The sequence below is a fragment of the Cebidichthys violaceus genome, unplaced genomic scaffold (genome assembly GCF_023349555.1).
Source record: "Cebidichthys violaceus isolate CVI_PGR_0920_01 unplaced genomic scaffold, fCebVio1.0.p SCAF_5, whole genome shotgun sequence".
In the NCBI taxonomy this organism is placed as follows: domain Eukaryota; kingdom Metazoa; phylum Chordata; class Actinopteri; order Perciformes; family Stichaeidae; genus Cebidichthys; species Cebidichthys violaceus.
In genome coordinates this window covers 1,038,706-1,167,782 of record NW_027176705.1, presented here as the reverse complement: position 1 = coordinate 1,167,782, position 129,077 = coordinate 1,038,706, and the positions used below count along the sequence as shown (strand labels likewise).

The 129,077-nt window shown below is 42.2% G+C and overlaps 5 protein-coding genes across 8 annotated transcripts; 1 reads left to right on the top strand and 4 right to left on the bottom strand.

The window, feature by feature from the left end:
* Positions 1–34,541: 34,541 nt before the first annotated feature.
* On the top strand, positions 34,542–42,930 carry brd7 (bromodomain containing 7). Of its 2 annotated transcripts, none has more exons than XM_068730174.1 (17): positions 34,542–34,651; positions 35,050–35,243; positions 35,346–35,430; positions 35,518–35,575; positions 35,739–35,883; positions 36,046–36,156; positions 36,550–36,719; positions 37,598–37,712; positions 37,967–38,042; positions 38,353–38,460; positions 38,561–38,696; positions 39,018–39,129; positions 39,252–39,296; positions 40,073–40,160; positions 41,162–41,305; positions 41,964–42,104; positions 42,759–42,930. In XM_068730174.1, the coding sequence occupies exons 1-17, from the start codon at positions 34,603–34,605 to the stop codon at positions 42,845–42,847; spliced, it is 1,866 nt and encodes a 621-aa protein (XP_068586275.1). In that variant the 5' UTR covers positions 34,542–34,602; the 3' UTR covers positions 42,848–42,930. The 2 variants fall into 2 exon arrangements, with proteins under 2 accessions (XP_068586275.1, XP_068586276.1); XM_068730175.1 differs by having other exon boundaries at positions 42,754–42,930.
* Positions 42,931–42,962: 32 nt separating this feature from the next.
* Positions 42,963–93,598, bottom strand: adcy7 (adenylate cyclase 7). 3 transcript variants are annotated; one of them, XM_068730171.1, is made up of 27 exons: positions 93,510–93,598; positions 70,611–71,340; positions 64,386–64,583; positions 64,022–64,186; positions 63,486–63,635; positions 59,898–60,058; positions 57,418–57,529; positions 57,021–57,148; positions 56,356–56,514; positions 55,862–55,994; positions 55,027–55,215; positions 54,751–54,794; positions 53,249–53,308; positions 52,197–52,274; positions 51,134–51,203; positions 50,908–51,005; positions 50,652–50,736; positions 48,851–48,988; positions 48,591–48,698; positions 48,074–48,270; positions 47,797–47,908; positions 47,311–47,469; positions 46,847–46,993; positions 46,452–46,559; positions 46,180–46,294; positions 45,205–45,329; positions 42,963–44,225 (listed from the first exon to the last, which is right to left on the bottom strand). In XM_068730171.1, exons 2-27 carry the CDS (start codon positions 70,773–70,775, stop codon positions 44,079–44,081), a joined length of 3,351 nt encoding a protein of 1,116 aa, XP_068586272.1. In that variant the 5' UTR covers positions 70,776–71,340; positions 93,510–93,598; the 3' UTR covers positions 42,963–44,078. The 3 variants fall into 3 exon arrangements, with proteins under 3 accessions (XP_068586272.1, XP_068586273.1, XP_068586274.1); XM_068730172.1 differs by having other exon boundaries at positions 47,797–47,905; XM_068730173.1 differs by lacking the exon at positions 53,249–53,308.
* A 182-nt stretch (positions 93,599–93,780) lies between these two features.
* tent4b (terminal nucleotidyltransferase 4B) lies at positions 93,781–112,863 on the bottom strand. Its single transcript, XM_068730511.1, has 12 exons — positions 111,955–112,863; positions 102,780–102,903; positions 101,172–101,218; positions 99,316–99,436; positions 98,534–98,641; positions 97,929–98,057; positions 97,553–97,766; positions 97,323–97,449; positions 96,984–97,087; positions 96,588–96,784; positions 96,277–96,423; positions 93,781–96,178 (listed from the first exon to the last, which is right to left on the bottom strand). Exons 1-12 carry the CDS (start codon positions 112,515–112,517, stop codon positions 96,020–96,022), a joined length of 2,040 nt encoding a protein of 679 aa, XP_068586612.1. The 5' UTR covers positions 112,518–112,863; the 3' UTR covers positions 93,781–96,019.
* Positions 112,864–113,500: 637 nt separating this feature from the next.
* On the bottom strand, positions 113,501–123,800 carry heatr3 (HEAT repeat containing 3). The gene is made up of 15 exons (XM_068731062.1): positions 123,501–123,800; positions 123,093–123,265; positions 121,640–121,727; positions 121,170–121,270; positions 120,833–120,942; positions 119,922–120,062; positions 119,453–119,745; positions 118,001–118,091; positions 117,621–117,775; positions 117,241–117,323; positions 116,572–116,708; positions 116,242–116,330; positions 115,468–115,611; positions 115,221–115,397; positions 113,501–114,918 (listed from the first exon to the last, which is right to left on the bottom strand). The coding sequence occupies exons 1-15, from the start codon at positions 123,639–123,641 to the stop codon at positions 114,805–114,807; spliced, it is 2,037 nt and encodes a 678-aa protein (XP_068587163.1). The 5' UTR covers positions 123,642–123,800; the 3' UTR covers positions 113,501–114,804.
* Positions 123,801–123,951: 151 nt separating this feature from the next.
* On the bottom strand, positions 123,952–126,953 carry cnep1r1 (CTD nuclear envelope phosphatase 1 regulatory subunit 1). The gene is made up of 6 exons (XM_068730585.1): positions 126,758–126,953; positions 126,226–126,297; positions 126,019–126,092; positions 124,657–124,766; positions 124,375–124,429; positions 123,952–124,276 (listed from the first exon to the last, which is right to left on the bottom strand). The coding sequence occupies exons 1-6, from the start codon at positions 126,780–126,782 to the stop codon at positions 124,235–124,237; spliced, it is 378 nt and encodes a 125-aa protein (XP_068586686.1). The 5' UTR covers positions 126,783–126,953; the 3' UTR covers positions 123,952–124,234.
* Positions 126,954–129,077: the final 2,124 nt, after the last annotated feature.

The window sequence follows — 129,077 nt, the reverse complement described above, 5'->3', positions numbered from 1 at the left end:
CTTTTAAAGTTAGATTTAGAGTCATGCTGCCAGTTCACTGGGGCAAGCACAGCAGCTATGTTGAGCTAACTGCTAGTGTTAGCATGCTAACATTTGCTAATTAGCATTAAACAAAAAGTACAGCTGAGGCTTATGATGTCATTAGATTTGCATGTGTTTGGTCTTTTTTTTAGCTTCTTTTAAAACTTTACAGCTGCAAAAAGCAAACAAAATTGTAGTGATCGCTTGAAAAATAACCTTTTTTTAATTCATATTTTCTCCACTTTCAATTAAAGGAAGCAATATGTGACATTAAGAGCATTCATGTATCAGCAAATCATTATTTAGAGGCAATCAAAATGCTCCCTATCTCTTATTATGTAAGTGTGTGCCTGTATTAGATTCTCATCACAAAAAAAACTGCACATGCAATTTGTATTGCTTTTTGTTTTGTAACACTCATTTCTTTGACTCCTTTCTTTATATATACTTTTTAATAAATGGTAAATGACAGACAGGAAATCTTTTTTTGACCTGCTTGGTGGTGCTATTTGAAAAGTCAGCGAATCACGGAAGGTTTTACAATTGATCCGGTGGAAGGCATGCGATGTGAGCATTTCCTGACAATCCATTTCACATTTCACTCAAAACCACAAATGTCAACTTTATAGTGGTGCTGAAGGAAAAGTAATTAAGGATTATCCTCTCGGCACCATGAATGTTTGTATATCACGTCTTGGCTATTTATTCAATAGTTTAAATACTTCAGTCCGGACAAAGTGGTGAACCGACCGACCAAACAACCATCCATAAAGACACACAGTTAGAATGGCTAAAGAGAAATAAAACAAAGGATAAATACATAAATTGCAACGTGTTTGTCAGTATCTCTTGCAAATGAAAGCAGACTGTGTGTGCTCGGCAGTAATTCCTCTCTGAAGTGTGCAATAAAACACTTCCCACTTAAAAGTTTAGACCGTCACATACTTGAAGTGATATTGAGCACATTCATTTTCCTAAAGACCAAAATAAACATTGGATTCTCTGCTGTATTTCATATGAAAAGTAAAGCAAAGGAGGCAGACATTTCTCCAAACACTACAAAGGTAAACACATTTTCACGTTGCTACACGCAGAGTCCAACCAAACCAAATTACCAAATTAACACAGAGTCAGTGGAACGTCGGTGAGGAAGAAATAAAAGCTTTGCACCGCTTTGATCTGACGTCTTTGAGAGGAATCTTCTTGGCAAAATGTTAATCTACCCTCTACATTGCAGATTACTCCCCCCCCCCCCCCCCCCCCCTTCAAAATGTGACTGTTCTCAGATGGTCAAGGTAATTTTGACCCACTTAGGCTGCTTTGATCCAAAACCCCGTTTAACAGATCCTCCATACAAGAGTTCAAACTGATTTTGTCATTGGCGACCACAGCCCTCCGCTAAGATCCAGAGTCGAAGCTAAAGCTCTTCCAAGCTGCCAGAGTTGCTGACAGCCAGCGGAGTTGAAAGCACTTTCTAATGCTGACGATCAGTGCGAGTGACTTGCTGCTAATGGGTTGCGCGCCCACTTTTTTGAGAGCCGGTTTGAGGGTGGGGGGGGGGGGGGGGGGGGGGGTTCTGTCTCATACTTTGGGACAGGTCTTTATTGCCTTTGAAGAAAATGATGAAGTTTTTAAATGATCTTGTTTGCTCTTGTATTGATCTGGCTTTTGTTGGTTGAGGCTTTATATGTGCCTCCTCGTGACGTCTCTCTCCCTGTGATTCTGGCTGCTCGGTTCTGAGGCGGTGGATCGGCTTGGATTCGCGACGGTACCCAACAGTACAGCTGCGTGGGGACAACAGCAGAGCACTGTCACAGCAGCGTCACAAAGGACCAGCGATGCGATTAAAGACCCATATCGAGACAGAAACACAACAGAGTGTTGGGAGCGGTGTTCACGGACTCTTCAGAAGTGATCTCAAGGCCTCTTCACTTGGAGACCTGTTCCCCGTCAGCACTACCCTCCTCTCAAACCTCCTTTCGGGAATGTGTGAGTTTACTTTACTGAGAAACCAGAAAAGCAAAAGCTTTACACTTCAGCTTCACACTTATATGCTGTATTTTGTCATCCTTCATTGTTGATGGACCGGTCACTTTTTCCCACTTAGCTGACGTCACTGAAGTACCAGTTTGAGCTTAAGGAGCCATTATACTTGCTGTGGAAACAAGGCAGTAAAGTGCCGCTTTGGCATCAGGCTCAGCAGTATGATGGGAGTATAGTCAAATTCTTCACACACCAGCCAAACGGTCTAAAATATGTAGATTACAATGATTCGGCATCATTTGCTCTCAGTATGAATCCCCATGCAAACATGTCAAGTCTTCAAAATGTTTTGGAGGCTTGGCTTGCTGGGCTTGTTTCAAGATATCAATACTTCACAATCAAAGTGTCAGTTTGGCAGCAGGCAACACAACAAGCAACAAGGGCAACACGCCGCGGGTAGAGTTGAAAGGCAGTTTACTTTGTCAGGATCAGGCTTATGATGGTCAGTAACAGGCAGGCAGGGAGGATCGGGGAAAACAACTGAGAAAATCAGCAGGTACACATTTCCAACATGTAGTCAGAACAGGCAGGGTTTCCACACAGGCTGAGTCCACCTCCACGGCAGCAAGCAACAATTTAGAGACAGCAGTCACGGGCTCACTTAGAATAAAGAAACTCATTTTCGAAAATTCTGGATCTAATTGTACAGCTGGCAAAATCATGTCACACTTTCAAATGACTTTCCTCAATGATTTGTGAAACAGGGACTTAATAATATAGTAGCAGAACACAAAGAGGGAAACAGGCCGGTAAGCTAACCGACAGCTTTAATGTAAGGCAACATAGACACTCTAACCACACACACATGGACCCTCTATGGCCCTCGATGAAGGACAAAGGACTATATTGAGATTTTAAAAGTAGGCCGGCATTTATTTGGCATTAAATTTATGACTCAACTGGTCCCCACTAATTACATGGAAACATCTTTGCAACAGTACAGTAGCTTATTGTTCAGTTTTATCTCTACCACAATATGCGTTTTGGGTGTAAAATTATTATATTTCAAAAGAGACAGAGATAAAAACAGGCTAAAACCATTCAAAAATAAGCTATTTCAGCTACACTTTTGAAGAGTAAAATGTCTTTCCCCGGTCTATAAATACACTCCAGTGAAGAGTGAGATGTTTGCTGGGGAAGGGAGAAACTGAGCAGGATGTGCAGCCCATAATCTACTGTAAGTAGTTAATCTAAAAAGGTTTATGATTGCATGCAGTGCTTTATAATAATGCTTTAAATTACAGGCAGCTAATTGTGCAGTAATGACTAAGTATAAAAATTGTTGTAGCCTTAGAGGACCTGGAAACTACTTGGTTGCATTAAGATGAAAATACACTCTTCTACCCGTAAGTGGAACTATCACGCAATTTTAAAAACTTGAGAACTTTACACACAATTACTGTTGCAACATTTACAACATTTGTTTTCAATTCATGTTTTCATCTGTTTATAATCTAGACAACATAAAATACTGGTGATATTATGAAGTGCAAGTGTAACTCATATCATTAAGAGAGAGAATGGTATATATCACAAACAAATTATAGAGCATGTCAGGTGTACGGTACCGACAGTTATAAAGTACTGACCATGTATGGTTTCCCCATACTAATAGTGTTATCTCTATTATCCCTTGTTTACTGCTGCTGATTCTTCTGCTTTATATCTTGTATATTTCATATTACATATAACTGGGTGGCTCTATGACTCATGAAAGTCCCAGTGAAATGGAAGTTAGAGCGTCTTTAGCTTCTGTATGGTGACGTATTACCCAGCGAAAGAGAATATTTGAGCTGTGTACATTTACAATAGGAATTTTATTGGAATCCTTTTCAATTGATTGGACTGTGGGCTAAAAGCGGGCTGATAACGTAGCATGATACAGAGCAGCTGAGGACTGTGGCTCCACACACACACCTCCCTTGTTGCTAAAAGGTGCAGATTAATTGATGGATGGGTGTCGTGATATCATTGGTTGAAATGAGTTGGTACTGGCTTAGGTAAGCACACTGAATATTTCGTTTTACAGGAAGAAAATATGATTGGATTTTGATATAAAACTACAAAGAAATTGAGTATCTAGACAGAAAAATCACAAGAAGGCCTTCAAAGGCTTCATGCTGAAACGGTTCAGAGTTTGTTTGTTGTTTATTAACTCTCAAATGACTATGCCATTACAATAAAGACATTTCAATTGTTTAAATGAGAGTGCCTTGGTGTTGTGGAGTGAAAAAAGTTGTGAATGTACATAGCACTTTCTGCTAACAAGCCCTCAATGCAATGCATCACATTTAATAGACGCAAAATATGCAGTCATGCAAGACTACACTTGATTCATAAGTGTCTAAAATCCCATTTTACTGCACTGCAGCGTCTCTAATGAGTAAACGAGGGAGTGATTCCAGGCACAGCTATAAATTTGTACGTTAACCTGCCTTTACAAGTGAAACAAACTCACAGTAAAGTCGGGGAGGATTCAATCGAGTTTTCTGAGAAGAGATCTAATCAGCCCATAAAAGTAAAAACACATGGACAATAGCTCTGTAGGGGCTTGAAGAACAAATGTCTGCACATTAAGTCCAATGCTAACTTTCAGTCAAACAGCAGAAACACAGGTAAGTGGAAGGAAGGGTATATTTTCCCTCTGTTTCCCAAAATGGGAAACACCCCATGAGTGCACCAGGCTTTGTCTCTTGTTCCTAATCACAGTTACTGAAGAAAACAACAACCATAGCAATTATTCATACACATAGTTAAAGTTTACCCCCCCCCCCCCCACATTAGCATTAGCAACCTCATACTCTGTATGTGAGTTAAACTCAGTAACACGATCAAAATGCACACATTATGTGTTGCACATTTGCTGGCCACATGTCGCTCCGTGCCGGGCCGGGCCACTGAGGGAACAGTTTAGCTAGTTGCTTAACAGTATACCAATTAACAATCTAAAAGTAAAAATATTGCTATACCACAACACTCAAAATCCAGCCAGCACGTTAACAAAACACAAACAAAACAACTTAGCAAACACATTCAATTTCAAGAGCATAAATACTTATTTTGTAACTAACGAGGCATCGTGGCCGGCAGCTCTCCCTTCAGGCCTCTCCAGGCATGACTAATCACTCACAAGCGTCATCTCTCAAAAAACAGGTATAATAGATTAACCTCTAGCAGGTACGTAACCTTATACTTTTTCAAAGTTTTAATTTGATCTAATTTGATTTAAGTTAATCTATTTAATTTTGTATTTATGCTTTATTAATAAATGAGATCCCCTATCACCGATTTTATTTCAATATATTTAATTTCATCAATGTTCAGCTTCCTGATAAAATCAATCCATGATGTAATTGATAACATGATGATGAATGCATTCTAGGTGCGTCAGTTTGAAGGCTCTGGTTGTGTGCATGTTGCCTCATAATTAGAAAACTAAATTGGAATAGTTCACTATTATTATTACTATTATTATAATTAAGATATAAATAGTATTTTTATTTCTTATTTTACTGTTGGCCATTTGTGCTTTGTATAAATATATATATATATATATATATATTTATATATAAACGTATATATACGTAAATGTATATATATATATATATATATACATTTACGTATGCACTTACAGTCCTGTATATTATTTACTTTATTTGCTGTTTTTTCTGTACATCACGAGATAAACAAAAAACTGAATTCCTGCACTCTTGGCAAATGAGTCTACTTTTGATAACCCCTTTTCTTGTCATATGTTAAATGAACCATAAGATAAACAAGCATTACATTATTTACATGTATTTATATGAGCATTTATTAGTTATTTATATGCCAGCATTATTGTTTTTGTCTTCAAGTTCCTCATCACCACCACAGCCTCTCTCGTCCACTTTACAGTCTACTCTCTTACTTTGTGAAATCGACTAAACAACCAATTTCACTTCAAAGGATTTGGTTAATGAAGCTGTTTACCTTAATTTAAATAATCTGCACAAAGTAACAGAAGCAATACTGCAGATTTATTTGGTCCCAGCTTTGACAAACAAGAACCCAATACAACAACAGCTTGAGTTTTCCCACAACGCTTCCCTGAGTGGGACCTGCACTTTTTCCTTGGGAGTGGAATGTGTCCCACATCTCCATGTGGAGAAAGAACAAGGCTTTTAACTTCCACTCAAAAATGCAAGAAATCTGCTAAGACTTTACATTTCTCCCCTGGGTCACATTTGCACATTTGTGGCAAATGAAAAACCATTTGCTGTGTGTTTCACTGTGCTCTGGAGTGAAGCCCTAATGGTAATTAATTGATTCCTAGCACTCTGTGGCAATTACTACAGTTCTTGGGAGATATGAAAGAGACTGCCAACATGTTCTGCATTAACAGCATAACCTTCATTTGGACATAAAGCAGTATGTGTGATGTTGTACCACAGGGACTGCGAATTTAAGGGGGAAAAAATGTGTTGAGTTGTTATTAAGGGCATTTTGGCCTTCATAATTCCATCTGCTAATATCAAGACAAAAGAAACAAAAAACAGGGTCCTTTTTTTACTGAGGTTGCTCAATGTTGAAACTCCAAAGACAGACAATTGGAGTGTAAAGAAGTGTCCGTGTAACATCACTTTTTTATTCAAAAAGGAAGAAAAAAAAAACTTTAAAAGCGGTTTTATGCTAATGTCAAGCTTAATTGGCATTAGGAAAAATTGCTCTGGCATACGGAGGGGCTCCAAGATTAGCCAGAAGAGAAAGAGCAAGATAAAGCCTTCAAAAGGCCTATTTCAGAGGAATTATAGCGTCCTTTGAACATCATCCAAGTTTTAAATACATTAAAAGCCTGTTGGCATACATGTAAATTAAGCGGTACCAAAGCGTTCCAAAGAATTCATGGTGAATCAGACCAAGGGTGTGAGGATAAAATGCAGGGAAAACGTGTCCCAGAGGGAGACGGGGAGGAATCCTGCCATCTCCCACAAGCCTCTCTGCTCGCCCTTTCTTCTCCATGTCCATTCTGCTGCAGGCCAAGTGGCTTAACTTAGATGAAAAGAACAACAGCTAGGAGCTCCCTTGGCAGCAGAGCCCTTGCGCTGTCCAAAGTGCCAGTGATGGAGCATTGTGCATAGCACATACAAAAGCCTGTTTAGCAGCACTAAGCAGAGCACCAGGGATTCCTCTTATTCCTCTGGCCGGCTGGCCAAACACTGACACAGCTGGGTCAGGGTAGGCTTGGGTGCAGGAATGTCTATTCTTCACTGTCCTGAACATCATGTATGGTGAACAGATAGAAAAGTGAGTCCTGTGTGCTCCCTCGCGAGATTCCTTACCATCATGTGCGCAGATGCACCGCATATACCCCCTTGTATCCACCATGTTCCAGCAAGTACGGAGGATTCCGAGTGCCAGTGACATATGGAGCATTTCATGCCGAACCTCAAGGTAACAATAAACGTGCAAAGTAAACGTATGACAGCATGAGAGCACATCAGCTGTAACAGGTCATGAGGAAATTGTGATCATACCAAAATGGTTACAGAGTCTGCCTTATTGGATAACACGGTGGGTGCTGGAAAATTGAGACGATAGCTATACTAAACAGTTTAATGTCCTTTTCACATCACAGACCTTATAACTCTGCAAGGTCCTTGTGTTTGTCCCAAGGGCCAAAATAAGACAAAAGAGGACCAGGTGTGTGCTGTTAGGGCCCCCATATTTTGGCACAGCCTGTATTAGGACATCAGGATGTTTTGTCGCAGTCTTTATACGGTCTTATAATGATCATATAATGCCTTAGTTGACTCATAAAAATATAAGAAAACTTGGATGGACCTTTTTGTTTATATTACATAATTTATATGAACAGATTAGATAACCGGAAAACAGCTCAAATATCAAATTTGAATTTATAGGAAAACACAGCAATGGGAAAGTTCCATTTGGCTGTTTTCCATCCTGCTCCTCATGAATTAAGTGCTTCATAGGATACTGTTGTTATACAAGTTTTTAAGTAAATACAGAAACAGTTCCTAAATATCCTAAAAACATTCAAATTCCTGTCCTCATTGGAAGATTAAACTCTTCTACAGCATTTCTCGATAATGGTGTTCCCCAAGGCTCAATCCTGGTTCCTCTATGGTTATTTCTATCTGTGTAAATGATACAAATTGGACACTCAATAATATTCTCTCTCGATTGTTTGTTGTAGAAATCGCACCTGGTTGTTTCTGACTATTAACACTGATTCTATATGATTTATACACAATAACAGTCCTTGTTAATGTCTCCAGATGTGCTTACGGGTCATTATGTTTAGTTGTTGTTGTTGGTATGGTTAATAAACAAGTAGCCTCTAACAGAGAGGTCATCTCAATCCCACAGTCATGCTATTTTCAGCAAGACAGCAGCAAATGAGCAAGTAGGTGTGAGTAAAGAAGGAAAACATTCTCTAAGTGATGTAATGGTTCTATGGATTGCAGTGAATTTGAAAGTACAGTGATTTGTATATGCATTCATAGTGTATGTTACAATTCAACCAAATAAATGGATTTATTCAACAATGTATATGAGGATGTTTGCCATAAGCCTTTTTCATCCCACAATAAATGAGACTATATTGCAGTATAAGAAGTCTGGTTTAAATTTGCATCATAATTGAGCTTATTGAAAGGGAATCAGCCCCAGCTTGAACAGTATAATATAGAGTTGTGACATTAGAAATATATTACTGAGAATGCTTCATGACAATGTTTTGTGTCCATAAACTGTATAACTCAAAATGTATTGGCTAATACGGTAAGAGTAACAGGATTAAGAAGTTAAATGTATTCCCAGAATGTATTCACCCTTGGTACCATAACCAAAGATCAAACAAAAACATGCAACAAATCGGATCTGGAGATCTGATCTTCAACCAAAAAGTGAAGTTGAATTCTGTTTTTCTTAGACATGTTATCTTTTACTGAATAGATCAATGACAGAGAGACTGAATGTCTATACTTCAGTTCCAACCATACTTGATCAACATGGTCAAGTCATCACGTCGCCAGGAGGATTTACATCTTAAGACAAACAGTGACATGAAAGCTCTGAGACCTCAAGAGGCTGAAGCACTTCATTTAAAGTTAAGAAGATTTAGATCAAAAGGTTAGAGAATGAAAAAAAAATACACTCAAAGGACGACCCTCTGGAGAAAAAAGAATCGTGGCCTTCACAGTGCTAAGCTGTACAAGTTCACAGCCATGGCAGGACACAGTCTGTTCCTTCACAGCCTCAGAGAGATGAAAGGGAAGATTGTCCGCTCGCTTTGATTCAGACTTGGCCAAACGAAGTCTAAAGAATGCCTGGCAAAGTTTGTTTTCAGAAACCTCAAAGTTCTTCAGTACACCCCCCCAACCACCACCACCCTCACCCATCCTCACTCCTATTCAAAGCAAGCGAGGGAGAATTTGTACAGTGTTAATTGTTAATCACTTTGGCTTGCTGTGATGCTTAGCTGTGTGCTGGGATTGCATTGTGCTTCTGAGCTCTTTAAGGCCTCAGACCTCGCTGTGTTAAAACACACGGTCAGCAGAGAGATCCTTCATGTGATTTGTTCAGAGGGAAAATATAGGATGCATTGGGACCTATGTGTTAGAGAGCCCCTTCCACATTGGAAAGGTGTTGGGTGTGTGATGCTTAACCTTTGAATTGTGCAGTTAACATGCATTCTGTATATTGATATCTTATCTAAGCTAATCACCTCCTGGCTAAAATTCTATATTAGAGCCGTTGTTATGTAACTCTTGACAAAAAAAAAGCGAATACACCTATTTCAGGCTCATGGAGAGCTTTTAAAAAATGTTAACTATTCCTTTAACAAGAAATCAGCCAAACACGTTGAGAGGTCATCTAATACAGCAAAAATAAGTACAGGTCAATCAGCAGTAGCTTTCCTTGATCTAGTAGATCCCATATTTGTTGACAAGTTAACCACTCCTGCCTTCCTAATTTTCATATTAACATCAAATCTTAATTTTCATATCAATGCCCCTACAATGCCGGTAGAAATAAACAGACCAGTATCAATAAATGCAAAGGTCAATGAATTGAGATAAATATCCAGGTACTGATTGCAGGGACCAGGTGCGAATGGGAAGTTTAGGACCTCCAATATACATTGCAATTCAGAGGTGTATTGTGATGTTAAGTGGAAGATCAGTCATAGTACTACAACAATACTAGATGCACATGTCCACTCTGGAGAGGAATTCTGAGAAGCCAACATGTGTTTGACTGAACACATGTTGTGGAAAGTTTGGGTTCAGTCTGGTTTGATGATGGCTCTGGAGAGAATCACACATTTTTGAAATTCCAAAAGCTTTAGATCAGCCTGACAAGAGTAACTGTTTGAAATAAATCTCTCAAATAACTTTCCATGAGAAAGCCGAAAACCAAAAGGATTTGATTTCGAGTTCTCCCTCTGATGTGCAGCTCAAAGTGACTCAATGTGAAAGACTTTCTGAATTAACTTCAGAGAAATCTCCAAGTAAACAATAACAGGGAACAATATTTAATCACATGCATTTGCTTGTATTCATGCCTGCACATCAGAGAAGCTGCTCCCTCTGTAGTGGTGGATGATGCGAACTTCAAATGCAGATCACTTTAATTGACACAGTGCTTCATCTTCAAACTACTGTTGACAATCCGCAATTCATGAGCACAATAATTACATAAATAACACATATGAAAGGCCCATGTGAGCCCGCAGAGGGTCTGAAGCAGCATTATCAGAGCGTACACAGCTCGCTGTGATCAGAGTCTCTCCCGACTCGGACCGTTTGATGGAGATGCAACGGTGAGATTACAGTACAATGGTTTTATGCTGCCTGGTGCTCTCAAATGCACATTTCTATAAATATATATATTCACAGCACTAATTAACTGGGCAACAACTTTCGCCATGTCAGCTTTTTAGCCGGCTGTCACTCCCAAGGGACATCAGCATCACCATCAAGCCACTGAGAGAGCCACAGTGGGGCCTCTTTGGTGCTCTGTTCCCAGACGTTGGTTTTTTTTCTTCTGCAAAATAAAACAGAATCTACAAAATATGAGATGAACCAGAGAGCTGAAACTATGAGAAGCAGCAGATTGTTCTGCCACTGGCGTGTGTGCACACGTATTGCCTCGTTTTTTTCTGCCAAAAAAGGATGTGTTGAAAACGTGGGAGTATTTTTGAAAAGGCACATACAGTATGCGTTGGGTGTGTCCTGTGGTATTTATATTAGCAGAAAACACCCCTCCACTCCAACTTTGGACCAAACCCTGGCAAACTTGTGCAAGCAGATCAACATGCTGTCTGGACGGTGATGCTTTAGATTACCGGCCAACTAATACAACTTTACTCCCTAAATTCCCTGAAATATGGGTTCACAACCAATGAGCTCTGTCTTACTGACATGTTTGAGTTGCTAAGCAGTAAACTAAAGTATGGATTCATGCTCAGACGAGTGGGCAGCGGAGGCTGAAGGAGACATGGGACTTGACTAATGGCACGTGAAGGCAACATAGGGAGTCATTTTTGCGGAGAAATAGAACAGAATAGACAAGCCTCACTGGTCAATATCATCTGTCAAAGTAGTGCAGTAGAGATAAGAATGATATTTAAACTCTCAATGCCTCTTTTTGTTGTGTTTGTGAGAATAGGTCTGGATTATTTTCAATTAGGTTAATCAGCTGTGGACACCAGTATGATTTAAATGTTTTGGAGTGATGATTGTTTGCATCCTGCCGCACTGCTGCCATACTGACACTTTATGGAATCTTTTTCGTGCACATGCACTCTTGTAAAACCCTGTTAAAAGTTAAGCACATACATGGCTAAGGATAAATCAGAGTTAAATGGGTTTCTCTTACCAGGTGTGACTTTTACATTCTCCAAAAAGCCCCATGGAACACTGTGTATGTCAATGCGGAGAGAGAAACCTCCTCAACAACACCCACCAACCCTGCTCCATCGTCAAACATGCTGCAGTAGACAGCCTCTTGTCTTTGTTTTGACAGGACAAGTCTGTTCAGGACGACTGCCCAGCAGGTCCAGTGTTTGACAGAGATCTTGACTCTTCTCCTCCTGCCCTGCCTTCCTGTTCTGCTCTGCTGATTCTGCTCTTTATTCTTGTATGTTACAGTAAAAAAATTTGTAAATTGTTATTGTAAGGAGCAGAAAAGCGTGGGATTCACAAAGCGTTAAACACAGAAGGACATAGAAAAATAAGAATAAAGTACTCAAAGTCAATACAAAATGCATCAGATTCTGCTTGCATGTGCTTCGTCTTCACTCATTTCCTCACAGTGCTTTGTTTTAGAAACAGGCTCTGGTTTAACATAGCCCAGTGGGGCATTTTTTTAACTGGACTGCAAAGGGTTATAATTAATAAAGTACTGAAAATGTATCTTTTAAGGTCGATATTAATTCATTCAATCTGGGATTTGCCTGATACCAGTCAGGCTCTAGACATCCCTCACACACATTTAAACTATTACAATACTGTCATGTTTGGGGTCATATTTGAATTCCTGAATTTTCTGCATTGCGTGCTGGGAAAGGCTCTCCCGATGAGCGCCAGAAACATATTGGTGAAAGTTTCTATTGTTCTATAATGAACCAGCAATTTAATAAAGGTCTTTTCATCTTTCTCTGACCTGCCTTGGTTTAAGTCTGTTGGAGTACTACGAATGTTGAATCTTTCATCTCCTCACTCAGCAGCACCTTCTTCACTGCTTTGATTACCCACCACTGCTCTCCACATACTGTATATTCTTAAAGGTACTTAAAGCTTATCTCCCTTTCAGCACCCACTTCATTAGTTTTGACTCATTAGAATATAAATAAAGACAACAGATAACATTGTTGTCATAAGATTACTGGCCAGAACTGTCAATTGTATTTGACTTTGCAGGAATCCTACAGGAGGCTCTGTGCTTGCAGCATAAATGGAGCCTAATCTCTCTACTGGCAATGGCAGATGCTGGAAGAAGTTAAAGGCTGCTGGGAAAATGACTGCTGACATGTTTATCTTCGTTGGTTGAGCAGTATTGAAAACATATCCATGTGGAGTAGCATCACTGGGGGGGAAAGAAGCAACAACTCTCTGACAGGAAGCAACAGGGTTGATGGGAAATGAGGTGTCGTTTTGAGAAACACAAGCACAAATACCATCAAATACCATCACAAGTATGATTACTGTATTGTTTAACCAATTCATGATATAACGGTTGATTTAGTATCTATATATCTTCCATCATGCGTATGAGTAACGCTGTAATTTAAATGTTTGACAATAAAATGTCATTGGGTCCTCTGATGAGATATTAAACACAATGGGATTTAGTATCCGCAGTGATTTGTACACGTCAAAACATTTAATGATTTAAACATCCCCATGAGTGTCTTCTTCTTTTGATGCCCAGCTTAAACCAGGACAAGCAACCTAAAAATATGTTGCTGTGGAATTAATTTCCATCTGACAAAGGTTTCATAGCAATCACAAAGACGCCTTGACTAAGACACATTTCACAAACAGACTTATATAAGAAAGTCCATGTTGGATATTGTATAATGAATCAAACGTCTACCCGCTTGTCCCAGTGGGAAGCGTCCGTGGCTTTTCATTCCTGGTACACAAGAACGTGCTCTGACTGCTCCAATATTAAACACATCTGTGGAGCAAAGTGCTGCCAAGGCCGAACACGGTGAAGAAGAGTAATTATTACTTTGCATTCATATCATTGTTTGAAGCCAGCAAACGGGGGAATACGAAGCTTCAGAAAGAAAGAAAACAGATTTAAGCTCTTTTGATTAAAAAAACAAATTAATGATTGAACTGTGTTTATTTTTAATCCAAACACAATTTGTCTCCCTGTCTATAGTTGCTGGCACAGCTCCCTCTTTGGCAAAGGGTTGACATCGTAATGACTGTGTGTTCTGCAGCCGTACAGGTCGCTGACAGTTTTGCAAATGTTCTTCCTCTGTAGAGCTGCTTTGGTATTCCCAACAAAAGCCGCATCGCAGCCTGTGGCTGTATACGCAGTCCCAGCAAGTGCTATACAACATGTTTAGCAATGGACACAATTAATGGGCTTGCCCCTTTTGCATGGGTAAAGTGATTTAAGCCATGGCAGGTGCCTCAGAGCGCAAAGAGTCGCTGCACAAAGAGCGCTGCTGTCCGGGCTTTGTAGACAGGATATCCACAGATGTGGAGCCAGACCAGATGGCATGTACATCTGAGACAGAGGGAGACGCTGGAGACAGAGGGATAAAGACACACAGAGTTGGAAGGGGACAAGGACAAGGGCCAGACACAGGCCTGCATTAAGCTATGCGAGCGTGGCCATGTGCGCCTGACATTTAGCCGGCCCCCAAACTCTCCATTGACTCGCTCTGCGTAGCTCAAAACATGCCTGCAGGCCACAGAGGACAATGGCTGCCTTCTCCTTTAACCAGCATCAAAAGGGGGAGATGAAAACGGCCACGCGATAAAGCGCCCGTCAGAAGTGTAAAAACGCAAATGATATATATGAATATAGCTCTGTGGTGAAGACCAGCCCTTTAAAAGAAATTGGCCTTGTTCAGCCTCGCCCACCCCCACCACTTGTTATCTAGAATATAATTTGTCTGGAGAGAATGCGAGATATGTGAAGAGAAGTAATGCATGAAATCAGAAAAAAAAGATTCCTCTCTCTGTTCCGTTTGTGTCTTTTTACATCTGAGTCCGTGTGGTTGCATAACAATGGGACAAAGAGAATATGAGATGAAAGTATTAGAGCGATTCAAATAACTTTGTCTGCTTGTGAAACAAAGAGACAGAGATGCAGAGAGAGAGAGAGAGAGAGAGAGAGAGAGAGAGAGAGAGAGAGAGAGAGAGAGAGAGAGAGAGAGAGAGAGAGGGAGAGCGACGGGAATGAGTGTCACCCAATTAAAAGGTTCAGCGCAGCCTGTGGGAGAGCAAGAGAGAAACTATTACCCGGCTGCAGTTACAAAGCCACGCTTATAAGGCTCTAATCTTTCAAAGTGATTAAATGCCCTGCTATGCCCTGCAAAGGCTAATAGTGTCAGCTATTATGTGTGTGTTTTAAAAGGTCAAATAGCAGAATTACAAATTAGATTTCACCTCAATGACGGGTCATACTTATTCAACTTTTGAGGTTTGGTAGTTTTTATTCTTTCATGACACATCATTAACGTTAATCCTAAAGAAAATTTGGCAACACTTGTGGTTGACAGGTGGTCAAACCAACTGTACCCACCAACTTTGTATCATAAGGATCAGTACTGAAACGCTTTTCACATTTTGACGAAAACAAAGAGGCACATTTTACACACCTAAACTACACACATATGGTGTCTAATGCTAATCTAGTTCTAGTCTTAATATTAGCATGAAATAGATTAAAATGAATAGATACACATTTCAATAACACACATATATTTTTGCCAAGAGTTAGGTGAGAAGATGGATACCTCTCTCAAATCCATGTAATCACATGGAGATTAAGCTGACAGCTGATTGGCTCGGGTTAGCGGCATTCATACTTGTTTTATTCTGCATAACTCAATATTTGCACACGTGTGGCTATAATTTGGTTTGTGTTCAGTCCAGCGGCCTTAATACTCTCATGAACAGGCAGGGGGATGTTGACTGAGGACAGACAGGTGACCACAGCTGGCTTTATAAGATCTAGAGGATGCGATTACAAGCAACACTAGCAGCCGGTGAGCTGCACAGGACTTTAGCTCCACTCTCATATATACATAAACCCTGCAAGTCAGTCAAAGTGACAGTGTTGGCTAAATAAAGAAACGACAAGGATGATACCACAAAGACAGCAGACAGCTCAGATAGACATCTGGGAGGCTGAGAGAAAAACAAGGCCAGGCGCCCACACTGTGTTTAAGCACGCTGTTAACGTGACTGACCATCTCTCTCTTGACTTTAAACAGAATTCTATTGAAAGTAAGATCCATTAAATATGGAATTTCAGTCCAATTTGTCTTCAAAAGGGGTAAAAGAGCTCATTATGTGGGCTCTACTCTTTCTTGACTATTAGAAAGAGACGTTAGTCATGCCTGCTTATCTCACAACCTTATGAGCACAGGATTAAAAGATCAAAGGCTGACTTAGGTTTAATATTATAGAAAATGTAAGCTCCTTTTTTCAGATGCGCTTTGGACTGGGCCTTTTTATCCACTTTCAATGCTCCGATCAAAATGTTGAAAATATTCATATTCATTTCTTTCGCTGTCCAATGCGAAATTTATGTCCACACCTCTCATATCCAGGGTGAGGGGGGATGTAAGCGGGTACTGATCTATTTCAAAGTGGACCCTTTAAGACCTTCAAGTCAATTCCCCGTTGATTACACGGGCTTCAGGACTGACAGAAATAAACACTGAGCTGAGTTTCAAGAGAACTTTGAAGTGCATTAAGCTGAGAGCAGAGACGCACTGTGTGCCAGGGTGGACAGCTACTTCTGACTTAATGAAAATATTCTGTAACCACTCAATTATACCCTTGAAGGTTTAGGGGTTGGAGAGTGATGCAAACACAATGGCTCACAAAGGCCAATGTTGGGAACTTTCTGTTCCCAGTAGCTGTGGACCAGTCTAACGAGGATGTGCGTTTCTGGCACAAACTTCAGAGAGCGAAACCAGCTTTGCTGTCTGATCGCCTCATGCTCATTATTCCCCGAGGAGAATGTACTCCACAATAAAAGAGGACACTGACTTGTAGCAGACAGTGCACTGCAAGAAGTCGTTTGTGGTTATCCAGCCTTAAAATGACAATATTCTTAAAACAAGTGAAAGATCTAACAATTTCATTTGTTTCCCCATCCAGCTTAATCTGTTGTTTAGTGTGACTCTATGTGACTATCTCCCCCTTAGCTTTAAACAGAGCATAAAAGAACGAGCACTATTACTTAACTAGCATAAGATCATGACACTTAATACAAGAAACTGAGCGTCAATAATTTGCAATCATCTTACTCCTGTGTCACAAAGAATATCAGGTTTTCCGTGACATTTTTTCAGTCTCTGTCTCTGAGGCCAACTCCGCTGGACGACACAGACAGACTGGAAGCAGTCCTGCCCCAGAGACTAAATCTTAATTAATTTATAGTCTTGGACTTCAAGCAGCATTTTTTTTAAAGTTTACATGCCAGCATCCACATGGTCCTTTTGATGTTTCTTTAGTGACTGCACCTATCACCCTGTGTGACTCCCTCGTCGACGCTGTGGAGTCCTTCCTCTTCCTGAGCTCCAGCATAACCCAGGACCTCAAGTGGGGGCTTAGCGTCAGCTCCACCACAAAAGAAGGCTCAGCAGAGGATGTATTTCCTGAGGCAGCTGAAGAAGTTCAACCTGCCAAAGACAATGATGGTTCACTTCTACACCGCCTTCATCGAGTCCATCCTCTGCGCCTCCATCACGGTCTGGTACGCTGCAGCCACAGCCAAGGACAAGGGCAGCGTATCATTCGCTCTGCAGAGAGGGTGATCGGCTGCAATCTGCCATCCCTCCTTCCAGGACCCTGAGGCGGGCAAGAAAGATTGTAGCCGACCCCCCCTCACCCTGGACACAAACGCTTCGAGTCCCTTCCCTCAGGCAGGAGGCTGCGGTCCATCAGGACCAAGACCTCACGTCACAAATACAGTTTCTTCATCTGCTGTTGAGCTCATCAATAAAGCCTGGTCCCCGACTGACTCAAACACTTACATCCCCAGGACAATTTCTTAGTTACACACCCTTGCACATCTTTTCACTATTAATATACACATGCCACTTTAATAATATACTTGTCTTAACGTACTCTTGTTTGTTTGTTAACCATATTTTATGGTAAATGTTCACATTTCCCATTTTTAAATGATGTGTTATACTATTGTACTGTGTTTACTGTTACGCACCAATCACCAAGCCAATTTCCTTGTATGTGTTACGTACTTGGCAATAAACAGTGTCTGATTCTGATTTGGTCTTGTTGGTGGGAGCAACTGTTTTCTGTCAGAAGAGCAGACAGTAGAACAGCAGTGTAAACAACTCAGCACCATGTTGTTTACTTGTACTCACAACAATTAATAGAATGATGTGGTATTTCACTCAAACTACACTGTAAGAGGTTTGGCAACTTCTCAAACCAATGTAAGTGCAAGTAGTAAAAGTTAAATACAACAATGTGTTATTGTGAATTCTCTCCGGTCCTACCAAGTACTTTATGTGTGTGTGAAAATATGAAGTTTTGAAGACTGCAGGTGCTGTAATAAGTTTATTTCCAATCATGTTCACACTTTTATGCTACAAAACAGTTCCTTATAAAAGTGTCTTTTTGTTACAAACTTCCCATTTATTTGGAACAACATGAAATTGAGCTTTAGCTGAGCTTGTTTCACACGGCAGTGAAACAACTACAAAGGAAGTGCTGATCTTGATTTGTTGTGATGGAGATGGTAATAATTTCCATTTTCAACTACTTTTGTTGACTTGCCCTTAAGCAATATACCAAATATAAAATACAGCCCCTGAACTTACTTTAACACTATAGATCATCAGTTTATGATGTTCAGTGGAAACCAAAAGCAGTTTTTGGACTTCTATCATCTTCTCTTAGCGTTTCTCTACATTTTCCAACAACTGGTCCAAGATACACTCGGCAGTCCGCTAACTTGTTGCTCCCGCTAACAATATTAGCTGCTCTGTTTCAACAATGTTGGGATGAAAAAACATGCGTTCAGGCAGAATTCAACCCTGTGGGCAGATGCACTTAAACCAAGTGAAGAAGAAGAGCTATGAGTACGGACAACTCAGCTAGCTGCTGGGCTGAATCATGCAGTGTAAAATGCCTTAGGGCCTATGTCCACATAGCGTCTTTTTCTGAGCGCCAGTTTGTTTTTTTTTTAAATTGTTCCCGATGAGGAGAAAGCGCATGAAGTTGAACATTTTTTAACTTTTCAGATAAGAGCTGGTGATGTCACTGTAGAAAATGGAAAAGACGCTTGTTATATAAAGCTCAGGATAGACAGACATGTATGTCAGAAAGACTGATTAGATAAAGCTGATTCTGAGACACTATCATATCAAAATCTGACATAAAGTGTTGATGATTGAGGCTAGATAACTGAAGGGTTATGTGCCATTTAGCCCTATTTTAGCTGCACTGAAAATACCTCAACTTAAAAGCCAACAGCAGGTCCGTGCTGTCACAACCAACTCGTAGCTCCTGGCCTTTCGGTCACGGTGATGTGAGAGAGCAGCATTCTCTCTTCCTCTTTGGTCTTAGATAGATACACTTGGATCCATTAAGAGAGGATGGAGGCCAAAACAAGTTTGCAATTATCTTCAGTCCCTCCAGTGCCTCACATCTGGTCTCCCCTGGGAGAGCAGACATACCAACAAAAGCCTGCAGACCAGAAGTGTGCAGAAAAGAAACAGGGGTCGTTGAGTTTTTATCGTTCCAAACATTCATTTACCCTCATCCATATACATTTATCAGTGCTCATTCTTGTCGAGTGTTTCATAAAAAAAAAAAAAAAAAAAAAAACGTCCATCCAGTCCCGGCAGAGGTTGTCTCATCTTGATCCTAAACCGAAAGTAGCTGGACAGGAGGCGGTACATGCAGTTCTGGTGGCAGCAGGTTCAGTGAGGCTGTCTGTCTGCTATAGGAGGCCTGTTCCGCAGGTTGTGGTGTGAGTGAGCAGAGGAAGAGCAGAGAGACAGGCCTGGCTGGAGATCATTAGAGCTTGTTAGTGTCCCCGCTGCCTGGGGCCTGGCGAGGGGCCTCCGTTTGGGGAACCTCTCCTCTGATCCTACTGAGAGTCAAGCAGCATGTAAAGGGGACCGGGGGCATGAACAGGGGAGGGTTGGTGATGGGGGTCTTTGCCACTTACAGTACAACATACCCCAGAGACATCCCAGCAGATCTGCAGGTCTGACTTTCATCTGCCTCGTTCCCAAGGCCATTAGGCAGTTTAGCTGGGAAACGGCTGCTAAAATATACATCTGTCTTAGTGTCAGCACATACCAGCTCTCCTCTGTCTGCGCGCTGCCGCTAGTCGATTCAATATTTAAATCATCAGTCTCCACGAGCGTTTGATGTCAGCTCTTAAGGAGCTCTGTCTCTAACACTGACAGGCCGGTGGACGGAGCGGCTGTTTACTGTCAGGGGTGGAAAATGCTGCCTTCCGTTGTTTCGTCGCATGTCGATAAGATCCAACGAGACTACTTTGTTTAAATAACTGCGTAAAGGGCTCCAAGCAATGCGCGCTTCAGCAAGTCTATTTCATTCTTTCAGCAATCCTGATGACACTTTTGCCAATACTGGATTTCTGTCTGAATCAAAGAGCTGGTGTCGCATATATCAGTTGATGCAAATCAGTGGGAACCTCGCCGATTATATCACAGTGCAAATATTCTGTTTATTCGAGGCGAGAGGTCTGGTGGCAGGGAATATTTCAACTTTGCACAGTGACATTTAGATTAATGTAACTACATGCACAATGTGGTGCAGGTAACTATAGGAATCATTAAATAGGCCTGGGAGGTAACGTCTGGTGTTATCTCAATTCAGTCAAACACTTGGCAGGTGCAGAGCTTCTACTGAAGAATAAAGTTCAATTTATGCAAAATTACCATTTATTGCAATGTGTTATTTTGCAAGAACAAAGTGGAACATCATATTCATCCTTTAATCTGACTTGAATGCAATGTGTCGAGCTATTCTTCCTCTCATGTTATGCGTCACCTTCCATCATGTCACTGTCATGCGAGTGGAGGATTCATTAAGCTTGAGGCTACACGTGCGTGCGTGTGTTCACATTTGGGTGTGCGTGCAAATATATGCTCCTTTGTTGAGATTCCACTTGGAGTGGCCTCCAATCCCCTAAACTCTGACATTCAACATGCAACCCCCCCCCCCACTGATCTGCTGTCTTACACCATAAGACCTTTGACCCATGGCAACGTGAACCTTTACAATCTGCCATTTTCCACTGAAGCTGTCAGCAGGGGATCATATCTACACCTCATTTCTTCATGAGCTCCCTGCAGCTCGTATAGACATAATGACATCTTTAGATCAGCAAGCAGGAAATGTTTGCAGGCCTGCATCATTGCACAAACTGTTAATAAACAGCACCATATGCCATTTGATGTCCACTTTTATCCAAACAGCTGCCTATTAACATATCACATATCATGTGGTGATCATTTTTAATCTTAACAGCTGTATAGCAGCATGAGCACATACATTTTTGATATAAGTGGCCCCAGTTGTTGCTAACCCCTGCAGTGTTAGTACTGCAGCACAGGATCTTTCGGAATGAAACCTTTTTCGCTAAGTTTTCAAGGGTGGGGTTGCATTGACATTGAGACATGTAACAAAGAAATAAGATTAACAAGACTGTAATTGAAGCAAGGAGTTCTTCATCTTTAAAACTGCTCTAATCAATATTTTTAGCCTAAGTCCTCTAGTGCTGGTGTGGCCAAACTACAACTAAGGGAGTGGACGGGAGAACATTGTTGAAACGTCAGGGACAGAATTTTTATGTCTGCTCCTGAACTAAAATTAATCCAATTTTAAAGGAAAATTGAGTTGCGAGTTCACCGAATACGTGATTAATCATGCCAATAATTTGCAATTTCCCTTTGACCCCTATCAAGAATCCCCCCCCCTCAACCAAACGCGTTCTCCTCGCCTGCATCTGAATGCTGCACACGTTGCCTTCTTTTCAGGACGCAAAAAGAGATGGGAATTTGGGGGCGGGAGTGCCCCCCCCCCCCCTCCTCTCAGCAGGATCTCTCTCTCTCTCTCTCTGTGGACCTCCCCTGGGCAAAAGGGAAGATTAAAACAAACAGGACTTTAATCAGTGGGCCCCGCTTCTCTCAGCTCAGCTGCCGACAGAAGGAGCCCTCTCCAGGAAGGCTGCCTCAAATCAAAGCTTCCTGCTCGCCACTTGCTGCTTCGCCGATCCGTATCACAACAACAAAACCAGCAGAAACAATTATTTATTCCTTTTGATGTGGGTTTTGAAGTTACCCCACCTCTTCCACTATGCCCCCCCCCCACATCCTCCTTCCTCCACCCCTCCTCTTCCTCGCCCAGCCCCTCCAGCTTTCTGTATCTTTTACTCCCAAGGAAACAAGGTCATGCCAGCTCCTCCGTAAAGCAGGCTGCTTTGAAGGAGCAGCAGTTCCAGAATCAGCGGCTCTCCCATATTTTACACCAACCAAAGCAGGTTTCGTTGTTTGAGACAAAGCTGACGGGTTGTTTCATTCGGCGTGCTGCCACCCCGCTGGGTTCGTCAGGTTGTAAATGTCACTTTCACAGTGTAATGTGCTACACATTACTGAAAATTTCATTGAACTAGTTTCGTGGCATAATGTGATTATTTACAGTTTCTTTATTTCCCTTAAAACAAAATCTAGAGGGCATAAAAGGAAATTGTGGATTACTCTGGGATTTGTTACTGAAAATTGCAATGTTCAAATATTATTTTACATTTTTTGGTAATTTTATTGGTCATTTGAAATATGTAAACTGCTTATAACCATAAAGAAATTAGTCCCTTCCCCTTTTGAGTGTGCAAGCTTTCAATGCATGTGTGTGTTATTTGACGGGGTGAGTGCAACAAGGTGCTGAGACTGTAACAGATCGGAACAGTGCTGCTCCCACACCAGTTTACCTCCTGTCAGATTCAAAGTGTACCAGTTTAAAACAATCCCTCAATAGGAGTGAAATGTCCGAGGAACTGCTTTTCAACTCAATGCACCACAACATCTGCTAAAGCTGTTGGATAAGTATGCAGCCTCATCAAAAGGCTTGGCAGAGCAAGAGCTCCTCAAACGTGCTACATGGTAATCATGTTTTTATTATTTGTGAAAGTTGTGATCCTCTAAATGGATTTAATGGGGGGGTCATATAACCCCACTTTAAACGTCTGCCAAGATGATTTTTACAGGTCACATATTATAATATTATATGCTCTGTTTTTTTTTGCTCAGTATTGTCATTTTGGATGCATGACCCTGTGGAACATGTTTCCATGGTTGGGTGGTTCTGTCTCACACTTTTTTACCACCTTTTAGTTGAGAGATTCCTCTAAATCTCTAAGATCTCCAGTGACTGAATCACACCAAACAATCATGTCTGATTTTAACCCATAAATCCCAACTTCATTGCATTTTTTCTGTTGTATTTTTTTTCTTCAAAACATCAACAAGTCTTTAGATTACTCTTTAAATCACTGGTGACTATCTAAAACCCAACGGGAATGTTTCAAGTACTGTCCAAAACGGTCAAAAAGAAAATGAAAATACTGCCAAAAACTGCAGAACCTCATGTTCTCTTCAACAAAACTCATCAATAAAGTACTGTGGATCATTAACATCTTATATATATAATATCAATAACTTATAATATTCAAATAATGAGGTTTTACTTTCATGGAAATCTTTTTCTTTTCTTTTTAAAAAACAAACAAACTCAGAAACAATTAGTGTTCAACGTTGACTGAATAATGTGCAGTGTGTGAGCACAGAAGCCACCAGTTTGCAGTCAGTCCAGTGATGACAAGGAGCAGAACAGCTTGTGGCTTTTTAGACTCCCTCTGGGGCAATTAGCCACACGGAGGGTGGACGGGCTCCTGTTTCTTACTTATATTAATTATCACTGAGTTAACAGAAGTGCAGGGGTTACACTTACAGCATGACTATTTGGACAACACTTATTTCATGTAAACTAACTCACCAGATTGTGTAAAAAAAAATGAAACAGGTGCAAATATTGAACTTCTTGTTTTGGTTTAGTCACTAAATAATGCATGCGGGGTCAAACCCACAGAAGAAGAATAATCATGCACAAACGCAAACAATATTGTCATGATAATAATTTATGAATAAAAAGTGGAGTAGGCCGCAAGTTGAAAAATAGTGCGATACAGTACGATTTTGACATGCTGAAAAATGTTTGTTTTGTTATGTTTCAATTATAGAACCTCATCTTTATAGTGACAGTAACACTGAACCCACAAAATAGTTAACATGCTCACTGTTGAGGTTTGCCATGCAAATAAGGGCTCTGAACGGTGATACTGAGCTTGTTAAGCATTTCATTTGCCGTTTTACAAGTCTCTGTATTTTGCCTTTTTGTCTGGCTTTTTTTCTTTTTAATTGTCCTTTAATTAAACTCCATCTAATTACACAACTCTTGAACGACTTTTGTATCCCCCAGAAGGGCGTGAGGAGGAGAGGAATCTGGCGGAGCTAAAAGTGAAACAGCAGCTGACACCCAGACATTTTATGTTGCCCCAACTCCAAACCAGAGCTTTATGGACACATCCCTCATCTGCAGAGTGTTTACCACGAGGCCCAGCGGTGCTTTAAACTGAATGCTAACAACAACAACATGCTCACAATGACACTGCCAACACGTTACTGATGAGCAGGTATAATGTTTACCATGCTCACCATCCTAATTTAGTGTGATAGTATGCTAACGTTTGCTTATTGGCACTAAATACAAATTACAGATGATGGGTAAACATTTCATTCTGAAGCATTTCGAGTGAGATTTAGTTATCCATTTTTCTGATGTTTTGTTGGCCTTTCTTAAAGGTGCTGAATTTGAAGATGTGTGGAGGTATTAGAGGTGTGACACTTCACTAGTCTCACGATTAAATTACAATTTGAATGCACAACAATTATCGATGCATCTCAATGTATCACGTCATGAATTTTATATATTACTACTCATGGCTACTTTTTCAATAATCAAATACAAGCAGTCAGATACATTTGACCTTCCTTTTTATTTAAAACGTGCTTTCAAAAATCTGATCACAACAGAATACAATATAAAAGCTCCATCTTTGACATAAACATTACAAAACAAAAAAACCTTCTGCTGTGTCTTCACAAGCTCTAAGGCACTGAATGCCAACTTTATGGTATTTTACATTGCATGATTTAGCTGCTAACAGCTAGCAGACTTACTCTTAGCTCTTCTACTTCACTTGGTTAAAGTCACTGCATCTCCTGAAAGGGGTTAACAACACCACGTTTGAATTTCAGCCTCACACTGTTGACAACACAGCGGCTAAGGTTGGTAGGGAGAGCAACAAGCTAGTGGACTGCTGAGTGGCGTCTATCTGCTCTGTGCACGCAGTGTGGGTAAGCTCCGCTCTCTGTGAAACACGGTCAGAGGAGAGAAACAAGCGTGGCAGACAGCAGCGATGCAAAGTCGTTCATGTCCGCATACTGATGTCATTTAGAATCGAGAAATTTCTCTAATATCTTTGGCCTCTACATGACTCTAAACATGGCGGCGGCTGATGGTGCTAACAGCGCAAGCAAGGGCAACAGTGCTGACAGAGCTTACAGTGTTTACCTGAGGGGGAACCCGTCGGTCAGGTTGGATTTATCAGCTGTAACCACCGTATGATGGCGGCGCAGAGCCGGCCCGGTTATGTAAACGAAGCACAGAGAAGATCGGATTGCAACAGACACAAAGGAATATTGACTTCATTCTCACAGAAAAAGTTGTTTGCTGCTGTTAATGCCCTGAATATTGTATCGAGAACCTTTATATGAAATTAAAAATCAGCAATTCCTACAGTGGCTATGAACATAAAAATAACTTTCTCCAAAATAGATGCACACAAAAAATGACATTTCCTGCCACTCAAATATAAGAAGCAGCGGCATCTGAAGCATTTCACTTTAAGAGGATTCCGCACTGGCAGGCAAGGTTAATCCATGTCAGAGTCAGAATGCCATTAATTGCAAAAGATATGTCACCAAGAAAGAAAAAATCCTGTATGGGTGCAGAGACAGGCTGACAAATACAAAGTCGGTGGATGTCCACATGCGCGAACAGGATTTTTATAATACTAGAACTGTATTGATAACAGCACTTTAAGTCAAAATTCATACAATACTCGTACAATCATGAAGGTATTTGAGTGATTGGAGTGAAATTGGGTTGCTAAGTTTTAGGCACTGCATTTCCGTGATGTAGCTGAGACTAGGTTTGTTGCTCTTTTCTTTGCTACACACCTCTGTGATATGGTTTTACACACTAAAAAGGATGTATAACATAGTGTTGTGTGTATTCCTTGAACATAAGAGCCATTACCAGCTTTGACAGGCCTACACAGTCCAGTGGCTTGTCAGAAACGACAGGCAAATGTGTTGAAATGGAGAGTGGCCTGGTTACCCTGAGAGCAGCTAACAAATCCCCCGGCTCTGGATCTGAGCCAGGGTGTGTAGACCATGACTGATCCATCCTCGCTCCACTGAACCCATCCATAGCGTGTGCTGCTCCTAGTAAACTTGTGAAGGCACCCAGGGACCTGCTAGCTGTCCAGATTCCCCAACACACCGTGTCAGGGTGGTGGAGGAAACTGATGCTGTAACCCTAAAAAGTTAGGGTTTTTTTCCACAGAGAGGATAATAATTGTTTGACTTTTTCTAATAAAACTACTATGTTTTGAGCTAAATGCTCCGTATAGTTGGGGGTTGTACAGCTTGACGTCACCCCATCATTTCCTGGAACGTAAAAGGACATATTGTGCTTTTGATATTGGTGCAGTCAGGCATCAGTGCTACCAAGAAGGAGACGTGAACCTGCAGTGCACTGAGATGTCAACAAAAAGCAAGAATTGATTAGTCCAAATGAAGGGATGAGGCTCCTTCCTGGGCCATAGATGAATGCGGCAAAGTGTGACAAAGAACCAAGTTCCTCTGATTAATGCTGTGGCTGTCAGCGAGCGCCAGGCCTGACTGGCACATCAAAGACACCAAAAGACACAAGGAACGGTTGGCATTTCCAACAAAAAGCGCAATCTTCATCTTCCTCCATCATCACTAACTTTACCCCATACTCAGCGCTGACCATTTAGTCTGAATTGAGTCACACTCAATGGGGGAGGAGAGCTTTGAAAATAACTCTTTATCAGTGTGTTGCTGTTTTTCAGGGAACACAAAAGGACTGACGAGACCATTTATCTGTAGATTCTTTAAAAGAAAAAGAAAGGCAAAGAAAAAAAGGCGAGCCTACCTGATGTTTTCTCTCTCGCTCTCTTTTTTTTTCATGAGGCGCTGTCTGTGCCTGCAATCCCTTTATCTGCCTTTCATTAGCGCCTCGCTCGCCCTCTTCCGAGGGCGGGTGTCTGGGAGACAGTCACTTTCTCCCAGCCTGTGATGTTTCTGCAGATTACAGAGGGCCTTTGAAGCCGCTGCACTCCTCATTGCCAGGGCCTCAGACGGGCCCATGCCATCTGTCACATTGACGGCAAAGTAGTGGAATGGGGCTGAGACACCCTCTGTTGATCCACGCTTTTGTCTTTTATGTGTCACATTTGGATGTCGCGTGAAAGCCACTCCTTTGTAATCTGCTGCTGGGGCCCGCCTGAAAGACCGGCCTCCGCAGCACACACACACACACACACACACACACACACACACACACACACACACACACACACACACACACACAGACAGGAGCGAATAATGGTCCTCCGTAATTACTCTTACCTGTGGGCATCAGTCTCCAAATGAGACAATTATCGTCATCACCTCACAGTCATCTCTGGTTTCCTCCCACTTTCCCAAGGCCCTGGAAATCACTGTCATGTGGGCCTTTCATGCCTAACCAGTGGGAAGGATTTGATTGTTCGTGAGCTTAGGAGACTACGTTTGTCTGTTGCAGGCTGAAAAAGACTGCATAACAGCCAGCCACCAGCAGCTCAAGGTTTACTTTACAAGAAAGTTTTCACAGAGAAATATAAACTGGATTCTCTTCCAACTGTTGATACATTCTCTAAAACATTGCTACGGGTGTCGCGGTCTGATTTGGAAGGCATTTATTTTCCTATTCACTAAGCACTACCCTTCTTTCTTACTGTTGCCTGTATTAGCACAACACTATGCAGTTCATAATGACAACGACGACATACACCACTCAAAGGACTGGTCCTTGATGTCAGGCAGCTAATGTTCGGCTCAATGAGTTGGTTGAAATTGCTGTCTCCAGCTGACTGATCTATTCTAATCAAGTGTTGCAACTGTCACAGATTTGCATTGCTGCCAGTATGAATTTGAAATATGAAATGTGAAATATTTGCAGTGTAAAGGCTTTTTGGCTGCTTAGCTTACTTTATTGGACAAGTAAGACAGAAGTTAGATTTGAGCTTTATTGCTCAAGTTTTTAAAAAAAGGAGGGGTCCCTGATAAACCTCTGAAGGAGCACGAGATTACAGGCAGCGCATCTCCACCTCAAACGGTGCCTCTCCCTGTGTTGTGATGATAAACTCTCATTGAGTTTGCAAAGACCATTTCCCTGAGTGGCTGCCTTTCAGTTTATATGAACTTTTCAAACGGCTGAGGATCTGATGGAGGATCGTCACCAAGCTCGCAGGCTTTTAACACGTCTCCCGTGTGTATTTCACCCACCACAGGACCACTGTCTTCTGAGGCTCAGATCGACATTAATCAGCGGTCCCCCCCCCCCCCCCCCCCCCCCGCTGCTTATCCTGTCACACATGCTCGCGCTCACACAAACACACGCTTGCAAATGTATGATGCATGTGAGCATTTTGATGTGTGTGCTCCATGAAAATACACACAGGCAACTCCTAACAAGCATCCTCTGTAGAGTCACATCAGACCAGCGTCCTTTATAAAAATCCTCCATTATAATGGAGTTTTCCAAAACAGAATAATACAATAAGTACCTTAAAGCAGAGGGTGACGTTAAACTACAAAAACATTAAGCCAGCCCAATGAAATATACATTAAAGTAATTGGATCAGAGAAGACAGTGGCTCTGCTCAAAATCGCATTCTAACATACTATTAATACTGTATGAGTAGTATGACGTAACATTGAGTATGTAGTGCATTCCAACTATATAGTATGTAGACTTTGTGTCTGCTCCTAAAAGGCATTGGGTCTCTGCAGACAATTCAATGGCGGACTACCAGACGGTTCTGGCATCAGCCAGCAACAGTACAAATGTGAAAAACACTGGAGCGCACATACGTATATAATATATATACTGTAGAAAAAATATGTAACACCAAAACATCTAATAGCTTCAATTGGCCTTAAAATAATACTGGAACGTACCATGGCAAAAACCTAAAAAAATCAGGAATAGTAATGGAATAATAAATGAAAGAACATGGAAATCTAAAATCCTTTTTTATTAATTAAAAATGTACAAAAGTGTTAATTTAAAAATGTACAATTTAGGCAGTAATCTAATGTCCTCAATACTTGAGTTGTGATTTCTTTGATAGTTAACTTTATAATTGCAACCAGACTTCCCATCAATCAGCATTTAACAAAGCTACTATTGTAAAACAGCGCATCAGTAACAGTGCAGGCGGTGGAGAAGCTGCTGAACCTCACAGTAACTGTAGAGAGCGCTGTGTTGTGTCAAAGTGGTGTTTGTGAAGAGAATGTCAGTCTCTAAATATTGAGACCTGCAGTGTATTTTCTTCACCGCTGCAAAGTTAGAACTGTGGGATCCCAGTCCTGTCCTCTAGCAGAGCATCCACACAACTCATGAGCTCACTGCGCTCATTAAAACTATTTATTTTACAGTAACGGTACCGATAAAAACGGATATCGTACCATTTTTAACCACAGGGAATTGCGACACCTTTCTATTATCGTGTGTACATTGAACCGGTAATGTTGTGATCGATACAGTCATGTGACGCAGACAAGATGCATTGCTTAAGAATACTTAAGGTAATGCTGGTAATGGCATACTTTATTATATCTTTACTATTTGATAACTTATTTAGCATTACTTGTTTTGTTGTTGCACTCTCCTCTTTGCTGCTGCAATTTCCCCAATGTGGGACTAATAAAGGGTTATCTTATCATATTTCATAACACTACTTTAGGAATCATGGAAGCCAGATGGCGGCTGGCGGCACCTCGCTTTTGCATTCTGCGCGACACATTACTGCAACTTCATAATCATGTCGGAGAACTACGCTGGCCTTCAGGTAGAAACACGAAAGGCTCTTGCTGGAGCTAAGGCTTGGTTTGTCCATTCTGGGCTTCTGTAGAAACAAGGTGGCGGCAAACACGGCAGACTCTGTATAGATATAAACGGCTCATTCTAAGTTAATGAAAACACAAAGATTCTAAATGGCAGGTGGTTATACACTAATGAAAACATGGTTATGATTATTATATTCCATTTTTATAAACATGTGCACAGAATGCTACACACTACCCCTTTAAGACATGCAAGGATTGGGTTTTTGCAGCACGAGAACGGCCCAGACCTTCATCCTCAGACCTGGGTGGGATATCAGAGGACCACAGAACTGGAACATCACGGAGACAGTGGCGAGCAGTAAGAATTGATAACCAAAGCCACGCACAAAATAAAAAGCAAAGTGTTTGGTTGCAGATAAAAATAGAGTCACCATACACATAATGCTTTGACGGGGATGAGTGACTGATGCTCAAAGATGTTGCCATGACAGACTGGCAGGCGGGAGAAAAACACTGAGGCAGAATGATTGGCTTCTCCTCTTTGATGTTTCTGTCTGACTTACTTGTGATGGCTGGTTACATCTTCAAAACCGTTCAGCGTTGACAGTTGTAATGACCCCAAACATTTCATCTGTCATATCTGAACAGCGCTCTGACAACTTCTAGTGAAAAGAATATAGTTCTATGACCAAACTTCATGCCATATTCTTATATCTTTCCATAAGGAGAGAAGTTATTCATTTGCATTTGTCACAGGCTTTAAGTTTGATGTAATTACCCAAAGTGACTTACACTGATAGAAATCTGAGTTTTCAAACAGTGAAGGAATCTGTGCAAATGTCAAAGCGACAAAACCAAGACAACCGATGTTACAAATATTCATGTGGAAGCAGAAGATATTTTTGTGTTCATGAAGTGAGTGCAAAGTTTATCCGTAATAAACTTTATCAAGAGCAAGAAAAGGAAGATGAGACAGTAGACAGTCACTGACATGTAAAAGTGATGCAAGTCAACCTGGTGTGAAGTCAGAAATACGGTTATTTTAGGGCGACTCCAACTCAGTTGTTGCAGCACTTTAAATAACATACAATGACCGCAGTGCGCTGGCTCAGCACATTTTTATTTCCAATTCCGGTTCAGTCGAACCACGTGCAAGACAGATAACCCGTTCAAAGCCCGCCTTTGCATGCCTGTTTGTATTTTCTTTGTCGTTTCTATGTGAAGAGACCAGACATCCCAGTTATGCCAGTCCACAGAGCGGGAAGCGGTTTCACGTGGTTCTGCTGGGATGCCGCTTTCATGTGGAAACAGTCTCTGGGTCCCTTTAGCCTGTGTGTTGTGACACAGGATAATGAAATTCACAACATCTGCCATTTGTTAGCCCTGTTTGGTGTAACCGATCTCCTTTTTAATCCGTGGACTTCCAATGCGTGTGCAGCTCTGCAGCTCCGCAGTGAAGCAGATGGATCCCACGGCCTCTCTGGGGCCGCAGCGGGCCGGACCGAAGCTCGCATACAGGCTGACCTTCCTCTCCTCAGGCCCCAGACTGAGTTACACCAGGTCACCAGTTACACCCTCACTAGACAAGGTTTGCTAAATGCTTACGATGTGAGTGGAAAGGTAGACCTGACCTAGTGGGATTTGCTCCTCTATGGAGACTAGGGCCACTCAATTTATTAAAGCCACTCTGTGTAGGATTTAAATGTTTTACTTTGGCACCATCAGGTGGTAACATCAAACACAACTACACCCACTCCGGGGAAAATATTTGTTCTACAAAAAACAAAAACATATACCATTTAAATGATTTGCAAGACGCTATATTCACAGAAAGGATTTCTAAGTGCAATTTTAAAGCTGCGATAATCAATACTTAATGGGTCAAATTGATGTGTGTTGGGAAAGGAGTCGCTCATAGTGATGATAAACCATCAAAGGATTCCTTGATGAAACATTTTTTAGTCGACTAAAACTTACAATACAAGTTTGTACACTAATTGATTAGTTGATTTAATCGATATATCTGTGAAACTGAAACTGAGTTCCTCCACAAATAACCACACAAAAGCAGCACTCTAGATCTTGTGTTTACCAGACTACTACCGATTAGTCAGCTGATTGATTAAGGGTGGGCGGCCCTAAAACCCATAGAGGATTATCACCCAACTCTTTGGCAGCTAAAGAGATCACAGCCTAGTTCCCTCAGGAGTCGGTTGAGACCAAAAGAGGAGCAAAAAAAGAGAGTGAATACTGACCATAATTCGTCAGGTGGACGGAAACACGTCTCCAACGTTGCTCCATATTTGCTGGATGTGAATACATAATACATCAGTCAATAAGTTATTCTGAAGATCCACAAAAAGACGTTTTCCTTGTGTGTTGTATTTAGTTCCCTAAAGATGTGTACAAAGACTAAAGAAGAAGAAAAAAACACTTGTACCGCTCTTTCCTTCATTGGGTTGCAGACAGGGCAACTGTCTGGGCACTATTTCTCTGACCCTTGATTCAACACATAGAAATGTATTGGCTTTGTAATTGAAGCTTTCTCCATAAGAGTCTCAACTAGCAGTCGTATAGCGGTAAGTGAACGGTGTACGGGGCTGGTGTTCCTTGACACGGATCAGGAGGTAATTGGTTGGGGATAGATTTGCTTGGATAGGAGACTCAAACATCATCAGAGTGTCAGAATCGCCTCTTCATCTGAAGGCAGGAATGGCCGAAAAAAGGTGGATCCAGTCAATCTTCATTCCTTTCGAACCTTCTGCCCCCGTCCTGTACCCTCTTCATAAAACCTGGAATGTGCTTCAAAGAATGCAACACTATCTTTCCGCCATGAATAAAACATCTGTCATTCATCAGCCAGTACAATATGTGCCGATTTAACAGAGCATAACAGCTCTGCAAGGCAGGGACGCTCCAGACTGTACAGTGTCCCATAGAGCCCAACCATAACCAAGTGTCATTTGTCTCCTTTAGGAGCTTAGTCTGGTTTATTTAAACAAGATTCATCCCCATATTTAATTCAAGTCCAACTGAAATTAAATAGCTTTTTTTGGTCTGCTACAGCTACAAATCGGCTCTGTAAAGCACTTGTCCTGAGTTCTCCTTTGACACCAAAAGGGAAACATGTTATACTTTTTGCTTTCATGACGGCGCTCCTAGTTTTGTATTAGATGGACACCTATGCTGTAACAGCAGCACTCTGGCAGCCTGCCACTTACTACCAACAAACACAAACACACCCTTGTTTCATTGAAACACAAACACACCCCTCCAGCCAGCGGAGACACAGAGTATTTCTCAAGAGCTTCTTTCCTTTCTATTAATAAAGACAAACCTAACAACTATTGCAGTGCACGTGCAAAACATGCCTGTTAGGAACGGGTCGAATGCGTGGCCTTTGCTATTGCTGCTTGCAGCTTTCCCGAGAATCGCTGATACAAATAACTTCACACTCAACACAACGCTATCTTGGGTTCTCACCAATACATCTGCCACGAAATAGTTGCGTCACATAAGCAGTCACGGCCACTCACGGTCAGAAACACCAGCGAAATACAGTCTGGTTTACGGGAATAAACACACACTGCCAAACAGCTATAGATTGATTTCACTGTTTAGATGTGAAAATTAGTGAATTATGTTATTATTCTCAGCCATCGTACCCCGAAATAACTAACAAAAGGCCCCCATGAGTTAGTATGGCAAAAATGTACACAATTTGAGTTGCATTGGTCAAGTGGTGCTGCTCCTGAGGGTGGTCCGCTCGTACTCGTTGACTCCAGGAAAGTGAAGAACAGTTCTGTTCACCCATCACGAGGAGTACATCCAGCCTGTCACAAAATGTCTGCATTACAAACAGGACAATGAGTTTGAAAGACAAGGGCCTTTACTAAGCAGGTCTGATGAAATATGATATTGGATTGCTTCTGCTTTACATATAAGCATCTCAAAGGTATCAAAGTGCAATACAGAACTTAACAGCTTGCCCTTTTAAGTGAGTGTGCTTGTGTGTGGATGCAGGTGATGTCTGTCTCATACATTTAGAGATATTCTGTATTTACTTGAGTGTGAAGTGCAGAATTAACAACACATCTGACCCAGTGGAGCTGATAGGAGCTCCTCGTCTTAGAGCTGAATGTGGCTCTCTGATGCTCCTTGTACTTGCAGAGAGGATGTCTTTAGAATTATTATAATTCAGTGTCAGACCCTCTCAATAAATGGTGCATAATGCAGACTGACAGTTCAAATCTGGAATCGCACGGGTACAAGTGATTCAAGTTTAGCAGGGCTTAGTCCAGGTTTAATACTAAGCTTACTTCGCCCCCTACCGACGATAAAGGGTGGTGAAATCACCGTGCGTTACCACCGCCGCACCGGCAGGTGGCGCTGGAGGCCTGCGTCGATCTGCGCAGTTCCCCCCTCTGTGCTACGGTGCTTCCGCAAAACCACAGAGATCTGAGAGAGCGATCAGCCGGTGCCAGATCAAAATACAAACAATGGGCAAGAAGCACAAAAAGCACAAGTCCGAAAAACACGGATATGAAGGTATGTCATTTGCACATAGTTCGAGCACTTATCCACTTCAACGATTTGCTGATTTGTTTTTAAATACACTGCTGGAAGCCCCAGCGGCGCTATTGTTAGCACGGCTATAAGCTAGCTGATCAGCTAGGCTAACGTTAGCTACAGGGCTAATATACCCGTTTTACTTACCTTATTTCTCTGCCAATACGCCACAATTCGGTATGTATACAAGACAGGCAATGCACATTTACAATACAGTGTTAGCAGGAGTTGCAACTTCACTACAACGCCTTTGCTAGGTGAGCTAGCTGTTAGCTGACTATTGTTTCTAGCATCTCTCAGCTGTCACGGCTCCCTCAGCTATCAACAGTTGCCTATGGTTTGCTCGATAATGCTGTTTGTTGGCTTCATGTCCGCAGAGTACGGAGAGAGACCGCTGAAGCTGGTGTTGAAGGTGTCTGGAAACGAAGTGACAACGGGAAGCTCGAGTCTGGATACTTTTTATGACGAGCAGCCGACGGACCACGACAAACCCAAAGAGAAGAAGAAGAAAAAGAAGAAGGATAAAGAGAGGAGTTTAGGGTCTCCAGAGGACGACAGAGGAAAGAAAAAGGTAACGTGACTAAAGAACATACCCACTTTCCTCTTTAAGGGAGAACTTAGTTTACACGAATCGTCCTCGTGTTACATTCCTTGTTTGTTTCTGTAATGCCAGATAACAAAGAAGAAGAAAGGACAGGAAGCGGAAGATGATGAACGGAGCAGAACTCCGATACGTTCAGAGCTGGATAAACTGGAAGGTAGTCTCTAATGTCTCATATTCCGCAGTTTATGCACCCACCTAATTATGCAAAACCTTCCTTGATGCTTTATTATTTTTCTCGTAGAAAAGGAACAAACTCCTCTGCAGGAAGCTTTGAACCAGCTCATCAGGCAGCTCCAAAGGTGCAGCATTGGTCATTTATTGATATGAGATAATTGTGTATCTGCTTGTTTATTTATGAGCTCTTGCACATTCAGCAGCAAGTCTCCTCAGTGCGTGTGATTACAGTAAAGTTAGTGTATGCTTGGTAAATATACACTGTACATGTGTGTGTGTTCTCTACAGGAAAGATCCCAGGGCATTCTTCTCATTCCCGGTGACAGACCTCATTGCACCTGGCTACTCTATGATCATCAGACGGCCTATGGACTTCAGTACAATGAAGGACAAAGTAAAGAAGGATCACTATCAGTCGTTGGATGAACTCAAGGTATGCATCTGATTTACACACAGGAGTGTTGTTGCTTGCTAAGTAGACACCCACAGCAAGATAAACATTCCATATCAACTTTATAGCAGGATATTACACTCTTCAATGCATTTTGATTCACAAGAGCCGTTTTTTTTGACATGTGTTTGTGTGTTGATGCAGGGGGATCTCAGGGTTATGTGTGAAAACGCCATGATTTACAACAAACCGGAGACAATTTACCATAAAGCAGCGAGAAAACTGTTACACTCTGGACTAAAGATCTTGAACCAGGTATGAAACTGAGGATTCAGAAAAATAAATCTCTTTAAGGGATCATACCAACTGCTAACGATTGTCCTGTTGTTCAGTTTATTGTGTTAAGAACATTCACTACTTTTTTAAAACCCAGATGGTATTTACTGCTCCACATGTGTAAATATTTCCATTTTATACACAAGAAGCTTTCTTTACTAGTTGCAGCAGTTTTGTTTTTTGACTTTAACTTCCTACGGAGCACTGGAACAAAGTGACTGACTTTGCTATAAAGCAACAGATGGGGGCAGCAGAATGCCTCTAATTGTAGCAGCAGCAGCAGTACCAGTATCAACAGGTTTATCCAGCAATTTCTTTTCTCTGCTCCTTCCTGATCCTAAGTGAGAAAAATACCAACTTTGAATCCAATAGGAAAGACTGGAGAGCCTGAAGCAGAGCATAGACTTCATGTCTGGCCTCGACCCTTCTGCCAAACTGCCGGGAAAGACTGAGGAGCAAGGGGGCGCCAGCCTGGACCAGAACAGAGAAGGACCCTCGACCACAGGCGCCAGCGAGAGATCCCTGACACCCAGCACACCCAGGTCCTTTAACCGGCTGACTTTAAGTTCATGTTTTTTTTAAAGTCACAGTCATATGTCACTTCAGCTTAGCTGATCCTAAGCTAGGAGTGCCCAGAAGAAGGAAGTGAAATGATAACCATGACTATTGGTTCACTGCTTGAATCCCTTGAAGCTCAATATTTTACACTCTTCTAAGAGTGTCTCTCGTGGCCAAAGATCCAACTACAATTCCCAGCTTGCCTTGCAAAAATCTGATTTTTAAAACTGAAATAAGTGCTGAACATAAGGTACAATAGGATTATCCTTTATTAGTCCCACAGCGGGGAGATTTGTAGTATTACAGCAGCAAAGTGGACAGTGCAACAACAAGATACATTAGTAAACATGTCAACACAGGTAAGGTTGAGGTAACTGATCAACCAGGACTAAAAATGACGCCGATGGAACCAGTTTTCCACACGCTGTTGGTTTGTGTGAGCTTATTTTCCTGTGACACTGAATCAGTTTTCCACTGCTGGAGGCTGAGAATGTGAAGAATGCCTCGCAGCGTGCTGGGTCTTGTTCTCATTCAAGGCCAAACACCATTTAAATCGGTGTTGTTGCCCGGTGTTGTAACAGAACCTTTTGAATTTAAGTCATGTGACGGTGACGACTCACTCAAGAGGAACAGCCAAAATATCTTGATGGCGTTTATTGACGTCAACAGAGCGCTTCCAGTCAGATAATCTGAGGACTGATAGCAGGATGTAGGCGTTTAATGAACTGACGTGAACAGGTTTTCTCCTTGCAGTATTTTGCTGCAGTGTGCATGTTTTTTTTTTTATTCTTGCCACAGTAAAAAGCCTTTTCATTCAGGACCAACGTGTCTCATCTGTCTCGTCTTTGTGTTTCATTTGCAGACAGGAAAAGGACTCCAAGGACGAGGCGGCAAAAGTAGAGAAAGAGCTTCAGGAAATCCGCAAGGTCATCGAGGAATCTGGAGGAAAGCTGTCCAACAGAGTGCTGCAGTGTGATGTGAGGAAGCAGGGTTAAACTCTGGATTTATTACCTCTCCAATTCACATAACCACCATTAAAGATTATCATAAATCCTGCTCTTTCAAAATAACGTAATGAAAAGAAAAGTAGGTAATATTAAAGTCCTCTGTTAAGACCCATACTTTTTTATTAGCTCAATATAGAATTTTTTTTTTTGTAATGTTCTTGGTCGATCAGTGACGGTAAATGGTGTTTGCTGCCATTGAACGCTTTCATTTATTTGTTGTGTAGTTGGAGTTTGCGAGGCGAAAGTCTGACGGCTCCACCACTATGGCAATCCTCAACTCAGCAGATCCATCAGCAGGAGGTAGGTCCACCTTGAATCACAATAGAGCTCAAACAAATTCCTAATAAAATGTTTTTTTTCATGCAAAAATGTCCAAAGGTTCAGTGGACACACTTCTATTGAAAGCTGTGTATCTTTGGATTTTTAAAGTGCTGCTTGGACAAAAAAAAAAAAAAAGCAATTTGTAGACGTCACCTTGGACTCAATTTTCAGACGATTAGTTGAAAAAGAAAATTTGCTAAATTTACAGATGGGTCCTAAATAAATGAAGAAACTGAGGTAAAGAGACGACTCGTGACGGTTGGTAAAATGTCGGCGTTTCCTGTTGCAGATGCTGGTTACTGTCCTGTGAAACTGGGCATGATGTCCAACCGGCTGCAGAGCGGCGTGAACAGCCTGCAGGGCTTCAGGGAGGATAAGAGGAACAGGATCACTCCAGGTAATGTGTGGCTCCGGCGTAATCTTTCTGCACATCGCTAATATCACCTAGAATCAGGCCGAGAAGATAATGAGCCGTCTGTGTGCAACCCTTTCCCTAGTGTCCTACGTCAACTACGGGCCGTTCACCTCCTACGCACCCACCTACGACTCCAGCTTCGCCAACATCGGCAAGGAGGATTCTGACCTCGTCTTCTCTCTCTACGGAGAGGAGTCGGAGCCTCTGGGCTCAGACAGGTATGCTCAGCACGACCACGGACGCACTCCAGCTCTGTGGCATTCACACAGAGCGTCACTTGAGGCATTCCATGCTGATTGCTTTCCAGATGTTTCTCTTTTTCACTCTGGAGGGAGAACTTCAGCTCTAACGCTTTGGTTTCATCTTCCTTCTACGGTGTATTCGACGGTCTCTTGTCTTTCGGTGTGTGCAGGAGGAGTGTCAGCGGTGTCAATATCGACATCTCATTGTTCTTTGTCAAGAAAGTGATTCAGATTTGTAACCCTGCTTCTGCTTCAAAAACAACAGCTGTAAATGTTTTTCTCTGTGTGTTTTGGCAGCTTGACAAAGTTCCTCGCCAAATCAGACGAGTATGTGTACAAACTGGCGGACAATGTTCTGGACGCAATGACGAACGGAGAACATTCAAAAACCCTGAAGGAATCCGTGCCGGTAAGCACCTATTGTGACCGCTTCAACTGATCCACGTTGACGTTCTTTATAAACAGCACAGGATAGAAATCTAAGAGTATCCATTGGCTGAATGAGTTGTCTGTTTTTCGCCTGTCCGGCAGGTGGAAGAGGAAACAAACGCACAAAAGGACGCGGAGGACATGGAGGTGAGAGTTGACACCCAGATAGAAAAACCTTTCCTGAGTGATAAGCAGTCAGTAAATGGAAATAAACATAATGTTCATAATGATAAACATCAGCGTGTGCTATGTAACGCAAAACCGAAGCCGTCCGCCCTCACCAGTGTTGGATGCTGTGTTTGGAAAAGGAGCTCCCGCTGCGGGGTCGTTCTGCGTACCGCACGTGTTCTCGCATTACGCCTCATGCGTGGGTACTTCATTTCATTTTGTCGTTTAAAGATGGCCTCTGCAGACTGTTGCTACGTCAACCAGCTGTGTCAACATAGCGGGGGCCAGCCATTTAGCTGCGATCCATCCACGCATGGAAAGAACATTTCCCCTTCCAAACACAGCGGTGCTACTCGCGCAGGGCCCGCTGTCAAAGAATTTTGGAGAGGCCCGTGTTTTCTTACAGTGCCCGCTGGCTGCGCGGCTGAATCGCTCCTCAGAGCAGCGGAGGAAACCAAAAGCACGGGCCCCTCCGTCAGGCACACAGCAACCCTCTGTCCTGGCTGTTTGCTGTTCTTGGCCGCTCTCCAGCTCGCTCTCATCCCCCTTTCCCCGGGTTCTTGCAGCTTTTCATTTGGTTTGATTTTAGTGGAGCGAAGAAGCAGCATGACTAAAGAGGCTTCAAAAGGTCTGGATGTTCCCTTGAAGCGTCAGCTGTCTAGTGTGGAATTCATTTTTCTAACCTGACTAAACATGTCGTGTCCCCCCCCCCCCTCCCCCCTCCCCCTCCCCTCCCTGTCTCTCGTCTCTCGTAGGTAGTTAAACCCGAAGCATCCAACTGCAACAGGCTGGACTTCCTGCGCTGTGCTGCAGGCCTGCAGATGGCTGAGGAGCTCTCTGGGGGTAAAACTTCTGTCCGACTTAGTCTGCAGCTAACACTCACTTTCATTATAGTTCAGTCTTTTCTTTTAATGTCAGCGTATTGAAAGTCTTTCTCCAGCGTCAGAATATTAGTTTGAAAAAAAAAAAAAAAGAAGTATGATGGAGGACAAGGTGAAAACATCAAATTCATAGTTCAAAACCCAAAAATATTCACTTTACAATATGAAATAGGAAGAATCTGTATATCCTCACATTTGAGAAGCTGCAATTAGAGATTGTTTGTCATTTTTGCTTGATTAGTGACCTATATGATGAGTCTTTTTTCTAAATTGTTCATTGGTTTTCTGTTGATCTATTATATAAATATGCATTTGTCTCAGCTCTATTTACAATGCATATCACATTGTGATTTTGCTTAAATAGGAGTATAAACCTGCCACAGACGTGATATTACATATGCACACAACAAATGGCTCGTAGCTTTTTGAGTTCAGAATCAGACAGAAAACCAAAGAAGCCATTTCTTTTTTTGTCATTTTGATAATGAACTGAAATAACTCCCCGCTCTCATGGAGGATCACAGATGTGATGTGTGCCCAACCCAGAGATCAGGATACAGATTTCTGAACCTGGGCAGCCCTGACTGCTTTGTGTGTGGTTCAAAGGAATATGTGAACAAAGAGATTCATAATCACACTGTAAATGCTTTAGCCATTAAGGTCATAAAATAAAAAAAACAGCCTTCATCTGAAGCAGTTTGATGAGCCATTCAGCATTGCATTATGTATCCTCTCAGATCTTTGTAACGGCCCATCAAAGTTTATCCTCTCTCAGCACTGCACACGTTAATGTAGAACACAGAGGGCCGTACCGGGACTGAGAGAGAATGGATGTATTGTGTTCAATACGTGCAGCCAAGGACCTGAGGAGCTACCGCAAGGTAACCGGAGGAACCCAGAGGGAGTACTAACAGTATGTGTGTTGCCTCCCCCCCCCCCCAATATTTCACCGGTCTGTCACAGAGGCCCTGCACTTCCAGCAGAAATTGGACGAGACTACAAAGCTCCTGCGTGACTTGCAGGAAGCACAGAAGGAGCGTCTGAGCACCAAGCAGCCACCGAACATGATTTGCTTGATGGCACCAACTGCCAAGGAGCTGGAGCTGGGTAAGAGCCTTTGTTTCCTCCACTCAAACCATCGCCGCCATCGGTAGACCAACAATCCATTTAACCTCTTAACCAGCCACCACTGAGGCGGTTTGTCCATTAGCTTCAGACAACGATACGATTCAAATCACCAACAATGACCTCATTCCCAGGGTTGTATTCGTCAAAGAGGCACAAATTGTTTTCTTAATTTTGGTGTTGGTGTGCGCTAAAGATTTGTCACTGTTCCTCAAAATATAATAGCAATGTATACTTTTTTTCTTTTGCTTGAATTAAATAAAGAGATATAACTTTAGCTCTAGAGGCGCTGGTAGAGAGATCTTGTTAGCTTTGGACAGAGTCAGGCTAACCTTCCCCCTGGTTTTTAGTTATTATGCTAAGCTATGCTAACCGGCTGCTGGTGGTAAGATTCATATTTACCGTACAGACATAAAGAATGGTATCAATCTTTCTCATAATACTCTCAGCAAAAAAGCATAACAAACATAACACAGAACTTCCTGTGCAAAATGTTGTGGCTAAAGGTCGGCTGGATGGCAAAAATCTGTGAAATCAAGACTTAAACCGACTGACTCCTATTGGCCCCAAATATCTCGTCTTCCAATGCAAATAAACTCGCATGTCATTTGTTTCCTTCTGACTCTTCCTTTGTCTGCAGCTGAGAAGGTGACCGGGAACTTAGCCGAGTTGACTGGTCAAGTGGCCCCATGTGACGTCAGCAGTGTCTATGGCATCAGGAAGGCCATGGGCATCGCTGCTCCTCCAGAACCACCCGGGCCCTTCATTGACCTCACTACAGGTAAACACCGTACTGGACGTACGTGGAGTATAAACCACCAGTCTGTGTGTTCAATAACATCAGTGGTGGAATGGAACTAAGTACAATTTGTTATTGTACTGTACAAATTTGATGTACTGCAGTTATGTGACATACATGCTTTTTGCAGGAGTTTTGCATACAACAAAATAAGATTTTCTTAAAAATGAAACCACCAAATACTATTTCTAAGTCCATTTCCTGTTCAATCTATCTTAGTGGACGTGACGACGTAACTTCTCACTAATACGATTTATACAAATCAATCAATCAATCGACTAATGTAGAAAATAATCAGCAGATGAATCCATAATGCAAATACTCACGAATTGCAGCCCTTTATACGAAAGTTTAAAAGTAGCTTCACCTCAACCAGCTACATGAATGCACAAGTAATAATGATCTAATGATACAATATGTAATAATGGTCACAGGGGGCCATACTTATACTTGCACATGTTCACGTAACATTTTCAATGACTTTTACTTATAACAGTATTTTCTACAGTGTGACTTTAGTACTTTTACTTCAATAAAAGATCTGACTACTTCCTCTGACTAACATTTATATGTCGGCTATATGGAAGTAAAGTCTGAACTTACCATCTAATGAACTTTTCAATGTTTTCAGTTCAGGAGGCGGCGGAACCAATGGAGTCCTTGTCCGGTGGTCCAGTTCCAGCCATCACTGTATGATGAAATTCCAAACCACCTTCACTGTTTGATAAGTTAAGTTTTGTATGAAAGGTGCTTCTTGTGTGACATTTGTATGCATTTCAGTCATTAAACCTCGTTTTTTATATATAAACCTCGACTCTTGTGAATTATTGTATGACAAACTGCAGACATAGGAAAACATTTATTACATTCTGTAGCTGTACAAAATTCAATGTCACATTTGTTCACATAAAGGCCAATACATTATTATTATTATAATTATCTAACCACAATTACAGACAAAGTGATGGTCTCAAAAGATAAGGCCACAAGACGAATCAAGTTTCAGAGACACACAGCGCTGACATCTGTTCATCTGAGCTGGAGCAGGAATCCATTCACAGCAGGCAGATTGTTGGATCACGCAGACTTAAGGACACCAAGGAGAGCGTCGCAGGCTTCCCTCATTGCAGCATTAATGCAGACAAGCAGAATATACACGACGTACATACAGCACATGGATTTGTGCATTACCTTTTGAAATGCAGCAACTATCTTGTAATATATGTAAAATGAACCAGTTTGTTACTAACCACACGGCCAGAACCTAAAAGATCAAATGTGTAGATACAGTAACTAGGATTTGCAGCTTGGCCAGAGAGTGAAACTTAGTACTTCTATTGATGTAAAATATTTCCCAAAGAAAGAAGCAAGAAAAGAGTTTTTCTATGTATTTATCTTCTGCACAGCCTGTTTCTGTTATTGAAACGGCTCCGTCTATCCGCCTCACATATGTCATGCTCATTACACAGTAACAGAGCAGAGTGACCATCCGGTCTCGCAAACTGGAAAACCAGATGGGTTTCAAATTATGATCCAAACAGAATCCATTGTTTTGTTTTTAAAGGACCAGAGAGGTCTTCAAAAAAAAAAAAAAATACACAACTGTATTTGGCATTAGTACAATACACTTTTTTTTCTTTTTTCTATCGCAAACAACATCTAAGTTAAAGACAAAAAGTACAAAAAGTGACTGATCACTAGACGTATAGGTATGTAGAAAAACTACTGATCATCTCTCCACCATGACTGCCACATCCTGAGCCGTTCAACAGGTCCGGAGTAGAAAGTGTTGATTGAGTGTCACATCCAACAAACACAGCAAAGTCCTCAGTATTTTCATTCATTAACATCACAGGAAACAGCTGTATCACAGTCTGTTCTGTCTCAACACTCGTGGAGTCTATAAACTCTTGGCTTGAGTCTGTCTCCAGTTGAGGCGGCTGTGGCGGCCTGGCCTCAGCTCAGACCCATACCTTGCTGCTTGCTCATGTCGGTGCACAAAAAGAAGGTTTTCAGCTCCCCTTTGCCCTTGACGTTGATGAGACCCCGACACTCGCACGAGTAGCCCAGCTTATGCAGCACATCGGACGTTTCCACTGTCACCTGGAAGTAGACGAAGAAATCACAACTGCAGCTTTGAAAACTAACCAAAGTCATTTTTGAACGGCAGGTTTATTACATTTATTGTGTCTCAATCACATCTGGAGACACAAAATGAAATCACACAGTCCCAAAATCCACAGAGGGAACTTGCTTGCAGCAAACTAACACCTGACTTCTCTTACTGACAACATGTATTAATTTACGGCTGCATTATATTGTAGCTACGGTTGGGATCCTGAAGAAGGTCTCTCACACACCTCTGTCCCAGTGAGGAGCAAAACTTTCATGCTTAGTGACGCACACATGACAGCATCCACTACTCAGCCTAACGTTTGATAGCAGAATGATTCAGTTTCTGTTGGCATCGGAGGGCAGTTAGAGCAAATGCTCCACCAGTCGGTGTTTGCTTTCGGCAGCTTGGATTCTGCAGGGTCTCCGTCGGTCACACACTCCCCGCGGCAGCTGCAGCCTCCAGTGACCACTCTCCGGCTGAATATACGATAAACACTGTAAAATGTACAATGTAAAAAATCCTCTTCCTTTACATCCTCTGCACTTGTATTTTGGGAGGCCGTTTTTTCGCTGTTGGAAACGTGACACAAGCGACGAGAACACGGACGTTTTAGTGCGGCATTGTACCCCAAAGCTACCAAACTGATTAGTTCTTCCTAACTCACGACGATGTCAATGTCTCTGGAACATCGACAAGAACATCAAACAATATCCCTAACCATATCCCTAATTCAGGTAGAATGTTTTTTGTATTGAATTTTCCTAATAAAAATTCATCTCATGAGATGTTCAATCGACCAGAGTCTGAAATTGAATCTTTCTGAATCCAGAAAGAGTTTCTTGTGTTCAGATCTGCAATGCAAAGCTACGGAGCACTATGTGAGAACTGACGCGTGAACATGTCACCTTCCAGAACACCAGATATGAAATATCGCTGTTTGCCTCTGTTGGACTGTGCTGAATGTACCTGGATCTTTCCCAGCTCCCCGGTGCTCTCCATTCTGCTGGCCACGTTCACCGTGTTGCCCCAGATGTCATACTGAGGTTTCCTCGCCCCGATCACTCCGGCTATCACTGGGCCATGATTAATGCCTGTGAAAAAAACGGGTTTAAGTCTGACACGTTGAATAATGTTATTGTGCAGAATTTACAGAGAAAATAAGATTCACGAGGAAAAACATGTGTCATCCATCTACAGATCTCAGGCTGCACACTGGCTAGTTAGGAGAGTTGAGAGAGGAGGAAAGCATCAATATTTGTATTAATTAATACACAAAACATATCTGTGCCTGATATGCGGTATTACTTAAAAAAATTATTTCAGAAATCTAATTGAGTGGAAAACACTGTTATAGTTTGCAGCATAGAAATTACAAAAGTATGATATCACCGGTCAGAGAAGAAGTCTGTGCCAAACACTTTTTAATAAACAAAAGTGGATTTTGTTTCAAAGTCACACGGTGTTTAGACTCTGCCGCTGATAAGAAGGTTGTTACACATTTCAGTGTTTATGCCTTATGAATGTTTTTATCTCCCAAGAAATGTAAATGTTTGAAATTAAACTTGTATCCTGTCTGCTGAGAATCAACTGTCTGGGAATAACTGTGTCAGGACTGCAGACACAGACAGAGGTTTAAGTTTCTCACACACTCAACTGGGTTCTGTCTCCATTTAACGGCTTCACTTTATATATTATTTGATGTACTTAACTTAAACATAGTTATTTATGAGTGGAAAATAAGCTCCTAAATCCTCAACATTACAAAGCAGATGCTACATATTTCTGTCAAAGGTTAGAGAGGTTTAACTTCACAACCTAATAGATGCCAATCATGCACATTGTAACCAAGGTAACCTGTTGGGTTGTCAGCCCTAACAGAGCTGGGTACAATGCAGTGCAGTATTCAGTCAATGAAAGGTTTGTGCTGAAGCCGACACTCACCCACACGAAGCCTGAAGCTATTGAAGGAATGTCTGTTGATGCCGTCCAACTTCCCAATCAGAGCGATGGCAAACTCCACCACGATCCCTATCTGGGCCTGCTGCCTCTCTCTGTCCTGAAAGAACATATTTACCAACCTCAATATGACTGCTTCAAGCTTTATGTTTTTTTAATATGAGAGGTCGGTGACTTGTTGAGAAACGGTCAACAAGTCCGATCTGACCAGGGTCTGACCCGGGTCTGACCCTGGTCTGAGGCAGTAGCTACTCCACCTGATTGTTCTCCTGACCGGGCGTCCCGCTAAGCCCTGCAGCAGCCATGTAAGTGCTGCCAATTGTCTTGATCTTCTCCACACCGCTGAACTTTGGTTTGGACAGCAGCTGTTGGGTTAGAGAAAAGCAAAAAAGATTGACTTCCTCATCCCTCCGTTCATCATTTACAGTATGTATTCCTGTCGGCATTTACACTGGAGGGACTTAGCTCATATTCCTAAGAGTGTTGATAATAATACTGTTCTGTTTTAAGCCCAGCTGTCCGCATGGTTAACAGTGGAAGTGCATAAACAGAGCTACCGATAACAAATTGGGGCTTTAAAGACGTCGTGTGATGTCATGTATTGCAAACAAGCACGTGGTAATGAATTGATGGATGAGGATGTTTTTCTGACCTCGTCAAAGTCAGCAATGATCTCGTTCAGGAGCCTCAGGCATTCCAGACCCTCCTTGTTGATGTCACACTCCGTGTAAAATTCTTTGAAATCCGGCACTGAGGCGAACATCACACAGACACAGTCGTAGGACTTGTAGTAGAGGTCCTGTTGGGGGGGGGGGACACACACACACACAAAAATACAAAAAGCACAGTTTATAGTTTTACCCAGGAGGAGACTGGGAATGTTAGGCTTTAATGAAAGCTTTTAGACAGACCTCCCTTAACTTCTACTAGTTCTGTTGATAATATAGGAACAACTCACAGTTTTGGGCTAAATTATTAGGATGATAGTGTTCAAAGAAACTGTTAATTAATGTTAAACTTATTAAAAATACATTCTTTCAAACTCACAGAAAATGTCTGTCTGGAGTTCCTTTTAATATTAAATGAAATGTGGTTTACTGGTCCCCCCCCCCTAACCTCGTTCTTCTTATTCTCCCCGACAAACAGCGCTGCTACGTGGGCCGGCAGCACGTTCTCCAGCAGCAGGCGGTTCAGGTTCTCCCTGGTCTCGATCTCGTCCTGCTCTGTGCGGTTCTTATACTTTAGCAGGAAGTCCTGGCGGAAGCAGGACTCGTTCTAGCCGACACAAACACGGCGAGTGAAAAAGAAGGAAAACCATAACAATCATTCATTGGAGTTTTTCCTGCATTTCTTGCAGCCTCTTGATTTATTTATTTCCAGAAAGTTTATTACTTGATTACACAATTGGTAGTTGTTGATAGTTGATTTATAAAAGATATAGATAAATTCATGACCAGCCATTAAAAATATTTTACTTCAATTATTTGAATGTGAATATGTACAAACTACATTTGCACATTTACATTTTGAATCTCTTAATATGTATTCAGTTTGTCAGTGAGGAATACAAATTGAGGACAGAGAGGTGGGGGTTGACTTTACCTGTTGTGAGATGATGAGCATGGTGACCAGGAACAGGGTGATGTAAATGCAGCTCATCACCTGGGGGTGTTTCACTAGCCCTAAAAATTTCAGGATGGCGTGATCATCTCTGCTGTGGAACAAACAAGAACACTCATGGCTTGACATTGTTTCCATTTGCACATTTCATACATGATTATTCTGTGTGATCGTGATGCATCTTTATGGAACTATGACTTTGATTGCCAGCACTGATGGTACTGTGATGACGTTATGATTAACTGCTCTTAACTCTCACCTGCTGCAGTTCCAGCTTTCGAGCTGCTGAGCGAAGAGAAAGTTTCCGTAGGCCACGAAGAGTTCCCTCTTGGTGCTGAGGATGATGATGTAGTATGCAGTGGAGGCCAGGGTGAGGAAGAGCACTTTGAGCTCAAAGCTCACCCGGAGGAAGACTCCACATGCGATGAGCGATAGGATACAGCAGTACACGGAGTACTGAGGGAGAGAAAGCCAAGGGATGGAATTATATCACAGCCAAATAACAGTAGCAGTAAACCTGATAACAATGTATTCTAATGACATCTATTTTGCATTTGTAAGCTGTGTACAAACAATTAATGAAATGATTTATAACACACTATCATGTGATTGTAAGCATAGACATTTTTATCAATGTATTTGTCAATAACTATAACTCTTCTCTGGTACTCAATTGAACAAATGCCAAATACTATTTAATCCAGTCTGACATGACAAAAAAGGTATTAAAAATTGCAATTGCATTATTGCCTATTGTTAACAAATCCATTACTCACAGGCAGGTAGAAGAAAATGTCCTCTAATCCCTGGTCAAGGGAATCATTTGTGTGACGCAGGTAATCAATATCAGTGGGACATTGTGGCACATGTGTCTGGTCGAAGCACTGCAGAGAGATACAAAAAAAAGAGAAGATCTGACTGACAAGCGACTACTGGACGGCCCGCTTTGAAGTTTGGCATGGATGCTCTGAAGTGTGGCGCAGCTAGAAATAGCAGCGTCTGTAATGACCCACTCAACATGTGAGCGTAGTCTTACCAGGTTGAACACTGCCAAGATAATGATGACCGTAGTAGTGACGGTGGCCAGAGGGAGGCGCACACACGGCCGCTTTACCACCGCCTCGGACACAGCTGGCAGCCACTGGCACCTCGACAGCTTCTCTGGAAACAGGCGCTGCAGAGGAGAAAGAGAAGTGAGGAGATAAGACGGAGGTCAAGATGGAATCAAACAGGCATGGGGAGCATGTCATGCATCTCCAGACATCATGTGTGCATGAGTCACTGCTGGCTATTTCCAGTGAAGGAATCTGTCTGAGAGGAGAGAAAACACTCCGGCTTGTGAAGGACTGATTGTCAGGTGTCATCGGCCAGGTCAGAAGGTTAGCTATAGAAAGCTACAGTGAATGCACGGGATAGCTTCCATGACATCTTTCCATTCTCTCACCAACTAATTCTGGCTCGGTGACATGTACACCCATCCTTTTCACCCTTGCCTTCAATAACAAAACATTTGCCTATTGTAGTATGTTTGTTTTCCCCCTCTGAACCTCTTCTAGTTGGCTGCAAGTGATTTTGGATATCTTGATCACTTTTCTGTTCTTCTCTCACAACAGAAACACAAACTGGAAGTACGCCTTTGTGGTTGTATGTTTCCGCCAACCAGCCAGGTAGCAGTTTACATCCATGTCTGTCCAAAATGTCATCACTTCCTCATTTTATTGTGTTAGATGTTCGTGTGAAATTGTCATAATTTGCATATGAATTCTTTAGTTATGGCCCAAAACGGGTTTTTGTGTCTTTGACCTTTGACCACCATCATCTAAATCAGTTCAACCTCGGGTTCAAGTGGATGTTTGTGGATGTAATGAAATTCCCTCCAGGCATTCCTGAGATATCACTTTCATGAGAATGGGACGGACGTGAGGTCACAGTGATCTTGACCTTTGACCTCCATATTCAAATCAGTTCATCCTAAAATATTGGGTTCATGAGAATGGGTCGCACGGACAACCTAAAAAACACAATGCCTTTGGCCATGGCTGTTTGCAATGAATCATTTAAAATCATTAAAGATGACAAAAATATGGCCAAATACAACATTTGAATATTTCAGTGTTTCTCTTTCAACATGGAGGTCCGCTACTTCAAATTAAAAAGAGACGGTTGTACAAATCACACACCGCCTGACCCAGAATGGATGTATTTTGGGATTTAAAGTTCATTCCTTGATCTTGGAAACAGCAGTCCAAACAACAATGTTATTACGAGCACACGGTCAGTAGCTGTTTTTGGAGTTTGCCATCCCATCACAAAATTGTCTTTCTATTTTGTTTTTAATTTTCTTTTAAAATCCCCTTTGTACGTTGCTTGTTGGATAATACAGCCCAAATAATTGGGCAGGAAGCAGATGGTGAGTAAAAGTACATCCTTCCTGAGGGCTTGACACTTTTGTATTCATCTTGAGTGGCATTCACACAACACAAATGTAATAATCGCTAGAGAATTTCACGTTCAATTTTCCCTTCCAAGCACTCGGAAATCAAATTCTTGAAATACCAAATTAGAGCAAAACACTTGTGAGTCATACGCGTGTAATGTGGGTCAGGGCCTGCATTATACAATTTTGGGACTTAAACAAATACTTTTTTACACTGATGCTTGACCTGCGTCCAATGAGGGTTAAGAGCTTGCTATAAAAGAGTGATGACAGGTTAGCTGTGAGGCCCCCCCCCTTCCACAAACCGAAATGCTAACTGGGACAAACAGAGCAGAAACTTGAACTTCAATCACCTGAATATCTAAATGTTAAATGTCAACGCAAGACTTAACACACTGACCTGGAAGTGACCTGCGAAACAGATGGCCAGGGTCAGCAGCAGCACACAGACCAACACTCCAAACGACATCCCCAGCATCTGTCGACTGAGGGAGACGAAAACCAGTGTGGAAAAAAAAATAAAAAATCGATCTCCCGCTGCTCCTTTTCCCCTAGTAGTACAATCATCATCTACATCTCCTCTGTCACACTGCAGTATAACATCCTACTTGGATTTTTGATTAGAACGTAACAGAGGAAAATCTGCTCATACTCACTCCTTTGTGACAAACATCTGAACCGAAAAGATGCAGAGGAAGATGAAGGTGGCACAGCCAACATAGTGTTTGAACATGGGCAGGTCCAGGGCTCGGTACTCAGAGGAGGAAAAACAGAAGACACCTAAACCTCTTGTTCAGCAGCAGAATGCTTGAATGGAAATGATGAAAATGTGGAATCGTGAATGCTTTTGAGGATCTATTTGCAGATTTGTGTTAAACTAACCTGTTTTTCCAGATCCTTCTTTGGAAACCACAGAGCTAAACTGCCGCTCTCTTCAGACTTAGACCACTGCCTGAGAGAGAGGAAGGAGGAAAGAGAGCTTTAGGTGGGGGTGTATGGGCATAATAAATGGTGAAATTATGAAAGTATTATCTTGACGGCAATATTTGTAATCATAATGTTTACAAAAGTATTTGCAAAGATATGTTACTACAAATTACAAAGTATTTAGGCATAGCGCTGCTCTGAGCTAAATGCTCATAATGACAATGCTAACATAATGATGTTAAGCAGGCGAAATGTTTACCATGCTCTCCATCTTACTTTAGTGTGTCATCACACCAACATTTCATAATTAACACTTAACAGAAAATACAGCTAAGACTGATGGGAATGTCATTAGTTTAGCAGGTATGTGGACATAAACCAAAATACTGGACAATTTTTTAATTTTGACCTGGATCACAAAGTTATTACAATTCATCCTGAGTGGGGCATGAACATTTGTACCAAATTTAATAACAGTCCATCTAATAGCTCTCGAGACATTTCTCTCAAAAAACTAAATGTCAACCTCAAGCGCTGGAGGAAAAGTCATGGAATCACCGACATCTGTAGGATTCATCATCTGGGATCTATAAATGTGCTAAATTTCCTGTTAATCTATTTCATAGTGGTTGAAATATTTCAGTCTACACCAAAACGGTGGGAAAAAAACGACAAACCAACACTGCCATCCCTTGAGCCACGAAGTTTCACTTTACAGCATTCGCTTAAACTTGAGAGCTTCGAGCCACATTTTCTCGGCTAGAGAAATTGGCATGCCTAAATATCATTATTAATGTCCGGTGATTTCCATTCGATCAAAAACCTGCTTTTTCATCAAAGTGCAACCTGCTGGAACATTTCAACCCGAAGATAAGACTGTAGCAGAGCTTTTCCTCTGCTGTGTGATTCAGTGCCTATTTAAACTTGTCATATATTTCAAGCAATTTGGGTTACATTATTATATCAAATGTACTACATACATAAAATGTGATTTGATGCGTTGTAAAAATAGGCTTACTTGCTGCTGAGCTCATCTATGGTGGTAGTCATCTCGTTGTGCAGCTCTTCATCAAACTTACTCTTCTGGGATTTGTTCCTGCACCGGAAATGGCAGAGACAATTAGGAAGAGGCAGACGGACAGACACTGAAACACGCACGCCGACTGGAACAGATGCTGGGAAACCAGATCAGGTCATGCAGGTTACTCAGGTCCAGTTTAGCTCTGCTTGGAGGCAATGACGCGGTTAATGCCATTCTGAGCATTAGTGAGAAAAGAGAAATATGGGTTGTGCCTGTGAAAGAGTTATGTAGAGGGAGTGTGCCGGATGCAGAATGCTGTGTGTTAGACAATCTCTGTGGGATTCAGCTGGAGTGTGTCTGCCGTGCTTCTGCTTGGAAACCCCTGAATCCATCAGGAAGGAAACACTCACACAGATACACACAAGCCCCCAGCCAGTGATCAGTGTTAATAGGAGCATGTCAGTCCACTAACAGAGGTTACAGGGTTTCTCGTGGCTTATTGAGATCAAATGTTGCCCCGACGTAGCAGAGAGAAAAGAACAGCATGGCACCACTCCTCAAGTTAGTGTTAGGACACCAAGGCTCTCCACCAAGGCAGTAGTTCTCACGCTGCAGGACAGGACACACACATACTTATTGGGATGTGGGGCTCAACGAATGATTTAAAAAGGTTGGTGCAAATTATTTTTGTTATTTTGGAATTTGTGGTGTTATTTATGTATTAATTGTTGTAATAATTATTCTTATTATTTTTGCCTCTACTCCACTTCCCCCCAAAAAATTAAACAATTAAACAATATTTTAATTTATTTTGAGAAACTGCATGAAGCATACTGATTGCTGGGTACTAATTTGTAATTTAAAACAATGGTAGAAACTTATATTTATTTACAGTATGTGAAAGCACACTGTCTAATATTTACATTTTAAAGAAGTGGCTCTGAGCGTGCATCCATGTGTTGTTGTTTTTGAGGGTCACAAGCCAAAAGGTTGAGAACTACTGCACTGAGGGAACGAGGACCTTGCAGGCCACGAAGGGCCCCACTCACTTATAGCTGCTGAACGGAGGGGTAGGCAAGGAGAACGGTTCTTCTAGAGACTCATCAAAGCTGTCAGGGTCCAACAGTAAAACACAAACACATATTCATCACAACAAAGAAGTGGGGAGCCCTAAAAAAAAAAAAAAAAAACACACAGGGCCACTGATCAAATAAATCATAAAATCTATCCATAACTACTAGATATCCGCTCACACCTGTTACTTTTAACCTCAGAAAATATTTCATGTCATCAAGCTTGAGGGGGTGCACCTCATCTCACTTCAGTTCACTAGCGGCCGCCTGTGCTACTGGAGAGTGAATACATGAATGAAATCAACACATTTCCGGAATCTCCGTTCTCACAGGGTGGAATGCTTCTGCTTTCAGGCACTCATCTTCTCTAATCACATTACTCCAGCCCACACTGTTTGTGTAGGTGAGTCCTGCCAAATAATCAGTAGCTACACTTTAAAATATTTTTCCAAATGCTTACTGCCTGTGCCAGACGGGCAAAGAGATTCAACCATTGTGAGCTACAACCATAATCATTTTGTCTATGCATTATTCGAAGCTAATGGGAAGGGCTCGTTAAAGAGCTCAGCACTCCCACCGCTCTGCAGGAATCACTGCCAAAGTTATAGGGAAATGTTTTATTTGCAGTATAAAACTAACTCCTCTAGCACTCTTTGGGAACATATTGTGAAATGATGTTTGATTTTAAGAGTAATTTCACTCCCACTGGGATGTTCATGAATTTGAACTACTTAATAATGGATCAATGATTATTCATAGTCTGTCTGAGGGGGAAGGCAGCACACCTCATATCTCATAAATACAAAAACACAAAACATCCTGCCTGCTCACTGTACATCCCTTTAGATTAGACAATCAACTGGATCTGAAACGCTTACATTGTGGATCACACATTACATTACGTTACATTACGGTTATTTAGCAGACGCTTTTATCCAAAGCGACTTACAATTCAGTATCTATCTGCCGTAGACGCAGCTACGGGAGCAATTTTGAGGTTAAGTGTCTTGCTCAAGGACACACTGACATGAGACTAGCGGAGCAGGAGCCGGGGATCGAACCGCTGAACCCTCTGATTGAAAGGCGGCCCTGCTCTCCACTTAGCCACGGTCACCCCCATCAGGGGCGAAAGGAAAAAACTCACACATCACAACAATTTGTCTAACATGACTGTTTCCTCTGATTACCACCACAACAACACCATTATGCTGACCAGCTCGTGACATCAAACCATCAACATCTCTAATCTGTCATGAAATAAGCACTTCTGTATTACATGATATTGTTAATGAAATCATATGATGGAGCGATGACCAGTTCAGATTCCATGAACAGATGGGAAAGTCCTGGCAGGGAAAGTTGATGGGAAACACTTGCAGCTATTGAGCAACAGTGTTGTTACACGAGCCGACTTCCATTGTTAATGTGTGCGCGCACACAGTTTAATATATGCAGTTAAAAATAATAATAATAGTCACCTCTCAGTGATCTTGGAGCTGGGAGCTGGTCGTAGAGGGATGTCCTGGAAAAGACAGGGACAACATTCACTCAATAGGAACGCAGGATAATGTGAGTGTTGAAGACCAACCTCACTGAAACAATTTTTGATAAATACTTGTATTCATATATTTTTTTTCAAGTTCCTCATACTGGCCTAAAGCCTTTAACATCCTACAGCAAATAATGAACACAGCAAGACGATGCATAGGGTAAGTTGTCGCCTTAAAAACAACCAACAACAACCAGCTGCTTACCTTGCAGCGGGACTTGCCGTTGACAATAGCGTCTGGGGTGAAGCCCTCCCGACTCTGAAGGTGGGCAAAAGGTTTGACGGCCCCCCAAGATTCCAGGTAACGGGTCATACGCACGGACGCCCTCATCTTCAGACCATCGTTCACCCGAGGTTTAGGCGCGCTTCGGCTGTTGGATGATGGATCCTTAGACTTGATACACAAACACACGTCGTTTAGCTGAGGCAAGGAAATCAGGGTAAGTACGTTCCTAAATCATGAAAGTCATTAGGGAGCACTCTGGGATAGCACTACGGCTGTGCAGTCTTCTCGATGTGTTCATAGAAGGTTTTAAACTGGATCTGAATCAAGTTTTGGCAGAATTTCATCCAGTTCTGCAGGATTGCTTGGAGCTGATATATGGGTCACCTAAATTCGGTTGGAAGTGCACAATGCATGGAAGGGTTTTACGTCCTAGATCTGGTGAAGAGTGGGGAGAATTGTAGGCAGAGCAATGAAGAAAATGTTTTGCGCAAAAAAGATCAAAATAGCAATAAAACTAATGTTGTGCAGATAAAACTGTACTACTGTCCAGAACCCAACAATTCAGAAATCCAGGAAAAAAGACATTTGCTTGTATGTCTTATGGTTCATCTCGAGATAAACCGATAGCGACCAGTATGGTGGGGAAAACAAATTCAAAATGTACAAAACTATGATTGTTGTAAAATTATATGAGAGCAAACATATCAACCATGATTCATAGCACTTGGAATACAACATTACATGTTGACATGTAGGGTGCAACATCATGCACCCTACAATAATCAAGGAAGACAAAGACGAATAGAGAACCTACCCGAGGATCAATGACCAGGTAGGTTCGGCCGTTGAGCTCTTTTAGGTAGGGGTCCCTGAGGTGGCCATTGCCGTCTTCCACTTCATAAGCCTTGTTTAGGTGCTTCAGAGTCGCCTCTGTGATGTGAACACGTCTGACCGACGAACGAGCAGGAGAAAGATTGTAATACTTTGCATGGCATATTTCACACTTATTTCCAGTCGACGGCGCTTATTTACTGCAATGACACTATTGTGATTGCTCTCTTTAATGCATTTTATATGTATAAAAAACGTTGTGTCTGTTTCATTAATCATTTTCAAATGGAACATTTACAATATCTTGTTATGAAAAAAACAAACAATTATTGATTATATAAGGTTACACTAAAGCAAGTAACATGTACATTATTATCATGGTTTTATGCAATTAATCTTATCAGAGTTGCATTGTGTATCACCCCCCATGTGTATAAACAGTTATGAAACTCATGATGTAAAATGAATACAGCCTACCCTGGAAGGCCTCCTGACTCCATGTGATTGGCCAGCGTGACATCATGCGACCACACGTCAAACTGCCACTTGCGAAGGCCAATGACACCGCAGAGCACGTTGCCCGAGTGCACGCCCACTCTCATGTTGATATCCACTCCTGTGGCCTCCCGTACCTGCCTGGATGGTGTTTCATAGCAATACAAATGCTCAATTGTTGTTTCTGTATGCAGAACACAAGTGTCCTTCAAGGAAATCACAATAAAAATCTCCAGCCCTTTCCATGTATGTCTATGTGAAGCTATATTGTATGTCTCTGTGTGTCAATAGTCCTGTTGTCAACACCGGATTTAAAAACATCTTTCAACATTCACTCAAACTTTCCCTCTGAGGTAATACGCTCTTTATATGGCATGTCACTGTCAACTTGTGCAATTCTAGGCATTGCTGTACAAAAAGAAGATTGTGTTTCTCTAAACTCGAGACATAATCACTGAGAATGCCTCACCTTACAGTCCATTACATGTACACCACAATATTTTGTTCCACAAATAGCTTTTTAAGACACTTTATTAACATAATTTGTCTAAAAACTAAGTGTTTTTATCACATCTCTTTTAAGAGTGAAATCGAGAGACACAATATGTTTCCATCAGGGTTGAGGGTGATGGTTGGCACAAACTCACTTGATGGCTTCACACATGTCCAGGCCCATCTTGACGCAGTTCTTAGCATGTTTCGGCAGAGAGACAGGCAGCCCTGACACACAATAGTAGCAATCTCCAAGGATCTTGATTCTCATGCATTCGTTTTCCTATAAGGGATGACAATGAGAAGAAGAGAAACAGGGTTATTTGCCTGGTAAATATTCTAAAAAGCACATGGGAGTCAATCAATAAAACCACAGTTTTGTACTACTGACGTTTAAGTGGCTTGAGCCACTCTTCCCGTCAGAAACATCACTACTCTAATCTTTACATTATTACTGCTGCAATCTCTTTAAGAGGTAAACGGTCAACTGCAAGTTTAGCTAAGAGGTCAGCGTCATTCTGAATAAGGACATGAAGATAAATGATGACTCACCTTGGCAATTTGGTCAAACTTTCCAAACAACTCATTGAGCATAATAACAAGCTCTTTGGGAGAGCAGTCACTGGCCAACCGGGTGAATCCCACAATGTCAGCATATAGAATACTGAAAGAAGGAAATAATACAATGAGAGTTGAACAAACAAAACACACTCGCATAGAAAGAGAGATGTCTGCTCATTGCTGCAAAAAAAAGATGGTTAGCATTGACGATATAAAGACTACGTCTTTTACTAAGCAAACAATTCTTACGTTTCCGCACACTAAAATTAAAAACTACTTTAAAGACTTCCTACAGTTATAGAATCTAGAAAAAACAACGATGCCAACAGCATCCTTCAAAGTCCACATCCATGAAGTTGAGACCTGCAGACTCCCCAAAAAGAGACCTGCCAGCAACCAGTGTGCGTTACATTGTTGTTCAACACAATGGATAACTGGTGAACACTATTCATGTAACTTCTGTCTATCTGTAATGCTGTGAAATCTACATGTCCAGGCTGCTAACAAAAAAACTAATATGAGGAGACCAGCCTTTGTTTTTCAATCTGACACCACCTGATGCACTGTTAGCAGTCAACCAGTCTGGAATGCATTGAACCATTCGCGTCCTCCAAATCTGGGCCGGATCGTCTCTGCACAGCGTTGTTGGCCCATTATGACCCATTTTGGCTCCTGAGTTGAGACGTAGGATTTCATCAGGCAAAAAAAAAAAAAAGCCTCTGACCACCCTCCCATTAACCTCTAGTAGACCCGATCAGTGACTCATTAAAAAGCCTGTCTGGTTCAATGCGGAATCATAGCTCGGTCATCATTACAAGCTGCCTATCAGAGGACCACAGAGGGGCGCCGTTATCTCATCTGACCTCTGAAAGACCCCCGACACCACCAGCTGGAAGTTCGGCAAAAGCAAAAGAAGTTCTAACAATTGCAACGTAAGCCTCAGTGAAGGCCATGATCATCTCAGGACATGTCGGCAAGTGTGAGGAACGCTGTGCACTTAAATTAAAGCATGATGAGCAATGACTTTGGGATGAGGTTCACATCATTTCGAACTATGTACATGAATATTAGAGAAAAACCAAACCACCACAAATAGCCATTGATCTGTGTGTGTGATCCAATTACCCACAGAGCACTACATGTAGGCTGTTCGTTTTACTTGTGATGACCACGTCCAGCCGGGGCTGATTACCGGCACCGGCTGGTTAAAACTGGGCAGCCCTCTCTCTCCCCCCTTTCCTCCTGTTTCACTGCCTGACCGAAAACAGCCAGGTGCTTCATGAGACAAGACAATACGGCTACAGACTGGTCTGACTGGGGTAATTATAGGGATAGGTCAGGGTTGCCATCATTCAACACCTTCTCACTATATGAACATAGTAGCAATCATGCCTGCTGTCTTCACAACGACCTCTTGATTGTCAGAGACCAAAAGTTTAGTGTCCAAACTTTCTAATAGACAAGATTGCCTCAGTGGGTAATAACAGCCCAGTCATTTGCTGCATGTTTTGCCATCTGTGTTGCCATTTCAGTTTCATGCTATTCTAGTATTAGATCTGTCAATTAAACTGATCAGAATAGGAAGTGTTCTTTAAAATCAAAGTGCCAGTGCTGAGAAAAAAACATTTTCTATTTACAAAAACTAATGAAGCTAAAGAAGAACACGCTTTCTTACAGTGTATTAATTTTCCTCTCAAGAAACACTATAATGCAAGTCTCTTATTGAGCTAAGGCAGAGGCTGTATCTTGCCTACATTTATCGAAAAAAAAAAAAAAAGCTGGTGAGCCATCTGCTAAAATTCAGTTAAGCTGACCCAATATCTGTCAGCACTTGCTAAATGAATAAAACCCTCGTAAAACAAAGAGCTGTAACTGGGTCACTCCTCTGAAAACAGACATCATAATCTCTGTCTTTACGAGAAATCTGCTTTTTGTGTGCACTTTTTTTTTTGCTTTTGCGCGTTTTATGAAGTGATGTGCATGAGCGTGAGAGAACGACTGAGGATTTATACAATTACGGATACAGATGAAGAAGACAGCTAGGGAAATGAAATACGTTTTTTATTAAAGAACTTTATTTATAGTTTGGAAATGTCAAAGTATAGCAGGCAAGTTCAAAAGGACAAGACTAATTTTCTTCCCTTTTTTAAGTTGCTGTTTAAAATGCAGATTTTTCAACAATTCCGTCATAACATCTGAAGTTACGTTTTCACAACATTAGTATCTGATTCTAGTCTGATTCTCCTGAAATTGTAAGCAGTGCAGGTTAAGGCCACAGAGACTTGTTACTTTCAAATTCTCAGGCATACGTATTGATGACTGATCAATAAGTCAGGTCTTTAACCCTCCACTAAGTGCATTGGATTGACTAGTAAAATAAGGCTGCCATGATGAGGTGATCCTTAATAACAAGGGCTACTTAATGAAAATCTATGGCGTTCTATGTGTTTTAAGGTGGTTTGTGGTTGTACCTGACATTCTCGTGCCTCTTGACGTAAAGACTGTGGAAGTTGTTGTCTTTGACCAGTCGCTGTTGTTCTTCTTTGTCTTTACAGTCTTGCAAGCGCTCCATGATTGCAAGCTTCATCTTCATGGAGATGTAGACTGGCAGCACAGACTGCAGCAGGTTCTCCTGCAAACACAAACACTCACAATTAGTTACATAACTGCAATTTGGGTGTGCCAGGTTTATTTGACTGTCACACTCAATGACTCAAACTCAGTGATGAGAAAAAAATCATCTGGGAACAGCCACGAAACACACACACACACACACACACACACACATAATTACAAGCACACAAGCTATACTCTCAGACCCACTACATCAACATCACAGTCTATGATATCCAGCGATGAACTTTTGTCTCATCAAGCACACACCGTTCACCTAACAAGTGAACAATACGTTTGTTTTTTTTTTTATACCTGTGCCAGTCTCTTCTTCTGTGGCACTATTGTAGGTATACCTCAGAACTAGCACCAGTATGTACCTGTGGTGGAGCTTCAGTTCTGTCCCAACACCGTTAAGCTTTTAAGTGGTATTTAGAGCAGGGGTGGTTTATGAAGGAACCAGCATGTTCATACAGGTTTAAATGCAGCGATACCAAGTACATTCAAACACTATATCACCGTGCTGCCATGATAGTCAAATGATGGTAACCATGACAAGGAAGAATATCCACCACTGCTCCAGCACGGGTATGGCACAATGCATTAATTCAGTAACAAAATAGCATTGGAGTCAGTCTGCCATAATAGTCAGAGGCCACAGAAGTGTTCAAAGCTCAATGGCTTGATTAAGACAGAAATCTGAAGAGGCAACTTCTCAAGAAAGGATTAATCCCTCTTCAAACCACCAGAGCGGCGTTTGAAAAGGTTTGTGATTACACACTCACATTGAGGGGACTCTGCTTCCTTATGGGGACAAAATGCACGTACCCAGAATGAAAATCATTACATTTTAGGAAGAGGACTTAGTTTAAGTTTAGGGTAAGATTAGGTTTAGGTAGGGTAAGTCTCCATGGACTGAATGTAAGTCAATGTAATACCTACAAGTCATGAAAACACAACAGTGTGTGTTTATGTGTTTATGTGTGGATGATTATGCCTGATCAAAAGTGGATATTTTGTTTATGAACTGTGCTTGACAATGAAATATGTATTTCTCATTCAAACAGATATTCAAGCATAAAACCCTGTGAGTCATAGTTATGCACTTAGACAATAAAATCTGGATTTTATAAAAACATATTTTACAAAGCTTTCCTTAATGCTGGCTCAAGGTAGGTCTGGTGGAATGAGATGAGGTGTGTGTGTGTGTGTGTGTGTGTGTGTGTGTGTGTGTGTGTGTGTGTGTGTGTGTGTGTGTGTGTGTGTCTGTGTCTGTGTCTGTGTGAACAGTTATGTCCAATTCATTACAGTTATTTTCAAAAGGGATTTAGATATGGGCTTCAGCCGGGCCAACTCAGGACATTCACATTCTTGTTTTGAAGCCAGTGTTCCTTCGGCTCTCTGTATACTCCAGGTCACTGTCTTGTCTTCTAATTTACTAGAAATAACTCACGAAGAATCTCCTGAATTTCCCGATTCATGGATCCTTCCGTTGGCTTTTGCTAGTCAATACACCACTTTGGCTATTGACTTGTGCCCAGTTTTGGTTTGCTCTGCATTAGAGCAAGCGCTCAGATTACTTTTCATTAGACAATGGGAACTTTTGAATGTCAGAATTTACCATGTGGCTCTTTGCGAAAGCCAAGTGTGCGGTCACAAGCCTTTTATTTCCCTGGAGTGCTTCTGGACACTCTCCATGTTGTACAGACTTCTCAAGGACTCAAAAGAATAAAATTGCACCTTAAATTAATTTTGGCGTGTTATTGCAAAGAGGCGAATGTGTTTTGACTCAAAGCATTCCAGCTTTCCACATCTGATTAATCTTTAAATTAATTAAAATAAACATACAAATTTTAATTGACATTTTGAGTTTGTGGAAACCAAAACCAAAATAACCAAAATTGAATCAACTCGTTTCGATCAGGTTGTGACGACACAAACTGTGGGAGAGGTCAAGAGGGTTAAATACTCACAAAATTCATTGCCTTAAGTGTGTGAAGTTTCTGTCTGTCTATCAGAATGTGTGTATAAATGACCCTTTTCAGTTTCCCACTGAGTCAAAGCATTAAAACTCACCTCTCATGAAGTAGCCTTTGTTTAGATGATGGTGGGCAACTGTAAGATGTGTCACTTGATATAGTGATGCTCTAAATGTTATCCATTAGTCTTATATTTCTAAATAAGCAAAATTACTTTAATTACTAACGTATGGAACATATCTTAAATATGGAAAAAGGAATGTGTTGTCACTTCATGCAGTGACATACATTAACTTTGATTTATGGGAAAGCAGTAGGTAGAAACATGTACACCTCCTGCTGAAATGAATGTGGGAACACAATGCGAGTTCCTCATTGGTTCCCCGTTTGGAACGGTTTTGGATCTTACCCCACCATGATATTATGTCCCTGTTCTCTTTGGCTAACTTTGTGCACCAGGCTCCCTTTGTTTCAACCCCGATTGAAATACACACAGGAGGTTTCAAATGTTAACGATTATATCATTCCTTCTTGTCCTGCTAGGCAGCTTCCCTGTCCCGCACTAAGCAACAGTCATAACAAATGACTGTTTTAAAAATGTCTCTGAAGTCAAAGCAAGTCAGCGCAGATGCATCTAATTTAAAAGGCATCACAGGGAAATCTAATTTGTGAAGGATTTGTTAGTCGCAATGAAAACATCCATGGGAGAGTCAACATGAGGCCAGCCAAAGGCAAAGCTTAAAGATGAAATAAAATTATAAGAGGATGGTAATAACAATCACTGACTAGCTATTTTCATCATTTGTCTGTAATGTTTGTCTCCATTGAGTGAGGTTACTGAACTACAGATGATGCAGAAAAATAAAAAGATATTAAAATGCTCAGCTTAGAATATACAGTACGCTTTTCCTCACTAATGGAATGGTGGTATGAAAACCTATTTTCTTAATAAAGAAATACTGCATTTTCTGTTTCTCTTTACAATATTCTATAATGGACAATGGATTATTACTTGAGTTTGTATGGATTTTGTGTGGGCCTAATGCAGTGTGTGGTGGGAGGCGCCCATTTACTCATCTTAAAGCCATACAGACTGTAATTCATTTCACCATTTTAATTTTTCCGGATTTGTATTACTTATATCTTAAGCAGAGAGTAGGGATTTATTGTTTATAGGTTTCTTCTATATGTTTAATGTAAATGTACCTTTTGTTTCTTGATGCACGTGTTGGTCATTGTTGCTTTGCCGTTGTTAATGAGGTACTACGTGGACTGTTGTTTGTTTTACACAAATGCATAAGATGATTATTATATTTAAGATACTTACACTAACATAGTGAGCCAAACTTTGAAAGGCTTTGGTTACATACTGCAGGCTTTCATGTTTAATGGTCATTTCTCCAACGTAGCTATTCTTTGTGCGACTTGTTATAAACTAAGCTGAGACAGCCAGTGTGTTTCACAAACCTGTTGTCTTTTTTCTATCTCCAGCTTCATCCGCATGCTCAGGCACCTCAAGGTGTCTTGAAAGGTCTGCCTCAGGGTTTTCTCCATCAGGACCTTGTGGAAGGCTCCCACCACACTGCCACACAGAAACACCACTGCATTGGACAGCAGCTACAGAAACAAGACAAGGTAGCAAATGTTAAAGTGCAAATGGAAACACACGCATGATATTGAACACCTGTGTGTCCCTGGGGGAGCAAGACTTGATCAATTACTCCATTTACTTTGTTAGTGGCTTAACTGTTGAATTTTGTTTATATTATTGAATCCAACCCTGGCCAAAAGTTGTATTATGTCTAAATTCTGCTAATTTTTTTGGTTAAACTTTATGATAAAGCATAGTTGCACACAAACCCTGAACTACAGCTTCATCAGGGAGATAACATTGAAGATATATAACCCATTCTGGCTTTAAGTCTTCACCACACGTCTGCATACTGATGCATAAACATTGCAGAAACAACATAATGGCATAGTTTTGATTCAACTGTTTTTACCTGGTTAGTAAGGTAAGGATTGGGGTTATCGCCGTAAATGGTGAGGCGCACTGTGAGGACCATGATGTGAGACAGTGAGGAGATGAAGCTCAGCACCACAGCGTACCACAACTGGAACGGCAGCATGGTGTACACTGTGAAGATGATGAAGAGGAAGAAAGGCACCTGGAAACATAAAGGCTCCATTATTTTCAAGAAGCCACAATTAAAACAAATTCTACCAATCAAGTTAATTCATTCGCGTTGAGTCATCTGGTGCCTTAAAAGTGTGGTCGCACATCTCACAAAACGTAGAGAAAAAAAAAAAGAAAAAAGAAAGAGGTGTGTGTTGCTGTATGCCTGTATTTTTGGGAGGTGAGGTTACCTGGTCCCAAGGCAGGATGATGGGTCCGCTGAAGATGAAGGTGTAGCCCATGGTGAGGTGTGTTGCCCATACAATCAGGCCCAGCAGACGCCTCCATCGCTGGGAGAGCATCTCTGTGCACACCAGCAGAAACACGGCCAGAAACACACACAGGCTGCCGCTCACCACGCTCACAAAGGCACAGTGTTCCTTTGCGCTCTGCTCCAGCAGCAAGGGAGGAGGAGAAAAATAAACGCACATTTTACTACAGTAATATCGGGAAATACTGCAATGGTATTTCATGGAGTATTGTAGTTTTTAAGACAACATTAGAAAACATGCAGAGGGACTTTTTCACGGCCTGAAAAAGTTTGCAGAATATTTACAACACTACAAGCTAAAAACTCAAACACTGGCTTTAATTAACACCTTTAAAAGTCTCAACAAAAAAACAAACATCAGGTGCTTCACCAAATTGATATACTGCAGGGCTGTTGTATCATTTTGTACAGTCTGTTATTTTGTCCACCACTCTGTATAAACATTAGAACCTACTGTCAAATTAATAAAATGCTTGGTTATCTTTTCTAATCAGTAACTTATTGCTTGTGTTTCTGACTGATTCAAACTCTACTCTGAAAGTAAACCTGAGGTTGTAGACGAGTATAAGATGCACAGCCATTGATATCCATCAGCATTGAGGCTTATGTAGAGGTTTGTCTCTAAAATCTGTCTCTGCATCATGTCCTGTTTGCTCCAGGCCATCATCTTCCTGACAGAGTTACTGTACAGCGAGGGGAAAAGATCCTGTGCAGTGGAAGCATGATTGTGTGAATATTTGTGTGTGTGTGTGTGTGTGTGTGTGTGTGTGTGTGTGTATGTTGTGCATGTAAATATATGCAAGGAAGCAACATACTATGTTTGTCCAAGCGCACATGTGTGTAAGAATATCTTTGCGTGTGTGGGAGAGAGAGAGTATGGGTGCCGGAGGGAGAGCACTAGAGAAAACAAGGGGTTAAAAGAGAGCTCAAGAGCGAGACAGACGCACAAAGTCAGTGTTAATAGATCTCTGCTCAGAGAAGGCCATCTCTGCATTGTATGGTGAGCTTTCTGGTTACCATGGCAGCGTTGGAAAAGGCCAGATCTCAACTAAAGCACTTTCTACTCCCTATGCAGCTGTGGGTCTTGACAAAACCTTTTTGTAGGCAGAACAAAACAAAAAAAGAACAATTATTCCATATGAATAGATATATCTAGAATGTTCAAAACATGGCACTCTAAGGACTAAAAAAGCCACATGAAAGTATTTGCGTACTTTTCATTCATTATTTGTTATGATATAGCACTCTTTCTGTATTTACATCGGCGGTATCAGCAGGTTCTTACTCATAGACAGATTTATTTATATGGATAAACAATATTATTTACAGTGTGCGGTGTACAGTATGTCCGTTGTTTCTTTACACTAAATGTGCAAAATGCTCCTGCTGTTCCTGCCAGTACGATACATACAGGGAACATTCCTCACAGCTTTGAACACTGTATTCCTGTTAACAGTGAGGAATGCATCAACTACGAGACCATCAATTAAAGACAACAAAGGTGACGGTCAAAGCCGCAGTGGCTGAAAAATGAAAAAGTGTGAAATGACAAAAAACAAGAGCCATGTATGGCAGACACTGCAGCTTATAATGAAACATACACTCCACAAACACAGCTCTTAAAACCAATTTTAAGAACCCAAACAACAATACGACTCATCCATCCAATCAGGGCCTGACACTGGTGCCACAAGTGGCACTTTAAAGCGCGGCTCAGCCAGTTTTCCACTCAGCCCTGCTCTTTATGCAATGTCGATTGGAAAGGTGTTACATAAGTTGACAGTGACTTTTTGACACTGGTGGCATCCCCCCCAAACAGGCACCCTGCCCTTCTATTGCGTTTAACAACAGTGTTATGCAAGCTCCATCCCAGCATTTTCTCTGAACTGTTCTGTACCCCTGGCAACTGTGTGTGTGTGTGTGTGGGAAGACAGCGAAGACGGAGGAGGAGAAAGGGAATAGAGGGATGAGTGATGGTATGTCCAGTGATGGATGAGGTGGTTAGTTAGTGAATTTTAAACATTTAGTGTCACAATTTACAATCTAGGAGTAACTAAAAGAAATGAGACTGCAGGACATAAAATTGTGTGCGTGTGTTTGTGTGTGTCATTTCTCCCCGGTGACACCCAAGTGGAGACGCGCATCGCTGCGTGTTTGGCTGACACCTCGAAGTGGATGACGACACACCACCTCAAGCTCAACCTAGACAAAACTGAGCTACTGTTCCTCCCGGGGAAGGGTTGCCCGCACCGGGACCTGTCCATCACCATTGATGATACCGTGGTGACGCCAACTCGGACTGCGAGGAACCTGGGTGTGACCCCGGATGACCAACTGTCATTCTCGGCAAACATTTCATCCGTTACACGCTCCTGCAGATTCCTGCTCTACAACATCAGGAGGATTCGTCCCTTCCTGACTGACGAGACGACGCAGGTTCTCATCCAGGCTCTTGTCATCTCCCGCCTGGACTACTGCAACTCTCTACTCGCCGGAGCCCCGGCGTCGGCCATCAGACCTCTGGAGCTTGTCCAGAAAGCCGCAGCTCGCCTGGTGTTCAATCGCCCCAAGTTCTCCCACACAACTTCCTTTCTCCGTTCTCTACACTGGCTACCTGTAAGAGCTCGCATCCAGTTTAAGACTCTGGTGCTAGCCTACAGGGCAGTGAAAGGAACAGCTCCTTCCTATCTCCAGGCCATGGTCAAGCCTTACACCCCCGCCCGACCACTTCGCTCTGCTGCCTCGGGGCGATCGGTCACCCCGTCGCTCAGAGGTCCTGGCGGCCGATCGACCTGGTCACGGCTGTTTTCTGTCCTGGCCCCCCAGTGGTGGAATGAACTTCCCACTGACGTCAGGACAGCGGAGTCGCTGCCCATCTTTCGGCGCAGGCTGAAAACCCACCTCTTCAGGAAGTGCTACCCTGAGACTTCCACTTAGCACTTATTGTTTTCATACTAGCTTGTTGCACTTATTGTATTCGTATTACTTATAGCACTAACTGTTTTTCTTGTTTCTGCACTGTACTTTGGCTCTGAGTTATGCTCTGCTTCATGCTCTTAGATGCTTGTTTGGAAAAGGAAATGCACTTATGACTTCTGGTGACTAGTAGTTCTTTTGATTACCAATGTTGATGCACTTATTGTAAGTCGCTTTGGATAAAAGCGTCTGCTAAATGACTGTAATGTAATGTAATGTAATGTGTATGAGCAAGAGACTAAATCAATGAGGGAGTAAACTTGTATATTTGGGACGTAGCCATTTCAAAAGGAATGGAAGATCTTTATGTACGAGTACAATGAAGAGAGAAAGGGAGTGTGCCAGAGTCAGCAGCAACACAATAGAAGGGAGGTTACGATGCTTTTTCCAACTAGGGAAAGTAATTTAATCTCCGGTGACATAATCTGTCAGTTCACTATATGAACCGCTGGACTGCCTGAATGCTATGCTACCTGCCATCATGCCAACATCAACAGCGTGTTGCCGATCCACCAAAGTCAATATAACCTGCCTTTTCCTGTCAGAATCGCAATTACAGTCTCTACACTTTGACAGCTACATTGTTTTAACCACCGTTTTATGCCCAAGTCTTCTCTTTGTCCATTTTCTTCTATTCAGTTTTCAAATAAACCTTAAAAAAAAAAATAAAAAAAAAGGGTTTTGGTTTTAAGTGCAGCGAGGTAGTGTATTTAGCATGGAGACATTGCCAGCAATAGAATAGAGTGCATCCCGTGTCTGCAGGCATATCTGCCGTTGAAGTATTTTTCGAGCAAACTGAAGCGCTTCCAGCTCTGGGGCTACTGTTCTGTAGCTCACCCTGAACCCTGACCTCACTGTGGAGAAAGGCAAGACAATTTCCTGACAGAGAAGTATCACCAGCATTATCAAACATGCACCTGGATTTGTTTAATAGATGCATTTTCAACCCGTTCTCTTTTCTAATCTTAGAGAAAGCAACTGAAATATGCCTCCTCTGTTTTTGTGTCTATTTCAGCGATGTCCTCCTTCACATTCAAACAGTTACACAATCACTCACTCATTCACGCTTCTAGGCAGCTGCACAGGTAGTGAAGGGGAGTCGAGTGCATTATTTAAGTAGTTGTTGAGGGAGAGGAGAGTGTTTTTCCATTTGTCACATTTTCACAGCCAACCTGGAGATTCAAACTGACCATCCAGTCACATCGTGCTTCTCTAAACATTAGGCAAATGCTGCTGTCCTAATGTGCCACATTAGTCCCCATACACTCCTCTCTGCACCGTCAAAGCAATATGAAAATGCTATAGGGCTGTGAATCTCTAAAATAATTCTCAATGGATCTTGATACTTGATTTCCATAATCTTTCCTAAAGAATGAATACAAATATATATTAGAAGCACCTCTCAATATAATGCAGGCCAGTACAACACCAACACTAACTATGACCTTAATGCTAAAACATATAATTGAATGAACACCTCCACATATAGAGAGCTGAAGTAACACCGGAGCTTAAGGGTCCTGGTGCAGAATTAAGGACACCTCATTCAAAATCACATTGACACTTGTAACGACTCTGATAACTAAAAACACAGCCGTTCTCAACATGTGACTCGGTACATATGTTTAGATGAGGTTTTTATCGAACATTGTTGTTTATTCAATACATTTGTGTTTTAGGAGCCTTTAACAAACACCATTTCCCATAAGCCCTAGACGTTCGGCTTGACAGAAGAGTCCATGAGTGAGTCAAGGGGTTGCGGCTAGCTCAGACATGTGTGCAATAGCAGCAAGAGGGAGAGGAATGTTTTTAGACAGCAGAAATTACAACTATGAAATTAGAGAGAGAAAAAATCACGTCACTACCAGTCTTTTAACGGGAGCTGTAGTATTTTCTGTTCTCACACAGTAAAAGTTGGGTAACTTTGTTAAAACCACAAAGCTTTAGTGGATACAGATTTGTCTTTTGGGAACCCCGGCAACATGCCTCCTTTTTCAGAAGACAGGTTAAACGAGAGATTGCACTGAGTTACAGAAGCTAGTGTTAAAGAGGCTAGCCCATCTCTAACACAATACAAGTAGCGAACAGTTGTATTGGATTGCATTAGACTGCACTGGGGTATCTAAAAAAGTGGCCACATGGAGTACAATTCACACAATATAATCTGTAAATCAGCTGTTACAAGAACTGATCATAAATAGATGTCTATAGAGGGAGCAGTTCTATCTACATGATGGCTCACTAGAATGGCTTACAGGTCTAGGCTTCCTGTTTTATTGTATTAATTCTAATATTTCATATCCTTGTGAATGTGATTATTGTGAAGCATTTAATGAAAGGTGCAATCCAAAAAAAAACGTGACTTACTTACATCATGGATCAGAGCCATCTAATTGTTACACCTGTTTGTCCTGTTATGACTAGTTAAAACGTCTGGTGGAAGAAAGGCCTATTGAACTCAGTAATATGACATCTGTACAAAAGAAATACAACATACCATGAGAGAGGAAAACAGAGATTCACTGCCTACTTTAACTAGGACCTGGGTTATGCTGCAACTACCAGGGCTGGTGTGTCACAAATTCAGAATTGATTTGGATAAAAACACTATGAAAACAGGCAACTCGACTAACAAAAAGGCACTCAAACATTTGCATCTCACTAAACGGGAAGGAGTCTCTCTCTGTCTGTATGTATGACCGTTTTCATGTGAGCTTTTGAGATCTACAGGACATTTGTGTAGAACGTTATGTAAACACTGTGTAGTGTACTGAGAGGGGACCCTTATAAACTGTTACACCGCCGAACGGCATGCTGGGTATAGCTTGCTCTCTGACCGTCTCTACGATATTAACGTTACATTGTCGATGAGCTCTCTCTTTCGTCAGTGTGAGCTGTTGGACCCAAATAACACGTATACTCTGGCATTGCTGGGGGGTGCAACCATGTCGTGGCAGGAGTATCGCTCAGGACCAGTGTTGTACATCAACCCGCTGGGTAAACTAAACGTATCCATTTGCAATCAAAGTGCAATTAAAAGGAGCGGAGACAGACATCAGCAACTGTCTAATCTATATTGGCTTCCAATGTCTCAAAAGTCTTGACCAGCAAGGGAGTGTTAGTTGCAAACACGTAGTTTTGAACAAACAATATGGATGTGAATACTCACCAGTCGGAGGGCAAAGAAGAGGATGAGGAGGATTCCACAGGAGAGCATGGAGAGGCCCAGCAGGAGCACCAGTGGCTGATACTGGCTGATGCAAGAGAATTTGCGGTACAGCGCCTCATTTTTCAGCTCCTGGTCGTTCAACAGGTACTTCCCCTTGGCTGGCATGGCTCACACTTCTTACAGAGGCATATCAGGTGTTAACACGGAGCCCGAGAGAGCAGGAGAGTGTGTGAGCCAGAAGTTACTTAAGAAGGAGTCCACAGTTCTAGATCTGTTAGGGGCCCCCTTTGCTAGCTCATCATGCTCAAGGGAAACTTGTGTTTTTCCTTCGGCGTGGCATCTTGAATGTTGTTGCTTCGTTGCAGCTCTCTTTACTAGTCGTCCTCTCTCTGTCTCTCTCCGTCTCTCTCCGTCTCTCTCCGTCTCTCTCCCCTTCGCTGGTCCCTTTGTGTCTTCTATCCTCTGTCTGGTGTTGGCAGGCAGACCTGCTTCATCCTTTGCCAGCTACTGTGCTGCTCCCTGCACTGGGTCGGAGTAATAAGCCTGGGGCTGGGAGATACGGAGGAGGAGGAGGAGGAGGAGGAGGAGTGGAGTTTAAGAAAGGGGAGGAGAGGGATAAGGAGGAAGAACAGGAGGAAAGCAGGAGCTGGTGAGGGCAGCAACAAAAGGTCATCAGTGATCCCACCAGGTTTCGGGATGTAATGGAGCGTTGAGGTTGGCAGCTCCACTCCTTAGAGGCAGATGGAAGGAGGGGAGGGGGTAGGGAGAGAAGAGAAAATTATTAGGTAGCACACACACACATAAACAATAAAGACATTAAAATGAACAGAATTGTTTTTTATGGGCAAATACGACAAAAAATATGGCTTAATTTATCTGAAAAGGAACCTGACTATAACTTCTGAAAAGGACAGGCTGTAATCGGGCACTACACATGACTTACTGGGAATATTGTGAGAGTCGGGATCCCTCGATGAGCATGTGCTTATTCATACCTGAACTCTCCAATTTCCACATCCCAGAAAGCCCCGTCTCTGTTTACCCCACGGTCCCGGCTCGGTTTGGCCGGAGCGTTCATAGAAAGCAGCCGTAATGATGAGACACACTGCTAATGAGAGCAGTTGCTTTGGAGCCATTCACCGAACAATACAACGTTGCGGAATGAACTTCCATACAGCCACAAACAACTTTATTCTCCGCCAGCTGAACTAACAAACAAGAGTGATCCGCAGCCAAGATGAATAAAAGGAGACGATAGACACGCAAACCAAAGAGAAGTGGCCTTGTGGCTTAGTGGGTGGAAACATGAAATCCATAACTGTTTGCATCATTGACAGATACATAAATTAAATCAATTTCACATTCACAACAATCAGAGCATCTGCGGCGACACTAATGCATGCATCACGTACCTTTTAACCTCTCTCCATCTAAGAACAATACGTTGTGCGCTTGCTGGGTGAGGGACTGTGTTGCATTAACACTACAGTGTCTGGGAGAAGAAACCAGGCGGGCTTTGTCAGAACAAACAATGTGATTATTACTTCAAACAATGGAGCTGCAAGAAGACCTGATAATCACAACATGTAGTCCGTAGACACCACAGAGACGGGGGCAGCGGATACATGAGACCTCCTGTGATTCCTCTGAAATTCTGAAATGTGTTTACGTATACAGCTCAAAAACTAGAGGGCTGACTTTGCATGTGACTATCCGGCTCACGATAATAGGAGCTACATAAATTAACTTGGGTGAAGGAGGAGGAGAAACTGGCTTGAAGCTTCAATAGAAACAACATGAACTTCGCACCGCTGTCAATAGAAACCTCATTTCCTCCAGTTGCTAATATCGCTGTCCCAGTGTGTGTAAGGCACTGCTTCATGTTTGTCCCTCACATAGCAACTGTGACAGATGCTATGCGCCATAAAAAGAGAAAAGCAGAGCAGAAAAGGGCAAGATATATACACACACACACACACACACACACACACACACACACACACACACACACACACACACACACACACACACACACACACACACACACACACACACACACACACACACACACACACACACACACGTGTTGTGTTTTGTGTGAGGGAAAAGTCAGTTGCAACGCTTCCATCTTGTAGCGATAAAATACACAGTCACAGTAAACGGTGTCGTGAGTTTACGACCACTTTTAACTTTCCCTTTCAATGCCGACTGTGCCGGACAGAACAGCATCCAGCCGGCTCTCCCCAGCCTCCGATAACACGCCACCGGCAGTCTGAGGGCAGTAAAAGCACGAGGGAGAGAAGGGAGGTGAAATAAAAACTCATCGCGCCGGTGAGGGATCGCGTCGTCCTCTTGCATTAATAAGAACCAGCTGGCCCGTAAGAAGGGAACCCTGAGTAGATGTTTACTGGCGTTTACACTGAGAGAATCATTTACCACATACCTACTAAATGCCCGGTGTAGCTCTTAAACCTGGGAACGACTGTATGCAGCGCTGACAATTGGTAGACAAAGCAGGAATAAATATGTCCGCCGTTTATAGGCTGTATTTTATGACCACATGCATGGGAATGCACATGGAGGTAAAAACATTTTACTTGAAAAGCACAAGCAATAAAATGATCAAGTTCAAAACAAAAAACATTAAGTGACATCAATCTTAGGCACACGAAGCAGTTAAAACCACAACGGAGACAGTCCAGACCGTATGGATCCGACAGGGACCGACAGCACACCTTCAAGGAAAGCACTTTTCACTGGACCACAGGATGTGCTTTTGTCTTCCATCTGCCAATCTACCTTTCTTCTTAGAAGAAGTAAAAAGGAACCATCAGCTGTTTCTTTCAGTATGATGGATCTCGTGTAAGTAATTTTTCCTTTATTCCATGAACAAACGCCTGGAATTTGATTGTTTCTTTGACAGTGATCAACGAGTCAGTGACAAGTCTGAACATGACCAGAAAACAACCTCAAGTGCAATAGCTAAGCCACCCTGTCCCATTGTTTGGCTGAGTGATGAAGCTACACCATTGGTCGGTCGAGTTGGAGTTTCTCCATCTCCAATATGAATAGGCGCGGCGAGGTTTCTGCTGGCAACGATCCATCATTGGATCCACTTGGAACCTCAAAACTTACGCAGTTGTTGTTGCCGGGCAATACGTTTCTTAAGCCTTGTTTAAACTCAAGCACAAGACACTGGCCTCCAAAGATGGCGCGTGAGTTACGAGTCTAGTCCCTAAGGCGTTTATATCCCTTGAGCCGGGAACACTGAGGCGAGCATGAACCTGGCTTTTCTCTACCCGTACAGCTCAAACCCCAGAAAGCCTGATTAGAGAAATTAAGGGGAGCTCTAAAATAGTGTAGTTTTTGGTATGTTCAGTATGTACAGAAAAGAGTTGCAGGTGTTTGGTCGAGCGCTAGAGAGAGTCACAGTGGACGCGCTCAGAGCAGGGAAGAAACTAGCTGTAAAGTTCTCAAGTGGTGGTAAATGTACTATTTAGTTCCAGTTCACTAGTCTATAACCTAGTTTCCTCAATGACTGAATACAACAAGGAAAGGAAGTGAAAAGGTCAATAAAACGCTCTTACATCAACGATCCAGGTCAGGTGACCCAGTGACTTCAGCATTTGAAAGGGTTCGTCTAGTTATTAAACAGCAATTTGACACTGCAAGACCTCTCATTTACCAGATGTGAAAGCTCCTGGCCCTGATGGGGCTTCTTTTTTATGCTCCAACTCTAAAGTTACCATGGCAAAAAAAAAAAAAAAGCAGCACCATAAGACCTGCGGTTGTGCTGGGAGAACAGAGAGGGATGTACGCTTCAATAGAGCCGAGTCTCTCAGCGAGCTCGGATGAATAGCTGAAACTGTGCGGCATTGAGTGCCAGGTCTTTTACTATGAAAGCTTGGCAATTGAGGGAATCACATAGCAGCCTTGTAAAACCGGCGTCACTGAATCCTGGAACGGCAGCCACACAAAACCGACTAACGTCACTGTGTGCTTCCTGCTGAGACGCAGGAATGCACAGACCCTTGTGTCAAAGAAAAGAGATGGTGAAGTGTAACAGAGACCGGGATCGGCCTGTGTATTTTGTAGACAGCTTCAGAAAAAAACGACGGCGTGACAACGAGAAGCGTGGAAAAGCATGCTGGGTGAGATTTCATAAAATAGGCCTACAATCGGGACACTAGTAAGTTACAGCAAGTTACTTTTCTTTATGTTTTCAAAGACGTGTGTCAGCCAAAGTGTCAATCTGTGTGTTTTAATCATTGTTTTCATCATTGTTTATACCAAGTCATCATTTCTGTGGTTTTGTAACGCACACTGCAACAATCTGGTTAAGTACCGGCTGTAGATTGAGCCATCTTTTTTTTTTTGTTTAAATATGCACCCTGATTAGCACCAGTAATTAAGGCTTGAGCCAATATTTCCGTATGTTCTTTTTCACATTAATCACAGTGATCAAACGAAGATACGACAAAATAAAACATGTGTGCTGCGCACGGGCGCTGTTGATTTTTTTAAGTATCCGGAATCGACTATACGTGGGACCCTTTTTAAAATCACAATTGCTATCTGCGCTACATTAATCTCCGGTAGCTCTGGTGCACACACGAGCAGTCTGTTGAGCAGCAGAGTGACATGTTTAGCCTCCCAGGAAACAAAGCAGGAGGAGGAGGTATCCGCTGGCAGCCTTAGAAACACCAGGCGATGCCACATGCTAAGCAAGCGAAGCAGTCGGAGGAGATCTGTCAAGCAGCGAGATACAACGCAGTTCCTTTACGTATTTGGATGATGACACATTTTGTATGGTTTTGGCTCAATACTTTCAGCATATTAGACTTGTAGATGAAACATTGACTACGATGCTTGAAAGGGGATTAGTTATGATGAATGAATTCGAATTTTCCTCCCACCTGAGCCTGATTCAAGGCCGGGAGATTTTTTTTTTTTAATTTCAAATTCAATGAAGCTTGAGACCGCCATTGTCTGGGACATTTTCTGGTTGAATGCCGCCTGGGAACGGTCAATCCATTTTTCTTAATGCCAAAGCAATCACATGGGTAATAAATAAATCTCATCAACAAATCAGGTCAGATCTTCACCAAACCTACGCCCAAGTCAAAGCCTTTTCAAGGAGAGCAAACAGGCCGCTCTCTTTCCCAAGCAAATCACTCTGCTTTTATGGCCGTCTTTGTGTTGGCGTTCCATAAGGCTGGACAAAAAAGGAACAAAGAGTGACCTCTGGAAAAGAAACCGGCGAACAAGCCCATGCCCATACAGATCCGGGGTTAAAGGTGATGCGGGTAAACGTCCGATGGACTAAAGGAACCAGTCTTGTGGACATCAGCTGGAGAGCTGGGTTTGCTTTGCTCAAGCATTCAAGTCAGAAAACACAGAAAAATGCTGTTTAATGTCTTAATTATCCTTTCACACGGTCGACGTGTATGAACCCAATGAGAGTTCAATGCAAATTTAAGCCATTCATACGAGACAGGTTAATCTCTGGTTGTCACCGTTAGCAAAGACATTCTGCAGTGTACCTTCATAGCTGCACTTCTATGAAAAAGAAAGACTTACCTTTAATACCACTAAACATAGTCCTAGTTCATTTCAGTTTCAATACTCTTATGTACGCTCCTTGTCGCTCGCCCACATGCGGCTTCTCTTGTTCTCTCTCTTTGTCTACATGCTTTACATTTACTGGTGAAGATGCCAGGAAATGTCCAACACATTATTGAAACCAGTAAACAGACCGTGATCTTATACCCGGTGTCAATGAGGGCTTCTTTCTAAAGTCAGTGCGCAATTAGTCATCAGCAGCAATTTATTTACAACATGTGTGACCTTCATCATGCATTTCAAATTGCTGGAACTGATATTTGTATTGAAGATATTATTTAGCAGTTTATTTTAATAGCCGAATGGGGAAAGTACTACGTGACTTTTCTGTTAATTCACTAAATTCCACAGTGTTAGAAAGGTTAAGAGGTTATAGAGGGCAACACTTTTTCGGTTATTGTACTTCTGAGGGATTAATCTTCAACAGAGTGAAACTTTTATTTTTAACCATTTTATATTTGTCTTGTTGATTTGATTTGAGGCTGTTCTTTTAAGCAAGACCAATGAGCGCTTGGAAAAAGAAAACAGCGTGGGCTTATTTGGAAAATGATTGTTGTTACGATATTTGAGGCGCATCCCAACTTTGAACATTCTTTAATACATTTTGTTAAACATTCTTTAATACATTTTGCCATATTTTATAGAAACATTTAATATATTTTATAGACAAGTCGAGTCTGATAAAAGCTTTCAACCCACACTTAATTCAGAATTGTTTTGTGGACAATGACGCAGGGGATTTTAAAAGTTGGCCATCTTTTTTGATGGAGAAACTTGTGATTCAATTGCAGTAAAACGTATGCCATTATGAAGCCCTATTATATTACAAATATTAATACTTGCTATGATATAATCAGTGACTTTACAAGACCAAATTACCCTGTGTTATTTTTAGTATGTGCATGGGACAAATTCTGTCCCGGTCAGAATTGGGTTGGGGTCTAGGCCGCGTAATCTTGCAGGAGCTTTGCTATTCACAGAGCCTTTCAATAAACAGATGACTGATGCATGTACCACAATGCAAAGGGCAGATTAGATTAGGCCTCTGTCCTCTCCTCATCTCCCCTCCTCTCCTCCCAGTACCGTCTACTGGTATTGAATTAGCCACATTCAAATGCCATTGCTTGTAATAAATACAGGAAGTGCAAGCAAAAGCGCCATGTGCTCGGAAGCTGGCCGTCACTGCTCAAGTGTTTCACATTTACTTCCACAAACTGGAGCCGATTTGCACCACCACAAGTGAGACCATCAATTCTGCTGCTTGACACAAACAGCAGTCCAGAGAGGGGTTTATTGATTTAAAAATACATAGAATTTTGATCAAAACATATCAGCCATGGGGCAAATCCAATATTGAAATGGCGTTCATCGAGTTAGTCCATGCCATTTCCTTCTCGTGTGCCGTTTGGGTTTTGAAAACACCTGCACACTCACAGAGGAAGACTGTTGTCCATCAGTGACCCGAGTCATCCTCAGCATGATGTCAGCATCCAAAATTAGACGAGGCTCAGAAGTTTGTTATTCAATGACACAAATTATGGTTAAAAAGAATAAAAATTATTTTTATGTTATTGGGTAGCAAGAGGCCTCGCAAAGCAATAAACAACTAACTTCTTCAAGGGGAATTCTCTTGTCTCTGGCAGACACTACCCTGGGATTTTACTGTTCAAGTCTTTACAGAGGAACCTTTGAGTCAGAGTAGGAATCTTGAAGTATATATCTGGGGAATATAGTTTGTTTTCTAAATATTATTGTAGCTTTTTTAATCCAGCTCAGTTCCACAGTATTTCATTGTGTGCTAAAATGATTCCAGTATACAACACAAATGTATAACGTACAATCGTACACACTGAAACATGAGCTTAATGGAATGTTTTGCTTCTTTTGTTGAATTTTCTTTTTGTCAAAAGACACATCATTTTGAAACAAACTTTGAGAAGAAAAACATGATGGAAAGAATGTGCTACAACGAGAGAGCCCTCTGTTTCCAGTTGGTATAGCCAGCCACATCCCCTTTTTTAGGTTTCGTAACTGGACCTGCTTCATCCTGTAACTGTAGGGCCCCCTCTGTACGGCCAGCCCCTTCCACCACCGCCACCAATAAGAAAACCATAATTATCCCCCGAGTACGCCAGCCAGCCCAGCTTACTACCGGCGATGCCATTCAAAGAGAAAACCTCAACATCTGCAAGCAGAGAGCCGTTTACACAGCTAAACAAAACCTGCTGCAGCAGAAGCGGGTGGCAGCTTCAGATCAGCCTGATGATGGTTATTTTCCAGGCTTCCATAAAGCCCTGGCTGGCCATCTGGTGCATGTTTTCTACAATCTACTGTCATAAGTAGTGGTGTTTCACACTGCACATGCCCCAACATAACTGCACTATTTGACCTACACTGTCAACCAGCATTTTGTTCAGGAGGATGAAAATCCTTCAAAACACCAGAAGTTAATATGTGGAACATCAATAAGATGTTCCACGTATAAATGCATAGGTTTACAAGCTGCAGTGCTTTACGACCTTTTATGCTAGAGAAGCCAGGATTAAGTATTCCCCACATGCAACTGCCACGGCATTAGAGGGAAGCATATTCTATGAGCGATGGTCGTCCTCATTAACTCACATTCTCTGTTATCTTTGGGAAGCGCCGACAATGGAGGCCCCGCCAAAAAAGAGCAACAACGTCAGGGGCTTTAGCTGTAGGAAAATCCCTGTTGTGCTGCAATAGTTTGACCTGCGAACCAATTCTTCTCTCTGCCCGTGTGCGGCGCTCCGTGTCACCACCACACCCTCCTCTGTCAGCTGTGATGGCTGACCTGCATCCTGTGGCACGGCCACTGAAAGATGCAACCTTTGAATAGAAACACGTGGGGGAGAGGCCTCCTCTATTTCTGTCACTTGTTATTGTGGGGGGGGGGGGTTTCTGAATACAAAAAAAAAAGTGATACATATTAAGAATAATAGCAGAATCTTTAACAGTAAAGTTTTACACATTGTGTAGCTGATTTACACAGTAAACCAATGAAGAAAGTTGACTAATAACACAGAAATGTGCTTTTAAGTGCAGTGGACCTTTGTCTTTTCTGACTTAAAATCTGTTCCAACCTGATTGTGTGTTTGCATACTCTGTCTGTAGATATATTTTAGATTCCCAATATCAGCTCATGAATGTTTGTACAACAGGGTGAGGCCTTGTTCCACACCAAATGTAAATGAGGTTAAAGGGGCCCTGACATCAGTGATTTGAACTCCACATTGACAATGGAATTATATAATATCTATGCCACAGTATCACAAGACAAATGGAAAGTTACCAATCTGCTTTCATAAGTACTCTGTGACTCTCTGTGTGTGTGTGTGTGTGTGTGTGTGTGTGTGTGTGTGTGTGTGTCTACTGTATACTTTACATTGTCTAGAAACCATTTAATCAAAAGAAATGTGGCATGTTTAATCTAAATTATATGTCAAAGCAAAATTAGTCTATAATATAAATGGACTCTGCTTGCATTGCCAACATGTGCTTTTGATATAAAGTTGAGTCAAACATTAAAGATGTGACTCTTTTTTTTTTTATCAATCTTGATGTTTGTAGTTGTATCAGTAAGTTAGTCTGTTGGCTCTATGAAGAAATCTCCACAATAACCAGAGGTTCAAAAGTTCGGTCTTTGTTGATCAATGGAGTAATTCTGGTCATATTCCTAGAATATTACAAAAATGTTGAACATTTTAACGAGGTATGGCTCTTCATGGACAACACTAACTGGTAGCATTTGGCCGAATGCTTTTCTATTTCTTGTAAAAATGATATAAGAATTCAGAGAGTTCTTCTTTTGTATTCCTGCCGTGCTCTTTCCATTTTCATGCATCATTTCTTCCACCCTTTAAATATCACTGTAATATACTTATGGTATTCCTATATATTCTCTGTCTCACAGAAATATGTCAGAATATGCAAGAATACCAGGCACGCCGCAGAAAATATTACTATTTTGATCACAATTAGCTTGCAAGCATTTATTTGGACAATGTTTGTTTACAATATGTTTATATGTTATAGATTATGGTGAACATTACCATGTACTGTATGTGGTGTACTGTCTAATGTCTTGCATTATTCCTTCCACTGTGGATTAGGTCCTGTTGTATTCATATGTCAGGGAGCATTGTGCTGCTACTGTGCAACATTTCTCTGCAACACAGCTACTAAGAGAAACAGTGACAATAAGAAATACAACGTCAGACAAGGTGTCGATCATACATGGACAACAAATAGAGTACTACCTACTGAAGAGGTAGTTTATACTGCTCTGGTACGTTGCATGAGACGGATAAGAATTCCCACACAGCTTTTACTGGAACACAAAACAGCGATTCTCGTGCTGGCCGACCTGATGTTCAAATACAGTGTGCATCAGAATGACGTTAGACTAAAGCTTTTAGACTGAGGGGATTAAAATGCCCTGTGTGAGTCCATGCGCAGACTGTGACTTCATTCTCAGCGATATTTATTCTTATATATCAAAATGATTTGGCAACGATTACAATTCAAGTCGTTGCTGCATCTCAGGCTCTCTCTCCTCTCTCTTCCTGTGGTCTTCAAGGTCTCCAACAGACGCATGGCAAGCAGAGTGACAAAATATTATGTAAACAAAAGTTAGCTTGGGTTAAAACACAGCAAGGCCATGCCTTTCACCTTTCAGCAAAAGCAACACGTTCATGGATTTAGATGAAAAAGATGAGCCCAATATTTGAGAGTCTGACTTGATTTTGAATTCAAAATGTGCAATGCTAAAATTACCGCATTGCATAAGTCCTTGTGTAGGCTTGCATTTAAGCAATACATACTGGAAGCATCTTATGGATGGAAAAGGTTAAGAGCCACAGCCATGGTGCATGAACAGCAGGTTCAGTGTTTTGCTTTTTTCCACGTCGTGTTATTTTCTTTACTTCAGCTGTTGCAAAAATGCGCAAAGCTCCAAAATGTGATGGTTTGCCGGGGAACATCCTCATAGACAAGAGGCCTCTTGCAAACTGCTTTTAACACTGTGCAGCAATTGTTCATGCAGTGCTGGTGGGCGGGAAGCCAGGAAGGATGCACTAGCACGTTGTTAGTCAAAGCATCTGTGTGCAGAGGAGAAGGGAATCTAGAGTGAGTAGCATGAATCTTTGTACACGTAACTGTACTCGCAGCCCCGCAATTGCATTAATGTCAGGGGTCCAATGGCTCCATTAAACAGAAACAACTGCACACAACAAATGCTAAGAACACAGAAATAATATATATATATGAGAATGTGCATGTAGTGGTTTAATTTGCCTTCAAGTACGTACTTCTTTAGTGCCGACCCTCGATGACATCAGTGCCAGCAGGGAGGAGTCAGCTGGTCTGCATAGGCTAAAAGCTGCCTGGGCCTGACTCACACATAAGAGGACCAGTGAGTGTTGTCAAACACACCCTGTCCACACATCCTCACGCATACTTAAGTACACTACACACAATGCCGCCAGAGCCAAACAACACAGTTCAGGCACAGGCCTTGATGGCAGCCAACACTGCTACTACAAGAGGGGGCGGTGTGACAAGATGTCCGGCGACACCCTCCCATCCCTCAGAAAACTTGAGGCACACACTTAAACCCTTAAGTGTCCCAGCAATGTTGCTCAGAGGCCATCGGTATAACACTGTGATGGCTCAGCGATCAGCAGTGTTGCATCACAGTGTTGGGTTTTCTTCCACGCCACAGTGCAGGCACGTTAGGCGTTAGATATTATGAATACTCCTGCTGTGAGCTGGTCCACAGGCACTGAGCTATGACTGCTGGATGATTCTAGCTTAATAGTTTGAGTTTCACCTGAGCTTAACATTTAAAAACCCAACCGCCATGAAAAAAAAAAAGTCCACCGAGTGAGTGACTCCCTGGTGTAAATATGGGGAATTGCATGAATAACTGTGCTGAGAAAAATAACATGGGAAGAGAACTGCTGATTGTATGCGCTATAAGTGTTGCATTGGACGGCACATTCTGCTAAGCCTTCAATTACAGCTGTGCAGCGGCAGAGAGGTCAGACGGTGGGAGTGACGCAAAAGGAGCACAGAGGGATCTCATTACCTCAAATGCCTCCTGGGAGCTATGGATGAGTGGAGTGGACGGAGCCAGAGGATTTAACTAACAGCATTGTTGTCTCTCTACCGAGTGTCTTCATTAGCACTCTTACCGTTCGTGTTCCTGTCCTTCCCTTTTCTTACAACTCACCAACTGGCGTTAGTCAAGCCTCCTTACTTTCACCTCATGGTGGTCTCTGGCCCGCTGCTCTACGAGACTCTCAATGGAGGCCTTGTCTGCGGCAGCTGTACAGTATGGGGCATAGCTAGAGTTGCAGGTTTTGTAAAAGCCTGTGTTTTGCCTCTGCGAGCCAAGGAATGTGCAGGAAAGCATCGCTGTCGAAGAGCTGCACAGTTACAGTGAGGAATGTCTGCAGCAGCACCCTTCCTGGGGTTTCTGTGGCTGAGTGGGAAGAAGAGTTTTTTTGGCTAAGTTGGGTGAAGGCGAGGTCACTCCTAGTGGGTTTCTCAAAAGGAACTAGCTGGAGATGACTGGAGTTTCACAGCAGCCCCTCCCAAATATGAGTAACAGTCTCTGTGCTGCATAGAGACAAAGTCATCCAGGTGTGAAGAACTCAATCCTATGTGTTGAGGATATGACACCCAACGAGAACCAGAACAGATGATTTTATTTGTATGTTGAACAGAAAGAATGGATATTTATTTTTGACTCCAAAACAGGCTAACAAATAGATTTCATATTGTAAACGGAGCAATGCAGATTCAAATAGTCTAAAAATCCAATGAAATTCCTCAAACCTGGGTCCCCCAAGTCTTTCTGACTTGTCTGTGGCTGTCATTTGTTCCTCCTGAAGACATCAATGTTAAGAAACAATGGCTTAAAAGGAAGGCTTAATAATAATAATAATAATAATAATAATAATTTCCAGCTGTATGTTACTCAAACAGCAGTAAAAAGTGCATTTTGTATTGTTTCCAGCCATGTATTTGGACGCTGGTGAGACTTGACGGTGCCTGAACAGTGGATGTTGGATGAACTACAGTGCTCATGTTCATTGCAATGAAGGGAAATGCCCTCGAGTGAGAGAGTGTGGCTCACTGATATGCTTTTAATAGTTTTTGTTAGAGTTTTTTGGCGGAGAGGAAGAAGCTACATCAGGCTTTGGATACAGACAATACTTGTTCGATCAATTTACTGTTGGTTTAATTCTTTTAATGGAATAAGATGATAAGAAAACTATAAGAATACCACCAGACTCATCCTTTAATGCCTACGGAATTTGTTTTATACTGCATTTAGTAGAAGTTTCCCTTGTTAGTTGTATACAGTTTAAAAACAAAGTGCAACAACTACCAACAGAAACCATCTTAATCAAATTGAGCAACAGAGAAATCCAAGGAAAGGCATAACTGTCAAGTGATTGTTGCCTACCTGCGCACCCCCCCCCCCCCCCCCACCCCCCCACCCACCCACACCAACACACACAATAAGCGATTTCAGAGATTTTCAGATTACAGATCACAGTGAACCACCACATCACCTGGCAACCGAGACAACAGACAATGACATTGATGAACAAGACTGTAAAGTCAGGTAGGTCGATCGCTATTCACTGCTACAATCATTACACAAAGCATGTGTATACATTCAGTAGACACTTCAGTAGCTTACGTAGTATAGAAGTGCAAACGCTAAATAGATGTGCTCTGGATTACTGTCCTCTAAAAAAGAAAGAAAACGTACAATGTCAAATGTAGCACGTCTAAGCAGCCTCTGCAAACTTGTTGCAGAAGTGCGTGACTGTCAGTTATTCTACAGCAGATTGCGCCACGTTTTTTAAGACAGGAAGTTTCAGAATATTTTAAGTAAATGGGATATTGTATTCCTCCCACTCTGTTTGCACTCTGTGCCGTTGTTCTCTCTCTCTCTCTCTCTCTCTCTCTCTCTCTCTCTCTCTCTCTCTCTCTCTCTCTCTCTCTCTCTCTCTCTCTCTCTCTCTCTCTCTCTCTCTCTCATTTCTACAGAGCTTGAACGTCAAAACGAGCTCACAGCTATTCAACGCTCCGAGAACGAAGGCCAGCCGAGCCCTGTGACATACAGTCGACCGCACACCGCCTCACTTCCTTAGCGACGGTGACTCATTTCCCGAACAGCGCAAGCAAGGACAGCTTCATAAAAGGGGAACCTGCACAATTAGTAACAGATGGATGCAGTTATGAAAGCAACCCCTGATTTGAAATTACGACAGGGCAAACAGTGATCTAAGTTAGGGTAGATAAGCACAGACGCAGATAGGAACCAACTATTTATAATTGATTCAAGGACACACGGTCTCTGCCCTTGTGATGAGCAGTAAGTGTCTCTTAAAGGCTGTGAAAGTGAAATCCTCCTCTTGTATACCGACAGAGGAGACAAATGAGAGGGATGTAGCCTCAATGTGTACATTTCTGCTCAGCAAAAAGCTGTTTTTGTACAATTCTTGCATCACCTGGAAGTCAAGATTGGCTAGCTAACCATGATTCATTAATGAAAGAGCATCCGTTTGACTACGCGACATCTGAGCCTTGAGCTTTGGGTCGCTCCACTGGACCACTGCCTCCAAATGGTGACAGCAGTAGCCCGTGTGACAGCCTCACAAAGGATGCACTGACTGTGTGTGTGTGTGTGTGTGTGTGTGTGTGTGTGTGTGTGTGTGTGTGTGTGTGTGTGTGTGTTGGGTGACACAGCAGCAGAAACCAGATCTTTCAAAGGCAGCTGTTGCCATAGCAAAGTCAAAAGGGTGCTTCAGCAAAAAGAGGAAGTGATACAATTTTTGTTATAATTTTCTGAAATAAAATGATTAACCATCAAACAAACAAATCCTAATGCAATTCTACAATTCTACTTGCAAATGTCACTAACACTCCGTGTAATCAGTGTGGACACGTCTGCACTGCAATGATAAATTCTACAAAAACAAGAGGACGAGTAGTAAAAGCTGTCGTGTCTCTTGTTACTGACACAACACTGTTTAAGATGCTCCACAAAGAACCGACTCAAGAAATCCCAGACTATATATCACCAATACCGCAGGGCCAAATTCTCCTCAAACAGGATGATAATGTCATAAATTCATGTATTTTTCTCCATATTGTGGATGCAGTATAAACGGTGCAACAGGTTAGCCGGTGATTCTAACATAAATTGTATAAATTGATGCCAATAAACTGCACATGTGCTCCTTTTCAACCTCCCTGTGATGCTTTACAGCAATCTGACAAGTGAGACAAAATATCTGCCTAATTAGTTTAGTAAATCTAGTAGCCCATGGATGAAGGACGCATGTGCAGCTGTTGAGGAAACTATTTTTGTTTTGTAGTCTAAACATGAAACTAAATGGACATGATTTCCGCTATTTCATTTTGGTAGATAGCATTTGGAATTCCCCAGGCCCAGGTTAACTTCTTTCTTCTTAAGGTCAGAGGTTTTATCAAAAATATACCTAAACTGTTTGTAAGTCGACCCACTGAGAGAAGGTGTGGTATCTATTCTATACGAGAAAATCCATGCAGTCCCATCTGTTCCTTAAACCACTCAAAGAGGAGCTGGGCTCAAAAACATCTGAAATGTCTCGACAGTTGTCGATTGGTCTAGTTCATTCCTCATCAACATACGGTACATCAGGTACAGGCTAATAGAGTTTATAGTACTTCACAGGCTCCTTCAGAGAAACTATTTCCCAGAAGTCTTTTCAGGAGTAGATGAGATTTGCTTCATATGCTGGCGTACTTGTGCACCCAAAGCCACACCGTTATGTCCTAAGAGATTTGAATTCCCTTTAAAATGCAGCATATGTGGCGCAATTATTGATCTCAATCCTTTGGCGGCCATGTTCGGGGCGATGTTCGGGACAGAAAAATAACCACTAACCAAGCTATCGACGACTCACCTCATAAACACAGCTGTCATTAAGGAGGGCAGCACTGCAGCTCCAGCAGACGGAGGTCGACAAAACCCAATAAAGCTCGGTAAAGAAAGGATTTCAATCGGCTTCATGTTAGCCGACACCAAGCCATCCAAATATGCCGGAATCAAGGCCGACGCCCATTCTTACGATCGGCTCGGGACACCCTGTATACATTTATCTAGTGCAGTTTGAATTGTGCCCTCCAGCCTCTATCCAGCACATCCCCCTTGTTATCTTAAGGTCTCCACTGTATTCGTTTGATAGGTGATCTATCAGAGAGCCAATCCCGCCTAATCACACAGTAACCAGCCGAGCACAATGAGTGGCTTGTTGAAGCGGCGTAGTGACATGCAAACGGACACAACACAGCGTCCACTGAGTGCAGGCCATCTATGTACCAGTTAAATAATTTACCAATAAGTAATAGGTCGTCGAAAAATCCTTAAAAAAATGGGTGATCACAGAGTTACAAAGACTCCTCATGGCCGGAGCTGTTTACCGGCTGTACGGCACATTCCTCTTTTCATCTAGTGTCCTCGGTTACTAATGTCTTCTACAGGTAAGCTGTGTGTTTTTTTTAGTTCTAAAGTGAGTTCTGCAAACTCTGTGTCTCAATGGCACTTCTCCAGATGGGATGCTCTCATAAGCATTGCATAATGTCCTTGAACCACAGCAAGTACAAGCAAAAAAAATAAACAGTGAAATTGAAATAGGGGGGGGGGGCAAGACACCCACACATCTGCACCATTCGTACTCAGAGCGGCTGCAGGGTATTTCAACCGTCGACACAGCACTCGATCCACAAGAGAGCCACGCAAGGTTACTCCATGTGTCTCCACCAGGCTCAAAAGCATTTGATCATATCTGATCCCAGTGCATTATGGGCACATCTGAATCCGATGTTCGATTGATTGCATCTTGTTGGTTATAAATAAATGATTCACATCGAGTGTGTGCAGACACTGACATTTTCTCACCAAGCTGCTGAAGGCAGATTGTAATTAGTGTTTTCACAAAAGGGGGCTGTGGGCGGAGTATGGCTCCCAGGAAATGGAACAATTTAACGGACAATAGGGTGAAGAGGCATTTCTCTAATGGCACTCCACAGCATCCCATCTCGGTGCCACTGATCCTCGGGCACGGCCTTTTAAGGCCCCTCCAGAGCAGAGATACATTAGCAGTCTTGACAACGTGGGACTGAAAATTACAGTTTATGTGGTGTCAATAGAATATAGGATGAAAAATACAATACATAGTTATGCATACACACAGAGTGCTATAGTGCTACTATTTTGTAGCATAAAAAAAGCTGCCTAAAAAGATGAAAAAACAAACTTGATTTCACATAATTTTCTCATAGACTTATGTAGTTTCTTAATTGGGGCTTCCATCTTGTTTGTTTTTTTTGTTTACATGAATTTGGGGGGTAAGAAAGTCACTATAGATTAAACTACGCACATTTATCCAGATCTGCTCACTCCTAAGACTATAACAATGGCGCTTGAACGTACAAGACTGTTGTTGTGAGGCAGTATTTCTCCGTTATTCGTGCTGCAGTGGCAACGATCATCATTAATACAGTCTGCGGCGCTTGGCCTCTCCATATAATCAGAGGACAGACAGGTGAAGTGAAGACAACGTTGGCAGTATCGGTTACAAAAAGGCTCGCTGATGAACTGCTGACGGATTCTGTGTTTTTAGCTGAGAATATTAGGTGAAAACCCACCAGTGATGGCGTTTTGGCCTCTTTGTTTACTGTAAAGTGACAATGCAATGCGCCACACTCTGTTTAAAAAAAAATGCTTTTTGAATGCTACATTGCTCGTCAGCAACGGGTCACGTGGCAACTTAGGAGGCAATTTGGCCTTGTGTGCTCCGATTAATTTGGCAATGTAGTCATAATTTTGTTTTAATGAAGACTCAACTGCTGGTGTTTGCTCCTGGTGTTCTTCACCACTGCTTCGGGAGGAGGAAACAACAGCAACGCTGCTTTAAAAGGGTGTCGTGCAGCGGATCCTATTCATGCCGATGTGGAACGTGGTGCATGTGGATTTGAAAAAGTAACTAATAAATATTTGGGAAAGTAACTGATAAGTGTTGAATTTGAGAACAGAAATGTTTTGGTAGGTATGAGTGAGTGTGTCACAGGACTAATGCATACAAGTACCGTCCACTCACATCCACACCTAGGGGGCAATTTAGAGTTTCCACTTGACTCCCACCCTGTGCACTCAAAGAAACCACACACACACACACACACAGAGAAGATCCAATCTCCAAACAGAAAGGAAGAATGCAAACCACTGAGTCACTGTACTGCCCCTCGGGATATTCACTTCCTTGGAAATGTTGTGTATACTTTCGCTAATTGGTGCTTTTCAAAAATCAACTAATAGATTTGTTTGACAATATGTTTAATAGAAAATGAATAGCCGGGTGTTGGACCATCTAGACAACACTTTCATTTCAAACAGGTGATCTCCTTTTCAACATATTTTGAGACCTATTATTAAAACACACAAGTGATGAAAACGCAAACTTTTTTTTCTGCTTTACATTTGTTTTTAATTTAGAGATTTGGTTTTACTCGTTTGCTATTCTTTCTACAGTTAGTTATGATGCTATCAAGTTTAAGTTGCTGATCTTAGCAGTATTAATTTGCATGGTTGCAAACTGACAGAGAGTATTGAATGTAAAGAGGTCAAAGTAAGAAAAATAAGCATTCCACAAAGAGAAAAATGAAACAAGTCTGCTCACAGACTCCATCCGACAGTTGAAACAGTGAGATCGGGTCTCCCGTTGATTTGATGACGTCAACGACAGAAACCTTTGAACTTTGAGGGACTTTAGAGAACTCGCTCCCAGCGGCGTACAGATCGTGTTACTCGTGTTTCTTCGGTACGGATTGGAAGCTTCCTACAATTTCACAGCACAATAATGAGGGAAGTCCTGGGAGTGAGAGATGGAGAGAGGCATCACCCAAGTAAAAGGTCATCTCCAGCCTACACCCGAGCCTCACACACAGAGAGCAGCGGGTACCGACACGAGGCTAGGCTCCCTTTAAATAGATCAAACAAGCTTAAGCGGTGTGAAAACAATCGGGACATTTCGGTGGAAATGAATCACTGACCGATGATCTGAAGATCAATGTTTTTGCTCCGTTTCTACACCTGTATTTACATCCTCGCCACGTTAAAACTGTGACGTGACAGGTGTTGTCAAAAGCGCATTATCAACGTTGTGTCACAAATAGTTTGGAGGTGATGTGTGGTGCTAAAAGTGGACCTCTGTGTCTTCTTAATACGCTGAACGACATCTCAATATCACTTTGTACAGGACACGCGTTTTCTTTTTTTTGTTAAGTTTGATGTCTCTCTTAAGTTGCATTGAGAAGGCAGCACCGGAAAAGAAAAAGAGTGTTTCTAACATGCATGTCAAAGGCTGTGCTGAGGAAGGATTAGTGCTGATCTCTGGCTGGAAGCACCAGAGTCTGAGTTAATGAGTCCGATTAGTCCCCAGCGAGTGTTCCAAGGATTAGCACACTGTCCACCAAGGGGAACCTTTTACATTTCAAGCCTGAGGACGAGAGAGAGAGCAGAGAGCGTCTGCTCCGAAGTGGACGAGAGGAAGTGAGGATGAAAGATGGGAGACATTGAGAGAGCTGATGGGAGAGAGGGGAGAAATAAGTGAAATCATGAGCTTCACGAGTGGCTTTAAGCCGTCGGAAAACATTGTCATGAGGTCTAATAACAACAGAAAATGCCTGTAATGTGAGCAATCCTACCTCTGTGCGTGAGAGAGAAGACAGAGCTCCTCTCTTCAGCAGTGGAGAGGTTCAGTAGGTTTTATTCTGACGCACGCCCTTCCTCAACACCCTGATGCACAAACGACATCATCCTTCACAGAGCAGATAGTTAGCTGAAGAGCGCGAAAGATACTGAAAGAGAGAGCGTGCGCGTCCGTCCGCCTGACAGATGGTGTCAAACCGTACCGCTAAAGAAAAACGATAAGAAGTCACTGAATACATGTGTGTTAGCAGATGTGAGTGTGTGTGTGTGTGTGTGTGTGTGTGTGTGTGTGTGTGTGTGTGTGTGTGTGTGTGTGTGTGTGTGTGTGTGTGTGTGTGTGTGTGTGTGTGTGTGTGTGTGTGTTTAGTCAATCCACACAAGTGAGTAGCATTCTGTTGAGCACCAGTGATGGTGTACAGAAGTAACAAATTTCATGGGTTTGTTTCGTATAACTGTAACAAAAAATGTATTTATTTATATTGTTTTAAATCGGTCTAGAAAAGTGTGTTATTAAGGAATGAAGGCCAAAGCCTGGTGAGATCAACAATGCACCAAAAAGGATAACGATGATAACGATTCCTAAATCAATGCCCATAAGTCCACAAAGGCCTAAATAATCCGATTCATTTTGTCCCAGGAACTCCAAATGCGTCAGGTTTTTTTTTTTTTTTACTATGGCTGTGACATAACAGTGCAGGCAATTAAAATGTAATCTGAAAAAAGGAAAAGATCCTCTAAAAATAGACGCTCCAGTTTGGACAACCCTACTGACAGACCCTTGAAAGTCCTAAAGCCTCACTTTGGGAACCACTACTTTATGCCGCCTGAACGCTGCGCTGAGGCGGCATGACGGAGGCAAAAGAAAGAACAAAAAAACAACTCCACCACTGGTTATTAGGAGACTCGTCACACAACAGCGACGACGACAGCATCACTCTAAACAGTGCAGATCTGTTCCAGGGTTTTGTGTGTGTGTGTGTGTGTGTGTGTGTACACGTGAGTCTCTGCTGCACAACCCCTTAACAGACGGTCCCTGTCCAGATCCATCAGTCTGTGAAATTAATCTAATAACATGCACAATCACAACAAGCTTCACATCATTTCCGAATGAGATACATCGCAGCGTCACAATGGATAATTGCACAACGATGGCAAATGCCAACGTATGACTATGACGGCCTTACTATGAAAGGGCCGATCAGCTGATCCAGGACCCAGAACGTAACCCCAGCCTCCTGTAGTGTCGCTCTTTAGCCTATTATACTCAAAACAAAAGAGCTCCATGACTCAAAAACCAATGGCCTGTTTGATCTCTCGCTTGATTTTTAACCCTATGCATTTTATTTTATTTTATTTTTGAAATCATAGATATTTGTGACAAGCCAGTTATATTATACTCGCTATTTTAAGTACATTTCACTTAATATTTGTGATGAAGCTCTGTCCACATCACAGAAAACCAGCTCCTGGGCCGATAAGCTACCTCCATTTACTAGGGCAGAACTGACAAAGGGATTAGTGATGCAATCATCCAAATGATAACAACCCCCCCACACACACACACACACACACACACACACACACACACACACACACACACACACACACACAGCACGGCTGTCATCCTTAAGAAGATGGCGACACTACGGACACACGCGTGCATCCAGTGGCAGGAGAACACTCATCATCTAATCCCAGCGTTTAAACATTTCTCATTCTTCTATTCTCTGCAAACTTGAAACGAGGAATTTAGTTTACAGCGCAAACAGCAACAGCTATTAATCTTGAGCAAACAGCTTTTAATCAGCAGAACTGCATTTTCTAGTGAAGAAACAGTACTTTATGTTTCCACAAAGATATGTGTGCAGCGATGCAATCTCTTGTCCCCACTAAGAGAAAACCTCAAAGACGTCCTTTCATCCAGTGTTTAAACTACACGATGATATCAGGATCGGTCCACTTCACAGCCCATTTAGGAAAAGTTGCAGACAAGGAGCTGAATGCTGCTGTTTAAACTAGGAGCGAAATTGACTCGTAATAATATTTAGCCTACATCTTATGCCCCACATTATTACAATAGAGCCGCAACGGTCGAGCAATCAATCCGTCTATTTGCATAAACTCAATCAGCAACTATTATCGGTTAGTACTTCAGCGCAATTTGGTTGCATGCAGACACAGCAAATGCACGGTTGCTCTGCAAAAAAAATCCAGCCATCATAATCTCTGCTCCTGACATTATGTCTGTCGTTCTCCTCCACAACAACCAGACAAACCCATGATGTGTTCACCTCCGAGCCAAACATAAAACCATGGCTCTCAACATCCGCCGTGCTGACATAAACAAACATTAAACAAACAATACCGTCAAAAGAATATTGTAGACAGAGAGGTCTCTGGATTACCAACAACAAACATTCAATTGAACCCTGTGTTATTGGGGAAAGACACACTAGGGTCGGACCGGGCATGATTGCTTTAACGCCACTTGTTAAAGCAATACAATAAAGCCGTCTGTGGAGACATGACTGAGGGAAAGACCAGCTGCAGTAAAATACTGTCATTTCTATTGTTCAAAACATATTGTTTCATGTGCTACATTCGATTTGTTTTTTGTTTTTTTAAGAGACTACCATACTGCCTCTGAAAAGAGAAGATACTACAGACACTCATTGGGAGGTGCTCACCCTGCTAAGACTATGAGCACAGTGTTCCAGGAAGAGATGCGATCGAGATAAAACCATTTAATTTAGCATCTCAGACAGCACAGCAGCACTTTTGCATACTTGTAAGATAGACGAACATCTGAAGAAAACTCTTATTTGCATGAATACAATAAACAGTAACATTGTTTCACACGTGTGTTCTGCTCAATCAGTGGGAGAGCTATCTCAGACTACATTTGTGATTCATTCATAAAATAACGTTACATAGTTACGTTACTGTCAAACCGATGAGGAAGAGGGGAAAAAAAGAAAGACAAATTGACTGATTCCAACTCTTCTACCAGCCTTATGGTTTCCGCTGACTGCTCACAGTTGAGCCACTTATCTGGTGGCAATATCGCCGGACAACTCATTGCCACATTTTAGGTGACAAAAGGCAATTCATCAACTTCGAGGCTTCAAGTTTAACTTAAAGACAGCTCTGTTCCAGCGAGTCTCAGTCACAGTCAGCAGCCTCCCTTCGACGTTCACCCGAAATGCACCAAATTCAACATCAAGACTGTGGATGACGAGAGCAGCCAGGTGGGGAAAAGGCGACACGAAAACACATACAATTGGGCATTTATTTTGTTTGCACTAAAAACCTTCGACTCGTATCGAAAACTGTTTTTTTTTTGTTTTTTTGGGGTTTTTTTTTTAGCGAAGCAACAATTAATTTCCTTAAACGGGTTGACTGCTGCCACATTGGTTTCATGTTCTAAACGTTCACCAGGAGCCGGTGTTTTTCAATTAAACCAAGTTTTAGTGTCTTACCTGAGGTTTCGGTAACGTCCCGTGGAAAAACAAATCTGCATAAATGACCCGGTAGGTAACAGGCTTTTGGGAGCGCGTGTTGAGGTCCCCGCGCGCGCTGCTGCTGCTCCAAAGTGAAGATGCCCCTCCTCCTCCTCCTCCACCTCTCTCGCGCCTACCCGCGCTCACACACACGTTTTTTTCATTTTTTAACACTTTCCATAAGTGGAGTTTACATTGAACCATTAAGACTCAAACACAGAGAGATTAAAATCAGAACAAAAGCAAACACTTTAATTGTACTGTATTTTATTGCATGATTTGTAGTAGCTGCAGAGAAACAACGTTCCAGATGAGTACAGTAGGGATTGAAGGTTTGAAGCCTCTCTGCAGTGAAGAGAGATGGTCAGTGGACATTCAAATGGCACGGCTAACTTTATTCACCTTCCTCCTTGTCCGTCTACCACAAAACCTGCGCTCACATACTGCATTTAAAACCTGCAACTGAGGAGGGACCAGAACCTGCACTTTCAACGTTTCGCCATCAAATATCATCGGCCGTAAGAAAGTGCATAGACATATCAAATGTACTCCACTGTCTTAAGCGTGCTCGTGTCATTCTGTGGCTGCAGCCGTCATTGTGGGGTAATAATAAGATCATGAAAGATGGCTGTTATTGCTGGCTACTTCTTTTGTTGTTGTTTTTTACTGTGATTGTTGTCACATTTGGGAGAGGCAATAAGAGGATTGTGGTGTGCTTTGGTGTGTAACTGCCTCGAGCAAGCGCTCGACAGGTGTTTCTATGTGCAGCTGCTCATCAAGTCGAAATATCAGAATTACTGTCAATCACAACAAAAAAACGCAGAGATGAAACATCCAAAAATGCAGTATTCAAGCTCAAACTGTGGATTCAGACTCGGAGCAATGACTCCATCTACAGGTTAGTTGTTGTACTGCGACGACAGAGGGTGTTGACATGTTTAAGAAGAATTTGTTGATAGTTTATAAAACAAAATAAAAAAATCAGCTCCCTTTTAAAGTAAGTAGACCAGCCACATATTAAAACAGAATTTGCACCGTAGGACTTGTAAAATGGTCTTTCAAAGTAACTTGGTCACTCAACTGTCACTGGAAACAAAACAAAACAAACCAATGAAATAACGAAAGGTGGTAATTTTACTGTACCTGAAAATAATTGTTTGCACCCGACCCTTTCCCGCAACTTCAAATATAGGACTCAAAGATATGGGCTCTAATGTTAATAATACATGTATCCATACTATGTTCATATAATTAATAAAAAAATAAATACATTTAACAAATACAAATAATTTTTTTGCAGTGGGTAAATTACCAAAGGAACAGATTATCACCCACAGTTGTATTGTTAACACATTTCATTTTCAAGTGTAGGATTTCTCGATAAAACCACTATTCCCCCCCCCCCCCCTCATTAATGTAACCCTCTTAAAGCCTCTAAAGTGGTGTGGCTGTGCTATTGAGCTGGGTGAGATGCGACTCCCTCCAGTCACCTATAGGGCTGTGTGTGAGCACCGGCTCACTGAAGGCTAAACGTTAACACTGTAAGCACGCTCACAGAGAGCAACCGGAAGTCAAAGTAGATGCTGATGATGTATGTTGGCAATGGGACCCGAACGAGCTCCTGGCCTTTTGGCCAAAAGAAGCTGAGGGCACAAAGATGTGCACGTTTACATGTCTTCAATCGGTATATCTTGTAAAAAGGTCATATGAAAACATTTTGTTTTTACTTGTATTTTTTACGTTTTTTAAAGTTGTTTTTTTTTTTTTTTTTTTTGCTTATGCGTTTTTTTGTACAAATCTTTGTACAACCTGTTGAGACATAAAACAGAAAAATCAACCAACAAAAAAAAAAAAATAAATCCCATGCATAAGTTATGTCCCACTCTTACTGATTGCATTTGTAAGTTACCGTCTCATTAAAATCTGTGTACATGTTTGTCTGTTCATCAACATGACATTTTTGATTTTGTACATTTTCAGCGTTTTTTTTCTTCTTTTTTTTGGGGGGGGGGGGGTAAAGAGATACAATTTCTCATCCTGTTTTCCAGCAGGTGGTTCCAGGTATTGCTGCAGAGTAGATTCCAGACACCGGACCTGTCTCTTCCTGTACAGCAGGAGGCGCAAGAGGCATGTTGTGTAGATGCTGGCTGCACGAAGGAACACCACTCCATAAAAGAAGCTATCAGGAAGCAAATGAGCTTTTATCCACTGTGATTTCAGTTCAAGTTCAAGAAATTAAACCCCATTTCCTATAACAATTCTTTTTTTTCTTCTTTTTTGTTTTCCTGCAAGAAATTGTTGCTTGTCACCCCGAAAAGCTTGACAGAGAGACAGATACTGTAGCTGTTTGAATACTTCTATCAACCTCCCGAGGCTGGAGTCTGGCAGCAGAAGTGGGACAGGACAGTCAGTCAGTAGCAGACGAGAACGGAAAGAAGGTGACGAGGTGACGGGGGGGTGACGGGTGGGGGAGGCAGGCGAGGTCACCCCTATCTGCAGAGGTCTTCTTGTGTAGAGTCTCGCACATTTTTCCTCTTCTTGCTGTTGCCCTGGTGATGTGGCTTGTTGCTCTGATGACTTTTGGCGCTCGAGGAGGAGCTCTGCTGCCCGTGGTGGCCGCTCTTATGGTTAGAACGAGACATCCTGGCCTGGGGAAAAGAGGGGAAAAGATACAAATTCAGAGTTCACGCAGGACGTCCCATGGGTATTCAATACAACGTACTAAAAAGGTAAAGCTTAGTCCAACCTTGCCACCCTTGTTGCTTCCAGATGGAGTGCTGTTCGCCTGGCTCTGTGTTCGGTTATTATTGACGACAGCGGACTTCTCTCTGTGAGCGCTGGAGCCCCGGACAGACTGCTGCTTGGCCGTCTTACACGGCGTGCCATCAGAGTCCTGAAGGAAACCAGCAAAAGCACAAATTGTACGTCATGAACGTGTTGTGTCACCATGTAGTTTTACTCATGAAGCACAATATTTGAAGGCTGTGTGTGTGTGTGTGTGTGTGTGTGTGTGTGTGTGTGTGTGTGTGTGTGTGTGTGTGTAGCTGCTAGACTGACCGCATCGCTGGAGCTGGAGGTTGAGGTCGTGGAGGAAGGCGACAGTGGAGAGGAGGAGGGAGAGGACCGCAGTGAGGGCGACGGAGAGGAGGAATTGGAGGAGGTTTTTACTACAACAACATCGTCGTCGTCGTCATCTGGAACGTTGTTGTTGCACTCATCGAGCTGCTGGGACTCAAACAGTGTGACGTCGTTTCCTATAGAAAGGGAGAAGGGAAGAATGTAGACACGAAGATCAACTCAGTCCAAAGTTAAGCTTGCAGAGCCCTGCTACTGTCAGACTGAACTGACCAGGGACTGCAGATCTTGACCTCAAGATGCGAGTCAAAATGTAGTTTCAAGAGGACTTCAAATATTCTAGAAATTAAAGAAAATTGTAAAAGACTGTGAACGTACTGTTGAGTGGCAGATCATTCTGAGACTGGCTCCCCCAGTTCTTTCTGATCCATTCCCTGTACTCATCCACTTCCTGTGTTACCCGGATTATTCGGCCAAGTACGCTGTGACGGGATAGAGAGTATACCTGTTACACCAGTGTTTATTCAGCTGTCTGAAAACAAATGTTGCTCATAATGACCTTGTATTTTCAATATGATGAAATAATGCCAACCAGAACAAGAACAACAACAACTGAAAATACTCACATTTTATGATTGACAAAAAGAATCAGAATTAACAGAACAGTGACTGAATATTGCAACAATAAACTGATCAACCAAAGCATCCAAATCTCACCTCTCTGTCTCGTTATTGGGATAGTACTTGGCGATGGGCGACACAGCGTGGCTGAGCACCACGTAGGCATAGTCAAACGCCTGCTTCACCTGCATGGCACCGTATGAACTCCGACCGACATCGTTATCTGGCGGAGGCAAGGCAGACGGTCGTTTTGTGTTAATACTAGAAGCCGGCAACGTTGCAAATACGTTGTCATTCCCGTTATCCTTTGTGTTCAGTGTTCCTACCGGGCTGCAGCGGGTCCTCGATGTAGAGCATGGAGGGCCGATAGCCGTTCATCATGTTCTTCTGAACCTCGTCTTTGGCAACGTAGCAGCCTCCATCTTTTATCCTGATACCCGTTTTCAGGTAGTTGAAGTGGCGGCCGTAGAGCTCGAAGAATTCTATGAGCAGAACGCCGATGTTGATGTTGGGGCTGCACACATCCTCCCTGTAGTGAAGCTGGAAAACACACAGTGCAAGTAGAGTTAATGAGAGTGGTTACGGGAGTTTAACAACTTTAGCTGAGATAGCGTGAGAGTCTTTGCATTGTTTGCTCTGAATATTTTGTAGATCTCTTTCTAACTTGGGTGTTCAGGAATCTTTGTAGTTGAAAATACTGACCTGCAGGAAGCTGACAGCCATGAGGAAGAGACTGTAGGAGCCAATTCCACCGGTAAAAACCTCATTGAGGTCCCTCTGCAGTAGGAACTGCTTCAGCACCAGGACCAGGTAAGGCAGCACGGGGTATTTCTACAGGACAAAACACAGACATGGTGAGGATAGAGTGAGGATTACAGCACCCTCTGCAGGACAACAGGGATTTAGACTTTTGAATCAAATGACACAATACTCATATCTTGAACTCTCCACAGTACATCCCCAAAAGCAAAACATTTAATATAGGCCACCAAACAATTAAACACCACAACAGATATCCCTCAATGTCAATGCAAATCTAACCAACCCGGATTTCCGCATCGTCACCATTTCTAAAAAAAAAAAGGTAATGAGGGGATTGGTTTAGGAGCGGGGTATGTCTGTGGGAGGGCTGGGGGTGTGTGATGAATTAACATATTATAACCTCCTGCGGTAGCGATAGCAGAACGCTACGAGTAAAGTCAAAGTGAAGCTGCACAAACTATGTTTACACTTCAAACACTGGCTCCAGGCCAGAATACAGGGCAGACTACAGACATATCAAGTTGCACCAGAGTTGTAAACTGTACCTCTTTGAATTCCTTGATGAGCCGGGCCGCTTTAACGCCGCTCTTCACATTGAAGCTGATGTCCACTTTGACCTCAGTGAAGGAGTCTGTCAGTTTGATGATGGGAACCTGTAACACACACACACACACACACACACACACACAAGATACAAGTTCTGATACTGAGGCAGTGGAACAAGAACCGATCAGACAATCGCTGCAATCAAAAGGCACGGCTCATGACATCATTCCGTAAAACACATGCAATCATACACAAATCCACGTTTTATGATCTAATCCTGCGCTTAACTACTTGAGCAAAGATTTACAATGCTGATCTGCTTTTAGAATCCCGAACAAAAGTAAGAGGTGAAACACAAACAAAAAGCGCTTTATTCAAATCCTTTAAGTCCTGAAATAACATAAACTCGAATCAATGCACTGTTCAAAAATAACTCCAATAATAGGATTTTGGGAGCTAGTTCCAAGCATACTACTCTACCAATACTGTATCTGTGTCACACGTAACATATGACCTTAATTTGGATGAAATTACAGTGAAACACTTTCCCTTGGATGCACACGTCTCTGACTACAGGACATGTGTGCCAACCAGTTTAGTCAGGGGTTTTGGAACTGTCAACACTGTTGATGTGATTTACAGCTTGTGAAACTGACACTAACATCAAAGACCTGAAGATGACAGTCAGCATCATATTAATTAATGACGACTGTTGGCATGTTAAATCCTTGGCTGGGAAACAGACTTACAACCCTACACTTGTGACTGATTAGCGTCTTACCGTGGCCTTGTCCAACACTTTGATAGAGTTCTCATCTGCGATGTTCCTCTTCCGGAGAGCCTCTTCCAGCGTCCAGAGTGGGAGCGTCTCCCACTTCCCAAAAACTACCAAGTCAATGTCACTGGTGGAAGAGAGACATGACAGGTGTCACTTAGGTCCACTACATTACATGCGACTTTAACATTACATCTACATTACAGTCATTTAGCAGATGCTTTTAGCCAAAGCGACTTACAATTCAGTATCTATCTAAACACCGTAGGCACAGCTACAGGAGCAACTTGGGGTTAAGTGTCTTGCTCAAGGACACTTTGACATGCGACTAGTGGAGCCGGAGCCGGGGATCGAACCGCCGATCCTCTGATTAACTGATTTAACTGTACAATACTTCCATTAATACTAAATTTGTATTTATACTATTATTATATATTGTAGCATTATGTACATAATTTATAATTTATTTGACTTAGTTCCTTATTTACATTTGACATAGTCCTTTATTTATATTTCTTATGATATTTCTTTATGCTAATTACTCCATTTCTCTAATTTCTTTATGCAAAAGAGCAACTGTAATGTACAAATGTCTCTTCCTCTCGCATGACAAAAGGTTTAATCTAAACTTTGTAACGCATCCCTTGACTAACAAATAGAAGCACAGACTACATGTACAAGCATGAACAAACTGCAGAAACACACCAACAGCTGTTGTACTGATAAGTCTGGGACTAGCTGTGTGTGACGATGTCACTTTTGAAATGGGAAACAACACTTCCTCTTACAAACAAAAAGCACACCCTTGCACAATTCAGCCCACGCTGAGGTTTTGCTGCTGCGGCCATCACATGGTCTGCTATGACCAGCAGTTGATGGAGGCTAATGCTAGCACACTTCTGGTAGAGTGCTGTGTAGCTGACATTAGAGTCCGATCGCTGACTTTATGACTGCCCTCTACTTGTGCTACTGTTACATTTAGTTTCAGTATTTACTGTTGTACCGTGAGGCAAGAACCCCTTAACTGATTACTAATACAACTACCCTCCCATTCAGAGGAGTCTCTGCATTGTATTGTCATAGGTAAACTGAGGCATTATACAATGTTGGTTTTCTTGGGTTGGAGCTGATCTTAAATTGAACGCTAAAACAGCCATTTTTAAATATCCCCCATATGGTAGCTTACAGCAGGCAGATGGTTTTGCTTCCCCCTTGCAGATGAGCAATGTGCAACTTCAGTGTGATGTGTGTGTGTGTGTGTGTGTGTGTGTGTGTGTGTGTGTGTGTGTGTGTGTGTGTGTGTGTGTGTGTGTGTGTGTGTGTGTACTACTTCAGCAGTGGGTTCACTACATACAGAATGTAACACACAAGCATATACTGCAAACAAGACACGCACACAAACACAAGTACACACTCAAACACACACTTTTGTTTTCAGAACAGAAGCACACCAAAACAGATTTACACGCATGCATCCATCAACAGCTTAGTTTCATTTAAGTGCTCAGTGTGGGGTGAAGAGTCCACTGATCCAGGCGACTTGTCTGCGTGTCTGTGTCCAGCATGTATTTGTTGTGTGTGTGTGTGTGTGTGTGTTGTGTGCGTGTGCATGCGGTTGTGTGTTTTTGTGTGGCTGTGTGTCTGCCGCAAGCCTTTCTCAGAATTAAGTCTTCAAAAAAGATCCAGGATCACCAGCACTAATAAATGGTAAACCACTTGATCCACAAAACAAAAGCAAATCATGATGGACGCAGTACATGATCCATAACAGAGCAAAGTATTTTTGGTAGGGAGCCAGTTCACAGACATAGTTTGGCAAGCGTGTGTTTAAAAAAGGCTGTTTAGGAAACAAAGTGGCTCACCTTGTTGGCAGATAAAGACCAGTGCTGAAACTCCCAAAGACTTGTACCTGGAGAGATCGGAAACACAGTTACAGATTATAGTTATAGATCCTTTGTTTTGTGGATTCAATATATTACATTGATTTATGCACATCCTGCAGATCAGCCAAAACATTCAACACCTGAATTATTTTTATCATCGTGTTTGACAGTTTGACAGCTTTAATCTTTTAATATATCTTCTCATCTACACGATGGCACGGACTCGCCCGAAATTGAGTCACCAAGTTCATTTTCCCATGCCAAGCTTCGCTACTGTAAAATCATGTTCGCCAAGCTGCAGAAATATCACTATTCTTCAGCTTTACATAATCGTGATTGAATGACAAGCCCAGACAAACTGCACAGGCGTGGTACAAAAACTACCTATCAGGAGCAAACTACTTTAAACCACTTCAGTTCAAGAGGGGGATTAAAGATCAGGGTGGCTTCAATGAAACAAGCAACTCCTCCACTTAATCAAAATGTGCATGATGTTTACATACAAAACAGTCCTTTTAGCCGTTGGTCTCTTAACCTGCACACTATTGACGTGACTAAAATATCTCCAGCCGTTTAACCTCAATGCACAAATTGGCGAGTGTACAGAAATAGAGTTAAGCCTTGACCCGATCATTACTCGCACATCAACCAGTAGTACAAACTCTGGTTCACAGCCCAGTCACATGACCAGGGCTAAGCCGATCGCAGAGCCAGGTTTGTGAATGAGTGTATAGTCGGTCCTGAAGACGTCTGTGGGGGGTGAGGTAACTGCAGGCGGGCACCAAGGTGAGCTTTGTTATCTCGACTTGGCACTCTCCAGTCAAACTTTTGCTTGCAGAAGCTTTCTTGCACCTTTTTACAGCTGACCTAGACTAGCTCCCACATATACATGACGAGATTGCGATTCGGTGTGGCAACAGGCAGTGGACTAATTTGTCAGTGTGTGGTGGAGGTCTACGCATCTAAGTTCATCGATCAAACAGAATCATGTCGAGCAGATGACCAAAGTTGTCCGTTCCACAGTGGAAAAGGAATGAAACCAGGCAGGCTCGGGGCGGCATTGTGCCCCTTAATTTAGGAACAGCTAAGCTCACTTTGAAGCACGCTGCTCTATCAGCAGGATCAGAGTCAGCATGTAGTAGAATGCCTGAGGGGGCGCTGATAACATGGCCCAAACAGAGTACTGTGCAGCGGGGAGATAACAGAAAACAACAGGATGCTTTATGCCATTAGCTGACTCATATGTTAACCGTGTTGCAAATTACAGAGGTCACCGTGTCCAAAAGTAGGCGGTTCACAGGACTGAACGAGTGCAACAAGCGCCGTGTTCAGTGTTTACAATTGACCAACTGTTTTCACTGTTACACAACTACATTTTGTTTCTGCCAAAACGAAATAACCTCTAGTGTTTATGAGTAGCTTTCAGATTACAGCCAAGATTTTCCAGCCAACAGCTGGCGGCAATTCTCAGCCTGATTATCAGTGGCCCACTGGAGGATCTGGCCCGCCACGCCCTACAAACCAAAACCAAAACCACCAACAAAAAATAAATCTCAGTTGTTGGTGTTGGGGGGGAAGGATGCGTACCTCAGCACTGGGCCACAGGTCATTGATGACTCCCTTGATTCTGTCCACCACCTCCTCTCTCATCTTCTCCTCCTCCGCCCGGGGGGAGACGTAATCGTAGAAGTCCTTCACCTCCTCGTGTAACCTGTGGACGACAGAACACAGTGCTGTGAGAAGAGTGGGACATCTTGTTTTTGTGGTAATCCTGTGAATTAAATATCCAGACCATAATAAAAAATGTTTTAATTTGCATCAGTTGAATTATTGGTGTGATACTAACTCAAATAGATGTTGCCTTACACATAAAATATTGATCCCAGTCACTTCCACACAGTGAGGCTTAAAGTTTATTAATTAAACATTGGATCGGTCCTCGATATCGGAAGATACCCAAAGCCCAGGTATCGGGACTGAAAAAGTTGGATGGGTGCATCCCTAATTTGATTGATTTGAAAAGTTTATGAGTTTATGTGTCAACCTTCCCATGGTTAAATAAGTCTCTAAAAAAAGAGCAAACATTTCCAGTTCTCTGAATATTTCCATTATCAGCTTTTCTTCTGGAGGTACAAGTAGATTCATGACTATCATTGGTTGGAATATTAGTCTGAGTTGTCACAGGTTAGTTATTACTGAAAATAAAAAAGGGACATTAATACTAGAAAGACTGTGAAAGGAGTTTATCTTCCCAAAGAGAAGCAGCAGAGTTTTTACCGTTATCCCAAACCAACTACTTCTTTTTGGGGTAAAACAGTAGGACAGGGCTGAGGAAAAACAAAACCACTGTGTCCCTGTGTTAGGTCAATAAAATAAAATGTAAAAGAGTAAACTCAGTCAGGGCAGGCTAAGCAAGGGTACCGCTTTAGTCCTTGGAACTCTGGCGCTCTGCCCATGTGCGCTGACCTTTCCACTGACCAGTTTTGTCCACATACACAGATGCAGGGACAAGGAAGAACACACACACACACACACACACACACACACACAGCCAAATCTGGCTCTAATATAGAAACAATCCTCTTGGCAGAGGATAGAGAAAGTGATGTTTCTGCTTTTAAAAATAAAGCAAGGCAGCAAAGTAAAGCCTGCGTACACCACAGAAAGTTGGAGAAGAAAAACACTCGCAGCTCCCAACACCGACTGACTGACTGACTGACTGCTGTTTGGATAGCGTCCCAAAGAGCACCGCATGTGCGTCTAGTGTCTGGGTTTTATGCAACAAGAACACTTCACCTGACAGCAGTCACAGTTCACTGGGTTTCACCTTAATTATTATTATATTTTGGGTTTTAGTCACTCGGTCTGGTAGAAGTCCAGGATACAGAGGCAGCGCTGAAATGTTGCTGATCAGCTAACCATGAAGAGAAAATACATGCACAATTCAACTTTCTTCTCCATACCCAAATACTATCATTCCTAAAGCCACACTGCTAAGAAGCAACAGTACAGTAAGGCCATGATCAGACGGACACAAGCATTGCATTAAAAACACAAGATGCTACTTTTGAATATGAAATACAAACCAGGACAGCTAGCAAGACTAGAAAAAGTTCTTTGGTATTTGGAGTAGTTGGATCCATTATAATTTGCCTGTATCGTCTCCGACACCTAGTCTTCATAATGGATCTGGACATCCCTAACATGAAGACTGGCAGTCAAGCCAGAGTCCATTAAAGAGAAAGAAGATACTGTGTGTTTAACTTATTGCTATTGTTGGTGAGAATGTGGACTAACTGGCTGCTCACGACACTGAATGTAGTGAATGTAAATGTAGGTCATTACTTAAATGCAGATAAATGGAGAGGCTGACCAACCTGAAAGTCCACGACAACACAAGTCCTCTGTGTTTCACGCTGTGTCTGTGAGTTCTCACGTCACACGTCACACGTCCATTTACTGAAATTGCGGTTTTAATCTTGAGGCACAACACTTCTACCGTGTTCATGGTGCGACCGAGCCGTAGCGGCAATGCACTACCTTCTTTTTCTTTCTGATAACGGGTTGTTTAAATTTCATTGTTGTTAAGTTTTCTTTTCGGGAAGAAGAGGAAAAAAGTTTCAGTTTACATTTGTTGCACCTCCTCCAACATGGCATCTGATGAGCACTGCGAATTTCAATGACCTAATCTCTTCTCCCTGTGCACATCGCAGAGACTTCCGCCTCCATCACAAAACACATTAGGTTTCATTTTAGGGAAAAAGAAACAAGAGTCTGCATTACACATACGACATGAGTTTTGATTTCAGTGAACACAGATCTCATTTAAGTATCATTAAGACACCACAGCCCAAAGCCCAACACCAATCCTACTTCATTTAAAGTGCAAGGATTGTATAGGGTTGGGGTTAAAATGATTCCATTTGGCATTATTGTATTTTTATAAACATAAAGCTTTAAAGACGGCATTTGTCTGTCATGATCTTTGTTTCTACTAGGGTGCAAAAAAAACATTTCTAACTCCACAACAGCACCAGCAGGTTTCATTTCACAGGAAACCGGCTGCTACTGCTCCCGTGTCATCACGTGCTCAGAGCAATCGTAGAAATCACATCTCACGCCCCACCTCGCCGGATCGAGTTTCCTCTCAGCCCTGCTTAGGGAGCACATGGACCCTTGGCACTGCTTATCCGTTAATCCCACTTGCCTATATCGTTGTAATATTATGTAATCTCAAGGAACAGATTTCAGGAGCTGAAGGGAAAAAAAATGTTCTCTCACCTCCTTAGCATTTAGAAGAATGATAGCAGGGAAATGAGATGAAGGGCTGCAACGGAGGATATAACGAGCGCTACGCACCCTTCTAAGAGCAAGTCGGAGACACACCGAGTGTCGTGGCACCAAGGACTTGCGGAATTGTGCTTCACACCTGCACCAATTTAAGGCTTCAAAAACAATTCATAACTGAGAAATGAGCTCACGATTCAGGGCAATTCATAGAATCGCTCAATGCTCATAGACAATTCCTTATTACACCTTTCTTTTCTTTCCCTTTATTTGTTTCCGATTATGTTGCAAATGCAAATTTCTGACTACATAAACAAACACGCCTGACCTTGGTCTTAGGTGTATTGGATGATGTATTGGATCCAGTAATGGGAAAGATAAAGTGGGACCTGTGCATCCCTAAGCTATTGCAATCCTCATTTGCAAATCTACACATATCGTGTTTTTGTGTTATGAAATATTGCTTCACAATGAGCTACAGTAGTCCCTCGACATTCCTGCGAGGCCTCGCCATGAACGCACTGCAACACCTCGTCAGAGAAATATAATATAGACTATACGCAGCTAAAAGAAGGAGGAGGAATGGAAAGGAAAGAGAAATGTGAGAGCGCAAAGGTAAAAATAGAAAAATAGAGAAAGGAATGAGCGAAAGTTATTAAAAAGAAATAAAAAAAAGGAAAAGGTAGAGGGCCAGAAACACCCAGAAGGTGGAACAAAAACATGGAGAGGGAGGGAGGATTGGGTGTGGTGCTGAAATGCCTTCATGTGAACAAGAGCCATCTGTTAAGTTGGGAAGGATGAAGGAAAAAGAGGTTATTGTCACACTGAGCACTACTTACTGACTGTTCAGATATCTTGGTTCAACGGCACAAAAGATGTCTTTCAAATCGCCTGTGGCACATCTTTAGAACGTAATACTCAATACCAGACATCCTGGGACATAAGAAACACCTGCATGACCTATGACTGTAGTGTGTTCCAGTGTTATGCAATAGATCAGGTTAGTCATTGCTGACAAGAGTTGTGACCATTGTTGTGGTATTGTCTCAGAAAGCGTCCCAACATCATGAGCATTTTTTTGCAAGGGTTGAAATTTTGGACATTTTTTGCAACAAAAGAGGGTAGTGTGTGCCGCTGGGCGTCTACGTTGACCGGGTTGCCAGGAGGCAAAATACGTCGCATCCCACACTGTTTCTTTTTTTTCCCAAAATGAGGACAAACTCAAACTGAGGCAGAGGTGTCGATGTCTCAAAGATGGCAAATTCATTAATGTTTCATCAATTAACTGATCTGGGGTGCTAAGTGTTGGCCACTGGGACAAAAGCGGCTCAAGTTACCCAGAAGCCCAAACGCTGGCTGCTAGTGGTGGGCTTGGTCATGCCTGAGTGATCCAGCAGAGTATTGTGGTTAAAACAGGGACAGTTGGACTGTAAATATGGTAATACCAGCACCAAATTGTTTGTCACACCAGTAGACCGTCAATCATCTGTTGATTGTCTGAGCTTTCTAAAAGCATCAACTGATCTGGTGCCTGTGTAGGAACTAGGGCAGTCTCTTTATAGCCAACATTCAAAGTACAGTTTTAATGTTTTGAACAAGAATTCAATGGACAATGTGACACAGTCGAGCCAAATCCATTTGATTTTGTTGATTATATGTGTTGGTGTGAAATAGCTTTAATGTCGTAGCTACTCTTTTTCTTTCCCTCTGTTATGGTAGCATGTTAAAATGAAAGCTGTAACATTTTGGTACCAAAACACCTACACTGAAAATCAGTGTCACAAAAAAAAGATAGGAAGAGAAAGAAATGATTAACTTAGGTCACGATAAAAGGAAATTGTCAAAAGCCAGCCGTTCTGTATACATGCTGAGAAGGTCACAGTTTGACTACACACGCTTTGAAACCGCAGAACACCGTGTGTCGCTCACTGGCCGCATCAGTCTGGAGCACGGGAAGGCTTTCCATTGGACAGGAAGAAACACATTCCTCACTACACTCGGGACGGCTGAGTTATGGTGAGCTGCCCACACGTGCTGTTCAGACGGAGGCCCGTTTTCACCTACAGTCCAAATGGATGCATGCAGGCTTCTCTCTCCACATTCTTACACGCTTTGGCCGATGGCCAGCCAGCGAGCTAAGAGAGGAGAGCGTGACATAGATGTCAAAGCAAGCGGAGGCCGGAACCACTGTTCTAATAATGGAGCTTCAGTCACAGAGGTGCTATCTGTGTGCTGGGAATCATAAATCTCCAAAAGACAGGGGCAATAAATGGCAATAAAAAGGCATGAGCCAGGGCTACTCATCAGTGAGCGATTAACCGCACTTTTCATTAGCCTGCAAGTGATGTTCAGCTTCAACGCTTGCAACTCGCTGCCAACGCCAGGCCCCTCTAAAATTAATCAAGTATAGGCTGCTCTGTCATTACTACCATTTTGGGGCCACAGGAGCAAATTGCGTCGCATGAATAAGACATCCAACACAAGTGAGGATGCGAGGTTACAACAAAGATGTCACAAGGAAACGAGCACACACACGATCTATAGTTGAGGTGTCCTTGTGCACAACAGTAAAACCCAAATATAAAAGATATAGCCCCTAAGAAAGATTTTGTGGTTGAACCATTCATAAACTAATACACCAAAAGCCCTTTGTGGGTAAACTAGCAACATTATTCAGCTAGAACTGAAGAACCCATTGACCCACTAATCTAGACACACCATATATGTACTGTACATGCCCCAGGTGTGCTGACAATATACATTTCCCTCACCATAAACCCAATGATAACAAATCAACACAACGTGAAGATAAGACACATACAAAAGAAACAAAAGGGCAATAGTCATGACACGGCGTAATTCTAAGAGCAACTATTGTTATACGTTAAAGATGGTGCCCGCTCAACCTAGCTAGTGGGCAAGTCATGTAGCATACATTAAACACATCGTTTAACAGCGTTCACATTAGAGAATATTGTGTCTCCCCCTTCTATACTAGAGACAGCTTTTCACTCCACCTTCCAGTTCAAAACAACTACAAACACGTGGGATTTACATCTACATCACAATGCCTCTCTGTTATAAAATGACTGGAACTTAGGAACATTGCATCTTGCCTACACAATAAAAACCCACAACACAATCACCAGAACAGAACACAGTGCAGCCGCACAGAAATGGGCCACAGCTCTCCCAGGCTACACCGACTTCCTGTGCCCTTATAAAGAGTCTAAATAACTGCTCCACACCATCAGAAAATGAGGTGGAAACACTCCCTTAGAACTGCCAATCTGATTGGACCGACACTCAAGAGGGCTTGGGTTTCTTTCTGGGAGGGTTGGCTTTGTTTTGTGGAAGTGAGGCCGTGTGCAGCATGTAAACACTGGTCCTTTTCCATTGGGAGGCGGGGCCGCTTGCTCTGCCCCGCAAAGACTGGAGGAGCGTAAAACACAAATAAGCACATGCCTCTGCCTCTGCGGCCCCCATTGCCAAATATAGTGTATAAACTGCCTGATGGTAAAATGCATTTGAACATACTCCCACTTTCACCCTTTTTGTCTACTTGCACATATTCCAATCCAAACATGATTCCCACTACTCCCTAAACCACTCAGCCTCACTGGATGGCCAAACCTCATTTTATTCCCTGCATCCAACCGTATGAAACCAAAAAAAGTGGAATCACAATCCTAAAATGGCAACAACAAAAAAAAGTTGTTCAGTGTTTTTAAACAGAGCAAAAGTATCATAGAATGTGTATTTTTTTAAGAAAGAGCCCATCACACATGGGAAAGAAGCAATGTAGCCACAAGGGGCTTTGCAAATTTGACAAAATCCCGATGCTCATCAACAACATGTTACCACCAATGATGACGAGGCTAACTATGGTAAAGGAGTATAAGTATTGTGGTGTGAATACGCTATTAACAACCGTGGAACAGCGTGTATATTACTCTTCTACACATCCCACATCCAGACTGCATCTCTGCAACAAAATGTGTATTATGAGTGAAGACGTAACCATGGAATTAACATAACCTACCAGCCAGGAGCTCTTACATCCACATAAATACCGTGTGCGTTTCGAAATACAGTTCTTGTAATTCCATAGAGCACAGTGGCATTGTGTATTAACAGAGTGTGGTGAGACAGAGAGCCCTCAGTGGTGGTTAGTGTGATCAAGGCTCTGAGGTTCAGTTTCTGGTATTAGCAGAGCTAATCACTAAGGAATGTCTTTATGCAAACACAGAGCTTCCATATTACTATAAATGAGGATCGGCCAAACTCTGCTCTGCTTGTCTACACATGTCGAACAGAGAAGAGGCCAAACTGTGCACCTAAAAGGTCTTCAAAACAGAGCCCAACCCACCAAAATATTTCTCCCAAGTCATAATATCTAAATGAACCACTGGTGAGGAAAGCAGGTCACTGACGTAGTTAAGAGTTAGTAGGTGCACTTATTATACCATGTGATGTAATACTGTTAAAGGACCCGCTCTGGTACAAATGCTAAATGTACAAATGTACTCTGTGGTGACTAAAATCTCACTCTCACCGAGTGAAGCAGAAGTCTCAAGATTGTGGTTGAAGATGTCTGTCAGGGGTTACTACATGGAAATGAGTTTGCATTAAAGCAAACCTTTAGGTATTAAAGGCGACTGCAAATAGCTTCCCATTTACTCAGTGAAGAGCAGCTGTGATCAGCTTAAATTCAATCACAAAACTTTTAACTGTTTAATATCAAAACATCCGCAGAAAGCATTCAAATCACTCATATGGCATGATTTACATTTAATCCGTCTATCAGTTTGCTCGTTATGCTCCAAATCCTAATTTTGTCGAAAAATGTCTCTGAAAAAACTGTCACGCTCCAACTATTGCAATTTAAATTTTAAAAAAAGCTGAGCATTCAGCCATATTTTGACAATAATATGAGCGATTTGACATGTCTCTGGAAACACAGTTTGACCATTTTTCAAATACGATCGCTGGTCACCATTGAAATGCAGTATTACCAACTGAGATGACCACAACTGCTGTTCCTCGCTGACGACTAAACTACATTTTAATGTCGTTAGGAACACAAATCAATCTATCCCTGTTGAATGATTCAAAAGAATAAGTTTGCTAGAGCAATCACTCTGCCCTGTCATCAACGCACGCTGGTTGGCAAACATCATTAAAGCTTCTTTGTGGGCGTATGTGTGTGCACTGCCTGCAACACTTATTGTGTACATACAGTACTAGCCCGCATCCTAATGCCATCTGAAACTGTAGCGGGTGCTGTGGGCAAATCTATAACAAAAATGTGAAAAACAAAAAAAGCAGGAAAAGCTGTGCATAGAGGTATGGTGCCTGTGGCCAAATCTCAATGTCCACATTCACATTCAATACACCAGGAGACTTCAGTTAAGTCCCCTAAGGCCTTAGGGGAGGGGGGACACTGGGCCTACCAGTGTGTTTTGAGATGAGGCGGAGGAGAACGTGAGTGGGTCAAGGGTACCACAGACCAACGAGCCAAGCAGGCCGAAGACTAAGACCACGTAAGCCAACCTGGTCAGGATTCACTTGCCATCCTTCATATTTCCTACACATGCTCTTAACCAACAGTGCCATGACTGTACTCATTGTAATGCGTCATGTGTCACAGTATTACACAAAATTCCTTTAGGTCACTGACCTTTGCTGCTCACAATATGCAGTTTGTCAAGCTTTGGCAGTCTCATCAGCTCTCACTTCCTCTGAAGTACTGCCAGCTGAATATCTGTGGTCGTAAGGAGGCTGGAGGAGAACCAGTGAGATGGCTCAATCCATTAAAGGTGTCACTCTTGTTTGGGGAAGCACCCAGTTACCTCCGAAATGCTCTCTTTTGACTCTAATATGCACCTTTGCTAACAGTAGTGGGATGCATACTGTGCACATGTTCCTTAATACAACAGCTGGTTTGCAACCCTCTAATGAACACCATAATGTTTACAGGCCCGGATAAAAACTGTTCAGTACTGCCCTGTTCTGTTTCTACAGTAATACCCAAAGACATCATCTGCTGCAGTTGTCAAGATTTGTTCAAACTTAAGAAAAGTATTAAACCAACAAGTTAAACCTCCTGGGTGTATTTAGGTTTGCCTGGGTTTGTTCATGCCAGGAGATTTTGTTGGAAAGTTACACGAGTTGTTGTGCTGAAACAATGACTTAATGAATGAAGGTATTGCAGCTTTACCTTGCTGCGTAAAATCGCATAAGTTAATGTCTTGAAACGTGCGTGCTCATTGGTGGATAGACTCACTTTCACAAATAATTTACTGTACAGCAAGTCATCCAACTTTGGGTGGGGATGAAATGTGGGTGGGGTGAGACTGACAACCTCAGTCGTCTCCCTGCATGTCATTTCTGTGCGTTTGAAATAAGGGAAAATACCAGTTCATCAACTCCTGGTTTACGAGCTGGCTCTTTTGAGTTAAACTCTCTCTCTTACCCGACAATTCCTTCCGAGTAGTTCCTGACTTTCCACGGCGTGCCCGCGTAACCATCGTAGCCTCCTGTGTTGGAGCTGCTGCTGCCACTGTTCAAGAGGCTAGAATTGAATCCGAAAGTGCTAGCCTTGTTGTCTCTTTTCCTTTTGTTGGGGTGTCCGTCCGTCAGCCACCTCGAAAGCACCGCGACCCCGCTGCCCTGCTGCTGCTGCTGCTGCCCCTCTCCACGGACACCGCCCCTGCCACCGGCTCGGTTGTTGTGGTTGCTGTTGCTTTCCAGTGGTATAAAGTCCCGCTGTGCCTTCATTTCTCTGTCCCCTATTGAGGACGACATACCCGAAGTCCTGGCGTCCCCGCTGCCGGTGTTTGACTCGAGTGCCCCGTTTCTGCTCCCGGCTCCCGACGCCCCGTTGACGATCGCTTTCAGACTGCACTGAGGTCCGGCGGTGTAGCTGTTATTTACATGCAAGTAGCCGAGCCCTTGAGTCGTATCCCAAATCTGCATCCACAGCTTGTTAGCGGGTCCACGTTGCTCTGGTTGAAACCATGCGATTCTTGGATCCATCAAACGGAACTGTAGGCAAGCCGCCGCCCCCCCACCACCCCACCGAGCAGTGCTCAGCTCGTGTGCAGCTAGCCAGGTCGCTAGCTAACGTTAGCTAACGCTAGCCTGCTAGCCTCGTTATAGCTACCGCTAGCTTCTCCGCTTCTCAGTTACTTCTAGAATGTGGTTTAAAAAAGAAATACGTCCCTTGGTGATGACGGTACACAGTCGAAATTATCCACACGAAATAAAACAAGACTGTGAGCCAAGTGTTAAAAACTGTAGCTCAAGCCAAAGTTGGGTGTTGGAAGACTGGAGAAACGTGCAGCTGCTGCTTGTCGAAGTGCCTCTCTGACCCTTTCCCCTGATCGTGGGTCCGTCAATGGCGAAGTGTACGGGTGCTGCGGCGCATGCGCGGAGCGAGTGAAAAGGGGGCGGGGAGACAGTAGTTACGCAACAGACAACTGCTTCTTGTTACATAACATCTGATTTATTATCTCATCAAAAATAAATTGAAACGGTGATACAACGTACCCGATTTTTTTCTTCATACTACTACTTTAAGCCGATTGTGACTGTACTAATAACCCGAGGTGAAGTTATTAAATACCTCTGTATTCAACATATCCCATGGTTTTTCACACCTTTTTAGGGTGTATTTGAGACAACGTCACGTGATGTAAATATACAGTACATGTTATACTAGGTTAAAACGCTTGCAGGAAACAAGTGCAAATACAAAATTATAATAGGGCCATAACAATTATTGTCAATATCAATAAATCGGTCAATTATATCTCATTGTTTCTCAAGGGGACAAGTTGTTTGTTCTGTCCACCAGTCTAAAACCAAAAGATGTTTCATACAGAGTGATGTAAAATAGAAGCAGCATATCCTTACATTTTAAAAGTTGGAACATATAAAATGTACATTATAGGTTACTTGGCTGGAACCAGGAAGTTGTGTGAGCATTTTTGCTTGAATAAGTTATCTGAATTTTCCTGTCAATCTACTCATTGATCATCTTATCGCCTCAGGACTAATTCCAAATATACCCATGTTACAAACACTCAAAAGAAATGCTGAAGAAACCAGTATTTATTTTTAAAAAAAGGCCTTTATTCACAGCCTGATGACATAATCTCCCTCAGATTGATCTTGAAATTGTTGTTAATTACATGCAATTTTACCAACAGTTCCCTGAAAAGTTGTGGGGACCCAGAGAAGCTGTACCTGGCTCTTAAAACGTAAGAACTATCGCACAGTTCATTTTGATGTTTTCATTTTTGATTAAATGGCATTTGTGGGTGCAAGTCACCATTCAAACGTTACCATCTACGGCATTAATGAAAGGTTGAGCAACTCAAAGCACGATAAACTATGGATGCGGTGCAAAATAGACGGCACTATCCTGGATTTACATCTATATTTTACGACAAGAATGCTTTCAGTAGAAAGTAGAAAGACTGTCTTAGTAACTTGCAGACAGAGAAAGTCACAAAAATACCACCGCAAAAGTCACCACTCCATGCAGAAGATTGCTGCCTGGCAGAGTGTGCACTTAATGCCAAGAGATGGGAAGTGGAGGGACCTCAGAGTGGCAGAGGTAGAGAATATGTGCATATTTGTGAAGGCTAATATGTCTGTCCTAATAGATTTGAATGTTAACAACCGTGGCAGTGAACCTGCCGTACCCTTTCAGCTTATTAGTATGTTACTGAAATTATATAAATTGTTTTGTGTTTCTCTTTAAGCAGGCCAATTTCTTTCCCAACAAAATTATGATTCTACTACACAATAATCATAATTTCAAAATCTTTTTTTTTTTCATTATGTAGCTAATACTACAATCCTTCCATTTACAGGGCCTGTTATGTAGAATAGCTCTGCCTCTCACCTCTTGAAGTAGAACTGCAAACATCAATGTTTGGCCAATTTCACCATGGGACAAAATCAAGGGCACATGTATCAAAACCTGGTGTCAGCTCTCCACACCGGATTCAAAATGTTACCGAGGTCCATGAACTCATGCAGATTCAAGTCTGACAACCATTTTGGGTGAAATTATGCCTATCAACTAAGTGAGCAAAACACATCTTTCTCAAGGACAAAATAAAATTTCACATCAGCAAGTATAATAGTAAATCATTATTTAGAGAATATAAACATTTAAACCGAGTAAAAACAAATGGTACACTACCGACATAAAATAAATACTTGATGGTTTCACAACCACGCTCTGTTTCGTTCTATGCTCCTGTTAGCATATCTGTCCAAACAGGTTCAACTGATTGCACACATCCAATCGTTATTTTTTCACCACCTTCTCCAGATAACCAATGAATCTTCTGAGGTTGACTTTGATGTTGTCTAGAACGCACAGCTGCTGGGGGCTGTACTTGCCTCTTCCTTCTTTACGAATCTAGTAGAAAAGAAAATAAATGATTCTAAGATCAGATACTACAAGATAATCCTTTATTAGTCCCAAAGCGGGGGACATTTGCAGGATCAAAACATTATTTAAAATGTTTTTAAACATCTTACACATTTTCACAAACCAAGGGGATACATGCACTGAAGTATTGTGGTTTATTCAAATCCATAAAGCCATTGAAGGCGATACTAGACGGAGAAACTAAAATGTTTGGCAGTGGGATGGGTTAATCCTCTTGAAAACGCTTTTAGGTATTGTGAAAAATCTAAAAAGAAATAAGTCTCAGGTACCTTGGCCTTGAATACAGGCTGAAGTGCCTTCAGTGCTGGTAGTAACTGGATGTTTTTGGAAGCCGTCTCTGCCTCGTCTCCATCTGCAAAAACATCAAACAAGGCGTCCAGGGCTTCTCCATTCACAACCAGGTTGGCGTCCTTTGTGGCAACTTGAAGTAAGGCGTTTCCAATCATCTGTGGGAGCAGAGTTTCTTAGAGGAAGAACACATTTTCCAAAGAGAAGAAACGGAGAGAAAGATTATACCTGAAGAGTTTCAGCAGAGCCCTTCTCTTTGGCTAATGTGCTGCCAGTGATGCCCAAAATGGCGACGGCGTTGACTCTCACACTGACAACATCGCAGCGGGTGGCAGCTTCGCTCAGACTCATCAGCTGCTGGGGGGTCATACACTAACAAAAACAAAACCAACCGTACATGGTCAACAGGGTTTAGTGCCAACTGGCAGTGGGACCAAAGTCTAGCTTGCCTCTGTATATATTCAGTCCACGCAGTCAACAAACATTGACATAGGTCAAAGGGGCCCTCCACTCATTTCACACAAGCTCAGTTGTCTTGTCATGGGAGTACTACTCTGAAGCCTGTTAAAAACGTTGTATAAAAACATTGTATAAAAACGTTGTATAAAGATGTTGTATAATGTGTGGCTTTCCAAAGTCTAAAAAGAAAACCCCTGGTGATGTCATCAGGGTCATCTCCGCCTGGGTGTCATCACAAACCACAGGTGTGGTGTTCAAAAGGTGTGCACGTTGACCGGGCATAAGTCTAACTAAGGATGCTGCAGAGTTGCATTATGGGAAATGTAGGACCCAGCATTTCTTTCTAGTAGGTGATACAAGGGACTAAAATCGGCCACATAGATGTCCATTCTTTTTATTTATTCTTCCTTATTTATTTATTTTATTCCGTCAACTTTGCAGAAGTGCAATACCAAATTGCTGGAGTAACCCTTTAAAACGAGCCATGAATGCAAACGTTTAAAATCACTAAAAGAACCACTGACGCTGCGGAGCGCTCTGTACCTGGGGGATATTTTTGGAGGCAATCATCTGTAAAAGAGACCGCATGGCGCTTATGACGGCCTCCAGGAACTCCTCGTCTTTGGGTATCTCTGAAACATGAGAAAGTAAATCGACCTTACTAAACAGATGTATTACATGCTTCAATGCTGCAACTCTATACTGCAGCATCTGATCACTCTAAGGATACACATTCATTCGTCTACGGTGATTATATTGTGGTTTTTCACGTTTCACAATTTTGTCTCCAAATCTTGAATCAAAAGTTATTGGAATTTATATTTCTAACCTATATACATGTTTCAGTGAAAATTATTGTGATAAATGTGAGACCTGCTGCACCAAAAACCAGCGTGGAAAGGTGCTGTGCTGCTCCCTGCAGGGCCGCCGCTCCTCCCAGAGACTCGGCGTCCATGGTGGAGAGGATGCTATGGAGGCACGTCAGCGCCCGGGACTGCACCCGCTGTATCCTTAAGAAAAGAAGTAAAGATGCCGTTTGTCAAAGAGTTATTGCTTTAAACAGATACCTGCATATCAGTGGATATGCAGGTTTTGGTTGAATGCATGTAAACCGTGTGGAGAGCAGGAGGCGGAACCCACTGGCCCGAAATGCAATTTTGGAACCGATCGGCTATCGTCTGATGGCAATTTAGCTTTTTTTCCTTCTGCATTGAAACATGAAACAATCGGATTGTAGTTGTCGTTTCTCAACTCCATTCTCAAGTTGCTTATTGGACTGTAATGAAATTGACTGTCGCACCGGAGAGAAAGTCCTGGCCCAAATATGTGTTATCTGGATTTCTACTGGCTACATCGGAACCCCTGAAATATTGGATGTTGCCCCCAGAGGCTAAACAGTCAAAACCGATAACTTATTGGTTGCAACACTCCCGACAAACTTCACCAGAGTGAAAATGCACAAGATATACAGACATAGATATGTTACACAACATTTTGATCTGACAGTTATGTTAAAGAAAGGATGAGAAGTGAGAGGGTTACTTTTTTATCAGGCATCTCCAGGAGGGAATCTGTTGGCACACATCCATAGCTTCCTTTCTGGGGAACTCAGTCTTTTTGAGGACCTTAAATCAAGAAAAAGAAAGATATTACTACAATCATGGATATACCATTTAGTGTGGTTTCATTAAAAGGTCTCTCTTAAACTGCACAGGTAAGTCATTTGATCTGTTCAGCCTCAGGTAGAAGATGGGTGAGGTTCATCGCACAGTTAGATCCATGTCAGTGGTTTTGACAAAATTCCAATTTAATTAAATTCACATGCTTGTTCAAACAGTCTGACACTGCGATGAACTCCTCCTTTCTCACAGCCATTGATTGGCCGATGTGAGGCGTTAATGAGGAAGCGGACAAGCATTTGCCTTTTCTGGGATGCTGTGGTTGATCAAGGCCTCGTGCACCTCAGCTGACAAACACAGTGGCGACATAAGATTGGACACTCCATCACAAAGGCCGTCCGGACCCATGTCGCTTTCATCACTGCTCGACTCCTCCTCCCACTCGTCGTCAGAAGGGTCTTTAAAAAAAAAAAAAAGGCACACATACAGAGAATTGATCCCGGAAAGCAGACAAATGCCACCAACGCAGGATGAGAAGAAGGCATTTCTATGCAATCAGCAAACTCATTTTGTGTATTTCCTGTTATAACAGCCTTTCCGATGTGCGCACACAGTGCAACATGAAATGATGTGGATGAAGAGTGCCTGGGGTCAGCACTGCTGTCCATGTCCACCACACTCACCGTCAGAGCAGCACATGTTGACGATGATCTCTAAGGACGTCTGCTGTGCTGTCAGCAAGGCCGTTGCCTCCTTCAGCTCCTCCTTGTCCCTCTGGACAAAAACAAGCAGCCATGTGAGTCAACATCCTCCCAAAACGATGACTGTTAGCTCCGTTATCACACTTCCGAGTTCAGCCCCATGACACAATGAAGAGATGCATTTCTACGGAGGCACTCGAGCATGTGTGTTCTTTTTGAACTGCAAGTGAAACCTGCTTCGAGGTCGTCACTTAAGCAGAACTTATCTATTCAGCTTGGGTTCGTTTGGCTGCTTGTGACAGATAATTACTTTCCATAATTGTCTTCTTACACTGCTTAACTAGAAAAAAAAACAATAGCTTAGATCGAGGTAACCCTCGTTGCGTAACCTACGATGATATAACAGCGGATTTTGGGAACGTCACCATGAATGTCAACCTGGGGCTCTGGTTGTGACTGAGATGAGAGGGACGGTTCTGTCTCGCCGAGGTCGGGTCTGGGGATCGTCAGCGTGCTGGAAGCCAGAAGCTGGTCCCCAGCTGAACCTCGCCGAGTGTCCCCAATCGTCCCCCCGTCCCCCCCGAACCCGACAGTTTGTCTGCTCAGTCAGTCTGGCTCGCACTCCAGGATGACTCGCACGCCGGCTTTTCACCTAGCATTAACTCCTACAAACTACAAAGCTGGATCGCTTCGTCGCCGTACACACAGACTGCCTAAAGTTGACAACGTTATAGCCGAGGGTAAACTTCTCATCTGCAAGAGCCTCGGCAATCCATTACGTCAATTACGTAATTCATCACAATTGATATAGTTGTAAACGCATTCTTTCTCTTATCCGATCTGGATTGTTTTGGAGCGAGTTGCCTCGTAGAGATGTCTGCCTTCTCTCCAGTATAATGGGACTATATGGCACTCAGTTTGTGGTGCACAAAGTGCCAAAAAATACATAAACGATCAGATCATTTCAAATAATTCAGACCTTGTTGTGAGCAGTTTCACGACATTGCTGTTGAGTTTTTAACAAATGTATTGTTTGGCATTTTGAGCATCACAAGCCGAGTACCATATAGTTGAGAGAAGGCAGACATCTCTACATTCCCTTACAGTTGTGCTGACAAATGGTTAGAATGGGCTTCATCAGTAATTATGCATGTTTTGTTATTCATTGTCTTTCACACTTGACTGAGACAGAGTCTGAACACTTGTGGACATTAGTGAATGGTACTTACTGTTAAAGAGCAAGTACAGAATGATGCCATTCTTTGCGATTAAGACCAAAACTTGTACTGTGAGAGGAAGCTTGGGACTAAAAGTGACACAGGGTTAATATAATCTCTCTGATGAATGCGATCTACTGTGTACGAACAGAGGGGCTGATGTGTGCGTAAAGAGGAACAGCAACATATAGAGTGCTTAATGATAGACACCACTTACAGGCAGAAGGTCAGAGAAGTCGTTGTCAACCCTCACAGCTTTTCCCTTCCTGTTGTGTTTCGGCGCTTCCTCCTCCTCGTCCATCTCCGCCACAGCGAGCTCTCCTGCAGCCTGGTCCTCCGAGTCTGCCGCAGCTGGTGCATTTCTGTGACGAACCTCCTCCGCTTGTCTGAGCTCAGGTATCAGTGTACCCGTGTCCAGGTCCAGGCACTGGGACAAGGTGGCCACCACGGCGTTGAGGGTCTGGGCCTGACGGGCAGCCGGCAAACTGCCCTTCATGTTCCACAGTGTCCCTGAGCGACAGTGTGGCAGAGTTAAGAGCTTAGGAAGCGCTATTAAAAAAAACATCGCAGGCAACTTCTGTCCACATAAGTCTCTTTAATGTTCAATTTCAACTTGTGTCATGAGAATAAGTGAGAGTTCTGAACAATGCTTTTTTTATTTTTTTAATGAAAAAGACAAACTGTACCTGCAGCCAATGTCCTGAGGAGAGTGTGTGCCATGTCTGGCTGAGATGTCAGCAACACGCTCTCCACGACTCCGAGCACAGCAGCGTTCACGCTGCAGAGCAGCTCTGGGTTATCCTCAGTCACAGTGTGCAAACAGTGGGCTGCCGGAACACAAAGAGGAGAGACTTGCAAACACTTGTGAAACCCAAATAGTTAAGAGGTTCGACCTTTTGTTACTAAAACAATAGTAAGATTTCTGAAAGCCCTGTTTGAAAGGACAGTAATAGCTACTATAGGACATTTGTAATATGAGCAATTTCAAAGACCAGTTCCCAGGTTGAAAGTCATTTCTGTATTCACACTCACACATTACAGAGCTGGGAGTGGAAGCTCTGTAATAGGTTTGCCACATCACACATAACGTCTATGAATATTCACAATTATATCACATGCAACATGTGGCCATGAGTTTAGACTTTGTAATTTACTATACAAGATTCAAAAAAATATTACATCTTGTTTTTATAAATTCATCTGCCTGTGGTGGGAAATACACTCACTGAGTTAAATGAAAAGATCGATACCACTCTTCTGCCGGTACCTTAAATATTAAGCTTGAGCCATAAGCCGGTTATTCCGAATGTACACAGCATTCAGAAGTGGAGCGCCTGTTCTTCAGCAGCCACACTTATAACATAGCTTAGGGTTGTTTGTTGACATATTTTGTGTTTTATAAGCATAGATATATTCCTTTAACGGTGCTTGGAGGTACATTCACTTTAATGGCAACAGGGCCTGCAGTAAAGGAAACATGTATGTCCTGTTCTGATATTTGGAAAGAAACTGAGATACGCCATGATCAAGATGGACACGCACACACGTTTATTAATCAATTTTGACTACAAATTAACAGCATATTAATTTGCCCTACCGGCAGATATGGCCAGTTCCACGTTGTGTGGGTGTCTCTCCAAACACTGGACAACCAAATCCAGAAGACCCGCTTTGTTGAACACAGACAGCGACTGACTGCTGCTCTCACTGAAAGGACAACACAACATGGCAGTCAGACAGAGACAGAGACAAATGCACACAGAAAGACATCTAGCAACAGCTTTGCATGAATGAGTAATTACAGAAAATGGCACTTACAGTGTCAAACTATAAGATAAATAACATTTTCTGGACGGGCGAAGACAATCGCACTGGGGTGAAGTATAAAATGATGACGCAGCGTGTCAACCAGCTTGCACAACCTCTTGGCTTACCACAGATTCCACAATAGGTTCACAGCCTCGTTGGCGACATCCTCCACTGCGTTCTTCTGGTCTTTCGTCGCCACAGCGGCGCTCTCAAAAGCAGCACAGCTCTGAAAGGAAAACAACACAGCCACGAGTGAAACAGGTACGAACTTTGCCCATCATCCAATCCGAAAAATGTGTTGACTCTGCATCATGAAAATATAGCTGAAAAAGGGGGTGATCACATTTTAAATGAACTCAGTCCAGTTTGTTTCAAGGAATCTATTGACGCCACACATAGTTCAACAGTGAGCTTGAATCTGAAGCCAGAAGGCAATGTGTTCCGAGTGTGGGCGCAGAGATTGTCAACAACGGTGAACGTCTTTGCTCTGGAATTAAAAGCTAATTGCTGAGGATATGGTCGCATGCCCTAACAGCTGCTGATGAGGAGGAACTGAAGTGATGGGGGTGAACTAAAAGCAGCGGCAGAGTCTCACCTCTTTAAGCAGTGCTGTCAGAGGAGTCATGACGTCGTGTTTCACCATGTCCTCGCACACCTCCTGACCGCCACATGCACTCAGATTCCTGTCGGGGAGAGACGCACACTCATCGTTCAGTCGGGAGGAGGTTCGCCGCCGGAGATGCTGTTTGTGTTTGTGTGAGAGAGGAGCGAGGCTGGGGGGTGTGCTGTGAGCGACTGTCTCATTCTGATATCCAGTACGTGAACCCCTAAGTTAAGGTTCACTGGAGGGAGACAGTCAGAATGTGTGTTAAGGTCGTACTCTGATACAAAATGAGTGTTAAATGTGAAGAGATGACGACTAACTGCTGTCAAATGTCTTCACCACTGATGACGACTGACTTTGTTTGCTCTTTTGGGGTTAGTTTAGAGACGGTTATTTGAGCGTGAAACAAATGTAACATGTAAATGTGATCAGACTCACACATTAATACATTAAGTGTATAATCGTATCTAACATGTCACAAGAAAGTAATACTACAAGTCATCAAATCACAAAAAACAAACAGCACTTTCCAGACGTTTTATTGTAGCATGGTGCCAGCTGTAGAAGTAACATGACAACATATTTGAAAGTATTTATATGCATATAATATAGGCCCTGCAGACCGCAGACTGCATCACTTACATAATGTTGTTCACTCAGTAGCTCCAGGGTGGCAGCTGGACTAAAACCTACCAATACTACAAACTAGGCCAGCTGTATTTTAAGGACTCTGAGTGGACCTCGTCTCAGTGTTGTTGTGTTCTCTGGCCATTCCCTATCTCTGACTGACTGACTGACTGACTGACTGACTGACTGACTGACACACACACACACACACACACACACACACACACACACACACACACACACTCCCTCTCGGAGAAACTTGCTAGATACGGCTTTCAGATTTTAAATTGCTTTAATTTTCGAATGATTGTCTTTGCTTTGGCTGAGGATGCCTCTTGGAACTCCAAATACACACACATCACAGTTCTTCTAGTCATAGCTGCAACTGTATCACTCTTTAGCCGTTTTGTGTGCTTCAAACACGAGCCATCATATTGTTGTGTTATTTCTTTATGTCGCCTCTGCGCGCGTGGAATCGAACCCTCATAAACACTGCGCCAGGAGGCAGAGCGAAATGAGCTGCAATACCATTTTCCACCACAGCACAGTGTGAACGGGCTGATGGCGCTGTTTCATAATTTAGGCTGCTGGAGAGGGAGACGGTGAAGAACTTTTATCTAACTCAAATGTGTTATGGCCTCCCTCTCTCAGACTGACCTGTTGAGAGTGATTGGTCTGCCACTCTTGTGCTTTCGTTAAAAAGCAAGTCTCTTGCAGAAGCTGTATGGAGTAGCCACAAGTTATTAGCGGGCCCTGTTTCCCAAAAGGACTAGACCTGATTTTGTTGGTGGCAGTCCAGACCACACCACGGACTCACCTGAGCGCCCCAGCGGAGGTCTCCCTGACAGCCAGGCTGTTGTCCAGCAGCATGGGCCCGAGGCGCCGGACAGCGTCCCTCTGGAGGAAGACCGGGATGGTCTGACTCTGCTGCACCACCCGAGAAATACTCGCACATGCAAACTCTCGCACATCGGCACTGGGACTCTGCAACTGTGGACACACAAACAAAACATGACACCAACTGTATGAACTGACCCGTGTCAGAATTATGATGTGTAAACTATCTCCAGCTCACGTGAATAAAAAGTGTAAAAAAAATGTATCATAACACAAGTTAATTTAGACTAAAATACTAGTTTTTCATTGAAACGTTTACATGCCGATCCACCATGCAAGGATACAACATAACTCAAGATTGACTTTAGCAGAATAATGATGATCATACTTTCTCCAGCAACTCCGCAGCTGGACAGCCATCATCCCCGTGGTCTTCTTCCTCGGCGTCCACTTCCTTCACAGCATTCGCCGGCAATCCAACCGCGTTGAACTGCGGACGTTTAAATTTAGTGGTTTTACTTTTACCCATTTTCAGCCCTTATTTAAAGTGCAAACTGCGCATGCAACGTGTTTTTTTTTTTTTTCTCCAACTTGTACACTCAAGACTTCGCGACCGAAAACACACACATTTAAGCTCCAGCCTGTTTGGAGGCCATGTGGAAGAGTGTTCCCTGCCGTAAAGCGGTTCTTGATAACAGAAAGGAGAGAAGCTGTCGCAAAATCATGGGGACGCAACACGAACGTAAAGCGATATTAAGATATTAATCCTTTATGACATACAGCAAATAAACCATAGACCGATGCTTTACGTGTAATGAGACCAAAAAATTAGACCGTTTTTACAACTCATGTATTTATTAGGTAAATCATTTTAAAAAATAGAAACATTTCGTTAAAATACATGCTCAACATCAGAAACAGAAATAAACACATCTGAGCTCTCATCTTCAATCATGACAATTAGCACAGTGACACAATTAAAAGACTCTTTCTTCCAAATGCATTTCCACTTTGATGACGCCGTCTGCCTCGGTGCTGTTCGGACCACCCAGAGGACTCGAGAGGGATCAGTGGCTATCAACATAGACCAGGTACATCCGAGCGCCCCACTCAAGCGTGTGGTTACTGGATGTTCGGTCGAGGCTTGAGAATAAGTTTCCCCGTCTGTAAGAAGACGGAAATAACAAAAATTATCTTTACAAAAACACAAGTTGTCGGATGCAGATTACAAGTCACAACGTCTAAGAGATTTGTTAACTCACATCGTCACAGGACATGTTGTATTCTGCTAAAACTGTTCGACAGCGGGCAGCAATACTGAAGGCGCAAATGTCAAAGACCTCAACTTGTCAGCCGAAACAGTGAACGAGCATGAATCGGTTATAAAAATGCAATTAGACAAACATTTCCTGCATGCGCTACGATTTTCCCTCAATGGTTGAGATTGGATGTGTATTATCAAAGCAGATGCTGGAATTATAAATTTGATTATTTATTTTTTTAAACGTGCTACTTCACATAAACTTCAACAGACGAAAGGATACATTGATGGTGCCACAACTCGTTTATGTATCCCAGCAAAGAAGAGAGCTATAAGAGTGATGCAGCTGATGGTGAAGAAGGGATGATTCCACAGTGATGAAAAGAAAGAGACCTGCAGAACAAGAGCAACAAAGCAACGTCAATGATCAAAGACAATAACACAACTTTCACTTTTACAGATCTTATTTATAGGCAGGTTAGGAAATCAAAGTTGAGTGTATTAAAACATTTTTTTTAACAATGCATTGGGTTCCTCGAAAAATTTGGTTATCAAACAGTAGCGAGTCAATTTCAAAGAGGAAAAAAAAGACATTTTTGTGGACATTGCAGATGTCCTGACAAAGGTTTTTGACAGAACAGCACATGGACAGTGGAACAATGGTGGTTGATCAACCTAATGACTTGAAGTTAACAGATTAAGTTACCTTTAAGTCATTGAAAGGTTGCCACATTTGCAAAAAGATGTCCTACCTAGTTGACAAAGTGTACCTCAGTTTCTCAGGGAACACACTCCCTTGCTCCCTTAGCCACATTTCCAATGTAAGAACCTTTTAAGATTTCCAGGATTGCAGCAGTGACTTTCTGGCAAACAATGTTGAAAGTGAAATAGTCTGAGCCTTAAACCTAGTCTTCACTCTATTTCCACAATCCCAAACAGTGCAGTAAATGGTGCTGGATTAAGTTTTTCTTCAACATGAATCCTGTCATTCTAATGGGATAACGGACTAGCATAAAATATTGCCACTGCATTCTGTTAAAAAAACAAAAAAAAGAAGCTAAGAAACCAATCACCGCCACAGTCAATATATGTGATTTTAAAAGAATGGAGTAAAAAACATATATTTTACATAAATATCTATTAAATGGAGTTTGTACTGTACATTCGCTTTCTTTACTTGTTGCTTTACTAGCAACAACAGTGAAAGCAAACATTAAACTGCGGCTGATTGTGGGAAGCGATGGTTGTTACTCTTCTTCTACCTTCAGGAATCTGCTATTTTACGGTGGTAGTATGAGCACTCAAAGCTCAAAGACGACGGCTACACATCAGCCCGTTAGCATCAGGTGTTGCTGTTCAATGAGCGGGAATACAGAGTACAGACTGGTACAGTGAGGGACAGTTCATTCTGATATGGTGGTGCAAGAAAAACAATTCTTGGATGCTTTTGTTGGACGTTCAATTTCACGATTAAATTCAGCTGAAACCTGGATTGGTTTTGCTGGGATATAATTCACAGCTGTAAAACCGTGTATTCAAATTGTAATATTCCATTAAAAAAAAAAATGTCAATCATGTTTATAGCTGTTGGATATAATGTCATTGTAGTGGTCGCTTTGTGATAGTTTTGTCCACTAATGCTTACCTTCTGTGTGTCCGGGTCTATCAACCAGTTCCAAGCCCCAGTAGCCGTACAAACAGACACCACTATCAGAATCACTGCAACAAGAAACGGAGAACGACACCCAGGTTAATAACATGAATCATGATTTACCAAACACTGTTGGTGACACAAGTCTGTGATCACACTTGCACCAACTTCTATATTTAACCACCAGTAACGATGACTTACTTCTCCACCTGCCTGTTGCAGGTTGCAAACAGGAGACATACTCTGTCAATCTTCTTTCAAAGGCCTTCAGGTCTGAAACAAAAGGGCACAATTAAAACACTGTATTTGGACTTAACAGCGTGGTTTGTATGACCTAGCAACATCCATCTTTTCAGTCGTGGGATTTCTTCAACATTACTGAGGTCAGTATGCCACTTTAACGTTACTGTAAATATGTAACGTTAAACTGAAGCGAGGAGAAGAGCAAAACGTGACTGAATATGCCTGTTATGTACCCTAAACGACTGCGATCGTTTAAATAGAACATAACTTAATAACGGAATAATCTGTGTTATCTAATACCCGTACAACCGTATGAAAACTGCTGTACGTTGAGCTAGCAAACATGCTAACTGTCGTCAGAGGACTAGCCCGCTAACTCAACGTTTCCGCTAACTTTCTAATCTCCCCTCAAGACGTTTGTTTTTAATTGTTTTGGTGGTTGTAGCTAGGAGGCTAAAACATGTGGTGATGTATTGTATGTCTTGGTTACCTTCGGCCTGTTCCAGGGAGTTCATATCTGAGCCTCGTCCCAGCAGCCTGCTGATGGGCGACTGCCGTCAAGTGAAGCTGTGCGTTTTACGGTACGGGTGCTCGGGGCGGACAAAATGACAAAAAGAGAGACCCGTAGTTCAGACTTCAACAAGAACTTCTCCCGTTTGATAAAACAAGTAAACAACGACAGTATGTTCTACATTATATCACATAACACGATTCTACTGTACTGTTTTAATTATTAATAAAGGTAGCTCCAAAGTTAAAGAACCATAAAATAATTATCTTTGACCTGCCATTAAAACAAATCCAATAGGTGATAAGAAATGTTCAATGGATTCCTGTTCAGGATGATCCTGTCTATGAGATTTCACTCTACACTGTGGAGAAAATGCAAGGAGCCCAATTTTTAATAAATTGAACATTTCATTAAACATGTAAACATGTCTTCCCTTTTCGAATCATGTTAGCTCTACAAACAGACTTCAGGTAAGCTCACCTCCTTTGTGAGAACTTTGCAAATATGGAGGCCATGAAAAGAAGAGGAAGAGGATGAGGAAGAGGAAGAGAACAAGAAAAAAGAGGGGGACCACGGAAGACATCACTTTTGATGTGGAAGAGGTGATTTGTCTATAAGGCGCGATCCAAAACCGTTCACCATACATACAATAACATTGTGATTTTACTGTAATTATTTTGTTTCAATTACTTTACAGCAAAATATTATATTACTGATAGATAGATAGATAGATAGATAGATAGATAGATAGATAGATAGATAGATAGATAGATAGATAGTAACTTTATTGATCCCGCGAGGGGAAATTATTTCGTTACAAGCAGCAATAGGTTACAGGTATAAAAATCTTAATATTATATATAAAGAAAAAAGAAAAATACACATGTCACAATACACAATATATACAATTACAATAGAGTAAAGATGTTATATAAAAAATGCACACTATATACACAGTGAATATAATAATACTGTACTGTAATTCTACTTTTCTTTGTGTTTTTTGATAAAAAATAAAATAAAATAAGCCATATACATTTTTGCTGTATTATTTTTTTCTGACATGAGTAAAATTGATTAAAAGTAAAAGTACTTCTACTTCAGTACAATATTCTAGTTCTCTCTCCATCCCTCATGATTTGAAGCCTAATTTCAGCACAAACTGTGGTATATTCAGCGAACACGAGGTGGCAGTATATTCACTATATATATTTACCACTCACTTGATCCGGGAATAATCTCTTACATTTTGTTGATGAAAATTGTGCCCGCGCAGCAAAAGTACAACCACATTGTCTGCTTTGCACTTTGTTTGCACGTCTGTAACAGATTTCTTGCAAAACACTAAAAATACTGTTTCTTACTAACTCACTGTATTGATTAAAAATAAAAATAAACCTTTACACTTGAATCGTCACATACAGATACATTTGTCCTCTGCATTTACAGTAACCCATCCTCAGCACTGTGTATACCGTTTTTTATTTCATCATACAGCCTTCTGTGAAATATTGTTCCAGTACAGTACAGAATAGAAAGGCTTCGGAGAAAAATATATAGAGCTTTTTTTTACCAATGCAGTTTTTTGCAACAACAAAAATACACTCTTGTCGTTCTCTTCCTTCTTCCTCTCTCTGCCTCCATGTTTGCACAGTTCTCCCAAAAGAGGTGAGTACACCTGAAGTCTATTTGAAGCGTCAAGGCCAAGACTTTTAAAAAGTACAAAGTACTAAAGACAACAGTGTTTTGTATAAAGTAAACGGTATGTTTCTGCTTTGAAAGAGTAATTCAAATAGTTCCTATATGTGCATCATTTTGTTTAAAAAATACCAATTTGAAAAAGGATTGTGAGGTTTTAATGGCAGAGTTGCATTTTGACATAGAAGTGAGACGTTTATCTCAAAGTGTTGTGTCTTATTTGGCTTGTGTTGAAGCAAAAAGATAAACTGTACGGTAGACCAACCCTTTAAGCCGAGGTACAACAATGCTTACCACAACCACACCTCACAAGGATGTGATCCTTATTTTGATTGCATTGTTTTTGCATTTTTTGTACTGTCCCTTTAGTGCGATCGCCTACAGAGTCTGGTGACCTCACTTCTTTCTAACTCCACAACCCCCAGTTTGTTTTTTTTCATTTTCAAACAGACGCAAAACCTGACTTGCAAGTCAGTTGAAATTGGGGGAAAAGAAACACAAAAATATGAGAATCAATGAGGGTGTGTTTGTTGGGAGAGGTTGCGTGATGCACTGTTGACAAAATGGTCTTTTTCTGTTGTTTGTAAATGCCCTTTGACTC

Coding starts and splice junctions, on each gene's coding strand:
- tent4b (XM_068730511.1), bottom strand. CDS start 112,517: ATGGATCCAAGAATCGCATGGTTTCAACCAGAGCAACGTGGACCCGCT. Junction 98,058..98,533: donor TCATCAAGGAATTCAAAGAG/GTACAGTTTACA, acceptor TTTGTCCTGTAG/AAATACCCCGTGCTGCCTTA. Junction 96,179..96,276: donor GAAGCAACAAGGGTGGCAAG/GTTGGACTAAGC, acceptor TCTTTTCCCCAG/GCCAGGATGTCTCGTTCTAA.
- heatr3 (XM_068731062.1), bottom strand. CDS start 123,641: ATGGGTAAAAGTAAAACCACTAAATTTAAACGTCCGCAGTTCAACGCG. Junction 118,092..119,452: donor ACTTCTCTGACCTTCTGCCT/GTAAGTGGTGTC, acceptor GTTTTTGTCCAG/AGGGACAAGGAGGAGCTGAA. Junction 117,324..117,620: donor ACCACAGCATCCCAGAAAAG/GCAAATGCTTGT, acceptor TCTTGATTTAAG/GTCCTCAAAAAGACTGAGTT.
- adcy7 (XM_068730171.1), bottom strand. CDS start 70,775: ATGCCAGCCAAGGGGAAGTACCTGTTGAACGACCAGGAGCTGAAAAAT. Junction 47,909..48,073: donor GAAAGCTGGAACTGCAGCAG/GTGAGAGTTAAG, acceptor TTTGTTCCACAG/CAGAGATGATCACGCCATCC. Junction 45,330..46,179: donor TAGCTTCAGGCTTCGTGTGG/GTGAGTGTCGGC, acceptor TTTTTTTCACAG/GCATTAATCATGGCCCAGTG.
- cnep1r1 (XM_068730585.1), bottom strand. CDS start 126,782: ATGAACTCCCTGGAACAGGCCGAAG. Junction 126,298..126,757: donor CTCCCTGGAACAGGCCGAAG/GTAACCAAGACA, acceptor CTTTTGTTTCAG/ACCTGAAGGCCTTTGAAAGA. Junction 124,767..126,018: donor TAGACCCGGACACACAGAAG/GTAAGCATTAGT, acceptor CTTGTTCTGCAG/GTCTCTTTCTTTTCATCACT.
- brd7 (XM_068730174.1), top strand. CDS start 34,603: ATGGGCAAGAAGCACAAAAAGCACAAGTCCGAAAAACACGGATATGAA. Junction 36,720..37,597: donor CTGACACCCAGCACACCCAG/GTCCTTTAACCG, acceptor TTTCATTTGCAG/ACAGGAAAAGGACTCCAAGG. Junction 39,130..39,251: donor CCCTGAAGGAATCCGTGCCG/GTAAGCACCTAT, acceptor CCTGTCCGGCAG/GTGGAAGAGGAAACAAACGC.